This window comes from Centruroides vittatus, unplaced genomic scaffold, assembly GCF_030686945.1.
Source record: "Centruroides vittatus isolate TY-2023 unplaced genomic scaffold, ASM3068694v2 contig_866, whole genome shotgun sequence".
In the NCBI taxonomy this organism is placed as follows: domain Eukaryota; kingdom Metazoa; phylum Arthropoda; class Arachnida; order Scorpiones; family Buthidae; genus Centruroides; species Centruroides vittatus.
Window position 1 is genome coordinate 674,887 of NW_027122565.1, and position 144,179 is coordinate 819,065.

General features: G+C 31.4%; 1 protein-coding gene across 2 annotated transcripts; it reads left to right on the forward strand.

The window, feature by feature from the left end:
* Positions 1-1,709: 1,709 nt before the first annotated feature.
* LOC136982850 (histone-lysine N-methyltransferase SETDB1-like) lies at positions 1,710-101,705 on the forward strand. 2 transcript variants are annotated; one of them, XM_067279380.1, is made up of 30 exons: positions 1,710-2,259; positions 28,931-29,112; positions 29,184-29,361; positions 32,846-33,090; positions 37,091-37,531; positions 37,622-37,694; positions 38,249-38,349; positions 38,418-38,455; positions 38,910-39,046; positions 39,152-39,372; positions 39,932-40,013; positions 66,767-66,840; positions 71,905-71,978; positions 72,053-72,111; positions 73,506-73,623; positions 76,042-76,174; positions 76,262-76,465; positions 82,003-82,183; positions 82,259-82,442; positions 82,523-82,708; positions 82,777-82,895; positions 83,106-83,304; positions 85,568-85,722; positions 95,321-95,416; positions 95,493-95,740; positions 96,426-96,530; positions 96,613-96,696; positions 96,781-96,974; positions 99,759-99,847; positions 100,881-101,705. In XM_067279380.1, the coding sequence occupies exons 1-30, from the start codon at positions 2,105-2,107 to the stop codon at positions 100,996-100,998; spliced, it is 4,473 nt and encodes a 1,490-aa protein (XP_067135481.1). In that variant the 5' UTR covers positions 1,710-2,104; the 3' UTR covers positions 100,999-101,705. The 2 variants fall into 2 exon arrangements, with proteins under 2 accessions (XP_067135481.1, XP_067135482.1); XM_067279381.1 differs by having other exon boundaries at positions 96,787-96,974.
* The last annotated feature ends 42,474 nt before the right edge of the window (positions 101,706-144,179 follow it).

A 144,179-nucleotide genomic window follows, 5' to 3' on the forward strand; every position in this document is an offset into this window, starting at 1 on the left:
ATAAATTAAATTAATTCAAATATAAGTTTTATTATTTATTAAAAGAAATAATATTTCTCATTGTCATAACTATAGAAATGACTATTTAGGAAGACTAAACTAGAGTTTTTATAAATGTCAGTATTCTGATTAAATAATTATTACAGGACAAAAGTTGATATATTAAATATCTTTCATTCCTCAATAGTATATTTAAAATTATGATGCGTGGCGTATTGGTCATATTATAGAATAAACAGAAGTTTTATATAGTTTTCAATAGAATCATTAAGAGCTTAACGATTCCCTTTGATGTTTGAAAAAATTATTCGTATTTCCTATGTTATGCTCACTTTATTATAGCATTAAAATGAGGACAGGATGATTTAATTAATGAGTTGTTATGATTTCTAATTATAAACGTTTCGTTGATTAATATGAAGTCCAATTAAAAAACGAATAACAGGTTTTATTCCATATAACTTTTCAAATAATTTAATTTTAAAGAATCAAAATAAAGTAAAATTTATTAAAAAATTCAAAAAGCTCATCAAATTACTTAACAATAGTTTTTTTTAACGTAAACGAAATAATAATAATAAAAAAAATCCTCAAAAATCATGCAATTCAGTTAGCTTTTCCTAACGATGTTTTTTTCTAGTGAAAATTGATAACGAAATTTAATGCCTTCTTCTATTAGCCTTTGCGATATTTATTTACACGATAAAAGAACAAAATAAAGAAATTTCAAATCTACAGCCAAATCGAAGAATAACCGATCAAACCTACTCCCAAACAATGGGAAAGTAATACGTGGCAACCAACCATAAATCGGATCGAACAGCCAATCACCAACCGCATTCACTCACACGTGACCGAGCGCCAACGGGCAGACAAGGAGCGCCATCTTTGTCTCTTATCCCGTAGAGTTGTGACGTCATCATATGTCGAGATGGAAATTAAAGAAAACTCTAATCTTCGTATAAGCGTTTTCACCTGTTACGCTTATAATTAAATAAATATGTTTCCTTTTCTTTCTTCTATATAATTCCCAGCGATAGGAATAAGAGCAAAACTAGTTTTTTCGAAACTGTAACTGACCAAACAATTAAAATAAATAATAAACGCAGCTACTCAAAACGACATATTGAGTTGTGTTAGACATATTTTAGAAGAAAACACGTTTTATTTACGGAAAAATCTTCGTTAAAAGTATTAAAACTTATTCATCGACTGAATTCATTGAGAAAAGAAAGTTACCTTTCAAAAATTACCGTCAAAATAACCTTAAGAAACTAATTTAAACGGACTTTTGCAGTTTTATTTTGATTAATCGGGTATCACATGTTTTTAAAGCTCGTATAAAATTAAATTGATTGGAAGATTGAATATTAATAAGCAGCTCGAATAACGATTGGTTATGAGAAATAATTATAAAAAAATGTTGAAAGGTGAAACCTCGAATTAACGCTTTTATAACAGTTTTAAACCGTGTAGATCGTACGGTCGATTTCTATGATTTTTTTGAGGATAGCTTTATTACGCATGGCAAAATTCCATGAACGCGACTAGTTTAGCCTAGTCGTTGCTCCTCTCTTAAGTAGACTGGCCTATTTCCCGTTTAGGGGTAGGTACAGTAGTTTCACGCGAGGGGCACTTATGAAACTCGTTTTTTAAAAATTGGATAATAATCCGTAGCCGCGTCGTTAATTTAAAAACGAAATATATTTTTGTAAAACGACTTTTTTATTAGACGCGTTAAGCGTTGAGCAGAAGGTGTTATTTGATAGTCTTTTCCTTTCTACCCCCGTTACGACTCCCCTAAATGTTACTTCTTGGAAGGATTACTGATCGGATTTAACTCAGCCAATGATAATTTAGAAAGCAAAAATGGCCGATAGACGGACGAATAAGAAACGGGGACGTGTACGCATCGTACGGGGTGGCCCTCCCCCAAAGTGTATAACCCAGACCAGGCGCGAGTAGTCGATTGGTAGAGAATTTGAAAACGAGGTCGAAGTCGCCGTAAACACTCCCTAGACCCATTAACAATCTGCAAAAGTGGCGGCGATCTTGTGATTTCGAACCCGGTTGCTTCTTCATTTTTTATCGTTTTCGTTTCACCATGGAAAGTAAACGGTTCATCGGTAGGCCTAGGGGTACAACACCCGCCGAAGATGAACTGTTAGCTGCGGTTGCACGGCAATCGCCATCGTGTACTGCCATGGAACTGTTAGAAAGGCTTAACCTACCAGTTAGCAGGTCGACGATATATAGACGGTAAGTAACAGTTCCAAAACGCTACTTGCTATTGTTATTTATTGTGTGTTGTGTGACCTTTAAATTAACGAAAATAAGCTTTTTATCGTTAAGTTTTTTCCTTTTCCGTTCCTCTTTTTTAAACTAATGTAAATTTTCAAAATAAAACGATTGGTCGAGTCTTTTACACGTAACAATGCTAACAACACGTGGTGTTTTATACTTTGGTCACACTGTAGAAATAGATTACTAAATTATTTTTCATTATTAGATTGACGTGTACGTATTCCGGTATGGGACTATAATAATTTGCATCTGAGTTTATCATTATTATAAATATGCCAAAGTTGGCGTAAGAAGTATACTCGTGTATTTATGAATCTTACAGTATTGTGTTTTATAAAGGACAATTTCTTTTTTTGACGAAAGTTAAAAAGAGAAATGCTTCCGTAACGCTAAATATACTCGATTATAAGGCTAAATATGACATTTTTATTTAATATACCGTAAATGACAGTTGTTATTTGGTATAAATTTTTAAACGTGCTGTTAAGAAAATAATTACACGCATATTGAAGCATCTCAAAATTGAAGTGTTGGGCAGCCTGTAAGTGCGTTTTCCTGTTAGGTGTGGCTGTCAGTTTCTGTGTTGTTACTCTAATACATAAAAATGCATCACAGTTTATACTGTCTCGGTAATATAATTGAGTAAATTATAAGAATGGGATTTTTACAGTATAGCAATCATGTATCCAAAATAGTTTTATTTCTTCAATATTTTTTTTATAAAAAAGTTTATTAAGTTTTAAAGAATTTACTGTTTCTTTTACTATACGAGTTAATTTGATAAAGTAGTGCTATTTTGCATTAAATTACCATTGATATTAACGCGATGATATATTGGTTAGCGCAAAATATTTCTCTAGATAAGAATGATTATACGAATTATGTGTTATAGATGAAAAAGAAAATTGAATTTATGACGATTGTTTCAAAAAATCAGTTTCAAAAATCGTAAAATGAATAGTGAAGGGCAGCACGAAAGACTGAAGTAACTAATGGCGCAGGATACCTTCTTTGTTCGTCGATGTGGTGCCACCCAGAATAGAAAAGGCGATTGGTTGGTTATATCAAAGAAAAACATCTACCTCGTGACGTCACAGACGTGTATTGTTAATAAAATTGGAGTTTCCGTTCCGTAATGGAGTCGAACGACAGCCGAATCTTTCAAAAAGAATCACTGCTTCATACAAATACATTATAACACTGAAATTCGACTATTTACTTCTTATCCACTTATTACTACATGATAAACCGTTAACCTCTTTCAGCAAGTAAAAATTCAACACAACGAAACCGACGTTTTTGAAGGCATTTCGTTTCATAAATTAATTATTTATAGAACTGTATACAATTAAATTAGAAGTATAATTTTACTTCTACACATCACAATGCACAGGCGTCTGCTCTGTACCCAAATGGATTAGCGTGACCCTGTTAAGCAGATGAAGTTTATTATCGAAAACCAAAATTTTTTATGATCGTTTCGAATCTCAAAACTCTCGATCGTATCCGGCGGGATATTTTTGATCATTGAATATTGTTTATTTCTATATAATTGCGCCATAATTACCAAGCTTTAATTTTAGGAACACGAAAATCATTTTTGTAAGGTAGAATTATCGATTTCAGAATGCTGCTAATGCGAAACATTATAATTGGATCTCATTTCAATACGTATTTGTTTCGGAATTATGAGACTTTAAAATAGATTATTTTACGCTAGACTTCAGTATATACCTCATTCGATACACTTAATTTATGGATGAAATTGCAACATTTTGTAGTTTTCCTAGTTTAGTAAAGCAGGATAAAATATAAATAAAGAATAAAGGAAAATTTTAATGTTAATGCATTATAATTATTTTTCAAAAATATATATCAATTAAATATTACAAAAAGACTGGTGTTTTGCATATATCACTGAGTTTAGATTATTTTTTCATTTATATGTTCAGTACAGTACAGTAAACTAGATAATGTTGTTTTTCATATGGTAAACATGAATTTATCAAGGTATATTTAATATTGCTCTTGTTGATTTCAAAATATTCAGTTAAAAGGTCATACTAATTTTTTATTACTAAAGTATAAACTAGAAGTTAAACAATATTAAAAAGAATTCTGATATAACTGTTGCTTACAGTAAAATAGTAAAAGTATCCATCTTTAAGATAAGATGTTTTTCAGTGTATTGCTAATTGGATTGAACATCCTGTCTAATATGTCTTGTAATTTTATACTTTTTGTTTTGAAAGACCCCTAGACAACACAGATGTTATAGTGTCAGAATTATCTAAAAGATAGCATTATTTTAAGTCAAAATCTTTTGAAAACTTCATATGTAAATTATTGTTTACTATAATAAATTTTTAGCCTTAGTTTGTTGTAGTTTCTAAAAATTTAATATTTATTTACATGAATAATTTAGATATGAAAATAGGTAACTTTTTTTACAGTAATCTCATTAAATAAGATGATTCTTTGCTGTTAAACCTGTTTCTTAATACTGCATTTAAAAATAAATATTGATTTTATCTTTAATTGTTTATGATTTCTATAATTCTTGGTGTTCATTTATATCATTATCAGACTTTCCATTAAATATTTTAAAGAGAAACATCAGTTATTGACCCTAAATTTTGTCAAATTTTGTTTGAATAATCTGGTCTCTATTTTTGTTATACTAATAAATTCTATTATACAACTTTATTTAAAAATACAACTCTATTATAAAAACTTTATAATAATTATGAGTATTATTATATGGATTTTTGACTATAATTTTTGTTTCTCATAATCCCTAAATCTAGAATTAATTAGAAAAATTCAAATTCTTGTTTCTATTATGTGCTTTATGAGTTTAATAAAATAATTGCCTGGAACATAAATTACAGTATGATATCATTAAGGGTAGGCATTATTGGTGTTGCACCAATTTTGTATTTGAATTGAGCATGAAAAAAAGAAGACAGAAAATGACATTATTTAAGTATTGGGCCCTAAATAGTTCTGAAACTTGCACCGAGATGCACCAAATTCATATGCCAGAACTATTTTCAACCCCTCAAAGCATTTTAGCTGCTTTAATTTCAGTATTAATTTGTTTCTACAAATCTTCAGAATCAATTTTGATAATTTAAAGGTTGATAGGTGTCAAGACGGAAGTATTAATTTGTTTCAACTAATAAAACAATCACAACACCCATATTTTAAATCTTGGAGGAAGATTCAAAAGGAAATCACAAATCACCAACCACAATGTTGCCAAATTGGGCAGAAAGTAGCAGATTGGATTGGGCTAATAAATAAAGAACTACTTTTGCTACTAAATTTTTGTTTGTTGTTGATTATTTGCAAATTTTATAGCCATTAGAAATATTTTTAAAGAGCTACAAATATAAATTTGTTGTTTTTATAATGCCTGGAATGAAAAAATAGTTGTAAAATTTGCTATTTAAATGTATAATATATAATTCATTTTTGAATGTAAATTATGAAAGCTTGTCCTATGGAGGGTAAAGCCAAACATATCAGCATTTGTCAATTCATTCAACGATAATCATTATGGCTTGACCCTAGAGATAGACCAGACTCATGCTTCTGAGGCCCATTTCCTCGACATTAACATCAAGAGCGAACAAACAGCAATCCACACGGAAGTATACCATAAACCAGGGTCGGAACATCTATATATACTTGCAGGGTCACGTGAGGGCCTTAATTAAGAGGGCCTACACACACTCGTCTTCTCAGACAGCTCTCCGAGCCGAGCTGAGGCATATTGAATATATATATATAGCCAAAGAACATGGTTATTCTGCCATCACATGTAAATTGATCCACAGATGGCACCATTGCCAAGAACTAGACCCAACCCAGGCACCAAATGAAGTTTCACCTGGTTTCATCCCAGTTACATACAATTCGTACCTTAAATCGCTATACTCTGCAATACCTGTGAAAAAGAATATTTGCATCGCTTATAGAAGATGTGCTACAATATTTGACATTTTATGGAACAGAAAAAGACACTCCCAACAAAGAACGACTCCCGGGTGTCTACACCACCCCATTCATGGACCATAGATGGGACAGAAGCCTAGTCTACGTAGGATCCACCAAGCGCTCCCTAGAAGTGAGAATGAAAGATCACACAGCAAATATTCTACATGTGAGATCACCTCTGCTCTAGCCATCTGCACCTCAGACCTGGGTGTAGAACCAATGTTCAATCAAGTGAAGGTGATCCACACTATGCAACACGTACACCATCGTAGATGGCTAGAGGCTATTTACATCTGCATGGCTACACTCAAAGATCATAATTGCATTAACCATAAGGATGAAATCACTCTGTCAACAGCCTGGCAGGTGCTCGTAGAAAAGAACTTAAGATAATCTACAGTGGTTAAAGGGGTACATGCCCAAATGATGTTATCAATATCCACGCGATAGAGTTCTGACTGGTGTTCCAATTGAATTTAATTTGAATTGCATTTGTTCAGGAGTTATTAGTTACCTGAAGAAGAACCCGAGAGTTCGAAAACGTTTGTAATGGTCTGTTTATTAGAAGAGCACACCGGTAACAGGCTCAATGGTATGTTTGTTTACTTTACTTCGGTGTAGTATCACTGTTGTTCAAATAAGAATTGTTGTATACTTTTTAATGTAAAAAATTTGGAAAAAATTTAGTTGTGTATAAAACTATCATGATTATTCAGTCATTATTACTGAATTAATGAATGATTTTATGAAGCAAGCGTCCTTATATTTGCACCAATTTCTTCATTTTTAAATTTACTACACTGTTTTGCCTTTCCTCTTCCAAATGTCTATCAATGGATATCAGAGTGAATATGAATAAATGAAATTTTGATTTATTTTATATAAAATATTGTCTTTTGCTGACATTAAGCTGGTATTACTCAATCAGAATTTGGCATGTATTGCAGAAACTATTTCTTTATGCATTTGAATTTGTTAGCTGTCAATGAATGAAAAGTTTAGTTGAAATGATTTATTTTGATATATTTTAATTACATGTTATTACATATATTAAATAGTTCTTAAAACAAAAATATTCTATAAAAATTATAATTGCTCCAAAAGTTCATAGCTTTATCATATTTTTTGAATTTTTAATAATTTCAAAGATTGTTTAGCAAATATATATTTTGCATTATTTTCTTTAACATTGTGTTTTATTTTCAACAAACATAATTAATTCATTTTATATGAATTCACTCAATTTTTCAGATCCTTTGAGAAATCCATTCAAAAGTTTTGAATTGTCCAAATTTTGAGGTCATTGATTCTTCAAAAATTTTGTTTGCAATTGTTTGTAGTTTCTTTTCGTTTTATCTTATCTAAATTGATAGAAATTGATTGTAAGGGTCTAAATTTAATATATCAGCAGTAAAAAATTTATTTTATTTGTAAATTTTTACAATTTTGTAATTTATTATAATTACTTGAAATATTGGTATCATTGTTGATCAGTATTTATACTAAGATTTCTGAATAACGTTCCTGATTTCAGAATCAAGAACAAAAACATTTTGAAAAAGAAAAAGAAATATAACTGTTTTCTAATATTCTGTTTATAAATTATATTATTGTTAAAAAAAATTATTCATTTTGTTATAACAGAGTATTTTATTTTCATTTAAAACTAGTTTTGAAAAGATAGAATTTTCTATCTGTTCAATTGATAATTAAGAATTGATTTTATTAATTGAATTAATTGTCTAAATAATTTGTTTAATTAATGATTTTGGTTTTTAAAGTTTGTTTATTAATTATTAATTCAAATTGTTTTACTGAAATGCATTATTCAAGAAAATGTTTGATTTAAAAGTTATTTACTAGTGTATATTTTTTAAATTCACATCACTTATGGAAAATGTTAACTTTAATATTAGTATCTCATTTTATTTTTTTTTCTGTCTACTTATAGTTTTCAGTTGTTAGTCTTAGAAATAATGAATTTATAGCCTCAAATAAAATTAAATTCATACTATTAAAGATTATTATTTTTGTTACTGTGTATGTATGAAAGGGTACTAAATTATAAAAACAATGTCATATTAAGATGATTGTTAGGAATGGAACTTTATTAAGACATTTGCTCTTTTTTATTATATTCTCTTATTAGCTGGTTTGATTTCTTTCATTTTTATGAAGCAGAAGAAACTAAAAGCCAAAAAAACTTGAGGTCATTGCTCTTCTTATTCTGGATCTTTTTCAATAAACTAAATTACAAATGTATTTGAAATGTTATTTGTATAATATTTAACTGCATATGAATAACTTAATGTTTGTTACAATATTTTGAAACTTGAACAACTTGAAACTTTAAAACTGAATAATGTTAAAGCTGTTTTATATCAATGTATAATTATAAAGATGGCCCATGGATATATTTAATGTCCCATGTTTAATATATTTACATATTTGTCCATAAACAGATTATGCTGAAAATATATTTTTTCTTTTTTATTTAAATTCTAGTTAAATACTGTATTAATGTTATTTATTTTTCAGGTTAATTGTCTAAAGTTTAGTTATAGAATTAAAATTTGTTTTACCTTATGTATAAATTTAATCTGGTAATTTTTGATTAAAATTATATATATTAAAAAATATATATACACTCAAACCTGTTTTTGTGCAGTCTTTTTTTGTGCGATTTTTTATTTGTGCGATTTGTTTTATGATTTTTTGTGTGCGATATATGAATTTCAATTAAATTGGTATACTGCACAAAAATAATTGCACAAAACACATTGCATGTATAAAATATCGCACAAAAAAAAGACCGCACAAAAACAGGTTTGAGTGTATAATAGCTTTATAAATCTTCCACAGAATATTAGAAATTAATATAATTTTATGTTCTTATTCAGAATTTACTATTGAGAATCAGAGATAATTAATAAATAGAGTGAAAATTTTCAATTTCTTCAACTCTTGTCCCTTTTGGATGTTCTGACTCCTATTTGAACATGTGATATAATATTAGAGTAATGACATAATTATTTTAAAATTTAAAATTATTCAAAAATTTAAGAATAATTAAGGTTTCCATAAATTTTATTAGACTGACATAAATGTATGAAGTCTAATCCAGCAACTTCAACCTTTAAATTTCCGGTACAAACGACGAAAATTAACAGAAAAAAACTAACATTTTCGAATCTCCATCGAGATCTTCCTCAGGTTCGTTAATGGAATGTCATGAGAATAGAACTCTTTTGAAGTTCAAAAAATCGAACATCTCCAGCGTGCGATGACGATGCAAAACATAAGATTGATATAATAGACCTGAGTCTACTAACGTAACGTCGCAAAATATTAATGCAGGAAATAAAACCATGTCTACCATCGTGGATTGACCTCCGAGATGTATCGCCACGTGTACGATAAAACGTTGCTGTCTTTGTAATTAATGCATTTCCCCGATTTGGTAGCTCTGTAAATCTCCAGGGTCTCCAATGCCCTAATGTGGTCCGTTTTGAACGACTTCTTAATGAGGGTGGCGTTATCGAAGTCCGCTTTTACATCAGGGTCCGTGGCATACGTCGACAGGGCGGTGGTGTGCCTTTTTTTGGCAACGTCATTCTTATGTTCAGAAACCCTTTTTTGGAGGGATCTCTTGGTAGAACCAATATATACTAGGTCTCTTTGGAATCTGTGGTCTCTTAACGGGATACTATAAATGCCCGGTGCCCTTAAAATGCTCGGTTTGTCCTTGGCGTTTCTGAGAAGCGAGTAGATAGATGGCGTTCTCGTGTACGCTAACTTGGTGCCCTTCCTTAGCGCTATTTCCCTGTACAAGGAATGGAGGTCTTTGTTGTATAGTACAACCGTGTGCTGGTCGGGGCTCGAGTTAGGATCACTCCGCCCTGCGGAGGTGTGATGCGCTGTGTTTATATTACAACACTTACGAGATTTATAAACGTATGAAAATATTTATAAAGGAATTGAGATAGTGTAGAAATTAGAATGTATACTGTACTTAATAGTTACAATATTACTTATTATTGTTAGAGTATACATTCATATTTTGCAATAAAGCAAAGAAATTAATTGCTCAGTAAATAAATTCTAACAGATTAATATTGGATCTTCAGTTGTGTGTCTTAATGGTTTACTACAGGAGATAATTGATTAATTACAATTTTTAGTTAATGCATATTCTAAAATCTGTTTATCAATACTATTTAAAAATCAGTTTTTTATATTTAGATTACTTGTTTGTTTTTGTTGAAAATAGAGTAGATTGTATTTTATTCATATTACTTGCTTATTAATTTCTTCAATATACATTTCAATATTTAACAATTAATGTAATAATTTTCTCTTTATTATACACAGTTAATGAAAAAGGAGCAATTACTGTACATTAAAGCATAGTAAAGATCTATATAAATCTGCTCATATAGTTTCATTTTCCTAGTTTTATTTATCAATATTTGATCAAAATATTAATAGTATTTAGTAATAAAATTTAATATGTGAATTAAATAACTATTAATTTAAGTAATTATTTAAAAGTCATGTATATACTTGTATAAATATCTGAATACTTGAAACGTAAATGTACATTTCAAGTATTTAGAGATTTATGATGATGATGCTTTTTGTAGAAATTTTGAAATCATTTATTAATATTGCATTAAAGTTGAAAATATCAAATAATAATTGATTTTTATTCCTGATTTATTTAAAATATATATTTCTATTTATTTTCAAAACATTTATTACATTTAAATTTATTGATTGTCTGTATATTTAGAATAGCATTATTTAGCATTGAGTGATTTGAATTCAGTCAGCAAAATTTTTTTGTGATTCATGAAATATTCATAACAATATATATAAAAAGATTTTTCAATATTTTAAATTCTTATTTTTAACTTTATGTATCTATTATTAATTGAAAGTGTATACAGTGTTAGACAAAAGTATTGGAATGCATTCAATTCTTAATAATAATAATAATAATGTATAAATTTAATAGTTAAAATTTAATTTATTTTAATGAACTCATCAAATAATAATGCTAAATAAAAATATTATTTACATATTTTTAGTATTTGAAAACTTAGAAAGTACACAAAGTCACAGACAAAAACCCATTTACAGTGTTGTATATGACAGAGAACCAACTAACGTTTTCTGTCGTATACAACACTGTAAAAGGTTATTGTCTGTGACTTTGTGTTACTACAGTGTTAATAGTAGAAGATGTTTATTGTGTTACATAGAAAGTATTTGTATATACATGATTTGAATTCACACAGTGGTGATATTTATGCAAATTAATTTCATTTACATTTTATTTATGCCCAGTATGGTAGATATATGAATTAGAATCAACAACTGTAGTGCCTTTTGACCGGTGTGCTTCTTTCGTTACGCCTGAGGAAGAACCCAACGAGGTTCGAAAATGTTTGCGATTTACAGAGGAAGAGAGAAGAAGCACATCGGTCAAAGGCACTACAGTTGTTGATTCTAATTTATTATTACTCCGGTGTTTTTCCTTTATATATAGATATATGAAATCTGTTTCTTTTAACCTTACAAGTTGTGAAAATTATTGTTATTTCAATCTACTTTCTGTTATCACCAAAATAAATAGCAGAGGCACTTAAACAACAATGGAAGAAAAAAATCATTACACATTTACATAGTTTTAACAATTCGTATTCAGAAATTGAGAAAGTAGCTAAAAAGAGTAGATTTACTGCATTTTTCACCAGATGCTCGCCCTCTGGTGTTTAAAAGTAACACTATTCTATCTGGGTCATTTGATTCATTCTTATGTATTATCAGCAGTAAAGATGAATAGCAATAGAAAAAGCAAAGCTTTCTGTTGCATTCCAAATTGCAATTTCAAAGCCTTAGGGAGCCTAATATAAGTTTTTGTCTATTCCCACATGAAAAACATGATTATTTGGAAATCTGTCAGTTATATTTATGAGCTTCTCTGAATTCTGAAAGAGTGGATTAGACTGTTAAGAATTGGAAGTTTCCCAATTGTCTAGCTTTACATGAACAAGTTATGCTGTTAATTTTAAAATATATTTTCTTAAAGTTTAAAATGCCAGTAATTTTGTGTGGGACACAGGGTCGGATTTAAGCATTTCAAAGCCGTAAGCTGAACTCTGAAAGTCCCCTTACCAACCCTTCACAATTTTAGAAGTCAATCATGAAAAGAAAAGAATTAAATCAGACTGTCTCTGATTCAATATGGATATTGAAAGAAAAAGATGTGAGGTTTCACTAGTCTTCTGTTTTATAACTGAATTTAATTAAATTTTTATGTCCATTCCATTACAAGTCTTTTTTAAAATTGGTTTTATCAATTTTTTTTCTAAAAAAGAGCTTATGTTAATTCTTAGAAAAAAAATGAAATACTACACAAAATAAAAAGTAAAATATATTCTGTTGGTTTGTAAAAAATGTTTATTACAAAATTTGACCTCAATTTTCTTTTTTGTACAAAAGTTTAAGGCCCCTTGAAAGTTGAAGCCCTAAACAACAATTTACATAGCTTTTTACTTGTAAATCCAACCCTGATAGGACAATGTCAAAGCTGATTGTTTTTTAACACAAAGGGCACAAATATACAGGTAGGCCTCCTACAACGCGGTTTAGGGTATTTAGAAACGAATTATCTTTCACATAACAACAGAAAAATTGCAACGGATCACATAAGTGCAGTGGAACTTGATGGAACAAGCTCAGATCTTGAAATAAGGCCAGTCAAACATTCTCGAACAACTGTAATAAGTGATGATGAGAACTGAATTTGTGAGCATAACATTGTTTCTTTTTGATTTTGACTTGAAATCATAATCTTTTTAGTTTTTATATGATGATGAATTTTATTTAAGCTTTTTATGTACATAAATTTAAAAAATGATGAAAATGTTACACCATAAAAGGTAGTTTCTTTCTTTTTAGAACTGAACCCCAGTTTTTGTATTAAGTTGATGTCTTCTATAACGCAATTTTCCACAACGTGGTATTTTCAAGGAACGTATCTACCATGTTGTAGGAGGCCTACCTATATATAGAACAATCTTGCTCACTTGTTTAGATACCAAATAATGACGTGTCCTGCTAGCAATAATTGTTCTCCTTCTATAAAATTTCTCTATGAACAGCTACAAGCAGCATATATCATTATATAGGACAGTAATATATGATTAATTTTACATTACTAGTTACAAGCAACCTAGATACAGTAGCCATTTTGTAAAAATTCAGCACCCTCTCTAGTTCGTGAAAAACGCGAATAAGAATTGAGGAGCTGAACTTTTCAAAATATTAGTCATTATTGTATTTTGTACAATCAACTTCTGGCAAGACTTTTTACTATGACAAAACGTGTTATATCCCCTGTATTATTGCTGTGGAAAAATGCATGTATATTGAAAAAGTGTCAATTCAGTTTGCTTACAAAAGATGCAAAATCATTTTTATCCAATCACCATGCAACAACTGTTTGAGTGTTAATGTGGGTCTGTAATATGGCTACTGTCTACATAAATGTGATATGTAGACAGTAGCCATATACTGTTTCTTTTTATATACTTGTTGCTTTAGTTACTAAAACTAGTAATGGATGTAAAGATTGAAGACTAATGGTTTGCCTGTTGTAACAACTAAGAGAAGAAAATGTAAAGGAAACAAAGAAGAATGGTAAAAGCATATAAGCAAGAAAATTTGCTATAGTTTGATGGGAAAGATACCAAAATAAGTTAGTCATGAAGCAAGTTACTTTTGTGTGAAATCTCTAAAAATTGAAAATATTCAGTTTTCTTTTGATAAATTTCATGAAAATACAGACATTGTATCTAGGTGTAATTTTATTGTTTCACACTTGAAGCTGACTGAACCAAAGTGGTCATGTCCAGGTCAAAGTAAATTTAAGTCACAAAAAAGTTGAACATATTGGAATCTGAGTGTCAAAGTTATGAGTGGATGGCTGCTGTAAAAAATTTTATGCAGACTGACTGCAGGAGTAGTTGTACAATTATCATTTGGTATTTGACTATCCTGTTACTACAAGCTTCTGAGAAAAAGCAAGCAACTATCATCTGTTCCTCAAGACGAATTTATGAATAGTTACAATTTTCCGAACAATTTTTAAAAGTAACTGAAATTCCATACATTTCTGAAAATTTCAAACAATTGGCAACTACATGCATATACAGTGGGGCCTTGCTTAATGAGCATAATTTGTTCTAGAATCTTACTCATAATGCGAAACACTCTAAGTGAAACAATTTTTCCCATATAAATTAATATAAAATACGATAATGCGTGTGAATCATCATTTTTTCTTCTAGCACAAAATGTGAATTCAATTTGCAGAAAACAAAAAAAAATCGAAAAAATATGTCTCATAAACACGCCAAACAATATGCCAAATTCTTGGGCTATGTAAAGTCTATAATTAAATATTAGAAATAAATTAATTTGACTAGTTAGGCAGTTGTGCTTCCAACTAGTCAAATTAATTAATTTCTAATATTTAATTATAGACTTTACATAGCCCAAGAATTTGGCATATTGTTTGGCGTGTTTATTACTGTATATAACAAGCGATGGTTGTTGATGTTTATACGTAATATGTGTGAACACAAGTTTGGAAAAATGTGTGATAACAAGTGACACTAAGATGCTAGTGGAATGAGTTCTGAACACAGACTGATGGAGCATGCGCACAATTTGGAACTTCCTCTCTCCTCGTCATTTGTTATGCAAAACATTGCTCGTTAAGCAAGTAATTTTTTTACAATTTGTTTTGCTCATTATGCAAGATGCTCGTTAAGCGAGGTTCCACTGTATAATAGAGTAGTTAAACATTACACATATGACATTGACTACTCTACATCACCAATTTAACTTTACAGTAATGTTCTTAGTGAAGAGTTAGAAATAGATTATACATACTTGATTAGAGATGAGGCTTACTTGAAAGTTAGGAAAAAGCTAATTTTGGAATGCAAAGGCTGAGAAATAGAAAGACAATTTTTAGAAAGATGTTAATAAAAATTGTGGCACTTTTAAACATTTATTCAGTCTTCATTCTCTTAGTCACAATAATATTTTATAATAATGGCTTTTCCTACTAGAAAAATTATTGGTACTAAAAGTAAAATAGAGTAATAGTATGTTGTACTGTACATAATAAATATATAAAAAAATTCAGACATAACCAAATTTTAACAACCAGGGCACTAAAATACTAACTGAGAAAGTAGATTTAGTGGTAAAAGGACCAAATTAGCAACATTGGGTTTTTTTTTTTTTAATCTTTACACTCTTTGGGCACTAAGATGGCTTCTTTATTATGCTTATAATGGTTTCACCCAGACCCACACTGAGTTAGCTGGGTGATGAGGGATGGGACCTAACATATTCAGGATGGATTGCCCTAAAAAAATTCTGAAAGTTTTTCTGTCCAACCAGATTCATTCTCAGGTCTTTCAGAGTGGTAGGATAACGATGACATCTTAACAACTCAGCCATACACTGTCATCAATACGGAACATTGTTCATTTGTTGTGAAACTGTGTTGTACTAGATTCTCTTTAGACGTGTTGAACACAAGATCGTGTTATTAACCAATCACATGGCTTCTTTTCCACCTTTATTTAATTGATACGGTATCTTTTACATGTTTTGGGCTTTTTTGCCCCTCATCAGTCAACAGTTTCCCCTGTATACACAGTATACAAACTTATTATGTACAAGTGCCATATCGGGGGGAAACTGTTAATTGATGCGGGGCAAAAAAGCCCGAAATGTGTAAAAGATATCGTATCAACTAAATAAAAATGGAAAAGAAGCCATGTGATTGGTTAATGACACGATCTCGTGTTCAACACTTCTAAAAAAAAAATACTGAACATGTTATTGTCAATATTTCAATGGCCTTAAGAAAACTCTTATTGCCAGACTTTCAGATCTTTTCTTGTACTACCAAAGCTATCATCCAACTAAAGCTGAATGATTATCAGGCTAGAAATGTTTACAGGACGTGGGCCCTGGATGTGTCCCCAGCCGGCGTTGTAATAACTATCGATGGTTATAACGTAAGCTTTATATACTGGAAGGGGAGATTGGACCGGAGGTCTGGGTAGCGCAATTGGCAACGCATCTGCACAGCAAGCAGGAGTTGTGGGTCAAGTTTCACTCCAGGCCAATTCTTTTCTTCCAGTACTTCTAAATTATTTAAATTAAAATTATTAAATTTATTAAGAGATGGTACCTAATGCCTAACTCTGGTGCCAAATTGTCTTATAAATTATTAATATTATATCCATTTCTAGCCCAATAATTATTCGGCTTTAGTTAAATGATAGGTTTAGAATATATCAGGTTTGATGATGACGTTTATTTATGTACTACCAAAGAATGGACGTCTCATATATCTTCCACATTTTGAGACAGAACTTTTGTACCTGGCAATTTTTCAGAAAAATGAATTTTGTTATTTAATCAAAAACCTAAAGCTTCTTACACTGTGTTTGTTGTAATTCTAGTATGTCAGGCAATGTTAAACTAAAAAAAAAAAAAAATGTTAATGTTGGACAGGATAATTTCTAAAAATTGCCATATGTACAAATGATTGTTAGTATTGGTCATAAATCCACATTTGTGAAGATAGTGCACTAAAGATGTTATATTATCTGAAAAAGGCAGAGAACTTCTAGCTCAGTTTGATAATATTGCTTTCAATGGCAAATTCTCAGCTAAAAAGACTGGGAGTTGGCAACTATCAATATATATTACTTGTAGAACTGGATGTGATACTAACAAAATACACTGAAGTCAAAAATATTCAGCAAGAACAAAGTTTGATATCATCAATGATGTGCTCATCTCTGATGAATGGAATATTAATTCTTTCTAATTCAAACTCTTGTTCTATCTTCCTTTTTGCATTCTATTGTAACTTAACCTGATGATGATTTGTTTAAGGGCAGCATTTTTGACAGATTTAGAGTATTTGATTTTCGCCTGAAGATGACAGCTGTAAGCTGTTGAAAGTGCTTGCGAGTACATGTGAAGTTTTACAAATCACCTAATGCTGCAACACTGATGTGTTAATTATTCACTAATGTATGTGGCTTGAAGTGTAATATTATTTTATTAAAATCACTTTTATCTAAATGAATGAGTTAACATATGCATATCACAGTCAGACGAATTTTCACTTCAAATTTTGAACTAACCAAATTCCTTAACATGTAAATCTCTATTTCCCTGACTGGGATAAATGTACACTTACAAACTGACGGGATTTTGAACTATCTGAGTTTGAATTAACGAGGATTTCCTGTACTTTGCATTTAGCTTTCAACAAAACAATTTGTGAAAATTTCACTTATTAACTGGAATATTACTTTCTTGGCTCTGTTCTGTGTAACAGGGAAAGTATGACAATCAGTGAAAAAATGAGCCCCAAGATTTTTACATTTTTGGACTTTGGAACCTTTAAACATCAATAAATGTAAAATTAATGCTATTAAATTTTGGTGGTTAAAGCTCGACAGGGTGGAGAGATAAAGGGGATTGTGTATCAATATCACAAATAGGATCAGACTTAATGATAATTTTATTCATTATTAGCATTTACAATTTTGCATAAAATCCATTCCTACCCTCAAAATTAAGCTTTTTGCCATTTTATAATAATCAAAAATAGAAAATTTTTTGAATTTTGGTGCCTTTGCTAAATCTAAGTTTCCTCAATGTGCCCTATGTCAAATTCTAACAACTACACTTTACAAAGTAGCCAATAACTTTTTTTTAAATTAAAGGGTTAGGACATTAGGTAAAAATAAATAAAACATGTATTTAAGTAGGCTTACTAGATGCCCCGCTTTAACCGAGACTGTCCCAGTTTGATGATGTCCCAGTTTGGTCCCTGTGTTCTGGCCAGTTTGTCATTTTGCCTTGGTTATTTGGTAAAATTTTAAAAATGCCAAATGTTCAAGAAGTAAAAATAGTGCAGCCTTGGGTAAAATGGCAATTTGGAAACTAAAATATCCTCTGTTACAACCACTGTTACCAATCTAAATATTTTGTATCTAGATCTAAGTACTTTTAATGTTGTCTAGATGTTTTCCTCCAAAATTTATATCATATGGCCTAATGAATTTAGATATTTTATTTTTTCATCTAGATATTTTTTCACAAACTTTATAGTAGCATGTAGCCTATGAGATCCTGATATTTTTATTTCATTTTTTAGACATTTTCTTTTAATTAGAGTTAGCAATACTAAAACTTACACTGGTCATGTCATTGTTGAACATTTCCTATCTTAGCTGAGTTCAGATTGCTAGTCGGCATGTGCGATTATCTTGAACTGTACATTAAATTAATTTAATCTCCAAAATGCCAGAAAGAAATTGTGTGTTTACTGATGAATTAAAAAAGGATTATCCATTTTTGAAAAAGTTTGTGATTGTATTGACAAAGTGAAATGTAAACTGTGCTTTTCAGAATTTTCAGTAACTCATGATGGGCATTCAGACATTAAAAATCACTTGAAATGTGCAAAACATAAGGCAAGCCTAGTAGCAGCGGAAGGAACTTCCTCAAATATATTGTCATATTTTAAAGGTACCGATTTACTTTCTGTTGTGAGTATTTTCTCAAAATTATCCTGGTTTGAGAAAAAAAATATTATGGTAAGTCTATATTTAAGATAACAAAAAAATGTAATTGAACAAATTCAACTAATTATAATTAGTGGGATGGATGAGCCTGTTGATCAATGTGCATTTTTTCAAATCTTGTAATCAGACTGGACACAGCCACCTGATATCTTTCTCCACATTGATTTTTGTGTGATACAAGGTGTGGCTATTAAATAACGAGACTGATGCTGCTACAGAAGAAGTACGCATGCGCCAAATGACAGCGACCAACAGCTGTTTAGCATGAAGCCTTTCCTTTCAAATGCAGCACCTTTCACTTCTGTAAATAAATCCGCATAGCCTTTGTTCGTATTAGAGTTGTTTTTTGTTTTGTCAGAAAAATGTTAAGTGTAACAATAGAGCAACCAATTGTTGTGAAATTTCACATGAAACTTGGAAAAACCACTACTGAAACTTATAATTTATTGAAAGAAGTGTATGGCAATGAATGTTTAATGCGTGTATATGTTTTTGAGTGGTTTAAGCATTTTCAAGATGACCAAGATGTTGAAGATGATTCATGCCCAGGTTACACTTCCACAACGATGACAATATTGGAAAAGTTTGTACTCTGATCTGATCTGACTGTCAGTTAAGTATTCATGCGATTGCTGAAACTGTAGGAATTGACAAATAATGCGTACGGCAAATTTTACATAACAATTTTAACATGCAAAAAGTGTGTGCCAAAATGGTGCCTAAAAATCTCACGTTTGAACAACAAGAAGCTTGCAAAAATGTTTGTACTGACACTTTGAATGCCATTGAAAATGACACAAACTTATTGGAAAGGATAATACCATGTGATGAATCGTGGTTTTTTTTACTTATGATTCTGAAACGAAGCATCAATCCATGCACTGGATGAGCCCAACTTCATCAAGAGCCAAAAAAATTCGAATAAGCAAATCAAAATTCAAAGCAATGATGATTGTTTTTTTCGATATTCGTGGGATTGTGTACCTTCACTGGGTTCCTGAAGGTCAAACTATTAATCTACATTACTACCTTCATATTCTTGCTGAACTCCGTGAAAGAATAAGGAAAAAACGACCCAAATTGTGGAAGGACAAGTCATAGGTTTTCCACTAAAACAATGTGCCGGCTCATTCTGCATTGTCTGTCAAGAGGTTTCTAGCCAAGTACAGCATCCCAGTGTTAGACCATCCATCTTATTTGTTGGATCTCGTGCCGTACGACTTCTGTCTGTTTCCTAAGGTGAAATCTGCATTAAAAGGAACAAGATTTGAGTCCTTTGAAGCTGTGAAAGAGAAAGCAGCATGCGTCCTGAAGGAGCTGACAGCCACTGTTTCGAACAATGGAAGATTTGCATGGAGCGTTGTAAGGATACAGGAAGGGTGTATATTGAAGGTGATAATAAGTAAATATGTATGAAATCAAAATAAAATGTTTTACAGCGTCAGTCTCGTTATTTAATAGCCATACCTCGTACTTTAGTTTTTATTACAGCAAAAGCTGAAAACCCAGTGTTGCACAAATAAGAAGTTGCAAATGGAATTAAAATTTTATGAGTTTTACTGCTCAGATTCAGGTTTTACTGATATTCAAAATTCAGTTAATTCCATATAAACCAATAAACTAAACCTTGGTAAATCTAGCTACAAATTTATTGAAATAAAAATGTTTTCAATCAGATTTTACTGATACCAAGGTTTAGTATATTGATTTATTTGGGTCTGTCCAGTTTTTCCACCTGCTTAAATCATTTAATTCCATGCTGCTAAATTTTGTTTTCAATGTATTGTTGCAAGACAACTTAATACAATTCTCTTCTGCAGCAGTAAATTCAGATGGAACACTGGCATTAAATGGATCTTGAATCCATGCAAATTTATTGATATCATCATTTTGAAAATATTTCTCAAACCAGATGATTAGCTGTGATAAGTGTTTTTCAGAAATGATTTTATATCTCAAGAAATAAATGCCATTGGAGGTCAGAAACTGTTGCAACTGTGAAAGGTTATGAGGTAAACACGTAATAATAAACAAAGAAATAATGAACAAGTCACTTTATTAACTGAAATAATTAACAGTGAACAGCATGCCCATCATGGAGATGATGTTACACAGGTCTATTTATCATGTCTCCTCTCATTCAGACCTCCGAGGAATTTGACAATTATATACAATTCCGATTAAACAAAAATTACAATTAAACTTAAAACTAATAGTATTACTACTTAAAAACTAAAAAGGGAAAAGAAGGATAGAGAATGAAGATAGTCTACTGGTAGTTTAGATTTGTGGGTCCTGATACTAAGGTAATGTCGACAATGGTCGCCTTGCAGATGGTGAATCTCCAATCCGTCAGCATCCAGAAAAATAAAAAACAGTCACTCATAAAAAGGTGCTGGGGCAAATCATTGGACCTTTGCGGAAGAGCTGGTTCAATTATTTTCGAGTCCTTGTCCCCACATGGTCTGTACTGGCCCTCTCTCTCTTTCGTCTTAAGCCACGTACCTTGTCTCTGGGTGACTCTCGCCTGACTTCTCTCCTTGGTGACGAACCAAAAAGTGTCCATTATTCTTATCGTTGTGACTCATGGTTGATTCAGGCAGGACCCCCTCCTGTCTCTTTTGTTAAAACCACCAATCAGGATCAGGACCCACAAAAAATGCCATTCCTGTCAGGTGACAGGAAGGGTTAAAAGCGGAAGGGAGAAGAATTAACCCGGGTGAGGTCGCAAAGGTCAACAACGTATAGAGGTCGCTGCGGGTCACCTTGACCCGCATTTTAGATATTAATTTTTTTCTTAACAGTTCAACTTTTTTCACTTTTTTCTTTTAAATATTATTTTTCATTCTGTTTAGTAATTTAATAAATATGTATGTTTACTTTGTAAGCCTTAGTTAATTATTTATTAACATTCGAATTACACATTAAATTTTGGGGAAAATTTTTATAAGTATCTGAAAAATTTTAACTATTTAAAAAGACATCAAACAATTAGTGATGATAGAAGTTATTTTTATCATAGAAAAGATATGTCACTTTATGATTATAAAAAATTATATTTATTTTATTTACATTACATTAATAATACAAATTTACGCAGACGTCAAGGGTCGCTGCGGGTCACCATGACCCCAAAGAGCAATTATCTCTTAACGCGTTCTGAAAAACTGAGTAACAGCGATATGTTCCGATAATGACAATAAATTTAGGAAGCTACTGTGAGTCCTATCGGTAAAACTTCATTATTAACGATTCAGTCGATCATGAAATAGGGGGTGGGGGTCAGAATGGGTCATGCGACCCCTCCCGGGTTAAGGAAAGAAGAAAGAGTTCTAATTCTATATACAGTATTTACACACAACAAAATGGCAGACAGCCACACAACAAGGGGAAACATTCTTTGTCTCCATCTTCATTCATTTTTCTTTTCCATACTTTTTTTTTTTTTTTTTGAAAAATTTTAGCTTTTATAATCAACTTTAAAAGATGCATGTTGCTTCCCTGCATTCAGCTTTTCAAAAATATTGCATGAGTATACTAGTTTTAGCAAAAAATCTTCATTCACAAAATTATCGGCATACTTATGGTCTTCAAGTAAAATATAAATTTGCTGTGACAGTGTTCAAATGTACAAGACAAAACCTTATCACAAGAGACCCATTGTGACATGCTGTACTACAACAAAGACTTGTGCATGGATCCTATAGTCTCAAATAGTTTTTTAAAAAATCTTGCCTTTAACGACCAAGTTTTTATAAAGTTTACTATAGTCACTACATATTCTAAGGCCTAGTTCAATGTAGTACTCAGATATTTTGATGTGAATACTTACCTGTAAATAATGCAATCCATTGTGCATCAGGGGCTTTGCTTCATATTAAGTGCCTGCCATCCTCTATAACAGCTAGAATAAAATGAGCACTATCAGTACAGACACCAACATATTTGGTCTACTCCAAATTGTTTTGGGATATAAAAGTACCAAGGATCTTGAAGTCTTGACCAACAGTGATACTTTTAGAAAAGAGAAGGTCTTTTACAATGTTGTTACCATCTGTAAATTGTACAGTACTGTACCAGCAAAATCAAATGAATAAAATTATGATCATGTGTGGCCTCATCCAGCTTCAATCCAAAGTCCTTCCCTTTTACTTGTTCAATTAATTGATTATTGAGGTCCTTTGCCATCTACTATATTCTGCAACTGATGGTGTAGACAAAGGTACTTTTGAAAGCTGCTTCCCAGCAGATTCATCGATCATAATTTATGTTCACCATATCTACAGCAGATGATAGAATGAATTCTGTGATGGTATGAGGTTTCTTACACTTGCTATGTGCCATTTTGTAAGATGCTAGCAAAGCATTGCTTAATATTGATGCCTACTTATAAAAACTACCTTTTTCTTGATTTAACTGTTTTAACTTTCTGGTAAAATAGTCACAAGATTAAATAACCATGCTAGGATAATTGGTTTCTAAATGGCATTTCAACTTACTTGGTAGCATGCTAAAACTTTCATATACAGTACACACTGTGGCCTCTTTTCATCACTGACTTCTGTTACATATAACCAAAGTCCAAATAACTGTCATTATATTTTCAATATTTATGCTTGAAACTCTTGCCACTGGTTGATGGTGTGCTTTTGTTTTCACTCTCCCAATACTTCTTACTGTTTAGTAAAAACTGATCCATTTTTTTAAAATACATATGAGAAGAAATACTTCAAAAACTTCACTTGACTTAATCACAACAATATTAAGTTGATACAATCTCAAATTAATTCAGCACTAAAATCACATGAAACTGAGCTGTTTATAAACAAACACAAAGTACTGAGAAAGTTCAATAAACTAAAACAATTGAGAAATTTATTTATAGTAGAGCACTATGTAGTAAACATTTCGTAGAGGCCTCCAAAACCAGTTATTACTAAATGAGTTAATGATTTGCACTAGGTCTGCTAGATATATAATTTTATTTTCATTTTCAATTCAATGTAATAAAATGTGATATTTTGCAGTGCCCCTGTGAGAAAGCTGTGGCTCCCCAGGGCACTGTGGTGCACACTTTGGAAACTGCTGCATTAGATAATACATGTAATGCATTAATACGGGCATTATTTATAATGCCAGTATTATTCACTTTTTGAAAAACATATATATTTTGAAGCAGATTGTATTGATGAAACAGGCATGGAGGTATATACAAGGGTTACTCGAAAGTTTTGCAACACAAGAAAATCATCCATGATGAATTAAAGTGTTTATTTTTTTAATAATAAACTTTGATGAAATTTGTTTATGCATAATGTATCATATAATCTCCCTTAATTTAAATGAGACAGATCTCCTTTCTAATAGTTAAAATGGAATTTTCATCTAATGTGATGGAATTTTTACTGTCAACTTTTAAATATCAATTTTTAAATACTTTCAACTTTAATAATGGGATTTGACTGTATTACTGTCTTATTAAACTGAAATTAAATTTATATTTTCAAGAGTTCTGTTTGTATATTCTTCTTATCAAGTAACTTGAGCAGAATAAATAATAATAAATGTTAGCCGAGGTAACCAGAATAAATACTGAGTTATCTTTGGCATAATGTCATCATTGAAATTAAAAAGTAGCAAAGTGAATTTAAAATATTTTTATCATCATCAATTTTTGGATATTGAGATATTTTGAGATATTTGTAATTAAAAATTACACAATTAATCTATTTAAATTTTATTGTAAATAAAAATAATATCACTTTACAAACATCACATTAATTTTAATTCTTTTAGTTTGATGCCATTTATTTAATTTAAATTCATTTTTGTGGATGTGATAATTTTAGAATATTAAGAAATTATTTATCAATAAATTTTTCAATTTATTTATATTTGTTGTTATGCCTTAGGATTATCAACTACAAAATATAGTATGTTTATAATTAAAGTATACCACTTTAGATCACTCTGGAGACAAAACTGTTAGAGATACGTTGATAAATTTTGTAGGAACATTTATCTCAACGTTGGGAAAACTATGAGCAGTTTCAAAAATAAATACTATTTTTGCAAGTAGGGTGTATAATGGCATTACTGTTTGCAGCAGCATCAAAGGAACTGTTCAACATGCTTCCTGCCTCTCTCAGCTACATATTGCAATTGAGTTATCATATCAGCAACAGCCAAGTGCAACATGTCAGGACTAATCAGACTCACTCCCCTTTCAATTTGCTTCTTTAGTTTTGAGAAATCTGTTTCCACCTATATAAACTCTGTATAAACTCTTTTTTTGAAAATTATTCAGAAATTCAACAATATTTACATAATTACATAAATTGCATTGTCCCAAGGATTATTTAAAATTTCCACCGTGGGTCTTCAGAATGGTGCGTAAATGCAACAGTGACCTGTATGATATTGTGAAAACTTTTAGTGCTGTTTGTTGGTGGGATTGGATCTTACAAGAAAAGACTGTCATCAAATATATTAAATATGTGTTTTTAATGTCATATCATTGGTCATTTTTAACAAAGACTGTATTTTATCTTTAAGTTGTTAACCATCTTGCTCTGGCTGGAGTTTTAAAAAGGATAAAAATTTAAATAGACCCAAATTTCTTTGTATGGTCATTATTTTTTAAACTAACATGTAAATTAATTTTTTATTTAATCTCAATTAATCATTATAGACTTCTATTTGTCAGTTTGTACATTGTTTGTTACAGTTGGGTAGATGTATTTTCTGTTGATTTCCAAAAGTTGGTGTTATGTTATTTTCACCTGCAATGGCTCTTGCCATTAAGGTCTGAATCACACTAGAAAGCCATTCAGTCCTGCCAAATATTTATCATTTGTGTCTAATGTACTTGAGCAGACCGAGACCTGAGCATTATTCATAGTATAAATAAATACATACATTGGGCACAATTGATAAATATTTGATCAGACCATAAATGGTTTGATAGTGTGGATTAGCCCTAAAGTTACTCAAAGCATATTTCTAAACTAACATTGATATTTGATTGATATAGTTTGGGTTATGCATTATGTCAAATTTCACTCCATGACATCATCATGTTGATTGGCATGAGGTAGCTATTTACTGTTTTCATCAACTGTAAAAAGAATTTTGTATTTTTTTCCATGTTATGAATCTAATTTTGCAATAACTACAGAACAAACTTTAAATCTAACAGTATTAGTGGAAATTTTTGATGCTAACATGAAAAATTCATGAAAATTTACAATGACAAACTCTATGAACCCTGTTAGAAGTAAAATTTTTTTTAATGCTATTACTAGGCTTACCATAATATTTTTTTCTCAAACCGGGACAATTTTGAGAAAATAGTCGCAACAGAAAATTAAGCCTACTAGGATAAGTACCTATGATTGAAAGGGCTAAATAAAGTAGTTGTTAACAAAAACAACAAGTTAAAAGCAATTTTTAATAACTGAGCTAAACATATACAGTCAAACCTGTTTTTATGCGATCTTTTTTTATGCGATTTTTCTTTTGTGCGGTATAGTTGGCAACTAGTCTCATGCGATTTGTCATGTCTCACGTTGACTTATTATAGCTAAATAAACTTATAGCATAAATGAACTTATTATAGTAATATTATTGCATGAATATGCGAAAAATGAAATAATTTATTTTTTAAGTCAACAAAACACCACCTGGACAAAAATATGTAAAACAGACGATAGACGAGACGATGCAGTCAAGTGCTGACATCCATTGTCAATAAATTCTATTTCGTACGGTTTTGAGTTATTTTCTATGTGAGACTTTTTTTATGCGGTCCCTATTAACCGCATAAAAAAATATTTTTTTAATTGTGTTGTGAAAACTATTTTTTATAGCCACTCGTGAAGTTTCGTGCAATTTTTTAATGCATTTTTTTTATGCGGTCCCTATCCACCGCATAAAAACAGGTTTGACTGTATTATTATTAAGTTATTAATATTTATCACTAGTGCAAACTTTTTTAAAAATTCTTTGTCGCTTAAATCTGTACATTTAAAATATGACAATACCTTTGAGGAAGCTTATTGCTTGCCTTATGTTTTGCACATTTCAAGTGATTTTTAATGTTTGAATTCCCACCATAAGTTACTGAAAATTCTGAAAAGCACAGTTCATATTTCACTTGGTCAATATGATCACAGCCTTTTTTTCAATCATCAGTAAAAACGTGGTTTCTTTTTGACATTTTAGAGATTAAATGAATTTAATGTGCAGTACGAAATAGTTGCAAATGCCGACCAGCAATTTGAACTCGACTAAGATACGACATGCGCAGCAATGACGTGGCCAGTGTAAGTTTCAGTATTGCCAATTCTAATTGAAACAAAACATCTAAAAAAAATGAAATAAAAATATCTGGATCTCATAGGCTATGTGCTTTTATAAATTCTATGAAAAAATAAAACATCTAAATTCATTAGGCCATATGGTATACATTTTGGGGAAAACATCTAGACAACATTAAAAGTACAGTAATACTTTGACTTATGCTACCCCAACTTACATGAACCTGGAGTTATGCAATTTTCAAATCTCGACGATTCATCTTTTGTTTGAGTGCCATGCAACTCTTGATTATTCACTCCCCCCCACACTATTGTTCAGTTTACATGTTCGGATGTGTCGCATGGAATCGACGCATAGCTACAATTTATTTTATGTTATTTATTTCTGTGTTTGTTATATCTACAGAGAGTTGAGAGACTATACTATGTCATCTAAACGAAGTAGAACTGATTCTTCTGCATCAAACAAGAAAAAAACTTTACATTCCAAAGATAAAGTTTAACATTATTAAAGACTTCGATACAAAAATGCAAATTTGTGAATTGGCAAAACTTGATTCTTTAGACCCAGTTCAATCAGATGATCGAATGATAGTTGGAAACTTGACAGAAGACCTCAGTTTAATTGAAAAGGGTTACAAATTTTAGAAAATGTAGATGCCAAAGAAGAGTGCATTTATTCTACAAAACGAGAAATAAAAAAATTATTAGCATGCTACGAGGAAATTTTGCGGGATAAAAAAATCTTTGAGCCATCAGGCGAATTTGTTAGATTTTATGAAGCCTTCTACATCAAAATAACTTTGGTTTACGATTTTAATAATATAATTTGTTATACATATGTATTATCTAAGATTTTATTAAACATTTTTTTCTAAATTATTGTTTTCTTTAGTCTCCGGCCCCAATTAAAAATAATTTGTATGTGTTTATATGTGAAGTTATATCCCGACTTACACGAATTTGACTTATGTGGTTATCACTTGGTCTCACCTATCACGTAAGTTTAGGGTATTACTGTACTTAGATCTAGATACGAAATATTTAGATTGGCAACAGTGAGTGTAGCAAAGGGGTAATTGCCAAATCGCTATTTTACTCGAGGCTGCACTATTTTTACTTTTTGTATATTCTGCACTTTTAAAATTTTACCAAATAACCGGGACAAAATGGCAAACTGGCCAGAACGCTGGGACAATCCTGGTCAAAACGGGACATCTGGTAAGCCTAGCTATTACACTATTATTACTGTGTATTATTCTGTATTGTTGAAATACAGCATATTTAATGAATTAATCTTCAAAATTAAATAACACTGAAAAATTCAATACTTAATTAATACAAGTAATTCAAGAAAGACTAATTAATAATTCATTTAAATTTGTTTTTTACTTCAAACATAATTGTAAGTCTTCAGTTTCAGAACAATTTGTCTTTCTTTCATAGCATGTGCTTTCCAGATGAAAGCCTAACAGCTGTGATAGATTAACTACCATCTGCTATGTTGTATCAATAAATAGAATAATAAAACAAAATTAAAATTTAATTTTGATTATTTTTTAAAGGAGTAAAAAAATAACTTCATTCTGTTTTTATTTTCAGTTTAACTGAAGCTGGTATTAATATCAGAATGACAATGGGTAAACAATCTTCACCAGTGAAGAAGGTTTTCAAAGATATTAAAGATATAAATGGTTGTTCAAAGTCAGAATATCAATCAAGTACTAAAGATAATATTAGAAGATCAAATAGGCTTTCTTCTTATGTTCCAATATTACCAAAATGTAAGTTATCAAATACATATATATATAATTTTCATATGATGTACATTAATAATTTATTTTTTCCACTTTAGTAACCAAAACTAGAACTCTAGAAATGTTATGTAAAAATATTGGAATGGTTATTCCTGATATTTCTGAAGTAATTGTTGTTCCCTTTAATCATAAAAAATGTGCAGTGTGTCATTGTAGTCACAGTCAAGATAGAAATCCTGAATTATATTTCTTTCCATTCCCAAAAGATCCAAGAAGGTATGTTTTGAATAATTTAAATGGTACTTATCTGTTAAAGCCCCGCATGGAAAGTCATGTAACATGTATCTCCCAATAGTGTGCATCCCTCCAAGGCAGTTCATGCAAAGACAAAATATCACTTATTTCAAGGAATCAAAATTTATATTTATTTCAATTTTATCAAAATGAAAAATTAAAGAAAGGGGAAACTTTTTAGAATAAATGAAATACTGTTCTATTCAAAAATTCAATTTCTAGATTAGTATAAATAACGTGCAGAATATGAAAAAGTACAGTACGTGAGGTATGAAATAGTGCACTGTTAATTCAACATTAAATATAATTTGATTTTTCTAAATAGTACAAAGAATTAATTTTTGTTATTGTTATTATGTTACATCTATGGTTGTTATTAACATGTTACATCTATAAACATTCCTTGAATTAAAATTTAAAGGAATATAACTTATTGTTTATTGAGTCAGAAGGCCAAATGCACCTTGACCTAAAAGATCCATTTTAACACGTTGACTGCCACATGACTTTTTAGGATTCTGTTGTAAAACGCCAACTTAATTTAATTATATTATATTATTAAAAACTCTAATCAGAGTACATAGTAATAATCAAATAGCATATAGAATGTGTTTTTTCTTAAAATAAAGGTATTACGAATTATCTCGTAGTTGGCTTATGTAACAGAAAGCTCTTCGCTAAAGCCAAACTACGAGTTAATTCGTGCACAGACACGATTCGTCCTGTCACTTCGCTACAGCCAATCGGAGATGTGCGTCTAAATTCATTAGTAATAAATCGGATATAGAGGCGAGCACATCACATTTACGTCTTTTTTGAGAGTGTTATTTTTTATTTATTTTTATAATCAAATTATAAATATCCCAAAATGGATAAGAAAAGACCACTGACTAAAAAACAACTTGATTACTACACTAATCTAAGTGATTCAGAATCTGACAAAATTTTTGGTGAGGATGGGGGAGTTTATTTGGCAGCGAAATGGTCCTGTTACTGTATGTAAATGGAAAGACAAACGAGAAGTCCTTACCATTTCAAACATGCACGTTGTTGAAATGGTAGAGGTGTTCAATCGCAATGGAAAATGTTCGATGAAACCGAATATAATTCGAGATTATAATCATGGAATGTCTGGCATTGACGATCAGATCAAATGCTATCGTACTACACAGCTCTAAGAAAGACTATTAGATGGCCCAAAAAGGTTGCATTACATATTATAGAAATATATATACATAATGCGCACAAACTCTTTCAAAAAGCAACTTCTTCTAAAATAAAACTTATAAAGTTTAGAGAAGCATTCGTCAAAGCGTTGATTGGAGAAGAGATTCAACCAGTTTCAAAAAAAATTAAATTGCAGAAGCTTCACTATTTACAGAGTATCCCATCTACTCAGAAAAAACAACATCTGACAAAGCCATGTCGAATTTGTACCAAAGCTAAAAAACGCCGAGAAACGCGTTATTTCTGTCCAATCTGTCTTGAGAAGCCAGCCCTTTGCGTAGAAGATTGTTTTAAAAATTATCACAAACAATAAAAATATCGTTTTGCTTTCGATTTTAAATAAACTTTTTATGATTATATTTTCTGTTCATTTATTAATAAATGTTCTGTTCATGTAAGCCAAACTTGATTTTTTGTTCTTGCCCCTGAAGCTATCTATTCATATTTACACTGATATACTACGAATTACATCGTAGCTGCACAAATATGGCAAGGAAACAAACTACGATATAACTCGTAGGTGGCGTCCTAGGCAGAAACGGTAACTACGAGTCATCTCGTAGATGGCAGTCAACGTGTTAAGCCCCAATAAATTACAAAGGTATAGGTAATTTCTTGAAATAAAAAAACAGAAGATCTCTGAAGGAAAGCAGAGGAATGTCACCAGGACTCAAAAAAGGAAAATCCAGATAAACAAGTCTACCTGAGTAAATAATTTCATACTCTCAAATGAGATGCAGATTCAGTTTCAGTTAATACAGATGTTTATAAAAGTGACCAAAATCAATCACAGTTGATAAGCAAAGGGAAGGAATGGAACCTACTCAAACAGATGTTCTCAGATTACTTATTAATATGCTTATCAATAAGCTTATTGAATGTCTTTTAACCTAAAAGATATTAGACTAATATATCTAAAAGTCATGGTTTCAGAATAACATTTCTTGCCAAGCTTAGGATTAAAAATCACATTAACCAGCTACTAGGCAGATCACATATATATCTTAATACCATAAAGGCCTGATAAATGTGACAGAAAAATGGGAGGTAAAATATCAGCTCCATATTGCAGGTGAGCTGGTGATACCATCAGCTGCAGCTGATTTAAATGGATCAAATAATTCATTGATCCATTTGATCTTAACAGTGAAAACCACCAATCCAGCCAATATCCAGGATTTTGTATTGGGGACCTGGATGAGAGCCTACAAAACTTAGATTTGAATTATCAATTTCTGACCTTGTGAAATAAGTCTCAAGTAAACAGAGAACAGTTTCGTAAGAAGAGGTTGAAGCTTTACCACTAGGAAGTATCAAGGAACCCAGTTCAGAACAGTTCTAAAATATTCATGAAACTTTTAGAAACATTAGAAATGTTCAAGCAGAAGTTCCTCTATGAAAATCCTTTTGTCCTTCTAAATGCTTTCTTATACTGGATGAGTTTCCTGATAGACTTTCCACTCATCAGTACTCTTAACTCAATTAAATAACTTCAGAGTTAGACCTCAGAGAGTTCAGGGAATTAAAAGGTGGATAAACTTTTCTTGAGTGCGATAAGTAATGAAGTAGATCCAAGAATGCATTGTTGAACAAGGTGAACAGCCAATTTATTCTAAATTTAAATTCATTATAATACCTTTTTTGTTAAATCATTTAAAATAAAATACACCACATTTATATAGAATACAAAAAAATCAGCTTCAGGCATTGAAAAATTCCAAGCAAAATTGAATAATCCATTCTTTACAATCTGTCCCATAAACATAAATGCACCTGTCAACTACTTACTTGCATATTACCACATAATACTAAACATTTCATGATAAGTTTGATTTCTTAAAAAACAAATATTCTGATTGTATAAACAAAAAAAGTTACTTAAGTATTATTAAATCAAATTCATCTTAATTCAATGTTTGATTTGAGTGAAATGTAATTAATTCATTCGTTTAAAGCTTACCTAATTTGTTTCTCTAAGTGACATGGTGTGATATTAGAAAATGACACACTATGCAGAGCTTTAACAGATTAAGTACCATTTAAAGTTGTCAATGATCAATTTTAAGGCTGATTGATTAGCTATATAACTTTTCATTTTGGATTTTTTTCATTTTTATCTTTCATCTTATCATTGCATAATTAATATCATTAAATTATCTAAAAACTATTAAAGTGTTTAGTGTTTGTATAGAGATTAATTTTATCTGAAATTATAATAAATTATAATTTTTTTTATCAGATGTGCACTTTGGGCTATTAATTGTAATAGGCTGGATTTATTTAAAAATGACATTGATTTTATCAATAAGAATCTTACTCTGTGTGAAGATCATTTTGATGCCAGTCAGTATTATATTTACTATATGTTTTCTCATACACCACTGAGTAAAAAGCATTTGGTATGGAATGCAGTTCCAACTATATTTCATGTTCCTAGTCGTCCTCCAAGAGAAAATTACATAGAGCCTTCTTTTGAACAATATAGTAAGTGATTGTATATAAATTATATTTATGATAGCAATTTTATCTAAACAGTCTGCTTATTTAAATAAAATATTTTGTAAATAAAAATTTTAATTATAATAATATTTTTACGCTATGATTTTCATTTAAAATATTATTTTCCTGAAAATCTGAATAATTATTGCCAATAAGTACTATAAATATATACTCTGCTATAATAGATTAATGAAATCAGATCTATTGTAGCATAATATGGGGCCATCCATAAATTACATAAAGGTGATTTCGGCCATTCTAGACCCCACCCACCCCTGTGTAAGAAACCATAATATTTTCTTTGATACCCCCTTCCCTATCTTATGTAATATTTAAGCATGATTTTATAGAAAGATTTTAACAAAAAAACTTTTTTTATGAAACCCTAAAAACCTTAGGTATAAAATATATAATTATTAATTAGTTAATTAATATGTACTATTATTTATAAAAGACTTTATGTGAATAAATTTAAAAATGTAAAAATTTAATGACTTTGAATGAACAATTTATTTTAAGAACTTTATTTTTTAATTATTAACAATCTTTTTATTATTATTATTATTAATCAGTGTCATAATATTCATTTTTATATTAGTTTCAATTTTCACTTGCCCATGGATTTTTCAGCTAATTATCAAGTGATTCAATCACAGGCAAAGAGTCTGATTCAGAAACTTCATTGTTTTTTAATTCAGGAGATTCCGTACTCTCAATATCTTCAGACATCCATTCAGCATCTACTGGCTTTATTTGATCGTTAATTTTCATTATACTGTTAAATTCTTTCAGTTTCAATAGGCGCTCAAAATCTGTGGTATGGCTAGCAGCAGTCGATTTTATTGTGTTTTCCACTTCTTGTGGCAATATAAGTTGACCTTGAGTAACTCACTGCTTCAGGGTCTCCCAGTCCTTGCAGTCTATTAATCACTATACTTGCTTAAACTGATGGGATCAATTTGTGTCTTTCCGATACAATAAAATTGTGATTGGGAAGCTTTACTCTGTACTCTACATGCATTAGGATAGGTGATTGTTTCTGTGCTGCTTTTAGACTGATAGGCACCCATGCCTTATCATCTTGTGAAATAAATGCAACTTGTTTTGGTCCAAGAGCAGAAGATAGAATCGCTAGCATATGTGCTAGCGATTCTAAAGCATGTATCGAGGCTGTACAAAACCAACTAACAGGGTGAGCTCTATGAATATCATTTTGAACTTGGCATAATTTCATGGGAGCAGTTGTTACATGTCTTTTTCCTTCAATGGTATTAGAATTTTGCAGAAGAAGTCGCAAATATGTAGTGCTTCTAGATAAATTGAAACCTTCTTCCAAAAGCTTTCTATGCAACTTGTCGAGAGTTTTTACATGCTCTTGTTTCATGTGTGTGGCAACGATCATGCATTGCACCTCCAAAAGAAGCTATTTCTGTAATAGTTTGTAACAAAACTGGCTACTCCTCTTCAACCTGCAGTCTCCCATCATTTTTTTTTTTTTTTTTTTTTTTTTTTTTTTTTAATTTCAAAATTGAAGCTGCAGCCACATTAGATTCACATATGAATTTCAGCTTGTTTTTTTGAGCAGCTCTGAATTTTTGCTGGTAATTGGCATTTTCTTGTTTTTTTATATCAAATTCTGTTTGGCTAAACCTAGTTAATTTTTGGTTTTTTTAATATCATTTAGTGATGTGTCTCCTCCTAGATTGGCATCTCAAGCTAAAAGCTGAATGTTCAATTTATTTTTTAAACTTGTAATTTTTTCAGTGTCCTCATCTTGAGCTGGAGTTTTGTATGTTTTTTTTTTTAATAAGCTTTTGGCGAAGATATACTATTTTCAATAGTAGACTCAACATTGATGCTTTTTGCAGTAGGAAAAGGAGTATTATTATCTTGGTTAGGGGCCAAATTAGTTATTATTTTTGCAATGACTTCAGACTCTTTCTTTTAATTGACTAGGTTATAATAATTCTGTTTCATAAAAAAGAATAATTATATATATAAGTTCATAACACTTTATTGATAAGAAAGCAAAAAAGTATAAAAAGCAACTTATATACAACATACCTTACTAAAATACGACAATAAGCCAACTATTCAATTTTTATCTTGAGTGTCATAATGGTTTATATGTTATTGTATAAAAATAGTGTATCGGTATTGTCTCAAGCTTTTGCTTTGGTCCATACAAGATTTGCATCTTTTTGAACGTTATCACTTCTTGTCAGCATGTGCTTTTTTATACGACTTGAAGAATCTTTGGTAAACATCATCTAAGTTTATTTTTTGCATTTTTACAATTATTATTCTATCACATCACATGAGATGGCGTTAGTACAATGAGTGTTCTTAACATAAACCACCCAATTAAAATCAAATTCAAAATTCCACCATCCAACGAGATCAAAAAATAAGAATATTATGTAAGACGAGATCTATTACCCCTCTACTCCTGAGTAAGAAATTGTAAGAAATCCTTGACCCCCATCCACCCCAAAATACCTTACATAATTTATGGACAACTCATATACAGCGTGATTCTGTTTTTGTGTATTTGATATACAAGAATATGATCAAATGAGTTTTTTTTTTATCTCTGATTTATTACATAAAATATTTGATACAAGTGTTGATTTGATATCTATGAGATAAAAATATTTTATTTACAAGTTGTGAAAAGATTGAAATTCCCACACACTCCAATTAGATGGCTCTTAGTTTCTAATCTCCATTTTCTTTGTTTTATTACACCATGCTTTAATTTGTTAGGTGTGTGCTATTCATTTTAATGTAGTTCTGCAGTTTAGTAAATTTTATCTATGCATTATACTCTGTCAGTGATTACTTTTTCATTTTTATTTTATTGGGCTGCAATTTGAAAAAAATGTAGACCTTTAAATTTCCACTATTGTCCTTCTGTTTGTCTGTCTTTTCTTAATTTTGAGAATAGAGTTATATAGATGAAAGACAAGATTAGATATGGAAACCTTAGGGACAGGAGGGCAGGTTAACTATGTAGGAACTTCTGATGCAAACCGGAAGTCACTTTATTTCAATTCAAAAATTTCCCCCGAAAGGTGTTAGATAGATGACTGGCATGACTATTGTTAAAGGAAAAGTATGATGAACAGGGCAAGTTACTACTAATTTGAGGTGGAGAGAATTAAATTAAACAAATTAAAAATATGATTAAAAATTGCAATCCTGCACTGTAGCAATATCACAATAAATAATTACTTATTCTATTTTATTTCCTTTCTTAACTAACTATTGTTTTCTTACATTTAAATAAAGAAATGTCTAATTTACATATTTGCTTATGTCACATTTTTTTTCTTTCTTCAAATTAGCTTATTTTTTTTTTTGTTGATTAACCTAATCAGCACTATCATTTAGTTCTTTTGATTTAGAATAATTGGTTGATAGGTTTTTGTAGTGTTTTAATGTTATTTGGAGAATGTTCGGTAGCATAGTTTGGCTGTGTCTGTTCAAATTTTGAATATAAGGAATAATGGGAAAGCCTGTACTAATTTTCAAAGGTTTTCAGGAATGAGATACACTCCTAAATCATATTTATAACGTATTTTTCTATATTTATATATTTTCTCTTAACCTTATAGTTGTCATCATTATTATTGTTTGATACTTTCTACTGGATCTTTTAGATATGAAAATAAAATCATTGTTATAATTATATTTTAAAAAGTTATATATAACAAAAATTTCAAATATAGGTTTTGTGTATGTTACAAAATAAGTATGTACGAGTAATTAAACTTTAGTTATTCTGATTTTTATTGTCATACTTTGTTACATTAAATGTAAAATTAGCAATTACCTTTCTTTTTTTTAATAAAGATTTAATGAATGAAATATTATCAAGAAAACAGTTCAGAACAGCAATTTTGAAGCAATTTTAGTTTTGAAATGTAAATTAAAATTTTCAATATTAATCTGACTGTTTAAAAAAAATCTTTTCATTTTACAGAACAGTTAAATCAGGAAGCACACGATGATTTACAAGTAGTATTATTACCACAATCTCCACCTGATGAAGGTCTTGAAATATTACCAGAAAGTTCAAATGGCTATTTATCTGATGGATTATATAATTCAGATGATGACATGCCGCCATTGAATCCAGTTTGTGAACTGCATGAAATTAATGAACAAGTAAATATTCCAATGAATGATAACTTTAATAATTCTAGTAGGAATAGTAATCATTATAAAAATATGGAATATATATTAAATGAAGATGAATTCCAACCATTTTCAAAAAAATTGCGTTTAAGTGAAGGAGAAGTAAATTGCAAGAACAGATTTCGTTTAACAGAAATAATTCATTCTATATTTAAACAAAAGAATTTATTAGAAGTAGAAAGATGTGAAATTAAATCACTTTCTGAAAAATGGAATTCTCTAGAAGGTAATGCGCTTGAATTTTTCTCTATAATTAAAATAAATTTGATGTTATTGAACTTAAAATATTTATTTATTGTTTGTTTTTTATACATAGGGAAAAAAATTGAAGTAGAAAACATGTTTAAATTACTTGAAGACGATGTTGCTAAACTGAAAAATGAGTTTCGGTACATATTTTATATGATTAATTAATTTATACATAGGTAATTAATAAATAAAACAAAGCAGACAGCATTTATTATAATATAATAATATATTTTATGAAAGAGTTGTTTAAACCAAATAAACTGACTAAAAATGTATATAGTAAAACAAAAATATAGTAAACCCTCAGTTTAAGACTAATTGGGGGAAGTAATGTCCACTTTGCTGAAAGTCCATTAAATTGAATGTGTTGTAAAGTTCATAATATTTTAGGATAGCCATAATAAGATTTTAACATATCATGCACATTTTAAGTTCATTATTAATGTATGTTTTTAAAAATATATATTAATAACAAACTTAAAATGAGCAACTTATAATAAAATGCTATTATGATTTATGAGTATGAATAAAATAATATATTAATTATATTGAATAATTTATACTATTGACTTATTGAAGCAAACTTTTATCATGCTCTTCAATTAATTTTAAGCTTTAGTTAAAAAGATGAAATACAAAGCAAATTAATATTTTGGAACAAGAACTTATTAGCTATAAAAACTTTTATTTACAGAGATTTACAAAAGAAAGAGATAATAGATATAAGTGATGATGAAGCTCAGGAAAATCAATCATTACCAGAAGGTATCATTCTTTCACCGTTACCAGAAAGTTGTATGTTTATTTTATACTTTTCTTTATATATTAAAAGTGATTTCATTTTAATAACTTCTTTTTTCTAGATTTTATGCAAGATAAATCTTTAAATATTAATTATCGGGTAAGTGTAAGTTTAATTATTTGGTACCCAAAACTTTGACTACAAAATTTTTTTATTGAAGCTTATCAAAAGTAGTTATGACTGATAGATTAGAAGGACAATAAAATATAATGTGAATACAATGCAATAAACTTAACAAATGCAAAATTAGTCAAACTTTGAATTTTGCATTAGAACTTTTCTTTTTAACTTTATTCTAAAAGTGCTAACAATTGTTCTTACTGAACTATAAACTATTATGTATTAGTCTTAAAAATTGCATTAAGCATTTTTATATATTGTAATTTGATTTTTAAAATTTATCAAATTTTTAGTGACTAGTGATTAGTATTTAGGTTTGAATTATTCTGAGATATGAAATATTCCAATAATAAATTGAAAAAGCATTGATGTTTTTGTATATAATTTTCTTTTTTTCTGGAAGAATTTTAATGAAATGAATTTATTATTTTAGAATAATATTTGTCAAAATTCAAGATCTTTTAATGAAAATAACAGCCGTATCATTGAATCTTCATCTGAAGTAATACATTTGGGTCAAGTAGCAATTTCTAGGCCAAATCTTCCTTCAATTGGACGTGTAGAGAGAAGGTTTGTTTATTGCTATTATTTTTATTTAACATATAAAAATATATACAATACAAAACATAAAAATTAAAAAATATTAAACTAAATTCAGCTTATTATACTTTTCAGTGATCTAGTCATTGGAATGCAAGTTATTGCTTCAAAATTATCATTCCTTCACAGCTGGTGTCGAGCTGTCATTTTAGATGCTTTAAATGGAAGTCAAGGTGAAAAACTTTACAGAATTAGATTTGATGGAAAGAAAAATGGTGGTAGTTTGTGTACAGGAAAGCAGTTGGCATACATTGATAATCCATGGGTGATATTACCAGTAGGATCTCGAATTGTTGGTATGAGAGATTATAGTTTTTTTTTAATATGTTTATTAGATTGGAAAATTTCATCAATTTGAGTTTAAAAGTGAATCAATGAAAAGTATAAAAATGAAAAACTAGACACAGATACTGGTTTTATTTATGATATTCTATTCAAAAATGGTTTGTTCTTAAATGTCAATTTCAACAGATTAGTAAATTTCAATGAATGGTTACTTTATGCTCATGCTCTGATTACATTTTGTTTATGGTTGCTCTTAATCTGTTCTAACTACTTGAGTTTGTTTATATTCATTATTTTTTGTTAATGATTGTATGTGGAATGATAGGGTATTATTTGTAAATAACTCTGATCTGCTGTAAGAGAACAAAGGAATTAAAATTGCTATATCTTTTCATAAATCCTTTTTTATTTTAAAATATTTATATCTGAATTCCACATCAAAGAAATCAAAAACGTGACATAATCTTGATTGAAAAACAAATAATGATTAACTTAATTTATAAATGATTAATATATACACTGTATTAATCATAGCAAATAAAATTTTGTAAATGAAATTTTATTTTACAGCATCATACAAGAATGATTTTAACGAATTATTGTATCATGCTGGAATTGTTGCTGAACCTCCTAAAGTTATGAATAATTACAGGTAAGTCCAATACTCTTTTAAGAGCTTCTTTTTAAAATTTTTGTCCGGTTGTGATAAATTAAAAAATAAGTACAGTAAGACCCCGCTTAACACTGCCTCGCTTAACACTGATTCAATATAACACGGTTGCTTGACACCTAAAAAATGCTCAAAATTTATGCTGATTCAAATTAACGCAGTATTTCATTGATTCATATATAATATGATTATTCCCAAACACGAACCAATCAGCAAAAGGTGGCAATTTGTTGTAGTGCTGTACTTTCCTTAAATCTATGTTTGTTTTGTTCAATTTTGGAAAAAATATAACATCATGGATGTCATAGGAAATATCGACTTTGCTTGGCAAGAATTAACTGATAAATGCATAAACGGGGCATGGAAGAAGTTATGGCTGGAGGTATCCAAGAATTCTCATTGAGAAGAGCCTGTCGCTGTATCGTTAGGTTGACAACTTAATCGACACAGGAAATGTAGACAAGCAGGATATTGGGGAGTTACTGCAGATTTTTGGTGAGAGCCTTACCAACGACGACTTCAAGAACTGGTAGAACAAGGAATTCATGTAGAACTGGAAAATAGAGATTCTGAAGATGAAGAACCCAAAAAACTTTTCTACAGTTTTCCTTAGTAAAAGGTTGGTAACGACAACCGAAATCGTTGATCAAATTCTACCGAATGATCCAGAGTTTGATAGGAGTGCCAAAGCAAAACGAGGCATTTTGGATGCGATCTTCTGCTACTGATATTTGCTTAAGGAAAAAAAAAGAAAGTGACCAATGAAACTACATGACTTCAAGCAAAAATCAAGAATTTCTGAAGAGCCAGGACCTTCATCACAAAAAATTATCTTTACAATTCTGTGCACATATGTTTTTGTGTTATTTAATATATATTATTATGCAAAAATTTATATAAAAATAACTTAAAATTATAGTAAAATTGCTTATTTCTTGGTTGCATGTTCCCCTATCCCTATTTACTCTGTTACAGTGGTCTCGTTTAACGCTGTTTCACTTAGCGCTTTGTTGTCTAGGAATGCGTCCCCCATGTTAACCCCCGGGGTCTTACTGTATTTGCAATTTTTGTTTGTTAGAAAATTTTTTGAATAGTTCATAATTCCAATTTATGATTTCAATAAAATAATTTGTTGCTTTTTGTTTTAATGAAATCAGTATTTTATGATATTTAAGTTAGACATTTGTTATTGAATTTTATTAAATTGAAAGACTCATGAAATATTTTTATTATAATAAATTTTAATGTAACAATGTAAAAAGTATCAAAATAAAAAAACCAGCAAAATAAAATCGTGGCCGACGTTATTTAACATTTTAATAAATGTAAAATACAGAGCATTCACAAAAGCAACCATAGAAAGGAAGAGGCTACAACAAAGGTTTTTCCTTTGTGAATGCTCTATATTTTACATTTATTAAAATGTAAAGAGGTATGTTTAGGTATATTTTAATAAATTATTTAATGTTTAACTTTATGTAATTTCAATAAATAAATTTTAATAAAAAATTATTTATTGAAATTATTTATTTGTAAATTTTTAACATTAGATGTTTTTCCATGTTGTGCTTTTATCTGTACTATGAAGTATAATAAAGTTACATTAGTTTCTTTCATTTGCTCCATTATTCATTGACAAAATCAGGCACTCACTCACTGGAATTTTTTGAGAGGAGCAGACATCTTGCAGAGAAGTAAAGCGAAAGAGGACATCAAACGTTGCGAAAAGTTTACTGAGTTCAGCGTTATATTCACATTTGCTTGTCGCAAGTACTTTCGACGAACCTTACTGTCGTCGTCTTCAGGCGAGTGCATAAATTTGCCGAAAAACTTTAAAAAGGAACAAATCCGATGCAGAATAGAACGCATAAAGCTTTACCAAAGCCGTTACGGCTTTGGTAAAGCTTTATGCGTTCTATTCGAACGTAAATCAAACATTCAAAAAACGTAACTATGCGAACGTAAATCAAACATTCAAAAAACGTAACTATGCGAACGTAAATCAAACATTCTATGCGAACGTAAATCAAACATTCAAAAAACGTTCGAAAGCCGATCGAGCATCTAGCTCCGCGACTAGCGAGGCCGCGCATGCGCGGACCCGCGCTTACACTAATCGTATATTAGATAACGCTAAAGCGCGTTTAAACGCTTGAATAACGTGACCCCAAATATTGGGCAGCTCAAGAGTAGAGTGGGAGTGTTGCATGCTTCTAGCGTGGTGGTAAGGAGGGATTCCCAGATGAAAACTGTTTTTCTATCATTGCAGCACTTGAGCATATGCGCTTGCGACCATAGCGGATTGTAACCCTGTTCGAGAGCCTTTTTTGCTAGCTCTGTGGTGTGCCTACCCCTCACCACATCGTCTTGGTGCTCGGCAAGGCGGCTGGCAAGCATTCTGGTGGTGGCCCCGATATATCGTGTGCTTATTCCCGTTGCTAGATTTTCCAGTGGGACAGCATAGACCCCCGACTTCTCGAGCGTGGAGAGCTTGTCTCTGTCGTTACACAGAAGCTTGCGCAAGTTTGGAAGTGGAGCTAATGGCAGTACCAGGTTGCGCTTCCTAAATATTTTGCAGATACGTATAGAGAGGGGTCCGAGGTATGGCAACGATGCTTGAATCACCGAAACCTCCCTCTTGCTGCTTAGCGTGGTGCTTGGAAACAATGATTTCTTTACCCTACTGAGCACATGTGTAAATTTTGCACGCGAGAAGCCAGCCGTGCGTACTGCCAAACTGATGTTATCTAACTCGATATTGGCCAGCTCCTGCGTAGAAGAAAGCAAAAATGCCCTTCTTATGAGGGAGGCGATGGCTGCGTTGACATATCGAGAAGGCTGAAAGGCCTCTGCTGGGATGATATACGGAGCTATGCTGGCCTTGTGGTGTACCGAGAATTGTAGACCTTCCGGGACTTACGTATATGCAGGTCTAAGAACGTAATTGCAGCGTCGTTCTCTTTCTCCCAGGTAAAATTAATAGAAGGGTATACGCTTGAGAGATGTTGCTTAAAGGTAAGAAAGGCCTCCTCTGTGTCATCCCACGCTACTAAGTACGGATAGCAAGTGGGGAATCGAACGTTCTGCGCTCTATCTCTCTCTCGTGATGAGTTCCGCTAAGATGGCAGATAAAGGGGAACCCATGGGGACCCCTTGCTTTTGTAAATAAATTCTCTGGTTGAAACGGAAGTAGTTATGGTCAGTGACAAAAACAAGCGCATCTCGTAAATCAAGTACCTGCTGAATGCTGAAGCCGTTTTTTAGTAGGAGAGAGTTAGCCAGCATTACGGCCTCAAAGGTGGGTACAGAAGGGTATAAAGAAACTACACCTAGCTTGTAGAATGTGTAGGCGTCGTGTGGTAGAGCTCCGATGCTTGACGCGATGGTGGACTTGGCGATAACAGGAGGAGGGAGTGAGGGAGTGACGTGTGGGGAATCCGGAACTATGGCGCGCAGAAATTTAGCGAGCGTTTTCTCTAAATAGTAGGTGGGATGAGACCGTTTATTTACTAGCGGGCGTAGCGGCCAATTTGCTTTATGGGTTTTTGGTTGGAAGAACAACCTAGGACACGCAACGTTGGGGGAGGATCAAGAGGCCCAGTTAGGGTTGCGGAAACTCCTGGTAGTGCGATGATTCTTCTTGCTTTCCGTAGTGTCGCTGGAGTGGGGTCCTCACTCAATTCCGAAAAGTGCGACTGCGTTAGAAATTCGTTGGCCCAGTCGCACTTTTCGGAATTGAGTGAGGACCCCACTCCAGCGACACTACGGAAAGCAAGAAGAATCATCGCACTACCAGGAGTTTCCGCAACCCTAACTGGGCCTCTTGATCCTCCCCCAACGTTGCGTGTCCTAGGTTGTTCTTCCAACCAAAAACCCATAAAGCAAATTGGCCGCTACGCCCGCTAGTAAATAAACGGTCTCATCCCACCTACTATTTAGAGAAAACGCTCGCTAAATTTCTGCGCGCCATAGTTCCGGATTCCCCACACGTCACTCCCTCACTCCCTCCTCCTGTTATCGCCAAGTCCACCATCGCGTCAAGCATCGGAGCTCTACCACACGACGCCTACACATTCTACAAGCTAGGTGTAGTTTCTTTATACCCTTCTGTACCCACCTTTGAGGCCGTAATGCTGGCTAACTCTCTCCTACTAAAAAACGGCTTCAGCATTCAGCAGGTACTTGATTTACGAGATGCGCTTGTTTTTGTCACTGACCATAACTACTTCCGTTTCAACCAGAGAATTTATTTACAAAAGCAAGGGGTCCCCATGGGTTCCCCTTTATCTGCCATCTTAGCGGAACTCATCACGAGAGAGAGATAGAGCGCAGAACGTTCGATTCCCCACTTGCTATCCGTACTTAGTAGCGTGGGATGACACAGAGGAGGCCTTTCTTACCTTTAAGCAACATCTCTCAAGCGTATACCCTTCTATTAATTTTACCTGGGAGAAAGAGAACGACGCTGCAATTACGTTCTTAGACCTGCATATACGTAAGTCCCGGAAGGTCTACAATTCTCGGTACACCACAAGGCCAGCATAGCTCCGTATATCATCCCAGCAGAGGCCTTTCAGCCTTCTCGATATGTCAACGCAGCCATCGCCTCCCTCATAAGAAGGGCATTTTTGCCTTCTTCTACGCAAGAGCTGGCCAATATCGAGTTAGATAACATCAGTTTGGCAGTACGCACGGCTGGCTTCTCGCGTGCAAAATTTACACATGTACTCAGTAGGGTAAAGAAATCATTGTTTCCAAGCACCACGCTAAGCAGCAAGAGGGAGGTTTCGGTGATTCAAGCATCGTTGCCATACCTCGGACCCCTCTCTATACGTATCTGCAAAATATTTAGGAAGCGCAACCTGGTACTGCCATTAGCTCCACTTCCAAACTTGCGCAAGCTTCTGTGTAACGACAGAGACAAGCTCTCCACGCTCGAGAAGTCGGGGGTCTATGCTGTCCCACTGGAAAATCTAGCAACGGGAATAAGCACACGATATATCGGGGCCACCACCAGAATGCTTGCCAGCCGCCTTGCCGAGCACCAAGACGATGTGGTGAGGGGTAGGCACACCACAGAGCTAGCAAAAAAGGCTCTCGAACAGGGTTACAATCCGCTATGGTCGCAAGCGCATATGCTCAAGTGCTGCAATGATAGAAAAACAGTTTTCATCTGGGAATCCCTCCTTACCACCACGCTAGAAGCATGCAACACTCCCACTCTACTCTTGAGCTGCCCAATATTTGGGGTCACGTTATTCAAGCGTTTAAACGCGCTTTAGCGTTATCTAATATACGATTAGTGTAAGCGCGGGTCCGCGCATGCGCGGCCTCGCTAGTCGCGGAGCTAGATGCTCGATCGGCTTTCGAACGTTTTTTGAATGTTTGATTTACGTTCGCATAGAATGTTTGATTTACGTTCGCATAGTTACGTTTTTTGAATGTTTGATTTACGTTCGCATAGTTACGTTTTTTGAATGTTTGATTTACGTTCGAATAGAACGCATAAAGCTTTACCAAAGCCGTAACGGCTTTGGTAAAGCTTTATGCGTTCTATTCTGCATCGGATTTGTTCCTTTTTAAAGTTTTTCGGCAAATTTATGCACTCGCCTGAAGACGACGACAGTAAGGTTCGTCGAAAGTACTTGCGACAAGCAAATGTGGATATAAGAGCCGCCGCAAACTACAGGAAGCGAGAGCTAGCGTACGCTCGGTCGCGCTCCCAAGCCCCGCCTTTTTCCCATGATGCCATGGGCCATTTTTGCTAGGGAAGCTACTCGGGCACGAAGCAGCCGCAAACTGCACAACGTTTGCTCTTGTAACGTAGTCCACATGACGTGGATTGGCTATAGAACAAATATTTTATTATAACCTATACTCGTAATCAGTCAGTTTTCGTTCCGAACTTTGAAACAGCATGGGAAAAATATGCCTACTAGTTAAGCCTAACTAGGCTTAAGCTTATTTATAAATAACTATTTACTATTTTAATATACAACCTTTATATCATTTTCTTTTCAATACGTGAATGTATTAATCATGTAATTTACGTACATCGATAAAATTCTATTATTTTTTTTCGACATGTGGCATGTTTATGTAGTCATCCATTTTCCCCTGCTCTCTCTTGCTAGCGTGACTGCTCTCGTTGTTGTATTCTGTGAACAGCGAGAGTACTCTCGTATCGCCGCTCTAGCAAAGGAAAAACCACGTGAGCAAGAAGAGACGGCGGAGCCTTTGACGTCATCGGTTGTGCTAGGGCACATTTGCTAGCGTTTTGCTCTCGCAAATTGCTAGTTTGCGGCGGCTCTAACGCTGAACTCAGTGAACTTTTCGCAACGTTTATACGATGTTTGGCGTGAATATTGTCGTACCGACATTTAAGAGGACATCAGATGTATTACCAAAAAACTCTGAAATTTCAAAAACTTCCTAATAACGTAATTAACGTATTTTATTATTATCTGAAAATTCTACGTTCATGGAATGGAATTCCATGATATGTTGTGGTATGAAGTGATGGATTTGTTAATTTAAATGCATACTGTTATATTCAAGTCAGCTGCCTATGGCAAAATTCGGAATTTGCGAAAATTATATTAATCTGGTGATTGGAATGGCAAATAGCTAGAGAGCAGTCAGGAAAAAACGTCACTTGATGAAAAGGAATATCACAGAACATGAATCAATCTTGGTCTTATACAATTTTACTGTTAATAAAGTTGTTTGAGAAATTCAATCACAAAACACTGCATTTTTACTTTCCCTATGTTATTTCATGTATAACAGAGGGAAAGTATGGCAATTGGTCAAAAAATGGCCCCCTCAATATTTTTACATTTTTACACTCCGTACCTTGAAACATCCAGAAATGCAAAAAAAAAATAGGGTTGTTTTTGTATGTATGGATTTTAGTGTATGTATTTGTGTGTGATATGATTTTTTTTTCCACCCTCTGAAGCTTAATAACTGCTGTGCTTTTTGTCGAAAATTTCCGAAATTTTGAAGTGAGGTTTCTTTATTAGAGGATTGATGTTATTAAATTTAAGTGGTTAAAGGTCGACAGGGCATGGAGATAAACGGAGAGTCGTGTCATATCTCCAGCTTCAATAGGTTGGGGCTTAATGACAATTTTATTCGTTATTAACATTTACAATTTTTTATAAAACCCATCCATACCTTTAAAATTGATTTTATTGCCGTTTTATAATAAATAAAAATATAACAGATGGCGCCACACACCAATTTTAAATGTTGCCGGGAAAGTTAAATTACCAGGACCCCAGTAGAAAAAAAATTAAGCAACACTGGTTGCTTAATTTTTTTTCTACTAGGGTCCTGGTTTGTGATTTTTGTGTATCCGTGAGCTGAGGTATGTTTACTCATCCCTTTGACTGGCAATTTCACTTTTTGGGACTTATCTGTAATGGAAATAATTGAAGTTATACTTAAAGACGACATATCCCAGGAGTTTCTTCATTTAGAATAATAGAGACTTGCACAAAAAATATATAAATTTTTTATAGTGTCTATTATTCTAAAGGAAATAATTAAAGTTGATCTATAGTTTGTTGTCTTTTGGTGCTTTTCCATTAATCTGTCAATCATGCTTATTAAAATATTATCTTGCTAGTTTCTAAAACAGCTGATAAAGTAAATACAGTATATTTTAATCTATTAATATCATCTGGAAATATTAATTGTGGATTGATAAGTGGATTGATGTGAGAAACGAACTTTTTTGATACTGATAGAAAGATCACACTGATCCCATGGAGTTTTGCCATCAACTAGAGAGGATTAAAGCAAATTTAAATGAGTTTTTAGTGAAATTCCTTAATTTTTGTATACAAAGCAGTTACAAATGAATATTTTAAAAAATAATCAGTCTTAGTAATATTTGAAGTACAGAAGTGGAGAAAAGTTTTGAAACAAGTTTATAATTTATCAGGTTTATATAGTAAATGTTTGATCTCTGTATGCTTTTCAATATAAATTGTTGAATATACGTGACTGTCTCAAGCAAACTTAGCAACTGAACTGTGGAATCACGCTCGACATTCCAAACGCCATTGTCAAACTTCTAGGCTTACAGGAAAGCGGTGCTGAACGTCCGACGTACACGTTTTCGCGTTTAAAACTTCGGCCTTAACCTCGCTATTATCTCCAAAAACAAAAACATACCTGTACACCTTACAAGTACAGAAACTGCCGTTAAGCATGCGTAGATCAATTGTTTTCAAATTATTACAGCTTTAGATGTACACAAAACACGTTTTAGTATGAAACGTTCATCCAGTGACTACGTTTTACATTTCGTAATTATTTCATTCTTGAAAGTGGTGGTATCAGGGACGTGAAAAGCTGTAATAGTGGTGTCAAGAATTTTCATTATACAGTATACAGTTTTGGTATTGATGTCAATGTCCATTTTTAATAAAACGATTTTTTGGTTTTCAAATGAACTCTTGGCGGTGTGTTCATTACAGATCACAATTCCTTTTACCGTTGCTTTAAAGTGTATATAATGTGATAACAATTCCTTCAAACTGTTTATAATGAAATAAACTTTGGAATACATTTGTAATGAAATAAATCCGTAATGCACAGCCAAGTGCGTTTGAAAATCGTTTTATTACAAGTGACATTGACACTGATACCAAAACTGTATATAATGGAAATTCTTGACACCACCATTACAGTTTTTTGACGTCAGAACGATTATTTGACGTTCCTGATATCACGACTTTCCAAAGCGAAATACAGTAAGACCTGCTTAACGAGGGGGATGAGTTCCCAGACACAAAGCGCTAACCGAAACAGCGCTAAACAAGGCCATTTTAACATAGAGTAAATAGGGATAGGGGAACGTGCGAACCAAGATAATAAACAAATTTTACTTTAATTTTAAGTTATATTATTATACAAATTAATATAAAAATGTTAAATAACAGCCAAACATATGCAAACAGAAATGTAAAGTTCATTTTTTGTGATGAAGGTTCCTGACTTTTCTGAAATTCTTGTTCTTTTGCAATAAAGTCGTAAAGTTTCATTTGTCGCTTTTTTCTTTCCTTAAGCAAATGTCGGTAGCAGGAGATCGCATCCAAAATGCCTCGTTTTGCTTTGGCACTCCTATCAATATCTGGATCATTCGCTACAATTTGATCAACGATTTCGATTATCGTTACCAAACTTTTACTAAGGAAATCTGTAGAGAAATTTTTGGGGTTCTTCGTTTTCAGAATCTCTATTTTCCAGTTCTACACGAATTCCTTGTTCTGCCAGTTCTTGAAGGTCGTCGTTGGTAAGTACTCTCATTCAGAAACCAACCTGCAGTAACTCCCAATATCCTGCTCATCTACATCTCCTAGTCCTGCTGTATCGATTAGGTTGACTTTGGTCAACCTAACGATACAGCGATAGGCTCTTCTCGTTGAGAATTCTTGAATACCTACAGCCATAACTTCTTCCACACTTCGTTCGTGCATTTATCAGTTTGTAATTATGATAATTTTGTGCTGTATATATTAATATTTTAAACAATGTTCAATAGAAATATTATGTTATGAAATATAGTGGTACAGTACCTCTGACTTCAAAACGACTCTAACTTCGAATGCTTCAGAGTTTGAACTGAATGCGTAATAAAAAATCCAGCAACGAGTTTCTTAACTTATCCGACATTTGGTGGTGCCATCTGTTACTATATTTTATTATTAAAAACTTTTATAGTTTTTAACTATTATAAAATGACAAAAATGTTAATTTTGAGGGTAGGGATGAGTTTTATAAAAAAAATTGTAAACGCTAATAATGAAAAAAATCGTCAGTAAGTCCGATCCTAATGGAAATGACACGACTTCCTTTACCTGCCCACCCCTTCGACTTTTTAATCACCAGAAATTAACAGCACCAAAATTTCAGAAATTTTCAACGAAAATACACAGGAGTTATTAAGCTTTAAATAGGGTGAACAAAGTCGTGCTCCCACATACACACTAACATCCATACATACATACATATTACCCCCGATTTTTTTTCTTTTTTATTTCTCGATGTTTCAAGGTCTCCTGAGTCCAAAAATGTAAAAACCTTGGAGAGTCATTTTTTTAACGGATTACTGTACTTGCACTCCGTTAAATTTAACAGCCGGGAAAGTGAAAATGCGCAGCCGTAAACATACACTTGTGTGCCGTAGTCGTCTCAACCTGTGGCTCTTGTGTTACACTTGTATGTTTTCAGTGTTTTTTTTTCTCTTTATTCTTGTGTTTTATTATATATATTGCGTGTTATTTATCGATTTTTAACAATTTCTTCTTGCAATTTTTCTTTTTCGACATCTATTAAGCGCTACGTACGTTTCGTATCCTATATTTCAAAATTTCCAGAGTGAAACTTTTTAAACCACATTTGACACTTTCGAAGTTTAGGAGCATCTTTCCCATACACATAACGCCATACAAACAGTAAAAATATTCGTAATGTTTTTTCCGAAACTCTTAAAGCATAATTTTCCTGATATGCTTTTTATTCGAAGACATTTCAATTTGATTTTATTCAAACAAAATGTGAAGTAAAAAGTTTTAAACAAAGAATACAATCATACTGTACATTAAAAATCATGTGTTAAATTTCAAACTGTTATAATTAAATCACACATCTGTGTTAAGCAAGGATGGCTGTTAAAAGTATGCAAAAACTTTATTCAACTCAATATAACCTTTACTTATTAGCCATGGCATTCGAGAAGTGTATGAAGCGACAAAGTTGAAGAGGAAGGTTGTAAATCGACGATTCAGATGAAGAAGGAACTTTTCATGATGTATGAAAGCAACACACGTGTGTTATATGTTTAATGGACGATGTGCGATCAGTCAATGCAATTTTCATTTTATTCTGTAGTATTTACGTGTTATATTTATTGTTGTCATATTCTAACTTATTATTAGGACATTTAATTATGTTATTTTTACTTTAAGTTATGTGTGTTTGCTATTTTAAATTTATCGAAATGGGTATTGTTTAGTCTGGAAATGGATTAATTCAATTACCATTATTTTTAATGGGAAAAATCGATTGAGTTCGAACGGCCTATTGGAATGAATTAAATTAAATTCGAAGTACGAGTCAATTGTTACGAAATGATAGGTTGGGTTTAAACAATGTGGGTCTAGGTTATAACATTTTTGAAATTATAATTTTTTTTTTATTTTTATTTTTACTATTTATTTCATTTACATTTTTACCTTTTATATGGTTTACATAAATATTGATAACTGTTAATTTTTAAATTAACAGTTATCATATCAATGTTTACACATGCCTTAGTGTTAGTTTTGTATAGTGTAAAGTAGTTTGCCAGCAACATCAAATAATGCACTTTGTTTATAAAATTCATCGATTATTAGAATTATATTGTGTCAGCCATCTTAAACTGTCTTAATGATAGATATTAATATGTGATCTAACGCAACAACGACGTTTTCAGTTACTACATGTTTTGAGAATACAAAAGTTATTATCTTTGTAATTTATGATCAGTATTGATTTTGCAAGTTCATGTGTTGACGTATTTTGAATCTAGATGATTACCTAGACGATAAAAGTGGTTTGTCTATCCTGTGAAGAAAGACCAGGGTTTGAGTCTAGGGTTTGGTGTGAACAAGAAGTAAATACTTCATTCAACGAAAGACGGATTTCTCAAATCATTTTTAGTGAGTGGCTAATTGGTCAGTTCCATTTACTGTTCAGATACCAGGGCCTGTAGTCTACAGTGTGAATCTACTTGCGAGATTCGATTCGTGATGCCTGATGGGATATATACTGTGTGCCTTCATTTTGATAGAACTCGCTGCAACTTAGTTTGCAGCGTGAGAAGTGACTCTGCTCAAGCTTGGTGTATCTTTATGCGATGTATCCTTCTATTTCCGGACGCATTCACAGGTTTACACAGAGATAATCTTTAGAGATCTTAAGAGATCTTTCTAGAAAAATGTCATATCACGACATACGAGGTATCAGTGATGTCAGCCATCTTAAATATCGTTTCAGGTTAGGTAACGGTTTCTACATTAGCATAATAAATTTTCCATAAAATATGTTCATAAATTTTTCTTAATTCGGGACAATAAAAAATGAAAGTTCTTCACAATAAAATTAATTTTTTTTTGCTTACTTTGTAACATGAAATTATTTTTATAAAAACTTGCTATTCAATTTTTTCTTACTTTTTTTTTTTTTTTTTTAAATAATGTGAAAACTTGAAAGACAATACTTTCAAGTTTGTAAAATTCATATCGATAATCGTTATTATTGATATGCGATATATCTGAACATAAAATAACTAATATTTATTTATCGATATTTCATTGGCGATATTTATCAATGTATCAGGCGAGGTCTAATAACCAGCATACATACGCTTGGTATGCATCCAATATGGGGCACCTTTAACTACACGCCGGCCATCTGGGCGAGAAAATACAAAAATGTTTATTTTTTTCTTTATTAAAATCGCCATTCTAGTAAAGAAAAATTTTTATACCCGGTAAATTTAAATATTTTTTAAGAAACGAGATGAACGAGTTAAAAACGATTTTGTAATTAACAAGCATATTTATATATGTTACGTACTTTTCTATTTGCTTTTAAAAATAAATAAAGTCCCAAAAGACAGTTGATATCTTCTCCTAAAATTAAAAATATACATAAAAATAAGAACAGCAATTACATAAAAGTAAAATACATTGCATTTATACTTTTTTGTCTTAATGCATAAAGTTCTTCGAAAGAATTTTGTTTTTTAACAACTGCTTTTCTTTGTGCTCTGTTAACTGCTTTTCATAAAATAATTAATGATGCTACTATATGTTGTTCCAAAACATTTTCTTTTTCTAAGTAGTAAATAACTCGTAGTTCATAACTTATAACTCATACCTCTGACATTTTAACCATATTCATATTTATATACATCTTACACATATGTACAAAAAAAAAAAAATCCTTCAAATAATATGCTTGCCTAAGTGTGCAAAATTTTTTAAGTTTCTGTCGCCCAAGTAACTCGTCCAGTTGTCGTGTAACCATCGAATACACTAGATGACCCTTCATTGCTGCTGGAGGCTTCGATATTACCGAAAATAATTAAGACTAGATTTTCTAGTCGGATCCTCAGGAATTTCCATAGATGATCTAGTTCTGATATGTCCGTTAATTTCTAATCACCGATATCATTACAGTTTAGGTCTAATCCGTAATGATTGCGTTAATTTGTGTTCACAAGGCAGAAAAATAAAAAGAAACATCTGTAGAAGCTTTGTGAAAGAAACGAAATCAATTGAAAAATTGAAGAATATATTATTTCGTTTTTCTGAGAATTTAAAGTACAAAAATAATACATGCATTGATTTACGATGGTTATATCGATTCCGATATCTGCAGGTTTGAAAATTAGTAGTAATTATTGTTTTCACCAAAAATTATGGAAATTTCTATATTGCACTTCTGCTCCCAAAATCCTTTTACGGTTTTGCATTCATAACAATGACATTCTTGGAATATAAATTGTACAAGGTGTCAGGATTGACTGAAACTTTTGAAATCGCTGCCAAAATTTTGTGCATAACAGTGGCGTGCCGTGCATGGAAGCTGTGAAAGCGCCGCATCTCTTGTATTTTCTAAGATATGAAAATAATCGCACAATATGTATTTGTATTTTAACGTACTTTGAATTAATTAAAATTAATATTTTATTATAACCGCATTATGTATCTTATTACAAATTTCTATACATGTAAAAATCAATAATGAGATAGCTATTGTATATTAGAATATAAATTCTTATATACATTCCCAATGGAAGCGCTGTATTGTCGAATACGGCATAGCTTCCACGGCGAAAATATTTGAATCGTGTAAAGCAGCCATATTACAGGCATTCGCACATGCGCTTTACAGAGCACCAACCTCACGCGGTTTAGCTCATGGATGCTACACACCGAAATATCGTATAACGCTTCTAATGATTCCATCCAGGGCCGGCACAGCTTCCCTATCATCAAATGTCACCGCATGCCACTGGTGCATAAGGATAAACGCATTTAACGTGAATGTGCCTTATCGTGAATTATCCGTGAACGTGAATTATCCTAATGCACTGAATTTTGGCAGCGATTTTAAAAGAGCAGCTCTAAGTTTTCTCTAGAATTAATTGAGAATGGCAGAGTACTTAGACAATCGTCACTGCCGCGTGATTGTCAAAATGACAATGGCTCAGGAGAAAGCAAAAACTGTGTACTGGGTGCTGAGACACATTCAGTTGTGTACGTGCTGAAAAACTTTCGTCGTGTTTGAGGATGTTCCTTCGTCAAGAAAAACCACCAACGCATGGAAGGAATGGTTCTTGTCCACAAGAAGTGTGTTGAAAAAGCACGAAGGCAGGAAATGTCGGATTGATTGTCGGACGAGTATGTGAAGACAAATCATTCCAATGAAACCCACGGAAGTCCATTTGTTAGACAGCTAGGCAACTCGAAATTCTTCGCTCAACTTTTGCAGAACACATGGAAAGTAATTGAATATCGTTTAGATATTTTCGATGCGACAAGAGGAGCACATGAAGATTTTATGTTAAAAGGAGTAAAGGTCTTTCTCTTCCGATTTTTGCAATAAAATATGGAAATGTCTTCAAATAGCATATACGTAACTTTTATTATGGTTCTTACCTAATTTTTACTTAAAGCCTTTCAAAATGTATCAGTTTCATCCTATATATAATCATACATGATTATCTATGCAGTTCCTTGTTGTGAGTAATGATGACTTTTTAATTAAAATGATACTGTAATTAAAAATAATATGTGAAGATGAATTACTAGATTTTTATAAATATGTGTCTGTTGTTGTTGTAGAATTTAATTTTGTATAGTAATTAATTGAAGGTTTTTTCCTTACTTGATACAAATCACGTAAAAATGCTAATGCTAAAATGAATTGTAAAAAATAACGAAAAATGCCGATAAAAATTAAAAGGAATGCTGAATTGCAACTGTCATTTTTCATTTCCCTATCATTAACAAATTGGAAGATTAGGTTACAAAATTTCAAAATATTTTAAATTTTGTCAGCCTTTTTTATGATTGCTGTTAGAATGGTTGCAAAATTGATTCAGGAACAATAGCAACAAGGGCATTTCATTTTATCAATATAATCTATAGACACACACAACCTTTAGAAATTAGATGTTATTGATCATCACTAAGAACGGAGTTGTTTTATCAAAGAGTAATTATAATAATGCTGCATACTTATTACTATTTTCTGTGGGTGCAATCATCAAGCAAACAAAGAATTCTTTCATGTTTTAAGAAATTAGTTTTCCAACTTATCAACAGTAGCTAAATGATATCTAGTCGATCTTGACAATTTTTAACAAGCCTGCCTTTCTCTCGTCAGTGGCAAATGCTTATATATTATATGTAATATAAATACTTATACAGTAAATAACGTTTAATATATATATATACACCCGGTATATCTATATTAAACGTTATTTACTATTATACTCATTAAATAGTACTATTATCTGTACTATTTAATGAGTATCTCAGTTTTTGTATACTTGAAATACATTTTATTGAAAAATTCGTCTTTCACCTATCATATACATCAGAAACGTAACAATGATTAAATTCTTAAATACAGTTGACCAGTCTTACTTTCAACAAAAGAAGTGTTTTAATTATTTGTATTACACTGATAAGTAGTTAATAATTAGCCAAAAACAACTGTTTATGAATAGTAACATAAATTTTGAAATTACGCAACTTCAAAAACTATTTGAAAAATTCTAATGATATAATTTTAATTGTTAATTCGTTATAATTTTTCGTTTTACATAGAATGCAACGCAAAACCCGTATTAAAAAGTACACAAAGATGTTTCTTTTCGATATGTTCTGGCATCTCATCATTGTGACGTTGTCAGTGTAGATAGGCCCAGCTCATATTCTTCATTTTGTGAGACTATCTGAGTTAAAATACTTTAGTTTCAATATATTGTTTTAGATATACTAACCTTGTAAAACAAACTTTTGAGAATGTTGTTATAAAAATTTTATTCCATTTTCACAATATTTTTTAAAAAATTTTGTGGCCTTAATGTTCAAAAATTTATCCCAGATTTTTAATAGTAATATTTGGATGTTCAAATTATTCTAGTATGTCTATAAAGCATTAGCGCATTTCCTGTTGGAAGATCAGGTCTCATAAAAATGATATTGGCCTTCTCTTTAAAGCTGCAAATAAGTACTTCTGAGTGAGAGATCTGCAATTCTCTGATCCATTTCTCGAAAATAATATTTTCGAAAAAGTGATCAGATTTTAAACAGTCATACTAGAAGTTATAAAGATATGGAAATCATGTCACGTGGTCGCAGATTGCTATTTAAAATAGTTATCGTTTACGATGTCGATGAAATCATCCCTATGAATCGATGTGATCAAAAAGAAAAAAAAAAACGCCAAAGTCAACTTCATTATTTATAAAATGTTTTCATCAGACTATTATTCAGACGGATTATCTATATTTATAAGGCATTGTCGTGTCACGTCTGTAACGGTATTCACTAACGTCCCTAACCCGATACACACACCCTAATTTACACACCTCTCCACCGAGTTGGACCCACCACGTAAAGGGGGGGGGGCAGAAAAAGACGTAAGGAAACTAGATTTTTGAAGTATATTATTTTTATTTATTTCAATTACTTTGAATAAAGAATATCTTCACTTTCTAATATAGAAATCCTGTTTGCTGTTTGTGTATTGATTTATTAAGATTAGTTTTTAAGATAAAGAATTGTATATATATTATATGCATCAAACTTTTAAAAATTAAGCGCATTAAACTTTCATACATTAAGTGGATGAAACGTGCCTCATGGGAATTTGTAAAGAACCCCCACTAGGGGGCGTCCCGGGCTACTAGTATATTATGTTTTACGTATACGACTTGTTTCAGACGTTTTTTCAACCGCTTCGAAGCGTTCGTGTGGGAGTAGAGGTCATTTGTGACCGCCAGTCAACTGGTTACAAGGGTCATCGCTCGATTACAGGAAGGACAATGGAGCCATAACCTAGAATATGTAGTAATAAAAGTTATTGTGTTTCTTTGGTACGAAAATCGGAACCATCCGTTTTTTTTATTGCACTAAGTTTAAAAAAAACTGATCAAAATTCTACCAATTACGTTATAATACATTGGTTTTTCGATTGATTTCACTGACTAGATTTTCAGACATTTGTTTTCAAATGTAAACATTTTATATATTACACTTTGAGGATGTCGAAATGCCGCTAAACTATATCGCTACGCCACTGATTATAGTATAGTTCTTATTAATTATGATTGTTTTTGATGGACCAGGTATTTTGCCTTTATAATTTGTTTATCGAATTAAATTATTATTTATTATTTGAACCTTAGTTACGAAATCATATTATTGTGAATTGTTTCAGATTTAATATACAGTTTGTCGGTCAGATGATACAGTAATACGGTATGATGTCAGACTATCACCGAAGGGATCGGGTTTTTTGTAATTTATCATATGTTGCACCTTTCTCCAAGGCTGGCCGAATCGCGGTCAAAGCCAACTCGTAATGATGTAATTATGTCAGGCTATAATTATTTTAATGTTGTATTGCCTCGTTAATTTATTAATGTATCTGTATAATGCCTGCTGTTAAAGAATTCTATTCTTGTAAAATGCTAGTGTAGAATTTACTTTTTAATTGAAATTACAGAAAAAAATCGAAATAGATTTTTATTATAAAATATGACAACTTAAAGCAAGTATGCATACTTTGTCTGTAGAACATATGCTGTTTGTTGCCTAACTTTGTTAAAAAATATTGTTGCTAACAGGGCTTTCTACATATAAAAATACATTTGCATTATTTTAGCTTAAACTCAAATATTAGATGTAACGTAATTTTATATCGTTGAATTTGCGCACAAATATGTTCAATATTCACATAGGTAAATTTTAACTACAAACTGCGAACCACTCAAAAACAGTTTAATGCAGTCTGCACCCCTAGTTTAAAAGAATTATTTGTCATTAATTTCTCACAGCAGAAATGTACAATGTTCTTTACCTCGCTAGAACATGTTACATTTCTGCTGTGTAATATACAAAACATGCCTTAACATAAAATATAGTAGAAACTGAAAATATGTACTTGGAGATTCAGAAGATGAGGTTTTTAAACTAGATGATATCTCTGTTTTAGTAGTATATAATTTTCTAATTACTATATACTAAAGATATTTAAAAGCAGGCACGCAAATAGGAGGCAGGATGGACATGTCCTCGGGCAGCTGGTAAGGGGGCGCCTAGAGGAGAGGGTGTGTAATTATTTGGAGTATTTAGGAAATTATTTTTTAAATAAATTCTAAGGAACAATTTATTGGCGCTAGATAAAGAGTACCCAGAGGAAAGAGCGTATAAGGAGGAGGCATAGTAGTAGTGGCGTGGAGTGACTGACTCAACACGTGTCGTTAGCCTCACAAACTTCCGGAGCGAAAGGGAGCGCAGCGATCTTTTGTTGTTCAAGGTGACAGTCTATCTGTGGCGCAGTTAAAGGAAAACATATTTTAAAATTATACGATTTAATTTCAAAACTGCGCTTTAATCATTGCATAGCATCAATAATGTAGTTAAGATAAAATTATATAACAAAAATGTAACTCAGATTTTCTAATAGCGTGCAACCAAACTATACATGTATAGTACCTACATATATACTTTTGAATTTCCATATTTCTAAACTTTGGCAAAATCAACAGCTTCGAATTTAAATTAAAAATTTGAAATGACACTCCATTGTTTTCTTAATTTTAGATGCTATAAAGTTTCTTGCATACTGTCTTGTTTCTGTTTCTTTGCAAAACATTAAAAACACTTTCGAATTATGTAGATTTTTTATGTGATACTTTAAAGATACTTATATTGTTGTGACGTGCAGCAGTTTAGTCTTTAAATATTGAATTTTTTTAATAGGTTCTTTTATACACAAGGTGATTACAATCAAAGAATTGGTGTTCAGAGCTCTGTAGAAAGAACTACTCGTATTGGGCAAACTCAATCAACTTTAGTAAACATTGTCATAAGTATTCAGTTTCCAGTTTTTTTTTCAGGAAAATATTTTACTTTACATTCAGCCACTAGGGCGAAATTTGGCGCTGTTATTCTCTTAATGTGTGTTACGTACAGTACAGTACGTTTTTAAATAAATTTTGAAAGTTAAGGTACAAAGTGCAATAATTTTATTTCAGTTACGAATGTGGAATTGAAGATTATATAGAGGCGGATTTTTTGTACCTTCTACGTGTAAATCACGTAGAAGGTACCGGATGTCATGTGTAAATCACGGACTTGCAGGTACGGACTGACTGTGACCACAGGGTCTGCACCACGTCAAGATGCCACATCAGGACTGACACCGCTGTGTCTTAAAGGACACAGAAATCGAAATGGCCGTTAGATTCGGCGCGTGAGCGGTCGCATCTGTAGGCAGTCGGATTCGGAATGGAGGAGGTCCGAAAGAAGTTGCACTCAACTACAGGGTTAACGTGAACAAATACACGTTTATTTGCATAGGATTATACATATATTTACAGTTATAGCTTTCAATATAGCGTTAAAACGATTATCGTAGCAGATCTCTAGCCGCGAGAGAGAGAGTTATATTCGATCATGTGCCGATAAATACCTTGATTAGTTGAGTTGTTGTTCAATGAGCGGACACTTGACCGAAAGGGATAGGATATTGGATAGTTCGATGAGGAACCGTCGGTTGATAGAGATGTTGGCACTAGATGGTGGAGGATAAGTAAATACTAGGTAGGTTAGATACTAGCTCAGATAATCGGTACTCCGTAGGAGTTATTGGCGGCGCAGAACTAGATAAAGTCGGAGCACAGCTGAATCCTTGGCGAACTTCTCAATGGCGGATCAACTCCCGATGACGGACGAACTCTTGAGACGGCGAAATGAACTGTCGTCATCGATCCCGTTCTTTTATTTTGGAGGGTCCTCTCCCTCACTGTTTATGCCCAATTTTTTTTTTATTTTTTATTTTCGGGACCCGGACTTGACGAAAAATTTTTCGTCAAGTCCGGGCTCTCACAACTCTAAAGACTACGGAAAGCTCTCGAATAAATGTACTAATGGAACAACAACTATAAGTGTCAGGGTTTTGTCCGCATAGAATCGTTAGTATACCGAATCCCAAACCAATCGACGCATTCATACCAATAACGTCAAATGTACTGTACATACAGACAGCCGCTTGCAAACTAAAGCACTCACAAACTAAGTGGGCTATCTAAAAATTATTGTGGACGACGGAGTTGCACGACTGTGCTAAAACCCGTCAAAAGATAATTCACGCTCGTGTAAAAAAAATTAGCGTAATCTTCTGACGTCACAATCGGGCACACGGAAAAAGCGCTAGTGGGGAAAAATCGTGTAGTATGTGCGTGATACAGACAAAATCGTGAATTCCGAGTTATTTTATTCCATTTTTTTTATTTTTAAATTTTATTCTATCGAATGAAAATATAAATTTGTTTAAATAATTTACTAATAAATATTAAAAATTTTAAGAACTTTACGATAAAGTTGATTTTTTCTATTTAAATATTTAATTACTCAATGTGATTAAATTTATAGAATTTTTAATCTACTCTATACTGTATATAAAATATTTAGTTTAACATCGTCTGACTTTTTCACAAAATAAAAGATGAAATAGAAACGGCGGCATCGGAAATCGATTAATCATCGTGAAAGTTTTTAATAAGTGGGCGAACCAGCCAAGCAAGTGGGGGCGAAGCACCTTGGTAACATTGTAATTTTATAACTTGTTTCAGTTGATAATTTGAAAACATTAGAACTTATTTAAGATAGTTTATGAATGCTTAAAATTGGTAACGTTATATCAAGCGGAGGGGTGAATGTAGACCAGTCTCCTATCCAACCATGACATAATTCGCTACTGATGGCCCTCGGTATCTCTGCGGCCGGCTGGTGAGGGTTGGGGGCGGATATATTTGAATGGACCACCCCCGAAAAAATTCCTGAGTTTTTTTTTGTCCCGTCCGGATTTGATTCCAGCGGGTCACTAGAGCGTTAGGCTACAACCCTAGGGTCCATTTACACACAACAGTGACGTGCCGGCGCAGTGACCGTTTGGTGACAGTGACATCGAGCACGGAACAGTGATGAGTATTTACACACAACACTGACGTGACCGAGTGGTCATGGGCTTTTCTGAGGATGAATTGGCTATGATAGCTATATCTTTGGATAAAGAAAAAAAGAAATGCAATTAAAAAAGCGTACCTCAAGCATGGACAAAAAATATCAACAGAATGGGAGTTCCATACGCTTTATAAAAAATTGAGAGGACGAATCTATATTTTTTTGAATATTTTCGAATGTCCCAACATGCATTTCATATTTTATTAAACAAAACAGAGAAATATTCATTTCGTACCCAATGTCCATATATTTCGAATGACATAAATCAAATAGAACAAGTTGTTGATGCACGATTTCAATTAAATGTTCGTCATCCATTGGAAAACAAAATTTACCGTTAGTGAAAATATCGTTCCCGTCAAATGTATAGTGCTTTCACGGTACGGTCACGTCACTGCCACTGCACAGTACTGTGACGGACGAGTCTGGACAGGGTGGTTTAAAACTAGGTCAACGATTTCCCACAGGCAAAAATTCACTGCACTTTGCCGGCACATCACTGTTGTGTGTAAATGGACCTTAATCGTTAGCCATTCGATCGTCGGTATCTCTACATGGAAGATTTGCTCTCCATCTCCATCTCCATCTCCATGCTCTAAAAAACAATTCGCTGTGTTTTGAGTTTTTCTTTATCCCAAAAAATTCGTTATAAAACGTAATATGTACTCTAAAGGGTTAACACCTAAATATGGGTCAGTTTCCCACAAAAGACCTCCCGGGAGGTATCCCCCCATCGTCAGATCGCCGATCTGTCGCGTAGCCGTATACGAATAAAACCAAAAAACTTGCACAAGATATTAAAAATTCTCACAGACGATTGAAGTGTCTTTTAAATAGTAAATAAAAATTAGGCCATTTTTTAAAAACAATCTGTCAGCTTTAAAGGAATAAGAAATTTTTTTTACACTTGTTCAGAAATATGTTTAAGAAAAATAACTATTTTAAGTTGAAAATACATTTAACATTTGGATTAATTTCAGTAGAATTTTAATTGAGATCAAGATACGAAATTAAAAAGAAAATTCTGTTTGCACTTTATTTTACAGTTATAATGAGTAAAATGAAGCAGCACTTTGTAAATGTTAGATAATACTCGCTTTCAATTTGGCTGTGACTCAGTTCAGTTGAATTGGACTGTGGAGGGAAAAAAATCAAATTCTAAGCGGATGCAGAATCCCAAATACTTCTAATTTTAGTTGAAACGGAGTTTGATTTAAATTGAATTTCATATTCCGTCTATTTTTAGAACAAAGTTGGCAGTTGTTTTTTTTTCCAATCTTTTACTAACAGTAGCGCCTGGAACTTGATAATGTTTTTCTTGTGGCAACCCTACTTCTTTATCAATGTAGTTATTTAGCTTTTAGTATAAAATACCCAAGAAGTGTTATGTCGCTGTTCAGAACTATTTCGCCACATCTTAGTGTGCTGCGTACTCGGTTGAAAACTGCTTTAAGGTTTAAAATAATGTAAATCTTAAAAGAATAAAAATAGATTTAATTTCAAATGGAAATAAAAAACGTGAAAATAATTTTGGAATTTTCACTGAAACTGACTGACTAGAAAATGGAACTGCATACATTTATAATTTTTATGTATAGAACTTAATCACTGAATAATGATAGCACTAAGTACGTTATTAAAGAAGATCTAAACCAATTTTCAGAAGATAATGCTGGATCTAAATTGAAAAATAACGAAAGTCTACCGTTTCATGCCTAACGGAAAAATTCGGCAAATATGTAGTGTTTTGAGTTTTTCAAGCTTTTATGATAAGTTTATTGTGATTTTTTTTTAAATACAACAAACTACATGGAAAAAGTTTTTCAAAATTGATTAAAGAAAACGACTTTTAACAACAATAATTTAAATACTGTACGAGTCATATCTGAAGAAGTAAAGTTAAAGTTAATTAATTTCCAGATATATAGTATATTTTAACAAAGGATGACACGAAATGGAAATAACTTTTTTCCATAAATATTGCGCATCTTCCTACTATAATCCTTATAGGTGTTACTGTAATACACAATACAAATAAGTATATTTATTCTCTAATTAAAAATATTTTTCTAATTATTCACTGAAACTTATAATATACGATTATGTTTTATATTGGTATAATCTTTTATTAATAATCATTATATAACTAATACTTTGTTTTTCGATTTCTACAGACAAACTTTCGTGTATAGTTTCAGTATAATGTTATCATACAGTTATCATTCTTCAATATCAGTAGCGAAAAGAGTTTTGTTCGAAGTGCTTTAAACGTTGTTTTCACGTTACAAAAAAGAAAGATACGTAGAACAACACGACAAAAGAAGACACGTAGTCAAAAATTATTCTGAATGTTACAATCACCACAGCAGTTTGTGGAGGAAGTGATAATATAGAAAAATTATCGGTACGATCGACAGAATGTATCCAGATTACTTTTTTTTAATGCAGCTCGCTCGCTCTTGCGTAGAGTTAATATATGTGTATATTAAAATAGTTTCGCTTTATGAATAGCATCTATTCTTCACATGATATACCATTTTGAATTTCCTTATAATCACTTTATCACTTTAAAGAAATAATTAATAATAATATATTTTTTTTTAAATTTGTTTTTGTGTAATTTTTAATTATTTTAAAACTTAATGTTTAGCTAAATATTTGAATAATATATATTATGAAAATGAACAGCACAATATCGTGATATTGGTATTAGTGGTGCTGGTTCTGTCGCAGTGAAACCCAACCTTTACAGTCGATATTCAGGCAGACTTGGAAAATTGGAAATCGAATAATTGATGGTAGATTCCTCTCTAGCTTCATTTATTCTGTTTAATGAAATGATAGTTTACATTCCATTAATATACTACTTATATATATATATATATATTAAAAGCAAAACTCGAATCGGTATATTATATATAGATATTCGCATTTCACGTCTGGTTGCCGTTTAGAAACCTGACTAGGAAAATAGATGCGTAAAATATAACTGAAGAAACATAAACGGAAAATGGATTTTCTGTTCTGTTTCCGATTTAGTTTATTTCCATTAATCAAATTTTTTTCTGTAGAAAACGAAATAGTTTTTTGAAAACGAAAATTGTTTTGATCCCATTTCACACTTGGACGATTCTATTCAGTTATTCGTTTAATTAAATAATTGGATAGATAAATTATTTTTCCATGTATTGTACAATATTTTCTCCGTTTGTTGTTATGTCATTTTATAAGATGTTTAAAACCTCAGAAAGTGAATGCTAGATCGAATTTAAGCTGAAGACTCGAGGGTAAATTATCGATTTGAGCAGAATGTTATTGAGAAGATTGCGTCTAACGAAAAAGTACCTCATACCTTATTATTTATAACATTCAACTTGAACAATATATTCCGTTGTTGATGTTTGATTAAATTATTATTTTCACAGCAAAATTTATTTATAAAGATATTACTGATTACAGATTGGTTTTGATTGTAAAATTTTATCTGCTGCAATTTAGACGTACTGTACAATTAAACTTCTGAACAACAGCCACTGCTGGGACATGAAAAATAGCTGTTGTTCGGAGGTGGTCGTCTTTTGGAGGTTATTTTGTAAGAGGTTTTGTTTTAAAAAAGATCATGAAAAAATGACCACTCTTGAAGATTGAGGTTAGAAGTATTAATGTTTTTCTTTTTTTCTAAGTCTCTAAGGAAGGTTATTTTTGTACAGTATCCTCTTGTTTACTTTCATTAATAAATTTAAATTATATTTACTGGTATTGAAAAGTTTATTGACAGCTCTATAAATGTATGAATTTAACTGCAGAACATTGAAAGAACAATTAATCTTTGCATTATATACTGTGTATAAATTTGAATTAAAAATTTGGACATTAAAAATATGCAAATTTATTCAAATTTGTATATTTTTAATGTCCAAATAATTTTGTGCACTATTTCATTTAATAAATAATAATTCAGTATTTTGATTTCGTCTCAGGTTTCTAAGTAAGTTTATCTTAGACAAACTGTAAATCTTTTGTATTTAAATCTCTGTTCAAGGACTGAATTTTCTCCTAAAATATACAATATATTTATTTATACAAAATGTTTATTATTCATGCAATTTATGCTAATCATGAAAGAAAATGGAAGGATAGTATTTTAAACATTTTCTAACAGTTATAAGCCAAATAAATAAACTTCATTGTTAATAAAAATTAGATAAAATTAGGATTTTATTAATAAAATGGTTAGAGTACTATAGGAGCCATTGATTGGATTGGATTGATGGTGTAAGGTAATGTTTAGACACTAAGAAAATCTAGAGAACTCCATGTGGCCAGCCCATTGGTGAGATGCAAACTTGCAACTAATATTCAATAGTTTTATCAATTTGTCCAGTGGTGGGCCAGGACATCCATCAATTACATGTACAGTTTTTCAGCTACTTTTGATCTCCCTCCCTTCCTATTGTGTACAATAATGTACTTTTGGCAAACTCCTCCCCCTTAATTATATACACATGTTATTTACTATAATTGTGGACTGCTGACATTCAAGAAATGACTTAGAAAATATTTGCAGAATGTCTTTAACTAATACTTTATTCACACAATTGGTAATCAGGTTTATAAGAACAATTTCATATGCCACTAATATCACTAAAACAATCCACATGGACATTGCTCAACCTCCTCTCTCTCTGTCGTGTGCAATGATCTACTCTCCCATTTCCCTCCTTAAGCTGTACAGTACATGTAAGAAAACAATTCCATTGCTTACATGTACAGCTTTCAATTGTTTTTTTATCATGTCAGTTCTGATATTATGAAATGTTGGATTTTTGTAATATCAGAAATTTATTTTTTTTTTATTTTAAAACAAATGTATCTGATAAATTAGTTTTTATTTTTCTATTTAATAAGTATAAAATTATGACTTAGATTAAGGAATATCGATCATTAGTAAGAAAAATTTTGTTAAATAAAACAAAATATTTCTTACTGCTTGCTTTTCCCTTAAAATTTATGCACTTATAACTTAATAAAGTTATTAGTTAACCAATAACTATTGACTTGTAATAAAAAATTTTTTTGTTTATAATTCATTATTATTTTAGAGATCTTTTTGTCAAAACAAATATTTGTCCCTAGTTTTGAAATGACAGGATGATTAATTATGTGCTCAAGTAATAAAAATCATTTTCAACTTATCTTTAAAACTTCATTATTATTATTATTATATAAAATTGGATAATCATAAATTAAATTTAAAATATAAAGCATTTATAAAATGACTTTTATAGATTCATTTTATTAAACTAAATTATATATATAATTTAATTTTAAATGTTGAATTTGCACTTTTATTAATTACAGAAATACTTATTAATAAATTTTGAAATTGCTTAATTTTTCTAGATACCTAGTATTTTTTGATAATGGACATGCTCAGTATGTGAAGCATGCAGAAATTCATCTTGTTTGTGATGCAAGTAAGTCTATCACTAAAGTATTGAAAATTTATATATATAAAGTTAATTCATTTTAGTAGAAATAGTGATTTTTTCTATGAAATCAAGAGTGTATTAATTTTGAAGTACAGTTTAAATTGTTGACTCTCATGAATGGTACAAATATTAATATGAAATGTGAAAATTTTAGTACTTAATAATCTATATATTAATTGAAAGAGGGTTTCAGTTGTATGACTTAGTTTGAGTAAACAACTAGGGCTAAAACTGTAGTACATGTATCAAATTAAAGCTCTTACCCTATAGATGCAACTACTATAGAGAGATTTGGGAAAGATGCAATGGTTCAGGTGTGGCAGAGTAGCAAAGGTTCAATGTTAGTTCTACAGGCCAGATGGCTGTGGTTAAGGTGGCAGCCTACTGGTCTGGGAACCCGGGATTGAATCCAGACAGGTTGAAAAATCCTCAGAAATTTTTCGGGGGTGGTCCGTCCAGATATGTTGGGCCTCATCCCTCACCACATGGCTACCCCATTGTGGGCCTGGCCAAACCCATAATGGGCTTGCTAAAACGAGGCTCTTTTAGTGCCCACAGGGCAGAAAGAGTTTTTAACCAAAAAAAAAAAAAAAATGTTAGTTCTACAAGACAAATATGTTGGACACTTGCACATCATGTAGTGATTTAATTTTTGACTTTTTGCATTACTTTTAAACATTAACATATTTAAATAAAAATAAAACTAGCTGAATGTGTGTGGCAATGCTCAGGCTTTTGAGGGGCTGGGAGATTGACGAGGTTGGATTGGGAAAGGGTGATAAAAATTTGCACCATATTTAGCATGAATGTTTGTTGAAATCCTTTTTAAGTTATTTTTATTGGATGGCCAAGGTTATCTAGACAACACCCTGCTGCTCTGGGAAACCCAGGATTGAGTCTGGGCAGGCAACTTTTCAGGAATTTTTCTTGGGCAGTCTGTTCCAGATATATCAAGCCCATTCCTCATCACCCAGCTGCCTCTATTGTAGTCCTGGGTAAACCCACAATAGGTATGGATAAAGGCACTCTTAGTACCCACAGGGCAGAAAAAGTTATAAAAACAGGTGTTTTTTAAATACTTTTTCAGAAATCTGAAGCTATCTAACCACCAATTAAAAATAAAATCAAAATTAAATAATAAATTAAAATCAAATCAATTGAAACATATACTGAAGAAATTAAAATGAATAACCGTAATGATAAATACTTTAATTTAAAAGTAGAACTTCAGGGAAAAATATGCTAAATGTACTAAAATGCTTAATTTGTAAATCATTTCTTAAACTATTGTGGCAATATATTGTTTAATCCAGATTTGAAGAATAGCTACTGGGCTTGTATATGATTTTAAACAAACATCTGGAAACCTGATATATTAGTAATAAGCCAAAATGACATTTTTAATTTCTAAATAATGGAGGTTGGGTAGTGTAACTGGCAATGCATTTGCATGGTAAGTGGGAGTTGCTGGTTCAAGTCCTACTCTGGGCCAATTCTTTTTTTCCAGAATATTCTAAATAATTTAACTTAATTATAATTATTAAATTTAATAAAAGATGGTGCCTAACACCTGCCTCTAGTGATAAATTATTTAGAAATTAATTAAAAATAATCACAGAAACATAGCCTGATTTAATCTGGTAGTCATTTGGCTTATTAATATATGTAGAACTATACATACCAGATTTTGAGAACAGAGGGTTTAGAACAAATTGTATTTGATAATTTATATTTTAATAAACTATTAATAAACTGTGAATTTTATTACTAGTTTGATTATATAATTTTAGTGTTATGTTAACCAATAACTCTTTTTATTGAATAGATTAATATAATAATATGATATTTTAACAGACTATTTTGATATGAATCACTTGAACTGAATAACCCAAATTCTGAATTTTATTTTATTTTAGTTTTATTCAGTATTTGTAAATAAGCATGAAATGTACTTAAAAATAAAAGCACCTAAAAAAGACAATGGGAATAATTTTGAAGATTATTTATCAATATTATGCTTTGTTTCGTATATTAATCATAGTATATTGTAATACAGTGAAAATCCATTAACACGGCATCCAGTATGCTGGCAAATCTGATAAGCTGACATGGGGGAAGTATTGGTATACTGGGTTTGTGCAATCTATATTTAAATGTAACTAGGTAGCGAGTTTATTAAAACTAAAAATAATAATTAAATTTTAAAATATTTAATTTAAAGTTAAAATTAAATTAAAATAAAAAGAAATTTAAAACTGTGGTGTTTATATATTGAAACAAAAACTGAAACTAAAATTAAAAATAAAATCAAAATTAATTAATAAATTAAAATCAAATCAATTGAAATATAATATTTTCAAAAGAGTAGATAAATCATTTGTTTTTGGTCTTGATTTATTTGGTTATATTTTGTTGGTTGATTCTCTATTTTAGCACTTCTTTGTAAAGTGTTAGTTTAGGTTTTGGTGGTGACAGAACATTTTGCTTTTAATTAATATGTAAAATATGTAGAATATAGAGTAGATACAGGTAAAAGTGTACAAAGCACAAAGTGAGATTCTAGTTAAGTGTTCTCGTTTCAACTAACCAAGGATAGGAATAATGTGGAAATATTGAAATGGTGTTAAACTATCATCAAAAATGGATTTGTGCAGTTTTACATGTGAAGATGTGTAAAATTGTGTTCAGGGAATCGAAAAAAATGAGAAACTTCCATCATCCAATAAGTCTGCACTGCATTGGTCCCGATGATACTGGGTTAACGGAATGTCATTGTACTAAATTATTAAACTTGGAACAATGTTTCCTATTAGATGTTATGTTCAAAACCACTCACTTTTGGGAAGCCGGTGAAGCCAGACATTTATTTTATCTAAACAAACTTGACACAAATGTTGTTGACAAATTTGGAATGTTTAACCAATGATGAACGTAGATGGCTGAATGGGTAAGGCAGTTAATGTGTCAACTATCACTTTGAGGACCCAGGATTGAATCTGGAACTACAACTTCAGATATTTTTTGTGAATGATCTTTCCTGGATATGCTGGGCCCTGTCTCCCATTTCATTATGGGCTTGATTTAACTTAGAAATTAATTAAAAATAATCACAGAAATGTAGCCCGATTTAATCTGGTAGCTTATTAATATGTGTAGACATATACATACCAAATTTTGAAAACAGAGGGTTTAAACAAATTGTATTTGATAATTTTTATTTTAATAAACTATTAATAAATTGGGAATTTTATTAATAGTTTGATTATATAATTTTAGTGATATGTTAACCAATAACTCTTTTTATTGATGAAATGAAATTATTTACTTACATTAAATAGTATGGGAGTATAATTAAAACAAGGCTCTTTTAGTGCCCAAGGGATGAAAGTAGACAACAATGAAAAAACTTTATAAATATGCTGAAAATGTATCTCAGAAAATATTCAATTGGAGTATTAATACAAATTCATAATGTTGATGTAGATATTAATTAAATTTAAATTGAAACATTAAATTTCATTGAAATATTTTTAAATCTAGAATTAAGTTGTAGATTTGAGGGTAACTTTAGAAATTTCACTTAACTGGTTATAATTTATCACTAAAACAAGGTGATAAATTTAACTTTTAATTTAATTGCACAAAGATTTATTATTATGATTATTTTAATAAGAATCATAACAAAAAGTTATGCTGATGTTCTTGTAAATTTAGTAAACTGTCTTACTTTTTCTATTTGTTTTCATTATTGTCAAAAAATTATAACCAATTTAATTATTTTTGTAATGAAAATAAATAATTTTACTTTATTAAAGCTATTTAGCTAACTTTCTAGATATTCCAAAATTTAAATACTTTTTACTTTTCTGGCTATTATATATAACAGAGAGAAAGTATGGCAATTGGTCAAAAAATGACCACCCAAGATTTTTATATTTCTAGACTTAGGACACCTTAAAACATTAAGAAATGCAAAAAAATTTGGGGTTCTTTTCCTAATGTATAGATGTTAGTGTGATGGGGGAATGATTTTGTTCATTCTCTTTGAAGCTTAATAACTCCTGTGCTTTTTATCAAAAATTTCTGAAATTTTGCAGGGAGGTTTGTTTATTAGAGGAATTGAAGCTATTAAATTTTCATGATTAAAAGCTGAGGGAATGAGAAGATAAAAGGAGGTCATGTGTATCTCCAGTAAGGTCAGACTTAATGACAATTTTACTTGTCATTTGCTTTTACAGTTTTTTATAAAACCCATTTATATCCTCAAAATTAAGCTTTTTGCCATTTTATAATAGTTAAAAATATAAAAAGTTTTTAAAATAAAATATAACAGATAGCACCACCACAAATTTTAAATGTTGCCTATTTATTTAATATTGTTTTCAAAATTTTAATCATAACATGATTAAAATTAATGAAATATGCACATAATATATGTCCATATATCATTATGAATAAAATTACCTGTAATGACCAGTTAAATTTTTTAATATATATGAATGTTTTCAGCTTTTAAGTCTAGTAATTTTCAAATTACTTAGTTGTGCGATGAATCCAGGTATGTTTTTTGTTCAGTTTTTGGCTCTCTATCTTGTGAGCAATAAAAATATATCTTGTGGGCATTTTTTCTTGCCAATTGTGGGTTCAGCTAGGCCAACAACACAGGTGACTGGATGGTGAGGAACATGGTTTGACATATCTGGGATAGACCTCCCATGAAAAATCCTTGAGGCGTTTTTCAACTGCTTGATTTTGATCCTGGGTTTTCCAGAGCAATAAGATGCTTTAACTGTCTTGGAATTCAGCTGGTTCAGGTTTAAATATTTGTTAGTCAAATTAGTAAAACATGCAAATATTAAGAAATTTAGCTGATTATTAATGATAACATCATTTAATAGTATAATTTATACTAGTGATTGTGTTGTTCATTGAATTTTAGAAATTTCTTGTGTTAAATGAATATTTTTTCTTTTAAATTTATCAGATAATAATTGGTTTGTTTCTAACAAAAATATTAAGTATAATTTATGAAAATTCTGTCCTTATTAGGTAAAGAAGTTTGGGAAGATATACATCCAGATTCCAAAGATTTTATCAAAGGTTATCTTTTACAATATCCAGAAGTTAGTATATTAACATTAATTCATTGATAGCAAATAAAATTTGTTTTTAAAAAATTGTTTAATATTCTTTCTAGCGACCAATGGTGAAGCTACAGAAAGGCCAAATTGTTAGTACTGAATATAATGGTGCTTGGTAAGTTTTTTGATTATGATGTAACTAACCGTTATCTATAGAAATGTATATCTATAATGACAAAGAACTGTGTTGAAAATTTTGTTTTGAACTATGATAGAAATCAGTTGTGAAACTAGAAAAGTTTTGATATTCTTTTATCATTGGCATTTAAAATTGAAAGTAAAAACTTGAGAAATAAGTTACTATGAACTTTGAACATTTAATGTTAGATTTAATTTTTGTAGAATGTTCTATTCATGATAACAATGAAATTGTAATTTTTGATAAGAGAATTTAAAATTACAGTGAGATCTCAATTTAATGACTAATTCTGGTGAGGAGGTGTCTGTTAAACCTGAAAGTTCTTGATTTAACAAAATAATTTTCCAAATACATATGTTGAAAACTTGACAAATTAGTTAGCTTTTCTGTTTTTAGATATGTTTGAGTAATTAAAATTAAATATGTATGAGAAGTTTAATTTCACAGAAAACTTTTTGTGAAATTAAACTTCTCATTATATGTATTTTTACTTATATAATCACTGTAGTTTTGAGACTGTAATAAACAAATATATGATCTAAATTGAAACAAATGAACAAACTTTTTTTTAAAAATACACATTAATTGTATTTAACTAAATGAATAAATAATCTTAAGAAAGAAGAAAGCAAAATTTAAATTTAACCAAAAACTCAAAAAAATATCCTTGTGTGTTAAGAGATATTACTATTAAATATTTAACTTAATTAAATAAAATGGAATTCATTGAAAATGGATTAAATAGAAATCTATTTAATAACAAACCAAATACATACCTTAAATAAAGCATTATCTTTCTGCTTATAGGAATCATTAAAATATTTTATTTCTGATAATAAACTAAATACTTTTAGATTTTCCATGTTTGTCTTTAGAGTCCAAAAAATCAAATTTAAATTGGAAAATCTGAAAGTACTTAGTTTTTTATAGGAACGAAAATTTATCAGTGACTCTGTCTGCAGAAATGTAACATTATAGGGCTATTTAATCATTAAATCACTCAACAGATGAAAAAAAAATTGTTTTATAAATTGCTATAAAAAATTACAGTAAATATTTATAAATTAAGGTTTAAAAATAATTTTATTGCTAACATTATGTATTATTTGTTTGAAATATAATGCTCATTAAGACTTAAATACATAAAAAAAATACCACATTACATTATTTTATAATTAATATTAAAGATGAAATTATAACAAACTACTAGGATATTATAAAAAAAAATTATTTGTTAATATTGGAAGTAAGTCATGAAACTGTTTTTGCAGATCACATTCTGTATTGAAATTTGATAATAATTAAATTTAATGAAATTTAACATTAATGAGAATCATTTTTCAGAAATTATTTTTAAAAAATTATTTTAGGTTATCTGCCCATGTAAAAGAAGTTGATGCAAGTTTGGTTAAGCTAGAATTTGAAAATAATCATGTGGAATGGATATATAGAGGATCAACAAGATTGGCTCCCCTATACATTGAATTGGTATTAAAAATTAAATTTTTAGATTATATTGTTAGTTATATGTGAAAAATCTGAAATCTGACTATGAAGGATTTAACAATGGATAGTGAAAATATATTGTAGATTCTATGAATATAGTTGATATTAAATGAGTCATGTTTAATATTTACAACAAGTTTTGATTTTAAACAGAACATTTAGTTGCTTAGTTATATCAGTTTAATCAGCTTTCTGATATGTTTTAATCTGTTCTAAGTTACATATTAATCAGATTTTAGGTTATTTATGTTATTTTTTTCCTTGATATTTTATAAATTTTAAAAGTAATTTGTTTGTAAAGTTATGTTTTTAATATAAGTGAAATGTATTGCAATTTTTTTCAAAGAAGTGAATAAATAAATATTTGACTATATTAAAATACAGCTTACTTATATACTGACATTTAGCTGTTTGCTCTGTTATTTTTATTTTTATTTATAGGACTTGTATATTACATTTATTGTTTGTTTTTCTACTCATGTTGATTTATTCAAGTTTAGTATAAGCCTTACAAATTTAAAAATTACAAGGTTATAATTACTAATTTGATGATAAAGATACTAAAATATTACATCAAATATCTAAGATACTAAAATATCTTTTAGTATCTTTATCATCAAATCACTGGATCTTATCATCATCCAGTAATGCTTTTACAAAAATATTTAATAGTACATAAACATTTATGACTATTCATATAACCATATCTTTAGGTTAAAGAATCAGATAAATTTAAAATATGTATATTTCAACTATTTTAAAATTAATTTTTTTAATATATTTTATTTACTTTTGTTTTAAATTTATGCCCACAGGCATGAGATTATCACTCTTAAATTAACATAAAACAAGTTCCTCAATCATAAAATCACTATAAGAATTAACAAACAAGAAATAAAACCACTGTAGATGACCAAAAGAAATTTTTTTTACATTTTAGATTTTTTATATCAATACAAAGTCCTCTACCTTCAACATCAACCAAACAACTCTTTTAGAAAAGTGTCTCCTAGATAACTCCAGACAAAATGAATGATAGGATAGTTTCTAGGATACAAGATGGAGCCATAATAAAAACATTATTGGGGTCAGGAGACCATTAAAATACAAGGGGATTATAATTAAACAGGAGGTGTTTAGAGCTTTGTGAAGAAAGAACCAGTGGACCAGATGCAACCAAATTTGGTGTGCATACTTTTCAAGGGATTTTGATTTTACAAATAAAAAGTTTAGTTCCAAAATTTCCTGATAGAGAAAAATTTTGCACTAATATAGTTACAATTTATATGGTAGGATAGGTTGTTAAAACAATTCTGCCAATACAGAAAAATTGAAACACAAAAGTGCGAGATGTTATTGCAGTTTAGTGTAGCAATTACAGATTGTATGAGTTTTAACTTTCCTTATGTTAAACTATCACATAATTTACAGTAATTTTACATGTTTCAAATTGTACGCATGGGATGTTGAAGTAACTAATAAATCAGACTAATGGTACTACTGTATATGCCCACCATCTCTTCCCTGTTCTAAAGCGTGCATTCAATGAACAGTGCACTTGATGGCAAAGCATATCTGGCTTAGGTACAGTTGTCTCACATGAAGCAAAATTCTCTCTTAAGACAGCTAAGTTAGGAACATCACCCTAATAAACAAGATTCTTAAAGTTTTCTCATAACCAAAAATCACAAGGGATCTTATGATTGTGGTGGCCATGCTATTGGAATAATTGGCTAATCATTCTCTCATTCATGAAGTGCTGACTCAATAATCATTGTATTGGTGCTGATATCATGGATTTCTAAACACCTCCTGTTTAATTATAACCACTCTGTATTTATAAAAATTGATACAGCCATAATATTTTACTTAGAGCTCAAATATTTACATAATTTCTTCATTACCTGAATTATATGATAAATTAGGTAACTTATTCAACAATGCTATATGATTAATCACAATCATTTATTTGTATTAAATATTTTATACTAGAGGAATGATATTCTGCTTTGAGAAAAATTATAAAGCAATATTTTTATATATTATAGTTAAATAGTAGAACAAGAAAGGAATTTTTTAAAATATTGTACAAAATTAATAGGCATAGCTGTATTATTAATGCAAGTATATAGTTTAGCACTGTATTACTTCATAGCATCTGTTGCATGAATATATTATAAGTGATTAGATGTAAATATATTTAAAATCTGTGTTTTTTTAATATTTGACTATATTTTTTGTGAATTATTTAATTAAATAGTGTATAAAACATCATGAAATTTGAAATTTTATTACAAGTGTGTTACTTAATTTGATAAAATATTGTATTTTGATTTATAAATAAAAATTATTTAATGTAAGTATATTATTAACAGATACATAAAATTAAAATAATTGCAGGCTACTGCTCAAGCGAACAGATTGACAGGAAAGTTTCGTCGACATAATCTTGTTGCTAAACGACCTCATCAGCCTTATGTTGAATATACAAGAGGAATTGATGAGCCTATAGCACGTCCTACTGGAAATCTGGGTAAGAAAGTATTGAAAATATTTTTATGATTTTTTTCTGAAATACACAAATATAAAATTTGGTAAATTTTCAAAATCATTTAATCAGTTAACTTCAGAAAACAACAGAAAGAGCAGATTTCAAATTTCCAATTATCTGATATTCCTTCTCGACCTCAAGTTGCTAAAAAACAGACAGGAGGATGTATCCCAAATCAGAATATTGAATCTAGTGCTAGAATAGCAAAGAAATCTACAACCCAAGAACGTCTTCTTTATAATTTAATGAATGAAGAAAATAGAGATGATTATGGTAAGCTTATATGTTACTTAATACTAATTTGTGATATTTGCAGTATTTCAGTAAAAAAAAAAAAAGAAGCTGTAAATTGTGAGTTGGGATGGGAGCTTAGATAGTATAGTATCCGATTGCTATATGGTATGGAGTATGTTTATAACTTGATGCATATTATACTTTATATTTTGTTGCCTGCTCCCATCCTCTTTTCAAATGAATATCTAGGGACCAGATAGATGACTCTTGAAAAGTATTTAACACTTTCACTGGTAACAGGCAGAATCACGGAATTATTCATTTCAGTGAAGAGTTCATTCAATGAGGATCAAAGATGGTAATGTTTGACTATGTATATATATATACAGGTAGGCCTCCTACAACGTGGTAGATACGTTCCTTGAAAATACCGCGTTGTGGGAAATTGCATTATAGGAGACACCAACTTAATACAAAAACTGGGATTTAGTTCTAAAAAGAGAAAAATTGCCTTTTATGGTGTAACATTTTCATCATTTTTTAAACTTATGTACATAAAAAGCTTAAATAAAATTCAACATCATATAAAAACTAAAAAGATTATGATTTCAAGTCACAATCAAAAAGAAGCATAATGTTATGCTCACAAATTTAGTCCTCCTCGTCACTTATTATAGTTGTTCGAGAATGTTTGATTGGACTTTCAAGATCTGAGCTTGTTTCATCAAGTTCCACTGCACTTCTGTGATCCGTTGCAATTTTTCTGTTATATGAAAGATAATCAGTTCGACATTGTACTGATGTCGAACCCTTGTCTTTTCGCAATTTTTCTATATAAAGGTGGTAAGATCGGGTTGTACGAAAGGGGTATGATATTCTTTGCTGCTTTCTCATTATTCCCATTATCCAGTGGATCAGGATTGCTGCCATTTACATAATTCCTTTCTAGTTGCTGTACCAATCTGCTGTACTCGTGCTCTTTTGCCACTTCCTGCAAGTATTCCATTTCATGCCGTAACGCTTCCTGTGTGGTGCTGTGGGTGTGCGCCCTTTTAACCAGGGACCTGAATGCTGCCATCTTATACCCATACGGGTCACAAGAATCCTCTGGTATGTAATTTGAGCTGCCTGCGACCTTCCTGTATACCGCTGTGTGTATCCCGTCTTTTGCTATTTGAATGCCTATGTCCAGAAAGTGCACTGCCTTACTGCTGTGTTGTTCCATCTCTATAGTAAGGCCGTAACTGTTGTCATTGATCTGTTGTAGGAATGAAACAACGTCCGGGTCTTTCTTCCATAGTATTAAGACGTTATCTACATATCTTCTATACATAATGATGTTCTGGCTGAACTTTGGAATTTGCCTCTCTTCTAATTTTCTTATGACCAGTTCACAAATGTCTCCTGATATGGCACTACCCATGAGTACTGCCTTACCTTGTGCATACGTGTTTCCTCCAAATTGAAACAACGATTCATAACAAATTAAATGCGCTAACTTTAGCACTTGATTATGTAATTTACCATCATTAACTTGTTGGAGCAAAAAGTCCCTAATTGCACAAAAACATGGTGGCAATTTGATGGATGGGTAAAACGCACGGAAATCCAATACTGAGATGTGTTCTGGACGGTCTGTATTCCTGATTTCTTCTACTAATTCTGCTGCACTTGTTACTGAATTCTGTTATCCTTGTAAATGGGGTGCAAGAAGGTTATGCATTGCCATCTGTAGCTTACGAGTGGGAGCCGCTGCTTTATCTACCACTGGTCTGAGTTGATGCCCTTGCTTATGTACCTTTGCAAAGGCAAATAGTTTGGGCGTATTCGGGGCATCCACTATAATATCTTTCATACCTAGCCTTACCGCTAGTTTAGACTTAGAGAACCGTTTCACTCTCCTCTGCAGTTTCTCTATCTCCTCGACAAGGGTTCGACATAGCGTACAGGAGATGCCCGTCTATGCTTCAACTACTTCTACGGAATGATAAGGATAGACCAAATAGGGACAAACTTCCTGGGGTATTCGCTATCCCACTAACGGATAACAGATGCAATAGGGAATTGGTGTACATTGGATCCACCAAAAGAGCGGTGGAAGTAAGATGGAAAGAGCACCAGAAGGACATTGTACATGAGAGAGCTACCACCCCATTGACGGTTTATGCATCGGATCCGGAAATCATCCCAGACTTCAAAGGCCGCGAAACCACTGGCTACCACTAAGCATGCTGATCAGCATGCTTAGTGGTAGCAAATTTACAGCTGATCAAATTCGATGGTTAGTGCAAATGGAAATGTATAAGGCCTTCCAATCATCCCAGCCGATAAATGCAAAGGACGAGGTGAAGTTATCGCTAGCATGGCAGGTCCTTTTGCAGAAAGCGTAGACGGAGTAAAGGAAAGGAAAGATGCTGCTGGTCTTTTGAAGGGTTTAAGCTGTTTAAGTTTTTTAAGATTTATAAAGTGAACTTGGGAAGCGTTTTTTCAGGTAAAGGTTCTACAGAAGCTAATGGAACAATTTTGAATTTTCGAATGGCACACAATTGGAGTATTCGATTTGTCGAACATCGATTGGAAGAGAATTTAGGCTTGAGAATGGACCCGGAGTGGAGTTCGAAAACGTTCGCCGTAGAAAATTAATTAGACTGGCACCGGTTATTAGGTTTGTGTTGAAGATTTGTTTACAACCTGGTGTTTTTAGGAGTTTATTAGTTACTTCAATTGCCAAGATGCATAGTTTAAATGAAAAAATTACTGAGGCCTTAGCAAGGAAATGCCTAGCCCAACTTAATGAGACTATCACCAGTAACAAAACATGGATGAAATGGAATAAATGTATGTTGACTGAATAGTGGTTAGGTATGCCCACCTCTTAGATGTGATTTATAGACAAGCTAGCTGTACCCGCAGCTTTGCCCACGTGGATTTTGCAATTTGATAAAAATAACCCTACTTTGGTACTTTGCTAAGATTTTCAATCATTAGTTGTTACTAATTTGATAAAACTACTGATTTTTGTTTGTTTCAAACTATAGCATGCTTTAGAAATACTACGGTGTTATCTATTGATTACTTGATGAAACTGTCTTTACATGTTGCATATAATATAATTTGTATATTTTTTATGTATATAAATATGTATATTTTTTATATTTTAGTATACCTAAGTACTCAAAAAATACAAAACTTATAAAAAAATAAATGAAGACTAAACTGGAAAATTCTGAACTTCAATATAACATCAATTAAGTACTATAATTTTAAACAAATGAAAAAATATTTATTAAGATAATGAAATTATAGTCAAAAACTTTTAAAAGATAACAAATTTATTCCATCTGTGCAACAAAGCAACAAAATTTGACCAAAAATGTTTTCCAGTATATACTTTTGTACCCCCTTTTCACCACCTTAGGGGTGGAATGTTGAAAATTAATTTCTTAATGGCTATCTATGTCATTATAGGAATACACTGTCAAGATTTCAAGAAGGAACACATGTATTGACAAAAGGCGGAAAAAGAAAATTTACATACTGTACTTAAGTACTAATAGTTCATGAAAATTATGCAGGAAAATCTGATAGTACGTATGCACTCGAATGAAAAATGTCAAATGAGGTATCTTTTGCACTTAAAAGCTTTATCATGTTTATTGAACTGTTGTACAGGGATTTCCCTAATTTCAAATTAGATAAAGTTTGCTTTTAATAGTTTTTATTATATTTTATGTTGTACAAGAGTTTTACCCAATTCTTGAACTGTATTAGAGTGAATCCATGCTATAAAAGCACCATGTTATACAGGGGTTACCTGTATATAGATAGTGGTATACAAGGGCATAAGCATTATATACAATGAAATCCGACTGTATACACTTACTTAGAAATAGGAATGACCCTAAACACACAGAGAACCCCAAGGATATACATGATACCTCTAAATGATTACAGGATTGGCAGTGATCTAATATACATCGAATCTACCACTAGATCTTTAAAGTAGAGGTTAAAGGAACATCAATATTGGAAAACTCCTCTCTGCCCTGTCTGCATATGCCTCCAATAAGGACATAGAAGCTTTGTTTCAGCATGTAGTGCTGATAGCATCAGTATCATGTATGCCATGAAGATAAGGCATACATGATACTGATGTCCTTGAAATTTTTAAAACTGAAAGGATGGAAAGAAGAAAAACAAATTTCATATGCTTAGCAAGCAATGTTCGATCCAGCATTATATATAGAAATCCATCCAATAAATGTAGATCATCGAATTATGTCATAATGTGGCTTCATATGTCCATTGAAAAATGTACAGCTTTAAATTTAAATTTGAACAGTAGCTTCATTTCATGTTTCATTTTAAAAGAAGGAAACCTGAAGAAGAGTTCACAAGGAGCCCAAAAACATTTGTTTACATTTAAAGAAATAAAAAACTGGACACCCAGAGGTTTTTTGAGGTTTGTAAACTAAGTTCAGATCAGTTTTGAAATGCACTTCCAATCTAAAAAGAATTAAAAAAACAATTTTATTCAAATTGCATAAAAAACATTCTTTTTTTGAATTGATCAAACATCGTGTTTTTTTTTTGAACATCCCACTGAAAAATATTCCAATTCCTTGATTACATGGTTTACATCACTTGCTTCTTCCTTGGGCTTGGCCATCTTGTTTCCTAGATACACTATAACAGCATTTCTCAACCTGAGGGTCGTGACCTCCAGCACTTACACATCAAGTTGGAACTTGTAAATTGCTCATGTATGTACACGTCATACATGCATGTTCATACCTGTCGCTATAAATAATAGGACGACATAAAATAATAGGAATAGTTGTATTACATTTTTTATACAGTTGGTATTTTCTTAATGTATAAAATTAGTGCAATGTGATTATATATTTTAAAAAATTTACATTTATAATTACAGTCAAAATTCAATTAGTAATAGTAAGGCTTACTGTTAATATTCCTTTGGGTGGGGGTCGCAAAATTTATAATTAGAAATATGTTTTGTTTTGTTTAATTCCAAAACATAAAAAAGAATAAATATAATGCTTAATAACTTTATGATAAATAAAACTGCTTTTGTTTAATAAAAAAAAAATTCAAAGCACATTGAAATGCTTGATTAGAATAACAAGATTTCTTTTTATCTTATATTTTAATACTTTAATTCTATGAATGGAATCATCATCCCATTTAAGTGGGAGATGATGATCACACATCATTATATGAAGTCCTGCAGATAGCACACAAAAGAATAGTATACTGTTATTTTACAGTAACTGATTGATAAATTAGCTCTATCATCATCATTTTTCAAAAATAAATAATAATAATAAAATTACATATTTTTGAAAATTTTCTAATTTTATTTACTCTCCATAAATGTAAAAATTAGGTTAAAAGCAGTGAAGTAAATTTTCATATAAAACAATAACATTTAAAAATATTAATATAAAAATGACGATATAAATAAATTTATATCTTCATTTTTATTAAAAAATAAATCATTTCTATTAAAAGTAAAAACTAATTTTCATTTTAAATTTTTTCTCTTGTATTTTTAGATTCTAACATTCTACAATCCCAACTTGGCCATCGTGAAATACATATGATTAGCATAGGAAAACGTGCCAAATTCCAACCTCATAAATGTAGTGTTGTATGTAATGGTGATAAAGTAAATGAACCCTCAAAGTATAGAGGAAAGAATCCCTTGCAGATACCAATTCTCTGTGGATGGGAAAGGTATTTTAGTTATAAAATTTTTAAAATCCATTAGTTAATAACATTTTTAAATCATTTTCATTATAATTAATTTAGGCAAGTAACAAAGCATCGAGCTGGTTGTAGGAGAGTTGTATTTTATGTAACTCCTTGTCGTAGAAGATTAAGAAGCATTAAAGAAGTTAATCATTACTTATGGAAAACAAAATCAAAGTTAACTATTGATTTGTTTTGTTTTGATAGTTGTGTCCACACTTTTTCTGAATTTAGTCCTTCAAAGGTAAATTCATTTTAAAATGTAATGAAAAATATTAATATTAGAATCTTTTTCAACTATTAAAATGCTGAATTTTTCTACAGATTTTGGCCTACATTCCTGACATTACATATGGAAAAGAAGATGTTTCAGTTAGTTGTGTTAACAGTTTATATAAAGAATTCCCTCCTTATGTTTTATATTCAAATGTAAGATTTCCTGCTAAGGGAGTTCAGCTTAATCTTGATCAGGAATTTTTGTGTGGTTGTGATTGTGAAGATAATTGTCAGGTAAGTAGATTTATTCTTTATATTTTTTAATAACAAAATATATTAATTTAAGTTATCATTTGAATTAGGATCGTGATAGATGTCAATGTCAGCAACTTACCATAAATGCTACTGAAGCTCTTCCATCTGGGAGAATACCTGATGCTGGATATAAATTTAGAAGATTAAAAGAACCACTGATAACAGGGTTAGAATTTATTTTGTAACAAGTCTAAGGAAGATGATAACCTGAAAAGTGTATAAAACATCTTTATTGAAGCAATTGCTTCAATAGAGATAGTTTATACATTTTTCAGCTATAACTTTATCATATTCTTTATAATGTGTATTATTTTTCAATGTTTGCATTATTGTTCATATATAAAAATAATTTAAATTTATTTTATAATTTCTCTAGAATATATGAATGTAATTCAAAATGTAAATGTGGTCCATCATGTATGAATCGAGTAGCACAAAATGGTCTTCAAGTTCGTCTCCAGTTGTTTAGAACAGAAAGAAAAGGTTGGGGAATTAGATGTCTAGATGATATTCCTCAAGGCATGTTTATTTGCATCTATGCAGGGCAGTTACTTACTGAACAAGGAGCAAATGAGGTATAAAATTATTGTAATTCCATTAAAATAATTATAATCTCTCTACACACTGGGATTTGAAATAATTAAATAAATTCTTCTAACCTTTTAACGGTGTTGATCTATTTTTAGAATTGCAAACGTTTTCACAGCCCCTCTTGAGCTCTTCTTCAGGCTTAACGTACCTGGGGCTCTTCTTCAGGCTTAATGGCCTATACGATGAAGCCTGAAGAAGAGCCCCAGGTACGTTAAGCCTGAAGAAGAGCCCAGGAGGGGCTGTGAAAACGTTTGCGATTCTAAAAATAGATTGACACCAGTTAAAAGGTTAGAAGAATTTATTTAATTAAAATAATTAGTAATAAAGGTTATGAAACATTGCTAAAGTTTTTCATTAAAATATAACAGGATGAGTGGTAATAAAAAGTACTCTTTAAACATGAATTTGACCAGAATTGGCTTAATCCATTCAATACAAAATTGACAGGAAAGTTTTGTTTGACTGGTTCTGCTTTACATGTTCTCCTTGCAGCCTGAGGGGTAAAAACAGTTTCATCTCCAGGTACATAAGAAAAAGAAATTTGAGTTTAAAGACTTAAGTTGGATGAGCCAGTGACTTGGACTCTGAACAGGGCTGTCAAGATGGGATGTGTGCTGTGAATTTTCCCAGGCCCAGAGAAAACTTAACAGCTCATAGTAGTTCCTATACATATAAATCAATTCTGTTTTTATTAACAAAATAAAATCTTAAAAACTACTTTTTATTAATAAAGAAACATTCTACGTATTTTATTTATTTAAAAAATTGGCAAAGAGGCTTGTTACATTCTCAGAGTCCATACAAGCTCTTGAGGGCCCTAAATCTAAACACCCAGGGCTTCTGTATCAGCACTATGTTTTACATCATTACACAGCATCTCAATACTACAGAACACAGCCTGTTCTGTTGGAGATTGATAAATCTTAACATAATGATTTAACCTTAGTTGCAGCACATCTTATGATGGAATTCTCAATGAGTTGGTTGCAATGGGCCTGCTATTAGGTCCTGAAGCAACCAACAATGAGCCAGCAGCATCATACTTGCTACTAAGTCCTAGATTGTCAACCTTGAACTAGCCACAGCAGGCTAGTACTAGGCTCAGAAGCAGCCAGTCAACTGTTCTCCAATAGATACTACCTTATGCACATTTAGGGAAATACATATTCAATATCTGCAGAGGCCCAAATGCAGATACAAGGTTGAATACAATGGAGTGTCATCTGGTGCCCCAAAGGATTATTTGTGGCACCTCTTATACCACTTAGGTACCGAACAGTTCTCAGCATAATATCTCATCTTGGTAGATAGCTCTTACTTGGACCTGACTATGGCACTCAGATGAAAAATCCCCACTAAACCACTGCAGCACAGATCATCAAGCCCCCACCACAAGGTGGAGATTTGATGGAGAAAATATATATACAGTCGACTCTGCATAAGTCGACACCCCAAGGGGAAGTGGAAATGTGTCAAGTTATCTAATGTGACGATTAAAGCGAAGTTGGAAAAAAAAACCACAAAACTGCAATTAATAAAATACAGTAGTATAGGCTTACAATACATTGTGTCCTCCATTTACAATTACTTTGTAGATGAAAAACTGAAAAATTCGTTTAGTGTTGTTTGTTTTGAACACTTAACTGTCTTGACTTTCTTTTTCAATGATCACGAACGCCTTTAAAATGTCATCTTCGCAATTGTCAATTGTTGGCAAGTGACGTCTAAGGATTGTTAATGCCTCTGGCATGAGAAAATGTAAAATTGGATTCTGGTGTGACGTTGATGTAGATTGTATATTTTCCTTTTGTTTATCTGTTATTATTTTATACATAAAAATGTATTTTTATTAATATGTATATATATTAATAAATAAATCGACTCCCCCTCCTGAAAAAAATGAGTTTGCACCACACATGTGGAGTGAATTCATTTTTTCAGGAGGGGATGACAACTTATCAGAGTGTGAGACAGCAAAAGTATGTCGACTTACCCAGCAGTGACAAGTTAAACGGTGTCAAGTAAACCAGAATTTTTTAACATTAATGCCTATGTAAGTCGGCCAGGACTACAGAAAGCTGACTACTTAACCGATGGTGTCGAGTTATCCGAGTGTCGACTTATGCAGACTCGACTGTATTTGCTAAGATTGATTGATTATTTTCATAAATATCTTTTTTATAATAACAATTTTAATTAAATGAATATTTTAAGTGAAATACTGTTTTAATTATATTTGAAATAAAGGATGGACATCAATATGGAGATGAATACTTAGCAGAGCTAGATCATATAGAAGTTGTAGAAAGGTTAAAAGAAGGTTATGAAAGTGATGTTGTTGATCCTGAAGAAAATGACAAGGAAGACTCTGATGATTCTACAGAGGATTCTGATGAAAGCAGGTTTGCTTGTTTTATATTCAAATTTTTAATATTTTAGCTTTATTTTCAAAAGTTAAATGAAAATTATACTTTTTTTTTTTTTTATTGAGTGAAATTATTCACATAAATCGGTCTTCATGTCTGGAAAAATTGATTGGGGGGGAGTTGTTGGTTTTACTATTTTTAAGCTTGTGCTGATGATGAAAAGTTTGTTAGATCCATATTCCAAGAGTTACAAACATAAACTTTACTTTTACTTTTTTTGTATTAGTCTACGGATTTTAGTTTTTACAGTGATTTATTTGAATTTGTTTTAATACCAATGATTTTAATGTTTTATTTTTTTTTACATTATTAAAAATATCATGTTGTCACTTACATTGCTTACTCATTTAAATACCATAAATGTTGAAACTAAATTTTCAAAATTTTCAATTACAGTGAGTTCTCTTTTTATATAGTTTTGAAGTTGCTATTTGTTTGATATTTGAAACAGTTATTGAAGTTTCATAATCTTATATTTTGACCATTATACAAAAAACTTGATAGTTATGCAGTTTCATGACTTAAGAGCATCAAGACTACATAGAATGAAATACATGTGCAGAATGTGGAAGAAATTTAGCCCTCAGTTTTGCATTAAATATGGAGACTCTATAATTGATAACACAATTACTACAGCTATTAAGCATAATAGTTGGTTCCACACATGGTCTTGATGAAGTTGATTAAAAGGAGAGTTTTTGAACCTTGAGTTGATATGTATAATAAAATATTATTACAGTAGGAAGCTGAAGAAGCAGCCATCACCTTCCAACAGTAATCAATTTCTGCCAAGATTCAATTGATGAATAAATAAGAACTTTCAAATAAGAATAAATAAGAATACCCAATTTTCCATCATTAGGATAAGATGACTTAATAATAGAATAAATAAATAAAAATATGTTCTCCTACCTCTGAACATATCTATAATTTACGTGCGCTTGAATTGGAAAATCCAGTTTTTTACATGAAAGTTTTTACTTGAGGTACTCTGCAATGAACAAACACACATACATGTACCATACATATGTATGTATTTTCTTCAAAATGAACAAAACTTGGTACCAGTTTTAAACTCTTAATTTACTTGAAACTTTCATAGCAACTCACTTGGAACAATTTGTAGTGAGTATGGTACCGGTAAAGATTGGTCTCACAATTGGTGAGGGAATACAAGGGTCGTACAAAGAAATAACACACGAATACTAAGAAGGAAATATTAAACTTTGTTATACGATATTTTTTTATATATATAATCAAATCACTAGTATACTAATTACAAAAATAAAAACCCGCTTATCCTAATAGTATATATGTAACAATGATGCGTACATGTTGGACGGACCAAATTTCGTTGAATATTGTTCGATCAGAACAAGAACCTCACAACAGGCACGGCGTACTACACACTCTTATGGGTTATCCCCCTTATCTTAATTTACTCAGCAACCGTTATTACGCTATGGGTAGACTCTTGTTGTGGATGCACACGAATTTTCCCAAGATTCGAGTCCAGCTACTCTCGGTCCTTCCTTGCTTACATCCCTTGTCCAAGCTTACTCACTCCTGTATCAGTCTGCTAGCATGCTTCCACTCTGACCCTGGTGAAGTCCCCAGAAACAAAAAAGGTGTTCCTGCATGTTCGACACTCCTTTTTATATCCTCCTGCCATCCGGGGCTTTTGGCCAGTCACGTGAGGTCGCCGCAACCAACCCCAGACCAACGAGTGGTTGCCGAATATGGAGGTACGCGGCAACGGAAAGTTTTACACAAAAATAACGCGACAAATGTAGGGATCCAGCGCAAAGCTGATCGCGATACATGCAAGAAAAATGAAAAAAAAAATATACATATACAAATTAGTGACAGAGCACTACAAATTTTTATAGCCAGGTGATACATGTGCTTATGGGTTTACTGGTTTCTGGGGATTTACTAGAAATAATAGTAAAATTAGTTGAGGAATCAGTGGTGGATAAATATAATATTAAGTTACTTTGTTAATATGTAGATGACCTACTTATAATATGGTCTAATCATGACTGTATGAATGACTTTATAGTGGAAATCATTTCAAATAATACAGGCATCCAAATAAAGCTAAAGCAAATTAGCTCAACAATAAATTATTTAGATATAATTTTGAAATCTGAAAATAAATATGATGGTTTAGCATTTTGTAAGCCAACATCTGTTTATTCATACATATAATATATTGGAGATGTTATGACATCATGCCATATAAGCTGGAACCTTTTCATACATTAATTAAAAGAGTTATTTGCCACTCATTATCTATAAAGCTTAGGCAGGAAGAGTTAAATAACTAGAGTTTGAAACATTACTAACTTGTAAGTGCCATTGTTTTCCAAGCAAAGTTATGGATCCTTTAATGAATTCTCATTTGTTTAAGAAGATTCAACATATAGAACATATAGATAATAAATAGCAATATTTTTTTTTTCAATAATAGGAAAACATACAGCATTGATAGTTAAGATTTATGACATATTCTAACTTAAGAATATACTTTAAATGTTTTTCTATTATGATGCAGTTACTTAGGTTAGAGAACAGTACAACATGTAAAGCTAGGTTTATATCATAAAGTTAGACAGAAATAAAGAAATTTTCTATATAGAATTTATTATTAGTTCATTAAACATTTGCCTTAAAGAACTTTATGCTTTAATTAAATAATAATTTAACTGCACCACTATGACACAGTGGGTATATGACATTAAAGTTAATGTTTTCTGTTTTAATATACAACTAAAAGAACAATGTTCAATCCATCTGCTAGAACAGATGTATGTATATTTGTATTGTATCTAATACATTTAGACATAATGCCCAAGATGCCATTCAGAGAATGTAAGGAAAAGAATAATTGATTTATGCAGTGGCGTGCCGTGACATTTGATGATAGGGAAGCTGTGTTTCTGTAAGAAGCCGACTTTCAGGGGCAATCAGTTAATTGCGCGTCAGTGATGGTCTAGGGTCCATTCGTACGTGCGAATGACAAAAATAAACAATTTATGTACTTTAATTCTAAAATACAAATAATACATACATAATACAATTATAGAAAAACTTGTTTCTTTTTTTTATTTTCTATAAATTAACTCTATTCGGCGATGTTTTCCCGCAAAGTCGTTAATTACTTTATCATAAAAGTCACTCGTCGTTGATTCCATCAACGTATTTAAAAGTTCTTTTTCTATAGAAAGCAACGCTAGTGACGACAATCTTTCCTCCGACTGAGTGTTCCTGGCGAATGTATGAATTCGCTTCATTGTTGAAAAACTACGCTCAACAGACGCACTGGTAGATGGTATTGTAAAAATTAATGATATTAAACCATATAATTCTATTAGTACGTCTTTGTTTAGGTCATCATTAATTATAATATTTTTTATGTCTAAGAGTGACTTGCCAATATAGTCCGGACACGAATATAAATATTGCAATTCACTACGTAATTTACATAAATTAAAAAATTCTCCATAAAATTTACGTAAAGCATTAAAACTCTCTTCGGGAAATTGTTTTTCATAATATTTAAAATTATTAAAATCTAAAAGTGATAAAAATTCTAGAGATTTTATGTCGGCAAATCTGTCAATACAATTTTGTATCAATGTATCCATTATTTCATAAAACAGACGTCTATATAAATCCTTTTTAGACTCAATATCAGTATGTCTCATTCCTCTTTTTGGTTGAATTTCTAAAAAAGTTTCATCTTTTTTCAAAGCGTCCCAAATCAAATCAAAATCATTTCTTTTCTGTCGTAAAAAATCAATAAAGTGATTTATTCTAGTAATACAATATGCTATATTAAAATTTTTTTTTTGTAATATATCAAAAAGGATATCTGAATGTGCAAATATTTGATGAAAAACTAGTAATAAAAAGTGAAAATCAAAATCTATTAAATAATGGTATAATCCTCTTGCGGCAATTGTAGTATCAGAATCCCATTGTTCTGGACTTTCAACCATATTCAACAACAAAAGTTTTAATTCTTCTTTATACTCCATAACGCAGTTTACAATCCTGCTATTGTAATTCCATCTAATAGGTGTGGCTGAAGGAAAACGCTTATTGACTTCTAGGTCTAAGGCGTGAGATCTTTTAGAAGATTTAGAAAAAAATGAAGAAAATCCTGTCATAGTTTGAAAAAATATTTTACATTCTTTTATATATCCAACAGATTGAGAGAAAACTAGGTTCAATCTGTGAGCATAACAGTGTATGAAAATAGCATGTTTGGATATTTCTTTAATTTTAGCTCGGACACCATTATGTTGTCCGGTCATTACGGCAGCACCGTCGTATGTTTGTGCCACTAATTTTTTAGTGCATTGAAATTCGTCTAAGTAACTCTTAATGTGAGTGAATAACGAATTTGCGTCTCTGTTCTCACTCACATTTTACTGATGTGAGTGAGAACAGAGACGCAAATTCGTTATTCACTCACATTCGTTATTCAAAATTTGTGGGCTTTACTGGCCCACAAATCTTTCTTCGACGTTACCGTTTTCTTTCACGTAACGAAATACAGTCGACATCTGGGCTCTGTGGCTAATGTCCGTTGTTTCATCTACAATTATAGCAACAAATTTTCGCGTTTTCAATTTCTTTTTTAATTTCTTGCAATAAAACGTTTCCTAACGAATTAACGAGCTCATTTTGAATTTTGTTCGATAAGCCAGTAAAAACTGTAGACTTCTCTAAATGCATTTTTAATTGATTATCTGACGTACTTAATAAAGAAACGAGTTCAATATAATTACCTCTGTTATTAGATTCAATACATTCCCTATGCCCTCTAAATGCCAATTCTTGCTTTGCTAAAAAGCATGTAATATCTATTAATTTAGATACAATATATCTATTAGCCGTAACTATCTTGTTATAATTTTCAATATTAATTTTATATTGTTTACTAATGTTAAATTCTATTCTATTTTTATTTCCAAATTGCTTCAATTTTACGAAAGAATCGATGTGACATTTACGATTTTCGTGTCTTTTTCTAGCTTTACTCAAATTATTTAAATCGTCAAAGCCATTCTTATTCCACACACTAATTTCATTTGAAAATAATAGGAAAGGCCAACAAAACAATTTTTGCATTTTTATGCATCCACAAAGCCATTTTACGTCTTGATAAATTTTATCGTGAAAATGTCGAACAAATTTTTTTGTCGAAGTACTTATATTTAATTTAGGCGTTGGTCTTTCTCTTTTAATAATGGCTTCTTTTTCATTATATTGTCTTGAGCCAAAACTTTTTTTAAGTAAATTTTCAATATCACAATTACAGTTTAAATCGCTAGCCATGATATAAGGGCTAAAATTAAAAATAAAATTATTAAAACTTACTTAGTAAAATAAAATTTGTGATGGATATACAATTATACATACCTGGTACAAAATATTCAATTGTATGAATATACTTTTGTGAAGAAACGTATATAAAAATAACATAAAATATTGTTTATTTTTAAATATTTAAACAATCCACTGAGTTAAAATTGCTCCCTGCGAGTGGCTCACGAATGGAAACAGAGACGATTTTGGTAGGTGTACAGTGAATGCATGCATGACAAATCCCGAGGGTGCCGATACCGGTCAATGTCAAATGCCTCTTTTGTCGCATCACTAGTATATCTCAAAGGACGCGACAGGGCCGTTGTAAATTTTAAACGTTTCTCACCATAGATGTAAATATATTAAACTTAATAGTCATTTGTTTTCTAACTACTGCAATTTATTTTAGTACCAGGTGTACACGGAAATCAGTTCCCCACTGTACTGAGCTAGTAATTGCTTCGGTTAAGCTTTTCTTTAAGTCAGCTGGGTTTTACTTATGTCACCATTCCCTAATCTCTTAATTATTTAACTACTTCTTAGTAGAAATAACTCTAAACCAGTTACTTTGTACTCGAATATCTGTAGTCTTGGGAAAAAAGTGGAAAGAAATTTTTATGACAACCGATACTTAGATCGTACATTTAAGGAAAATAAATTCTAGAGCTTTTTTTGTACCATTGTACGTCTCATTCATTAAATTTGGTTGTAAATAATGATGCCAAAGTAACAGTTAATTTTTTAACATTATACAAGAATTGTACACGTTTTTTCTGCATTCCCTTACAGATGGGACATACTATAATCGTAATATCACCAGTTTAACATTGAAACCCGTAAGTAATATAAGATGGGAGAGCTGAATAAATATATCAAATATTTTAATGGATTTTTTTAAACTCCCGTCAACTATACAGAACTATCATAAAAACATGCCAGTAAACTCCTATCGGTTGGGTTAAGTTATAAATCTAGTCTAGGGTGGGCAACCTTTTTTATAACACGGGCCAGAATAAATTTTACATTTTTTCCGCGGGCCGTAGTAGTTAATTGACGCCTTTTTGTGACTCGTAATTTTTTTAGTCTGCAAATATGAAATAAATAAATAAAAAGTTTATACTACATTTATTTCTCTTATCGTTTTCGAAAATTACAAAGAATTGGAAAATTAACTATTAATTAGTTATTTTTCCAATTTAATAATCTACTAAAGATCTCGCGGGCTGGATAGAAACTTTTCGCGAGCCGTAGCTGGCCCACGGGCTGGGGTTGCCCGCCGTTGATCTAGTCTACTCGTGATTCACATAATCGGGTGAGAGCGGCCGAATATCTAGCAGGCAGGCGGCTAAACAGCCCACAACCGGTCCGGGATATAAAGTTAGAAGCTTTGTGTGAAGCCTCCACCAGCTAAACCGGGTGACGTTGGTGCTCTGTAAAGCGCATGCGCCAATACCTATAATCTGGCTGCTTGGAAGTTGACAGGCAGGTGGCTAACAGCCCACAACCGCTCCGGGATATAAAGCTGTACTCTTTACGAGTGTGTCGCTTACCGGTTTAGCCGGGTGAGCTAAACCGGGTGAGGTTGGTGCACTGTAAACCGCATGTGCTAATGCCTATATAATCTGGCTGATTGGAGACTGACCCGGTTTCGACATTCCTTCCGCCACCGAATTATTCGAATATACAATAGCAATTTTATCGTTTTTTTTCACATGTAGTATAGAAATTTGTAAAAGATACATAATGCAGTTATAATAAAATATTAATTTTAATTAATTCAAAGTACGTTAAAATATGAAAATTTATATTTTATAAAATTCAAGGGAAAGTCATTGGAAGGTGGAATTGGCGCTTCCATCACTTCCAATGACGGCACGCCACTGGATTTATGGGATTTTTATAATATTACTATTTTTATACTAATTACTATTTTTGTGCCCTATGGACACTAAGAAAGCTCTTTCCTGGATTATTATGGATTTAGCCAGGCCAATTTTACCAGAATTTGATTTTGGATTTCCAGATTGGGCATACTGAAATCTTAACCTATTAACTAAACCAGTACTGGAAAGATAAACTATTAAAAAAAAAAAAAAAAAAAAAACAAAAACCGTAATGTTTCCAGCAATAAAAACTATTTAATAATAACGTTTTCGACTGTTTTAAACAGCCATCATCAGTTACAACGAACTTAAACAAAAGAGAATGCAGAAAAAATAGAACACAAGCAATACAAATATTTAAAATTCAAAAATAATTCCAAAGTAAAAAATGCCGTCGTATATTAGAAACTAACAAAACTGCGCATGCGCTAAATATCGTAGTAAGAATAAAAATAAAAACAAATAACAAAAATACTTCCGCAAAAATATTTCTATTACAAGAAAAGAAACGTTATGCATTTCGGCAAAACGACTTCCATGCCGTGGATAAAGCATCTGCATCCCTATGGTTAATGCAACCCGTGTTAACGTGGGCTTTGTATATTTCCAGCTTTTCTAGATGTTTCAGCATTTGTTTGTTGGTCGTGGCCCTAATAATAGATGCTTTGTCCCAATGAACGTCGACATCTTGATGCTTAGCGAAAGCTGCTAGCACAGTAGAATCTAAGCTCTTATTGATGGAGTATCTATGCTCCTTAAGCCTCTGCTTTAAATGTCTCATAGTTGCACCAACGTATACCAGATCTGTGTTAAATCGGCGATCTTTTAAAGGTATAGAATATACCCCCGTCTTAAAACTCTGGTTTTCTTTCTTCTTGTCGTTTCTTAATAATCGATATATTGTAGGATTACGTCGATACAACACCTTTATGTTGTTATTTCTGGCTACTTTCTTAATCATCGTGTGCAAGAATGGAAAATAATTGAGAATCACTTTTCTTCCTTGATTCATAGGAGGAAGCTGCCGATTTTTTGCCTTCCGAAATTTGTCGATAAGCCCATCAATCTCCTTACCCCGATATCCGTGTTGTAATGCTGTAGTGCGGATGTAACCTAACTCCTTGTAGGTGTCAATAACACTGGTGCAATGTGTGTGAGCACGTTTGATCCAGGCATGAAAAGCTGCATATTTAAAATTCTGATCGAGAATTTTAAATATGCAGCTTTTCATGCCTGGATCAAACGTGCTCACACACATTGCACCAGTGTTATTGACACCTACAAGGAGTTAGGTTACATCCGCACTACAGCATTACAACACGGATATCGGGGTAAGGAGATTGATGGGCTTATCGACAAATTTCGGAAGGCAAAAAATCGGCAGCTTCCTCCTATGAATCAAGGAAGAAAAGTGATTCTCAATTATTTTCCATTCTTGCACACGATGATTAAGAAAGTAGCCAGAAATAACAACATAAAGGTGTTGTATCGACGTAATCCTACAATATATCGATTATTAAGAAACGACAAGAAGAAAGAAAACCAGAGTTTTAAGACGAGGGTATATTCTATACCTTTAAAAGATTGCCGATTTAACACAGATCTGGTATACGTTGGTGCAACTATGAGACATTTAAAGCAGAGGCTTAAGGAGCATAGATACTCCATCAATAAGAGCTTAGATTCTACTGTGCTAGCAGCTTTCGCTAAGCATCAAGATGTCGACGTTCATTGGGACAAAGCATCTATTATTAGGGCCACGACCAACAAACAAATGCTGAAACATCTAGAAAAGCTGGAAATATACAAAGCCCACGTTAACACGGGTTGCATTAACCATAGGGATGCAGATGCTTTATCCACGGCATGGAAGTCGTTTTACCGAAATGCATAACGTTTCTTTTCTTGTAATAGAAATATTTTTGCGGAAGTATTTTTGTTATTTGTTTTTATTTTTATTCTTACTACGATATTTAGCGCATGCGCAGTTTTGTTAGTTTCTAATATACGACGGCATTTTTACTTTGGAATTATTTTTGAATTTTAAATATTTGTATTGCTTGTGTTCTATTTTTTTCTGCATTCTTTTTTGTTTAAGTTCGTTGTAACTGATGATGGCTGTTTAAAACAGTCGAAAACGTTATTATTAAATAGTTTTTATTGCTGGAAACATTACGGTTTTTTTTTTTTTTTTTTTTTTTTTTTTTTAATAGTCTTAACCTATTATTTAGAAATTAATTTCTAGTACTACTTTGCTTCATTTAATCACTGTCTTCATATTCTATATTTTAATTTAATTTTTTAAATTTTAGTTATTTTGATCCCAGCCAAAAAGACAAGGCTGACTCAGATTCTGACTTTGATGTAGATTTCAAAGAAGTTGTTGAATATGGCTGTCATTCTACTAGGTATTAGCTCTTAAATTCAAATTTTTGTCATGATAAATGTGTATAAAATTTCTGATTTTAGTAATTTTAATTTTAGAAGTAGGAAGAAACTCCTTGATGAAAACAATTTATCTGAAGAATCTTCAATAAATGGATCAAAAGCAAACTCTTTAGAGAAGATTGCAGAATCATGTACTGAATCACAGATATCAACTTCAGAAAAATTTTCCAATACATTTTCAATAAATGATGAAAATGCTAGTCTTTTAACATCTGATGAAATTAAGGTGGAAGTTGAAACAGATACAAATAATGCTGATCTTAAAATTGTGGAAAGCTGTTCAGGTTTGTCTTGAATTAAATATGAAACTTATTTATATTTATCAGATGAAATTATTCAAGATTTGTCATGCAAATTTGAAACAAATAATTGTTTCATATTTCTATGGATATTGAATAATTTTAAACTGAAGGGATTTTATAAATCATTTTAGTGAAATAGAAAAACTAGTTTTGTTTTTTAATTAAATATTTATAATTAATGTAATAAAATTGGAATATTTGTATTTTTAATCTTCCAGCAGTTGTTCTATATTTCAAAATAGTATTTTCAATTCCATTAAAGGATTGAAAGCATTATTTTGTTTTTTTTTTATCTGGTGAGCAACTAAGAGGGTCTTTTTAATCATAACCATCATGAGTTTGACCTGGCTTACAGTGGGAATGGTGGGTGATGAGGGAAGGAGTCAGACAATCCAGGACAGACTATTTCTTAAAAAATTCCTGAGTTTTTTTTCAATCACCTGGATTCTATTCCAGGCTTCTCAGAGCAGAAAACTGACACCTTAACTGCTTCAGCTATTCACTGTTAATTGAAAATAATAGTTTGAAATTTAGAATGATTTCTGGAAGATTAAAGATGTACTTATTGTTTTTTTTTTTTTTTTTGAATATTTACATTATGTTATTTTAGATATATCTAATTTATATTATTTACATACATTTAATTATTTTATTTATTTATATTTAGATTTGTCGAAAACAGAAATTTCACCAATTCTTGGTTCCAATTTACCTGAAGTGAAAAAGGTCACAGTTCCTTGGGTTCCACAGCTTGCTGAAGAACATGACAAAGGTTTGTTTTCATATTTGAGCCAAAAATGTGTTTAGATTTTTATTATATTCTGTAAAATTATTAATTATTTCATTTATTTCAGTTTCAGATATTGTTAATAATAATAATAATAATAACAACAACAACAATAATAATAATAATACTTCTTCTGAAGGCAAAATTGAAGGTAAGTCTATTTTTTATTATTACTCATTACATAACTTCTGAAACAATACATAACAATAATAACAAACTGTTGAATTTTTATAAGGTACAGATGAAAACATGGCCAGTACTTCACTATTTAGTAATCTTCCTGATCCAAAGAAAGGTCCACTTCTAAACACAAAAACTGAGCTTAGAAATGAAAACTCTCAATTTGTCTCAGTTCGAAAGTTCTTCAATGAAGAATATTGTTATATTATGGATGCCAAAAATTGTGGAAATATTGGAAGATATTTAAATGTATGTAAATAATATAAATTGGATAGATTTAAAATAATTTTTTAATCTGTTTTTATTTTAAGTGAAAAATAAGCTTTAGATTAAAAACTTTTTTTTATAAAGAAACCTTTTAAACCCTAAATAACTAAGAGGGCCTTTTTTCAAGCCCATCTTAGATTCAACTGGGCCCACAATGAGGCAGGCAGGTGATGAAGGATAAGCCTTACATATTTGGGACTTGTCTTTAAGGAAAATTCCTGAATCACTCCCTGGATTTGATTCTGAGTCTCCCAGAACAATAGGCTGATGCCTAAACTGCCTTGTCCATTAGGCCATCCCATGACAAGTATGAAAAAAAAAAGGCCTGTAAGTTCCCACAGGGAGAGGAAAGTACCAAAAATGAGACCTTCAAGCTAGAGTTTCTCATTTCCTGGTACTTTGGTTGTCTCAGGATTTTAAGGAAAAAGTGATCTGTTTTCCAAGAAATCCCAGGATATAATTAATTATTTTTAAGATATAAAATAAATCTTGAAATCATATGATATAATTATTTTCATCTTTTGAGTAATTTAATGCCCTGCAACCTCCAAAAATATAATATTAATAGTGCTGTGTGAAATATGTATTAAAAATTGCCTTTGAATTATGTAGAAATTTTCACAAATAGAAAAAATTTATTAAAGTTTGAGCTTACAACAATAACAAAAAAATGCCTTTGAATTGAGGAAAATTTAAAGAAAAAAATGAACTTAGAAGGTAATTTTCATTTTTTAAATAAAACATATTATAAAAATTTACAATAATAGTTTGTATTAAGATTTTAAAAAGAAAAGATGGTCAATATTCCGGTCACTCAATCTGGTTTTTATTTTCATAATGAAAAGTCTTGCTACCAAGAATGCCCTTTCTGATTAAATTGATGTGGGTGGAATCATCTTTAATGCATTTAAGAGAAGACAGACATGTGTTTTTTCACCTGTAGCTTTGAAGATTTATAGTTTGTTTTCAAGATGCATTGCAGTACTTCTTTTGCTCTTTAGTATTCTTGATTGGCTGCTATTAAAGCAGCCGAGGTAGACAAATCAAGCTTAAAGCCCAATAATTCAGCAGTTTGTTTGGCTTTAATAATCAGGTTTATGAAGAAAAACTTCATACTTCATACTCATTTGTATCTTTGTACGATCTGGCATAATACAGTTATTGAAGCTACCGAGCATTGTTAAAAATTAATTTTAAAAATTAAAATTATTTAAAAAACCAATGGAGGCAGATTTTGTTATTAATTTTACTTGATTGTACTATAGACTAGTACACAAAAATTTAAATTATTTTCCCTTTCTGACTTGTGGAGGATTAGTGACTTCTTAACACTAAAACATTTATAAAAAATGAAGTAGAATCAAAAATTAAAAGGTAAAAAAAACAAACCAGTTTCCAACAAAGAGAAATTCCTCTTTTTTTTTAATTATTTTAAATTTTTTTTTAGGAATTTCTTTTTGTTGGAAACTGGTTTGCTTTTTTGACCTTTTAATTTTTGATTCTACTTCATTTTTTATAAATGTTTTAGAGTTAAGAAGTCACTAATCCTTCACAAGTCAGAAAGGGAAGAGAATTTAAATTTTTGTGTACTAGTCTATAGTACAATAAAATAAGATTAATAGTTAAAAATTAAGTCTTTGTTGGCACAATTATTTAAGATATTCCAGGTTCTGACAAGTAAAGAATTTCAGTCCTGCCACAAATAGGATACATATTGATTATTAACAATCTGTGACATGCCATAACAGACAAAAATTTAAAAAACTAATAAGTGGGCTTAAAATTAATAAATACCAATGTATTCTGATAGTTTATGAGTTAATTATACTTTCTATTTGCAAAATTTCCTCAACTTTAACATAAAATAAGAAAAAGTAAATTTTAAGAAATTTGTGGGATTTCTTGGGATGAGAAGAATTTCCCAGGTTAAAAAACAGCCAGGATCCTGTTAGAGAAATTGTACTTCAAACTCATTGTGGTTTGGCTAGCCACACAATGGGATGGCTGGGTAGTGAGGGATGAGGTTTAACATATCTGAGTAGGTTACCCCTTGGTTTTTCAACTACCTTGATTCAATCCTGGATCCTCAATGGTAGGCTAACACCTTAACCACTTCAGCCATCTGGTTGATTAAAAATAAAAAAGATTAGCAATCTGATTTTTTAAAAAAATACTCTAGAAAACAAAACACAAATAGATTGTGAAAAAGACACTGATTATAAATTAATAAAACTTATTTATATTAAATAAGATTTTGTTCTGCTGATGCTAATTCAGATTAATTTAAAAAATACTTATATTATTTTTGATGTTAGATTGATGATGATTAAATATCAGAATTTCCTGGTATTTCTGAAATCATCATCAATACTTTAAGCAGAATTATGAAATTCACATGGAAATGATTATTAGGATTTAAAACACATTATACTATATTATAAATGACATATATTAAATCTTTTGTTAAAATTATAGATTAAAAATTAGAAGTAAATAATGATTGGAAAAAAAACTATTATAAAAAGGAATGCCAAATTTATAATAGTTCAGTGTAATCCCATTTTAACATTCTCAATTTGACATTTATCTGTTTATACACTTTTAATTCGCCTGACTTATGTTACTCCATAAAATCCAAAACCCTTATTCTAAGTTTATTTCAATTTTAGGCAGAAATCTGCTGGTCCCTGAGAAAATGTTAAATAGTGGTTACATTGTATATACATATGAGATATAAAAATTAAGTGAATTTTTTTCATATTTCAGCATAGCTGTAATCCAAATGTATTTGTTCAAAATGTTTTTGTCGATACCCAAGACTTGCGGTTTCCCTGGGTGGCATTTTTTGCTATGGTGTAAGTGGAATATTTTCTATTTATTTCTTTAATGCTATGCTTTTATTATTTCTTTTAATAATTAATGATAATAGTGTCTAATATATTAATGATGATGATAAACAAATTTAATATACTTAAGATTTCAAAAATAATAGTAATAATATAGACTTCACTTATTGTAATTTATTCTGAGGTTCCATTATACTAAAAACAACAACCAAGTGATAAAATTAAGTGGGTTAAGTAAATAAAACTACAATTAGAAGATGATTTTTAAAATAACAATAACCTTATCTGTTTTCCAACTCTTTGGATAAACCCCAAAATTTAAGCAGGCATTAAAAAATAGTAACAGTTGATCTTTGATTACAGGATAACATTGTTTAATTATATTGTAAGTTATTCGATCTAAACCAGGAACCTTACATCTGCCCAAATCAAAAATTACTTTATGTAATTTCTTAATCAAAAAGATATCTGTGTGACTATTAGTATTATAACATTCATTATCTAAACAAATTAACCTTTGTTGGTGTGTATCATAATCATAATCATCAGGAAATAGAATATTAAAATACCAGTTAATGATTGAGACTAATCTATACAGTACTCATTATCAATTTTGACAGAATTCAACATCTCTTTCATATGTATTTTTTCTCTTATCAATTTATAAGGGGACCCCCCCCCCAAGGATCTCTAGAATTAAAGCTCTGAAGACTGAAAAGAATAACTGATAACTTTTCCATGTTATCACCCATATGTTGAGGCTTATAGCATGAAAAAAAGAGTGTAGAAAAACCTATTTACTTGAAGATAATAATAACAGTAATTGGATTTTGATTAGAAAAAAGCAAATTTTTTTATAATGTGTTTTGGGTCTGTTAATTTTGATAACAATAATTGATAAAGAACGTTCTACATGATTACAATAAGCAGAGTCTAATGTTTAATATGTAATTAGTTTATGTATTTCAGTTAAAATTGAATAATGAAATGTAAATTAATATATTGTGAAAAAAAATAATCTCAGCAAACTTGGAATTTGTAGGTACATTCGAGCAGGTTCAGAATTAACTTGGGACTATAACTACGACGTCGGAAGTGTTCCTGGGAAAGTTATGTATTGTTATTGTGCATCTAATGAATGCCGAGGCCGTCTCCTCTAGTAACAAAGTTTCTGAAGGAAAATAAATCAAAATATATTGATTTATATCTTCTGTTATGACTAAGAAATACCAGTATGGAAATTCTGACTAAAAGCATTAAAAAAGAAATACATGTGTACATTCATAAATGTATCTGTGTTCACATAAATATATAATGAAGTTTAAATATCTCATGATCATTCATCTGACGGATGGCATTTATCAGAAATATCATGTATTTATTATGCTTTCATCTGTGTATATTGCAATCATAGAAATATAATTATGGGAAATGCATTTTATTTTCATCCAAAGATACATGTAATTTAATTTACAATCTTTCAAAATTTCTAATGAATTCAGGTTCAAGAAATGTATAAAACTGATGCAAGTGATGCTGATTGATTAAAAAATTTAGAAAAAGTATTTTATTTTTATGTCAAATTTTTTGAATGTCTTTGTTTTTGTAAGTGAAATTATATAATATGTAAGCTGTAAAGTCAAAAAAATATAGTTACATATACAAAAACAAAAATTCAAAAAGTTGTAAATGAAATTTATATTTTGTAACCATATTTACAGAAACAAGAATTAGATTCTTTATTTTATTTTATGAATATGATTTAGTAATTAGATTAACTTCAGTTCAAAACTGTCAACTGTACTGTACAATTTATAATTGAATGTTTTTGTTTTTTTCAATTAGGCATTTAACTGAGCAAAAACAAAGTTTAATTATTTTTAAGCAAAAACAAAGTTCAGATACATGTTGATCATAAAATAAAATAAATTATTAAATTGTTTACTTAACAATTTAGAACACAATAAGGTTCTGTGAACCTAAAAACAAATACTAGAAATGCTTTTTATTCTAAGTTTAGATAATTGATTTGTGATTTGGTACATAAAAATCACTGCCAAGATGATCTTGTACATACATGCTGTATAAATACATTTCAAACAATATTAAAAATAAATTTTTTTATAAATGATGGATTGTATTTTTGTATTTGAAAGTGATGAAAATGGATTTGAAAGTAATAAAGAAGTAATAAATCTAATTTTTCGGTTTTTATTTTTTTTAAACTTTCTGTCCTGTGGGCACCAAGAAGGCCTCTTTTAGCAAGCCCATTATGGGTACGGCCAGACCCATAATGGGTGATGAGGGATGAGGCTCGACATAAAAAAATGCCTGGAATTTTCGACTCGTCCGGAGTAGGTTACCATCTTAATCGTTTTTGTCATCTGACCGTTAGACCGATTTGTTTATCTATCTAGTCAGGTGAATTAACTAAATGCCCATCAGTGGCCGAGGTGTATAAAACTACAACGTTGATAGTTGGAAGCAGGTCGCGGGTGACCAACGTACTGACACCTAAATAGGGGCCGGTTTCCCACAAAAGACCTCCCGGGAGGCATTTCCCCTAGGCAATGCCTCCCGAGGCATTTAAACGCACATGTGTCGCGTTTAGGTAATCGAATAAAATCAAGCTAAATCCATAAAATGTTTCGGGAGTCATTTCTTGGAAACGCCTTATTCCATCATACCATTTGAAGTGAAATATACTATTTATATGTCGTGTATATATATATATATATATATTTTTTTTTCAGATATTCAATATATGCTTGATTAAGATTGGATTATTTTTCAGGAAAACTGATAGATATTAAGCTACATATTTGCTGTTTAATTACAAATGTATATTTATCAATTCAGATAATTTAATTAATTGAAAAAAAATGTTTTCCTCGGTTATTAAGCTATTATGATGTGTATAAAGAAATATGTTGCACTGTACTTCTATTATTGTAGGAGAAATACCGTATAAGAGTACAGCATAATCGTGTCTTAATATAATAATGTTATAGGAGGACATAAATTCAGTTATCACGAACCAAGCATGTTTCTATTTCGAGTTCTAGTTTCTTTCCTGGTTCTAATGGATGGGCAATGGCGTAGCTAGGGGGTGCGGTCCGCACCGGGCCCCTGGAAAGCGATAGGCCCTTCGGGGCCCCAAAATCATAGGAAAAAAAAGACCCGAAAAATTTTTCACGGCAATCAGAACAAAGCGAAATTCGGCATTTGGCCGCTCAAGATGCTGGGGCCCGTATAACAGGAGAACCAGCAACTCAACTGTAATCTAGTTATACACTATATAAACCACTACACAAAAATATTTTAGTCCATTTACGTAAACAAAACAAAAAAATACCTAACCCATCATTCATCAAACGAAAGAAATACGCCTTTTTAACGCCCGCAATTTTGCTGAATCCTGTTTTGGAAGTGGACCTTGAAAACGCTCCGGAAGAAATCGACAAAAAAGAATTGGCTCTTGAACGAAAACTGCTTTAAGACTTCGTTGCGGTATCTTCGGAACTTAACCTGATTTGTCAAGACGGACCAATGGAGCTTCTGAATTTTATTCATCGATACAAATTCTCCGAATATAGAAATCGGTCTCCGAATCTTCTTGATGATCGGAGTTAGTGTTGCAACTTGTGAGAGAAGCTTTTCCAAGCTGAAGCTAATTAAAAACTACCTGAGATTGACCACATTTTATCCATTGAACGTGAAGTTACTGATTCCATCGATTTCGATTCTGTTATTTCTGATTTTGCTAGTCAGAAAGCTCGTAGAGTAAGTTTTTACAATTTAAATGTATCCTAATATTATTTGTTTTACCTCGCACAAAACGGAATAAATAAATTCAAAAGCCGAAATTTACAGAAAAAATTACTTGTTTTTGTTTGGTCGTTCCCGATTACCGTTACGGAAAAAGGACACCCCTGCCGGAAAATTTTTTCCGGCATGGTATTTCCTTTAAAGGGGATGAAAAGGATTGAGAAGGTGTTAGACAGAAGGAAAAGTTATTTGTGGCAGAGGCCAAGGGGATGAAAATGTGAATGAGAAGTGAGAAGGGGAAGGGGAAGTCACCAGCCGCACCGGGATTTTATTTGAAACAATATGTTACATAGTAAGAAAATAAGTTTGACTACACAAGAAAATGGTTACACGGGTGCAAATGGAAGCGGCTATACAGTGGATATACAGTGCTACAGTGGTATAACAATAAGTGATAATCAATACATACAAGAACAAGCAGGTACGCGCGTTAACGGTGAACCGTAGTGTGATGAACGAAGCCCATGCCTGAGCATGTGTGAAGCTAAGATAAGGAATGATTAAACTGTAACACAAGATGACAAACGCTGAAAATGAACAGAGAGAACAAAATTACAAAGATAATTGCTGTAAAGTACAAACAGTGGATCCTGAACGTTGACAAACATTAAACAGAACATACAATAATGCGTGGGTATTGTGCTAACAGAAACGGAATATGAGAATCACACGATAATAATACAAGCAGCGTATCCCGAACAACAATACTGTTGACACTACTGTACAATACTGTACAGTAGCACCGTTGTCCCACTCTTTCTGCCAGAGGGATAAGGCCTGGTTGAAAGCCCAGAGCCTGATTTTCGAAATGGGTATCTTACTGTAGTCGTAACCTAACGTGGAGCTGGCGGCCTGCTTTGCCAGCTGATCGGCGGCCTTGTTGCCGGGAACACCGGAATGGCCACGGACCCATTTGAAGTGTACAGTGTGGTGGTGGGTGTTGGCGGAAAGCAGACGATGGATCTTGGCGACGTTCTCGCCCCTTTTGAATGGAGTATAGATTGAATGGAGGGCAGGCAGTCAAACTGTCCGTGTAAACACAAATGTTCAGCTGCTGAGGGAACCATTCCTCGTGTATGTGCTCCATGGCTTTAGTGATTGCCACGATCTCAGCATGCGGAACCGAGCAGTGGGGCCCAAGCTTATAAGCAGACCTATGATTTGAATTATTTCTGTGATCGTAAAGGATGAAGGCTGCCCCAACACCGCCGCTATGCAGTGAGCCGTCGGTGTAGGAAATGCCAATTTTCTCAATTTGAGAGGAACGGTCTTGGAGCCATGGGTACTCCTGACTATTGCTAAGATCGTAGGAATTACTTTCTATGGTGTAGTGTTTCAGGTCCTCTTTAGTTTGTTGGTCAAGAATGGAAAGGGAGTCTTTGCAGCTGTTGCAGGAGCTTGTTGAGTGGTTGCAGGCATGCCACAGCCACATAGTCATCCTCGCTTTAATGTGTGCCGGCATGAGATTAGCAATCACCAGCAAGGCCGATGTTGGAGCCGTGCGGTAGGCCCTACAGATACGCAGGGCGGCGATCCGTTGAGCTTTTAGTTTTCGCTGAATATACACTTTTTTCGCTGCTGAGGCCCAGATTGGGGAAGCGTATAGAAGGATCGGCTCGATAGTGCCAAGATAGATATGGCGAGCTGCCTTGTAACCAAACAATAAACATATATGATGTTTTGGGTTCTAGACGGAATAAACACAGAATTTAACAGGTAAAACAAATTTATTTGGAGCTCTAGTACAGTGTGTGTCAGCAGTACCATGCATTGGGTCAGAATGGCTGATCGGGAGACATAAGGAAAAATTTAGGGGCACGGTAAGTGGTTGCCAGGTTGGCCACAATGTCATTACATATTGTTGCGCCCGCAACGTTCATGGAAAATTTTAATTGCACCCTTGCTTCCAAAAAGGTTGGCCACCGCTGGATTAAAAGAACAAAGATATGCAACAGACACCTGTCTATTCAGTAACGAATGTGGTCCCCACAGGCCTCTATACGGCGAGGTATACTCTCAATGAGGCAATTGATGGTTGCCCGATATATCCCGTGCCGAGCTTCATCCTCTGCGATGCTCGTGTCGTCTTTGGTATGTGGCGGTGGTCCCCGATGCACCTCACGTCGGATGAGGGAAAGATGTGAATTCCGTTCAGGCTGGTGCCACAATTTGTGTGACGTACTAGTCCGCTGTCAGAGTACCGGAAATGCGCAGCAGGTGTCTCTGCTGATCGAACATGATGCCTCCCTAAACCATGATGCTCGGTGTGAAGCTGACGTGACTCTCGGCGAAAAGGGCTTGCATGTTCCGTTTCCCGAGACACACTACATCAGTTCATGGTCCTCATTCCTCCACAGTTAGAAGCGGGATTCATTCATAAACAATACCCGATACCATTTATTGGTCCAGTTGCGATGACGACGAAAGAGTGCACCAGACTTCATGTAATCTGTTGCGAATGGTTTGGGTGGACACAGATGCACGTTGACGGTGACAGGCGGCTTCGGATGTCACGTGCCGTGGTGAACGGATCCCGTCGGCTCGTTTGGTGAATCTGCCAGTCTGTGAGCTCTGTCGTGAGTAGGTGCAATCCACTCCCTCTTTAGCCTGTTTGCAGATGTTCCTGCGTCCATCGTGTCATATATCGCTGGATGGTACTCAGTCATGCCCAGCACGCGTGGCAACTGTGCGCATCGATAAACCGAGGTCGCGCAGCTCCAGGATACAGTTTCGTTTCCCGGCCGTTAATTGGTGGTATTCAGCTCGTTGTCGTCTCCGAAGTATTTTCTACGTTTCTTCGAATGTTTTGCTGCTGCGAACCGCCGCTGATATCATCTGCGACGGTTCGCAGCAGATGCTATCAGCGGCCGGCCCAAGCCGGCTGCTGATCTTTAGAGCCCGAAACTGGATACCACATGACCCAATGAGTACGCAACCTTAATCATTTGTATGTCTCTGTCACCTCTACCGATCTTGCAATTTTCAGGTGTTCTTTCAGCGTATTTCTTCGTGGTGTTGCGACTTCACTTTTTAGGAGTGTATGTATATAAAGGGCGTTGATGCTATTAAATTTTGAAGAATGGAACTCGAGGGTGGGGAGATAGAGGAGGTCATGTGTCATATCTCCAGTGAGATCTAACTTAATGAAAATTTTACTCGTTATTGGCATTTACAATATTTTTAAAAATTCATCTATAGCTTGAAATTAAGTTTTTTCCTTTTTTATAATAATTAATAAATATAAAAGATATACTTTTAATAATATCTCATAATACATGGCGCCACACACAGTTTTAATTTTGAGCTAGTTTGTAGTGTTTCTTTTAAACTTAAATATTTTTTTAAATGGAGATTTTTTATCATAATTCAATAAAATTGTTTCTAGTATAGAATGAAAATTATCGATCTTCCTAATGGTCTCTTCTCCTGTTACAGAGTGCCGGGAAAGTTAAGCAAGAGTCCTTACCAGTATTTTTTAAATACAAACTGAAACTAAATATTTGTAAATAAAGTCAACATTTTGTATATATTGAATACAATTAGAGCTAAGCTACTTTAGCAGATTGAACATTTCATATGTCATTTGTAATATTTTCAGAGGTAAAGTAGTATCAAAAAGTTATTAAATTAGAAATAAATTTGCTAGTAATTTTATTAAAATTGAAAGAAGCACAAACGTTTTAATTTACTGCTAGTTTAGCATAGATTGTTTTTAGAGTTATGGTTGTTCATCTTAGAATAGCCTTGAAACTCGCTTTCATTGACTCCTCTTTTAGGAAATTATTGAATTTGGTGGAATAAATTCTTCACTTTATACAGCAATTTTCTTATCGGAAATTTTTTATTACATTTATGTAAAAGTTCACTATTAACTGATCAGATAATTCAGAATAGTTCTTCAGAAAATTCAATGGATTTGACGGATATACCCGACCTCTAAACTCACTATTTGCGTGTTCCATTGCACTAACGTTCAATAACGTTGGCAAGAGTCGTAATGGATAATGCAAGTCGAAGCTGATCGCAATATTCTTCAGCGTAAAAATTGGATACAACTATATTGTATGTTCGATTTCTACCGCAAAGTTGCGTTATCAACAACACCTCTGTTCTAGGTGTGAGGGGAATATGATGTCACACGCACGTTCCAACATTTGCTAGCTACCGCAGCAAGCTGTAATGGTTTATTGGGACAAGATCTATCAAGCTGCATTATTGTAAATCAGATTGAAACGTTCTCATAGTAGCTTGAAGAATTTCCCTTATATTGCCTCGTAGAAAAAGATAAATGTAGAGGGTGTAGGCATTTAAAGTTTCACACGTAAATCCGTGAAGTTCGCTGAAAAAGGAAAAATGTTTAAAAAATCACCAACACTATTAATATTCGGTAAAATCATTCTTTTTCTTCAAATAATGAACTTATATAAAGCTAATTCCACAACGTGTTAGCTTGACACTAGCTTTAAAACCATGAATTTTATGGTAAAAAACAATATGTTGATTTTGATTTCACTAAATAATAATAGTTTCCTACTAATTTGTTTTAATATCTTTTTATGAACTTTACATAAATTCACAGATTTAGGCATGCATCAAAAGGCGCCCGTGTGAAAGTTCAAATGCTCATAACTTCTGATAATTGCATCTTTCGAAACATATTTTTGACGTAAAATCTTAAGATGCAATAAAAAATAAGGAAAAAATGTAAGAAAATGAAGCTGACTCCTCCGTTTTCATTGATTGTAGCTCTATCAATGACGAAAACGATAGTGTCATCTCGTTCCCTCTTGATGCAGAACATATTCTTTATAGTGCAGTTTTTTCGTAGGATGAATCATTTCGAGTTATTTTGGTGACAAATTAAGATGATACATACTGTATATGCAACTATAATAACTATTGAAACATTCGTTATGTAAAAGAAAAATTGTATTGTATCATAATTTCTCTTCCTGTCAAATAATTGTATTTGAATTATTTTTACTTTTTAATGTATATATCTAATTTTTAAAATATATTAAATAATTTAAACACAATATTACCATTTTAAGAATCAATTATCAAGGAAAATTGATTTAGAAAACCCAGCTGCTATTATTACGGAAAATTACGATGTATTAAATTAATTTAATTTAAATAACATTTTTATTAAATTTAATTTCAGTTAATTTAAAATAAAAATAATAATTTAGTAACTTTATTATAAAATTATTTCGACAGAAATATAATCGGTTTTATTAGAAAATTATACAAAATGAAAATTATTCGAACAAAATACAATATAAACAGATGATACCACCGGATTACAATTGGCCTTTAATATGTCTATTTAATTTTAAAGAAATCGCTTAATTTGTCTAAAGGTAAGCGGTTAAGCTGCCATCTTGCGTTAAATTTAATAATTAGATTAACCAGATTTAGGTATAAATTTCTCTTTAATTAATGCTTCAGTTACCGTAATTATAAAAGTAATTTAAAATATGGAAATCGTTATAATTATTCATATTAACAGAATATAACATTACAGACTATAAAATACTCTGTACTTTTTCTAAGAAAAATAAAAAAAAATTATACAAGTGTATTAATATCGTGTTATTTGAAGACAGAGTTGTTTTACACTTTCTTTGAAGATCCCATTTAAAATACATTTCAGAAAAAATATCCACTTATAGTATAAATCTCATTTTTCATTAATATTTTATGCGGTTTTATATTCCGTTCTTTCGATTTAAAACGAAAATAAATTTTAGATCAAGTTTCTTGTAAATAAATTAGGTAAAAATATTCCAAGTTTCAATGTTTTTAAATACAAATATTTTAAAAAATTGTCATTTGTGTTCACAAATATTTAATTTCATAAAAGAAATGTGTTTAAAGAGTATTTAATACTTGATATGAACTTTGTTTACTTCTGAAATTGGCACTACACTGAAGTACGTCATATGAGAATTATATCGAATAATTGTAATTAAAGTACACCTATTTAAACCTGTCTAGAGAGATATTCAGTAGGGGAGACTGGTCTAGTAAGACGAAAAATAAATGCTTCATGACAAGAAAATAATAATTTTTGTAATGTTTATTCAAAATTATTATACATATATGCATGTAGGAATATTAAATAAACAGAACTGAATAATAACAACAATCATTTTTATTGTAGAATAAAAAGAATGAAAGTTGGTAACCTGTCTGTCTCACTGTGTACTACCCAGTTATAGAGTGAGATAGAACATGGTCCACATTGAGAAATGCAGGCTGTCTTCAGGATAAGCGTAGCCTATCTAACGAATGATTGATCCTATGGAACCGACTGTAAACTTTATGTATCCTGTTAATCTCTTGTTATTAATCTCGCCTGGGAGGTAACACAACCTGCAATAATATCACCTGCAACGCTGGAGAGATCAAAGCGAGGCAGGTGATACTGTTTATTATGGTTTCCATTCTGAAAGTGTAAACCGTGAACACGAAGAACAGTTTGTTTGTTCTGCAGAAGACTGTAAGTGAGCCTCTGTGATGTTCCCAAGTTTGCAACGTACAGTGTGATAGTGTCTTTCAATGCTGCCAAGTTTGCAGCATGTTCTCGATAAACCATTCTTAACTGTTCCCACAAATAAAACTGCTTTTACGTTGTTTGCAGCGCCAGTAATACCATAGTGACAAGTTTTAATGCTAAACTTTTGTGGAAATCTCTTCTACATGTTCTAAAAAGTCATCAACCAAATCTGGTTGCATTTCAACTGCTAAATGTTTCTATAGACTGCGTTGAATAGAGATTCTTTAAACTCTTCTAGTGCTGAAACATTGCGTTTGGAGAGCGATGATTATAGGACATTTTGGATACAAAGTAAAGACGAAATTAATTGTTTTTGTCATGTTGAGAGGATAAAACCACTGGTAATTGGTCGCGCATGACCACAGGCTGGACACATGGAGTTTTCCGGGTTTTCTTCAGATGTACTGTATAATACCCCACTTCGTATAGAAAGTCCTCCCGAGACACCCCCTTCTTGGTAGATAGTTTATATGTTGCCTTCCTTTATTCCATTAATCCAATCCAATTAAAGTACCCGAAAACTAGACCAAGACAAAGAAGAAGCGTACGGACGAACACAGAAAAAGAGAAAGAAAGAAAATTTAAAACCAGCGATAACTTTTCAGCTGATAACTTTTTAACTAATAAAACCTGAGATAAATCACATTTTCACTTACAGCGTGATACTTGTATCTCAGTGGCCTTATATTAGACCTCCGAAATTATAGGTTCATCAGGATAGAAGACCTCTAAATACCTCCAAATAAGTATAATAACTATAAATTCTAGTATACCTAAATTCAGTTAAGCCATACCCTAACGATCTCTTTATTCATTAGAAATTAGAGCTAATCGAAGCTCAATATAAGAAATTTGACAAATTATAACAATATGAAAAATACTGCATCTAAAAATTTAATTTAATTCGAGCGAACTCTTCATCATTCTTCATGCATAATCTGTGTTATTTTGTATTGGCATATTACTTATCAATAAATATGTCGTTATGTTAATTATAACTGAGTTAAGAACTTTTAACTCATTACGAAAGAAAATTAAAAAGTAAATAAATAATTGATATACTGTTTAAATTAAATCGCACTGGAAAGATTTCAATTTATTATATTCCTTATCGCTTAAGTTTAAATTTATGTTCATGATAAATAATTTATGTAAGTAGGAAATAGGGGAAATTTATGATTGTCATAATTAAAAAATGCTTTATAAACACGAATTTAATTTATCTTTTTGTTCAACACTTCAGGAAATTGAAGATTATGGAAAGTTTAAATTCACTAATGAGGTTTTGTGGATAATTATCTTTCCTCTCAGTCTAGTTATATTAGAAGTTAATTAAGCGTGGTCAATTTATCGATTATTTTCGCTTGGGAAGATTCTCGTTTTTCTTTCTGATTGATATTACTTGGTTTAAAATTAGTATAATTTTTCGGAAACTATTTAACGTGTGATTTTTATATTTTGAAACTAAGCAATTTGCTACCTATCAATCGTTTGATATATATATATATTTTATAACGTTAATTGCTTAATTCAAGGAGAAATGGGATTTTTTTCTTTTCTGTACGACATCCAGGAAATTTCAGAAGGGCGACAAATCAGCCATTTGCTTTCTCTTCACAATTATCTTACAAATGATAGCAATTACAGTAAAGCTGGGTTGACAAGAAATTTCTTCCTGGCAATCTAACTTTACTGATACTCGTTACTACCCGTTTTCACTCTTTCATTTCGTTCACTTCATCTTCAATCAACCTTTTTCATTTCAAATTAACCTCCCTACCGGTGGTCGAGTGTATAAAACTTCTAAACAGTGGTTACGGCTTCGTGCCTGGCAAACGGGCTGGCCACGTGGATTTTATTATGTTAAACACCTAAATAAGGGTCAGATTTCCATAGAAAGTCCTCCCGGAAGATACCACCTGTGTGTTGCGTTGCCTTGTTCAACCGAATCAAATTTGATCAACTTCTTTCTCCTATAAATTTTTAAATTCTGCTTTATAACATTTGTCTTCTGTCTTTTCCCTTAGTGTTCAGTAGTTGGAGTTCTATTCTATTCCTTTCTGTCCAGCGTAAACACTGCAATCAGTGCACACTTCATAATGTGTAACGGTATTGTATCCTTGGTCTTTTTGATCTATCCTTGGTACTTTTTCTACCAATTATTGGACTGCAACTTGAAAAAAAATTGTAGACCTATAAATTCCCACCGTCGTCTATTCTGTCTGTCCTTCCTCAATCTCTAGAGAGTTAGATAGATTAAAATGAGATCAGATATGGAAAACTTAAGCACAAGAGGGCCCGATTAACAACATGCGAACTTTCGATGCAAACCGAAAATCATGTTATTTCAATTCAAAAATTTCTCCTGAAAGCAGTTAGATAGATGACCGGCACGACTCAATTGCTAACAGGAAAAGTATGATGTACAGGGATAAGCCACTACTAATTTGAGATGGAGAGCGTATATTTTAAATTAAATAAACTAAGACTACGATTCAAAATTTCAGCCCAGCATTGTGATGATGCCACTAAAATAATTGCTTGTTATACTTATTATTTCCTTATTAATCGCCAAGTCTATTTTCTAATATAGTATATGATATAAGTCTGTATTATACCGTGGATTCCGTCTTTGAAATTGGTATAAGTTCTCTATTACGATTAAAGAATGCCATATTTAAGTGCCAGACTTTGTTAGTTATTTCTGTGCGTAAAAGTGACTTCTAGGAACACTTAGCAATGCCTTGGAATACTAAGGCATTGCTTATTCTAAGTGCTATCGTATTGAAGACTCCAGTAATTAGTCTGTAGAGAGGAAATTACTGTATTTATATATAGATCATGTATCGTCCTACATATGTAATTTACATTTGATATAAAGATAGCCTATAAAGCCAGATGTAGCTTATATAACGTTACTTATGTTTATGGCCGTGTGATACAAGTTTTATACATGCAATATTCTATATTTACAAGCGATGCACGCTTCTTTATACATATATAACTTCATACAAAGATATACTGTATTACAAGTTTCTTCATTTAATGTTTAATTGATTTTATAGAATCACTCGTTAACCGAAAATTTTGTTTAACGGAATCTATAATATTATTGATATTTCAATGGGATATGGAATAATTAGTTCCAACCTACATAAATTATTTTAAATTAGTTAATGAAAGTATTTTAATGCTTAATAAGAGGCGAATTATGTTCCATAACTGTATTAAGAACCTCTGGACTGATATGGACTAAAACCATCACGAAGGGTCGGTACTAAAAGAAGTATCAAATGAAATCGCGCGACATCGTCCTATCGCGAGAGAATTGAAGCGAAGCCAAAAATAACGAGGCGATCCTTGCAATTGACGATATCAGACAGGCGAATCCTCCATTTGCCGACGTGGAGAGGCCATTCAAGAACGAAACAATCGGCGTCGATTGCTTTGTTCGATTTTCGCGCCCATATTCCTTTACACACCCGTAACGCTTTTTTAAAAATTTTCTCCTAAATTCCGTTAAGCGCTTAATGTAATCGCATCCGGAGCATGAACATTAGCAGCTTGACTCCACTAACTCGAAAACGAAGTCATAGACCACCATTTTTATTACACTTTTTGATTTCTCATCGCAATTAATTGAAAATGGAAAAGATTTTACAAAATCGTCCGATCAAATTTTGAGAACGAACTCAATTACGTAATCCACATAAAAGAGGCTTCTGTAACGCTTCGCCTCAACAAGAACATGCAAATCAATAGCTGATTGAGGTCTTTCTAGATGAGGCTGCATGAACGTAAAACCGATTTTAAACCATCTTTATTAAAATTTTTGCATGTTAATTCCATATTTTATGACATATTAGATGCACTACTATTTCAGCATAAAATGTAGAATTAGAATACACACTTTTATTTATCAGGCGAAAGGAGGAATTTAAATCATTTCCCATTAAAATATTTTACAGGAATAGATGCAAAAAGCGTAACTTTAGCAAAAAACATTTTACAAGTATTTAAAAGTATCCAGTGACCATGAATACCGGTACATAGAAATCATACATACCGGTAACGTAAAATTACTTCATTGTTAGGCCAGGAACACACATGCGTAAAATTCGGCGTAAAATCTAGCGTAAAACAGAAAGCGTAAAAATTTTTCTGAAATTTTGGCCGAAACAGAACTGAAAATAGAGTAGAGCATGTCTCTACTTTTTACGCCGTAAAATTTTTACGCCAAAATTCCTCCAATAAAGAGAAGTCTTTTCTGTGACGTCAAAGTAGACACGTGCTTTTTATTCTAACAATGGCGGCAATGAGGGTTAACTCTACAATTGTGACGGTCTCGAAAAAACAAAAAAATAAATGAAATAGAGGAGTTTATTGAATCCATTCGACCACATGAGTGTCATGTATAAAGCCACTATATTTAAACAACGTTTATGGATGGCTGTAGGTGCAAAATTTCAAACAACAGGTAGGTCTAGTAGAATTGATTTATAGGCTTAGTATTTAGATTACACGCACGTTCTTTATTTGAATTCGGAATACAAGTGTATTAATTTAAATTTTCTATATTATAGCAGAGGAAGCGGAAAAAAATGGAAGGTACAAAGGAATAGATATATGACAAGAAAAAATTAATAAAATTAGCACTGTTGGTGGCAGTGGTGTTTCCTATTCGGTCAGAATTTTTACGTATGTGTGTTCTGGCATAAAAGCGTAAAACAGAAACTGAACTGAAAGCTGATTTCTGATTCAGTTTTCTGCCACACAATTTTACGCATGTGTGTTCGTGGCCTCAGTGTATTCAAGAGTTTGGCTAGATTAATATTATATCTGTAACCTATTGGTGGTTCTTTTGGGAAATTTATCTAAATAATTCTGTTTTCGTTGATGGAATAAGGCAACAATAACCGTGATACTACCAGGAAGGACTTTAAAATATGGGAATTTGCTTCCTATTTAGGTAATAGACCCGAGAAAAAAACCCGAACAACTGCACGTGCCCACTGGTTTTATCCCCTGTATAGTATCGGAAAAAATATGCTTTACGCCACTAAATTACGATGCATTTATTCATCATATATTCTGAAGTAATATGTAAATATTTGCTTGGTGATTGTATCAGATATTTTTTTCTATATTTAAACAGAAAATTTTATTTTTTATTTATTTTAAGAACAGCATTTTAAAACAAATGTTACATTTGAAGAAAAATAAATGCTTTTTAGACTGGAAAGTAATAATAATTTATAAAAATATAAAATTTGAATACAATTTTTCAATTATTCTGCAATTGTTGAGCTATAAAAACTGTAAAAAGTGAATTATTTTTTATCATTTGCGTATAATTTTAATTCTTAAAAATAAAAATGAATGTGTCATTACAAACATTTATCATCAGTTTTTCCAAATTTAAAATATTGCTTTTCTAAAAACATACTTTTTAAAAAGTATTTTATTTCGAAATTGTTAAAAATAATTAAAAAAAAATTAATAAGTAGAAGTCTATTATTTAAAAGACGACAAATGTAATTTTAGTTATTAATTTAAAAAAATAGTTAAAATGTTTTGAAATTTTAATAAAGATCATTAATTTTCGGGACCAGAGCTCTGTATTTCATACACATTTTGAAAAACTAAGATATTAACAGATAAATCTGGTAGATAGGAGAAAAAAATCGTTTATTAGTGACTCGAAATTTTATATCGCTCCAACTTTGATAATTAAGCTAATTAAACTTATATAACAGCTCTTTATTTATTATTTTTTTTTTTTACTTTTTCTACTTTTATTTTGCTTAATTCCTCTTTTACCGCCCAATTAATTCTCGAAAAACTGTCTTAAAGCGAGCCATCATATTTTCCACAAGCTACCGTCATATATTGAAGTTAAGTTTCTGTAAGTACAATTTTAATTGACTGGACATCAGATAAAATCACTGGTCGCGGGTTCACGAAAAGACCGGCGACGCGAAATTTTTCGTTTTTTTTTTCTTTTTTTGCGTGTCTAACACAGCAATAACAGCCATGGAAAATCCATCCCCTTGGCAGATCGCCCACGTTTGCAAACTTACATTACTCCTGATGTATGAGTGATGTGAGAAATGGAATGCTTTCAATCATCTCTTATTTAGACAAGTAAAGTGGATAAATTACTTTTGAAAATGTTTCGATATAATCACTAGTTTCCGTAACGCACCATATTACTGGATGAAAATAAAATATGTAAATATTATACTTAAAGACGTATCCACGTCTACTTATTTCAAAATGGTATTCAGCAATATATTATCGGTTTCAAACGATTCTTCAATAAATTTCTTTATGTTGTTTTTCCTACTGTTTTCTAATGTATTTGAATAATGCTTCGGTCTCTGTTAAAATTATTTTAACATTTTAATAAATTACTTAATGTTTGGCATATTTTATTGCGGCATAGTCTGTTGAAAACAAACTTTTTTGCTTCAAATATGATTTATCGAATATTTTCGAACAGAAAAATAAAGGTAAAACAGATATTCATTGAGTTGCCTCTTTTGTATGGATAATTCTTGTTAAGCTACGTTATTCTTTGTTATTGTTTAAACCATTGGCAATATACATGGCGTGTTCAAAGAGATCTTGGAAAGAATCAACAATAAAAGTGCCAAATATAAAAAATATTTTTAATATTTTTAAAAATAATCACCCTCAACTTTAATATACTTTCTCCTACCAGTAGCCGAATGGATAGCTTCACTGAACACTGGTATTTGTTCGCCGGTTTCCGCCTGACCAACGAGCAAGTCACGTGGAGTTTATCAGGTTCAAGTGTTGAACACCTAAATACGAGCCAGTTTCCCATAGAAAGTCCTCCCGGGTGACATACCTTTTGGCAGATCGCCCTTGTGTTACTTTGCCTTATTCCATGAATTCAGTCAGTCCTTTTTCTCCAATTCAGGAACCAGCTTTCAGGATCTGAACATTTTTTTCAACTCATGAATGGGCCTTATGGGTCTCCAAAACGAAAACGGTTTGGCATTGGTAGAGGTGCTAAATCGAGTGGAAGGAGGAGGAGTGCTAAAGGAGCTAAATCGAGACAAGAAAGTGGTCATAGAAGAATAGACATTGCAAGTTTAAAAGGAAAGCTCATGTAAGACAATAGAAAGAAAACTGCATTCTCGAAAGCTGATTTTTCTAAATATTTCCTGAATCGAAGAAATCGTCAGAGAAAATGTATTGATGTTCATGATGTTTATTTTGAAAAATATTAAATAAATTTTTTACATCCTAACACGTTTTTAATTTTTGAACACATTTTTTAGTTTACAATATCATTAAACCAAGGATATTCATTAAATTTTCGAAATCTGCTTCGAGTTTTAAAATTTGGTTAATTTCACTAGGTTTTATAGAATTCCCAAAACAATAGTTAACAGTAGATTTTCCGACAAGATTACATTAATCAGTTAATTTATCAGATGATCGTACTTAAAGTACTCTTATTCAACACCGTCCAGAGAAATATTTATCGATGAAAATGCGACCACAACTGGTTGTGACATTTTAGGACATGAAGAAGAGATCTCCGTAAAAAAAAAAACTTTTGACGCTAAAAGCAACGAAAAAGCTGTTTCATTTGGGTACACTTAAAATGTATGATTATCGAGAACGTATTACAAATTTGGTACCGGTACCGTTAAAGACAATAAAACTCTGCATGTGAGAAGCATCGCAGAGGATCAATTATCCGTTGAGCACGCTGTTCATCGTCTTCAGGAGTGAAGTGATTAGATAAAAACGCAACGAAGGATGATCTGCCAAGGAGAATGCCTCTCGAGAGAATTTTTTATGGATTATTGGTTCATATTTAGTTATTAGATACGTTAAGATAACCCCGAAAACTTCAGGCGACCAGCTCATTGGTGAGACTCTCACCCACGACCAATTACCAGGATTCAGTAGTTTTATCCACTCCGCCACTTGCGAGCTCTCGTCTTTAGGTTTTACACCTAAAAACTGGGAACCATATTGATTAGTATCCTCTGCATTGTGTTTGCATAGTCTCTGTACAGCATGAGTGTCTTGTAAAAACAAGTTGCTTGCAGCTCCAAAAGTGCCATAGTGGTGAGTTTTATTACTAATTTTTTAAAGGAAACGTCATCCGCATAGTCTGGAATGTCACCACGCCAAATTTGCTCGCATTTGGACTGCTAAATATCTTCCAGATAACATTGAATAGGGAGATATACGTTAATTACTATCATCCGGTACATTAGTCATGTGATGTGACCAGAATATTTATACCGAAGTTATAAACAGGGAATTTTTAATTTAACAAAATTTTATAAAGCCATATTTATCATTGAACAGCTGTAAATTACAGCATTTAATTATAAAAACAAACCAAATGGATGCTACAATTTCTTATTACGTTTATATTTGACGAACAAATTGCTTTATTTCAAATTAGAAAATTGTTTGTAATCATTTGTTTAATGCAATAACAAAACTAATTTCATTAACGAAAGCTTAGAAATAAAGGATATGGACTAAAAAACGTAACGAATTATTATTGTTTGGACATGTGTTAAGTTATTATTGCATTTAAAGTTAACTCCTACATTAACAAGCATTTTTATCGTTAGTAGACTTGCTTTTATGACTCATATAAATTTTCTATTATGACTGTAAATGCTAAGAATATAAGTTTAAAAAATCATATTCTTTGCTGCTCATCTCTGTAAGTTATTTTATATTTAAAATTGTGTTTCCAAGAACATAGTCTCGGTTTACGATGCGTGCCGAGCGGATAAAATTGCCGACAACTGGTCGTGGGTTCGCACCTGATAACAAGATGGCCTGCGTGGAGTCTTCCGGGATTCTTACGTGTCGAACACTTTAAACGTGATGCAGTTCATTATATTTATAATAATTTTATATGTATTTTGTGCATGAACATTCGATACAAGAAAGTAGAATATTTAATGCAACGTAGAGTATATAGAAAGTGATTTTTTAAAAAAATATTTAAAGAATATGTGCTATTTGTTTAAGATATTTTACATATTTTTATTTTTTCAAAAATATGTTTTGAGTATGTATCGAATTGTTCGGATGATAAGAAAGTGATGGTTCTTTCCATTCGAACGAGTGTTTAACGGAAGGATAATGGACCGAGATATTCAAAAGGGAATCAATCGAATATTTTTTTTTTCTGCTACAAAATAATAAAAATTTACTATATAAAATGGATTAATGAACTATCATCTTTTACATCATCATGAATGTAATATTTTCATATAACTGTTTCGGAAATCGTGCTTCCATAAAATTAATTATTTTAAATTATAATGAAATTTGAAACAATCTGCAAGAAATTTGAAATAATTAGTCAAAAATATTAACGCGTGAGACGAGTATATTAATTCATATTATTAAATTACTAAAAAACTACAGAAAAATATATAGCTAACTATTTTCAGTGCGAAAAGATAAGATTGATGAAATAAGTCAACGCAAGACTTGGGGATCCATGTCTCTCGGAAGAACTTATAATCTGGTCCCTGTTTAGGTGTTAGACACGTGAAGACAACCCAGAAAACTCCACCTAGCCAGCCTATTATGCAAGCGCGAACCCGCGACCTACTACCAATGTTCAGTGGTTTTATACATTCGGGCACTGTTGGGCTAAACGAAAGTATTTATTCAATTTTCAGAAAGATTTTCTAAACAAAAAACATCTTGTAACAACTACACACGTTTATGCTTAAACTCTTTCATTTCGAGATTATTCAGTTAAGTTTTGACTATGTAAATGAGCACACTGAGCAGCAAGCGTTCTTTATTTTCTGCGATCTTTCGCGACAGAATTTGCATTTGGGGAAAATGCAAATTAGGTCAAGTAAGACCGTAGGAGATGAAGAAATCTTGCTGTTTTTGCTCCTCTCACTTAATATTAATGTGGGTTTTGTCTTTCAATATATAGCACTAAGTTTTATTTGGCCTTTCCAACACGAAGTAGAGCAGTCTTTGTAATGCAGTCTTAGTATGCCTATGACTTGGTAAATGTAGACATATGCATCCTTTGCGTTGTAATCTTTTTAATCCACATTTCTGTAAAACTTCATCGTTTGTAATGTGGTCGCAGTAACTGACTTTAAGGATTTTACGTCTACACCACTACACGTCAATATGATTCATAAATTGATGAAGACTGGAAATATTCTAATTATAATAAAACTAATTAATGATGGATAGCAAATATTTCTAATAACAAATAAAATTTATTATATTAATTTGAATTTTAAACTAATGACCGCATGGCCGGGGCAGATATGGCGTCAGTCTTCTGCTCTGGACGAATAGAATCGAATTTGACAAGAAATGCCTCAAAATTTTTTCATGGGTGATCAGTTTCGAAAATGTCAGGTTCTGTCTTCACCATCCGGTCGCTCCCAATTTGGACCTGGCCGAACCCGCTATGGTTATGGAAAAAAGACCCTCTTACTGTCCATAGGCTGGGAAGAGCCAAAATAAAAAAACGAATTTAAATTTTAAAATGATTGTAAAGTATAGCCTGAAGAGGAAAGTAGGATATATGGGATAAGGCAAAACAACACATGGCACATCTGCAAAAAGCATCTCTTTGACACATCACTTTCATAGAAAGTCCTCCCAAGTAAACTGCCCCTATTTAGGTGTTAGACACGTGAAGAAAATCCTGAAAACATCACGTGGCCACCCGTTGGTGAGGCATGAACCCGCGACCAACTCTACCAGCGTTCTGTGGTTTATCCACTCGGAGGAATTTGAGGAAAGTAAACAACTTGTTTACTTTCAATCATACCAGCTATATATAAATTCATGATGTTTTCTACCCAACCACGAGGTATTGTAAACAGTACACAATATTTTGAATTTCGAAAAATGAAGTCTTTAATAATAAATTTTACAAAAAATAAAAAATTAAATTGATAAGTACAATAGCACAAATACAATTTAACTAAATATTTATATTATAGAATTTAATAAAATATTAAAATTCAGTTAAAAACAGTTTTTTTTTTCAATTTTTAAATTGTATTTGAACAACATTTAAGCTACATTTCCATATCGATTTCGTTTATTTTCTCTATCCTCTTCTCTAAGATGGACAATTTCCTGAGGAAGATCTAAGATTACTTTTTGAACAGAGCAGTCAGAAATTTCCTTTTTCTTTATATATTTCTTTTCCCCTATTTCTAGTGTCTGTAACAAAACAAGTTGGTCCAAATGACTCGTTTTTGTTCAAACTGTCACCAGAGGTTCATCGTTCATCTGCACTGACCTCCCGCTGATATTATCAACCAATCAGAACGAACGTTATTGATCTTGCTCGCGGCCTTGTGCCAACTTATCGGCCTACTTACTAACTACATTTAGGTTGATTTTTCTTATTTTTTCTTATGAATTTTCGTTCTCCAGAAGTTATTTCTATACTTGAAAAGTTTTGTAAACTTCATTAAATTATTATTTCTTTTAAAGTCATTAAAATGACTTTCTTCAGCTTTAAAGCTTATAATTTCACCATTAAGTTTTTAATTATAATCAAGTGATAGTTTGTTTAATGATGTATAAACTTTAAAAACGATAATAAAGTATTTTTATATAACTAAAACAACCAAATGTTCTTAGAATTAACTAATTTTTTCTTAATATATTCTAGTTTTTTCATATATTAACATTTAAGTTTCGTAAATAAGAATTTCTGTCTAACCGTACTGTTCACACTTTAAACCCTTCTGCACCAAATTTTCCATCGTTACTTTCTAGGACTCTGCGGAAAATATAAGCCACAGTACCATAAACCGCACCCCTTCCACCTGAAATCAAGGAAGAGGTATAATATAATAAATTATACAGACAAATTATTGTTAAGACTTACATAATGTATTTAAAAAATAAAAATAATAATTAAAATTCTTCCAAATTTATTAATAAAGATTTCATTCCTTTAATAACTTATTAACTCGATAAAAATCTAACTTGTTATCCATATATTAATTTAAACCTTCATTATAAATGTCCTGTCTGTAGGTCCTTTCATTTCTATAGCAATTTCTACTTTTCTTCTTGTCTTTATCTCACTCTGTCATTGCTGTCTTTTTCTATAACTGTTCATATTTGACATCTAACATCATTCTTCTTCATCCACGCCTCCTCCTCTTCTTCTTCTGTAATTCTGACAATTGACTCCCCTGTAGTATGTAATTTATCTTATTTTGTTTGTCTCATAATTTGATTGTTAATAGTCTGTTCGATCTCTTACCCAAAATGTTACGTAAATGTGCTTCAGAAAACCAAGAAAAGTGTGTCTATAATGTGACATTATTGTTAATGACTAGATTATATTAGACACGTGAAGAAAACCGGAAAACTCGACTCGACCAGCACGTTGACGAGTCGCAAACCCGCGACTTCACCAACGTGTTTACTAGTTTTACATAACCAGACGGCTATTGGTGGGCTAAATGTTCTAGAAGTGAACCAAATATTTTCGAAATAAAGTTTCAGTTTGCCTATTGGAGGAGTTTTGCGCTAATAATCACGAAAGAGGTGTGAATAATTTGACGAATATACTGATATTTTTCGTGAGGAAACTGAAGTCCTAGATATAAAGAGATCAGTCAATCAGAATCAATTAGGTAAGAAGAATATGGCAAGATATTGTTAAAAAGTTGGCAAATTGCCTCTTGTTCTCGATTCGGATTGTCACGATCGTCGAGATTATCTTTTTTTTTTTTTTTCCTGTTAAACTCTGTTTCCACACTATTGACTGCTAAGTATCATTGCAGAGTCTGACAAGTTTAGAATCACGATTTAAAAATCTTCCTGTCTATAAACTGGTTTTAATTTTTTATCATAATGGAATGTAAATCGAAACAAATTTTATTCTAAACTGATTTATTAAAGTATGAAACAAAACGTGATTTGAATAAATGGCGAGCAGAGAAATAAAATTATGAATTTAGAAAGTTCATAATTTTTAATTCTAAATTATTTTTCTGATATAAAATTGCCTCGGTTTTCTTACATGCAAGTTAGAAAGAAAATTTTAGATAGAAGCAATAAGCAATTTATGTTAAAATATGCAAATATATGCAGAGATTCAGTAATAGATGGCTACTATTTTACATATATAATCAATTGTGATCTGGATAGATTAAGTCAGAATAAAACTTCCGGGATAACTTAAAAACAAAAATCTAATGGCAACCGCTTTCTCTACGGGATCTATCATTATTACCAATAAAAACAAGAAACAATGTAAATTTCATGACATAAGCCGAAAAATTATTGTTTTTTCTCTTGCCTTTACGTTCGCTATCGTCATCCAAATGGAAGAAAAAATAGAAAAAAAAACAAGATAATATTGAACTCGGAATACTGAAAAGCAAAGAATAGGATTTTAGCGTGCAGAAACAAAGATGAAAGCGTTAATTCCTTTGCTGCTGCCGAGAAAGCCTATCAAAATGATTACTTTTAATGATATCAAGAGCGCATTTAGGTGGCAAGCAACTAAGTAAGCAAGACAATTACATAGTTTGTTTTATATGAAACGGACCCTGTCATTGGATGGCTTACTTAGCTGCTTGCCATCTAGATGCGCCTCAAGTTGACTTAAACTAATGAGATTACTATGTCTTATATCGAACTGGAAGTTGACCTATTTATTAATAACTCGTCAAAAATTCTTAATATAAAAACTACAATATTATACAATAAATTCGAATTACTAACTGTAAAAATGCGAATATTCTATAATTTAATTTATAAAATTCGAAAAATATATATTCGAATAATTGTCTTAAAGATTTTCAGGATAAACCATATTATTATGAATTATTAGAGCTATTTACTACATCTGAAATGCCATATATATATATATATATATATATATATTTTTTTTTCTAGTGACTAAACCTCTTCTGTTCTTAAAGTCCGAGCAGTATATTAACATTTCTTACAACTTAGAACAACAGAAAATGAATAGGTCTTTAACTTGATCCAGTAGCGTAATTAGAATCCTTCGGACTTCCTCTCTCCCTATTAGAAGGGGGCCGAGTTAGAACGTGTAACCTGCTTTCATTCCTGTACCGCTGTATAGATAGTCTCTAGCGCTGTGGTTGAAACTCTTAAATATTCTATACACATGTGTTCACGTGCGTTTGTCACATTCAAACTTTTTCCTTTACTTATTTAATTTTTTTTATATGTTTACTTACAAAGGTAATGGGATTCCACCCACCAGTGGCGGAGTGGTTAAGACCACCGAGTACTGGTTGCGGGTTTGCGCCCGATCATCGAGCTGGCCAAGCGCAATTTTTCGAGTTTTCTTCACCTTAATAACGCATCAATAGGGGCCAGTTATCCATAGAAAGTCCTTCCGAGAGGACTTTCTACGGATAACTGGCCCCTATTGTCCCTTGGTAAATCGTCTTTGTTTTCCCCATCAATTTAATCTAATTGGAAGAACATCCATCATTTCAGTTCATCTACCCTTTATGAATAACACTAGCTTTGATAAATATATTTCTTGTCATTTCTTAAATATAGGCTTACATATTATCTGATATTTTTGCTAAATATTTGTAATACATTACTGTATAAATTTCAATTATTTTTTCAATCGTTAAATCGAATTTCATAAATTGAGAGTATTAACACTATATTTACAAACATTTTAAACTAACAGATTTTATCGTTTATTATATGCAAACATAAATTTTAAGGAAAGATTTTAAAAATAAACTAAATTCATTATATAATTAAATTAAACGTCGGCAATAACTTTATTAAAATAATATATTTTGCAACCCAATATTGAATTAGTTTAGATTTTATGTAAATTTTTTTTTAAATTCAATTAAAAGTTTTAATAATTAGGAAATGTTTTTAACAAAGTATCAGTGTAATTTTTTTGGCAAAAATTGATTTTTTCTCTTTTCTTCTTCACTTTTTACACAACAGCTTACAGCTCAATGCCCATGTCGAAAGAAATTTGTTTAAGAATTCATTACTAAAGTTTCAAAATACTAATTCTAGCCTCATAAATTATATATATATATATATATATATATTTATATATAAAACGAAAATTTTATAAACTATTGATAAAATTAAAAATTCATTATTCAACAGAAAACTTCGCTTGCAAATATTCCAGGAAAAAAAATTAAAATTTATAAAATAATTCAACGCATACTAAATGATCGCAACACGTGAGCGATCTATCAAGGGGGTGCTTTCCGGGAGAACTTTCTACAGGAAACTATCCCATATTTAGCTGTTAGACACGTGAAGAAAACTTGGTAAACTCTACGTAGCCACTTTGTTGGTTAGGCACGAACCCACAACTAACTACCAGTGTTTAGTACCACTGAACTACTGGCGGACACCAAAAACTGCTATATACTTTGTTTAGTACAAAATTTTTCGAGATATATAAAACAACGACTTTTTAAATAAATATTTTAAAAATAATTAACATCAATAAATAATATAACTGCTAATCAGAAGCTTTCTAATTACTTATAAAGTTTATTAATTGCACGCTTCAAATAAGTTAAATTTACAATGAAAATAGATTATATAGACATTTTTTATATTTTAGTTTATTTCTTGAAATAAGAATTCTTCAATAAATTAAATTTTCGGGGGGTGGTCCGTCCGGATATGTCGGTCCCCTTCCCTCACCACCCGGCCGCCCCATTGTGGGCCTGGCCGAATCCATAATGGGCTTGCTATAAGAGGCCCTCTTAGTGCCCACAGGGCGGAAAGAGTTACAAAAAAAAAAAAAAAAAAAAAAAAAAACATATCATTAGAAGCGAGAGGTTAAACACTGTATAAAATGACGAAATTATGAGTTACAGAATTGGTTTTTATATTTATTTATAGCAAAACACATCAAGTTGGTTTCACGTGGTGCAGAAATGTCGCATTGATTGAGGAAGACGAGATATTCCTGGACAACGTTATCTTCGGTAATGAATCTACATTTCATTTCAGTGGATTTGCGACAATTTCAGGATTATTGGACGAACCGAGGCCGATAGCGTAGGCCAGATTTGACACTTTCCGATTTTTTCTTGATCAAATATCTAATGTTTATTTCATTCTTACTTGTAAATCCCGCTGAGCTCAAAACTCCTATCACCATAGCAATTACCGAAGTGACAACATATATTCTGCTTCGAACTTGGCAAGAAATTGAAATCCGGTGTGATGTTTGATGTATGAGAAATGGCGTACACATCGAATCAAAATGACTGTTCGAGGTAAAACTTGATGTGTTTTGTCAGAAATTATGCCTTAACCAATTAAGTATGTCTTCTGACTAAAATTCTATATTATAGAGTTCTTTTTGAACCATCCTGTAGAATGATGGTTGTTTTTTTTTTTATACTTTTTTATGCTACCGAAATAGCCGATCAAATGCATCTTATGCAAAACTATTGTGATTAGCAGACAAAAATTTCTATTTTTATTGATAATTTAAATAAATCAACTTATTCTTACTTATGATTTTACTTGAACAGCTGGCTGAAGTGGTTTAGGTATTAGTCTACCTTTCTGGGAATCCGGAATCAAATTTGGTTAATCGAAAAATCCCAGGAATTTTTCTTGGGTTAGTCAATCCCGTATCTGTCGAGTCCAGTCCTGAACAATACCTCGTTGTTACCTCACTGTCTTTCACCCGGCTGCCCCATTGTGGGCTTGACCGACCCTCCTCTGTGTCTAAGAAAGGTCGTCTAAGAAAGTAGAGACAGGGCAGAAACAGTAAAAAGAAAAACACATTCTTCAATTGGTCCGTCCGGATATATCGGTCCCCGTATCTCGCCACCCGGCCGCCCCATTGTGAGCCTGGCCGAACCATAATAAACTTGCTAAAAGAGGCCCTGTTAGAGCCCACAAGACGGAAAGAGTTTTAAAAATATATATATTCTTCAATTCTTTACTTACGAACCATGCGATCTGGACCCCAAAACTTGTCGTAGTTAGTGCGGGTCTTGTATCATTCTGTGTTCCTCGCTCATATTAGCCGATCTTATTGAGTGATAATTCCCTTGTGATGACGAAAGTTTTATATGATGGTGTCGCGAATAAACAAATTAATTACCGTTTCACAACGAAATTGGCGCGGATAACGCGCTCTGAGAAACATGGGTTCGAACAAGAGTCGAATCTTTAGTAATTGTCATTAGTTTAGTTCCGTCCTTCAACATTTGGTTGTCCCAATTGTGAACCTGGCTGAATCCTGTTATTATGAGTTGATTGCTTGTTTTTATGGGATACGACAACGCAACACATGGGCGATAGGCTAAGAGTAATCGCGACAAATTTAATTGCATTAAAAAGTCGAAATTTTTGGAATAAAACAACATTTTAATTGTTTTATGTTAAAAATTTCGAAAGTTGAAGATTTAGCATCATTATGCTAATTCCGTGCTTTGGAGAGAACATAATTCAAGCATTAATTGATCTTTTTCTAACAGCCGAAGATATATAATTATTCTAATATTGTACAATCGAAAGTACTTCAAAAATCTTATTGACTCGAGCGGATGCCATAAAATGATTTAAATATAAAAACTGTATTGAATAATTCATAAAAGAAGTTAATTCTACATAAAATTTGAAGCATATAATAACTTGAAAAGCAAATCGATGAGAGCATTTTCAATTTCCAAAGTAACAACCTTCTTCGTATTTCAATTTCCTTTTTATTTTCAACGTTATTTTATACAATAAAAACCATTTTTACTATTCGAATATTAATACTTTTTCAAAGTATGGCTGATATATCGATTTAATCAAAATGATAATTTGAAGGGACTAAATGGATAAAACAACTGAACACTAGTAGTCAATCGCGTATTTGAACTTATCAACTGGCTGGCTGCGTAGAATTTTTCGGGTTTTTTCCATGCATCAATCACCTAATTAGGGCCAATTTACCATAGAAAATCCCCGGGAGGCACCCCGTTTACAGGTTGCCCTCGAGTTGCAGGCATTGCCTTATCCCATCAATTTAGTTATCCATATTTCGGATAACTATCCATATTTCATGATAAGTATCTATCTAGACTATCATATTTATAAATTTTCTCAAATAGCTACATTTCAGCTAGTTTTTCAACAAAATACTCAATACAATATCCTAGAGTCTTAAAGATACAGCTACAAGAATTCTATCTTAAAAGTAGATTTATTGTTATTTTTATTGTTTTACGTCCCTTTTCAATTATAAACTTTATAAAAAAAAATCGAGTAGAATTCTATCATTTAAGGATCTTAAGGCCAAAGTCGGATTCCTCTAAAGCATCTTTTGGGGAATAGGATCTTGGGGAAGTTGGAGCAATTCCGAATGGCTATCCCTTGTCGTTCCCAAGACATTATCTTCATAACTTGGAGTTATGGACTAATCTTTCTAAAATCTCATATAGTTCTGTGCTTTGTTGTCGAAATGTAACACGAATCGATCAATTTTTTGCATCCAGGGAATCTGATATATCATAAATATACCACTATTTTTAGTATACTGAAATTTTATATTGCAAACTTCCGTTTACATTTTAGACTTGTGTAAAGTAATAAAAATCTACTCTTAAATTATTATATGTTTAAAAAATTATTTTAATTTTTATTTACTCGATAAAACTCATTAGAATTTTGTTGTGGTTAATTGAAATCGCATTAACGCTTTAAGAATATTCTCAAGAAACAAACTTGTAAAACTGCAATTATCTTGTAGGAAATTATTTATTTTCGTGAAAAATTAATCAGGAAAAAAGTTATTAAAATGGAAGGTAATGAGTTTATTTATTAACTACAAGCAGAATGAAATAAATAAAAACGAAAATAAAAGTTTCAAAAACAACACTCACCGAAATTAATTGCATGTTGCCATAATCCATTTCATTATTTAATTAAAATTAGTTTTTAATTGCTTAGTTTTAATTAATTTCATCTAATAAGTGTGCATTACTAATTACTTCTATACAAGATACAATATTAATTCCAATGTATTGTTAACTGTTCGATTTCGATCTAAATTAATGTCTGTCCTGTGAGCATTAACAGGGCTGTTCTTACTATATCCAACGCTGGGGTGGTGAAGAATGGAGGTGGAGCGTCGACATATTCGAAAGTTGCAGGAATGAAGCTGCTCGCTCGGATTCGAACCCGAGCTCTCCACAATTAAAGGCTGACGCTTTAAACGCCACGGCAGTTTGCTTTAATAGTAGATTGAATTTATACATTTATAAATGTCTTAAGTTAGTATAGGCCTAGATGCTCTTATTTCTTACATAGAAATCTATGTAAGTTATAATAATTATACAGTCGAACCTTTAATAATGGCCACGGAATCGCTCATAAATTACATAACGTTATTTTTATACTTTTCAACTTATTTTTATGTAAGTTTCATAACTCTGTCTTAAATATCCACCCCCAAAATTATGTAATGTACTGTACATCTTCGGTCGATCCCTTTAATTTTACTAAGGAATAATACACAGCACTGGGTATCCTTATAATACTCCTTGTAATGCATTGTAACGATTACCAGCATACCCATTTACTCATATCTGCGTAACATAATTTACAGAAGTCTCCACAGTCACCTCTAAACAGCGGCCATTTTTCAGAAACATTTTTTAAAAAATGCATACAAAATAATCTATAAACAACGCCACTTTTTTTCCTTCAGTGGCCGTTGTTCACGGTTTGTCTATGTTTAATTACCAAAAGTTTTTCTTCTTTCTGTGCTATTAACACGTAATTTTTGCTTCGTAATTCAAGTTTTTAACCCACGCAGTTCTGATTTTGACAATTTTTTAAAATTTAATGAATAAATTAAATTAAAATGATTTAAAATTATAATATTTATTAACTCGTTACATAATAAAAGAAACTCTTCGATCTTTTTAAAAGTTTAGTGTCATTTTAATTGATATAAAATAAGTAACTATTTTTTTCAATTTACAATAAATTTTATTTATGTCTACACCGTTTCATGGAAGTAAAAAATATACTCTTCTGTGTTTACAATAGTTGTTACTTATTCCTTTTCTGTACACCATTCTTTTCTTTATTCCCAGGATAAGTCAAAGAACACTTCATTCATATTTATCAAAAGTTTATATGCTTTACTGAAGTCTACGAGTTTCAATGTCTTCCGTGAGGATTAAGTAAATGCTTTCAAAGATTGAATTCTTTATTTAACAAATATTTATGCTTTTATTTTCAAAAATTTTAAGACTTTTCTCAATGGATCTAAATTATAAATCTCTTAAATTTGAAATTAAGGATACTTTTATCGATAGAAATCGTTGATAAAGCATATAATATTGATTTATTTCATGGGATGCTTATTAAAAATTACTATTATGCAAATAGTTTATAAATTTAATAGTTAATTTTTAAGGGTTGAGTTGGGTTAAAGTAATAAGAAAACGCAATACTTGGACGATCTGCCAAGATAAATGACTGGGTGACTTCTGGAGGACTTCTATGTGTATGTAGGTGTTAGACACGCGAAGAAAATTCCGCGCGGACAACCCGTTGTAAAGCGCAAACCCGCGACTAACTCCTCGTATTCAGTTCTTTTATCCACTGGCAGGCGTTTAGAAATAGAAAAAAATTATTTATACTGTGTAACTTAATGCAATTTGTTACATTCTTTTGGGAAATTCAGTTCTGTGCATTTAATATGTGATAGGAAACAAACTACGACACAGGAAAATGATAAAAATGTGGTAAATTTATTTCAATCTCATGAATATTTAAAAATAATTCTGTGTAAATTGTTGTTGAATATTCATTAGAACATAATGGTATGTTTTGTTATGAAAATTATGAGCTAATTCAATTTAGATTCTTGAAGTTTGTATGTAGAATAATTATCTCTAACGTCAATTTCCAAATTGTTATAAAATATTTATAATACTAAATAGTGAATTTTAGAAAGTTCTTACAAAAATAAATTAATAAATTAAACATTAAATTAATGTGAATTTATAAAAATATTTTGTATAAAGTTAATTTTTATAGCTATTATTAATATACTACTATGTTCAAGGTAGATAGGGGTGACCAAAGCTCGTGCCCCTGTCGTTTTCCAGAGAAAGTTACTCAATGCCTTAGAATTACTTTAGTCACCTAATCTCACCTAATTAAAGTCATGCGGTATGTTTTTTATTATATTTATTTTTATTTTATTAAAGCAACAAAACTGATTTTTTTAGCATCTGGAGGTGCTGCAGCACCATAAACACCCCCGAATACGCCATTGATTCTTGTCATAATTAAAAATTTATACTCTCAATTTTCAGACACTTTTATAAAAATATTTGAAGTTTCCAGTCACTGCTATTATTGAACACCGCTTAATTTCTTTGTATTATTAACAACGAATCCTAGTATAGGCAAAATGCATATAATGCATTGAATAAGCTTACCAGAAATCATTATCAGATAGACCTATTATTACATTTCAAACGAATGCATAAGATTTCCTTCCGTGTGCCTACTAGTGACCAAGTGGATAAAAGCACTACACACTAATAGCTGGTCACAGGTTTACTTCACGTGTCTAACGCCTAAATAGAGGCCAGTTTCTCACAGATATATAAACATGGGCCTTAAATTTTCTTTATAAATGTTGTATTCATAATTTAAGATTTTTATGCCATCAGGTCTGCTTTATATTTTTTAACCCCATGTTTTAATTTTTTATCAGTTTCAGCCATGTAAACTTTTTATCTTCGCAATTACACGAGATTAAGTATACGACACCTGCTCCTTCAATTTATTTATGTCAAATTTTTTCTGTTTACTCTTAGTTACTCTCTATTTTAAACTTTGTTGTGTAAAGGAGTCAATGTCCGATCATTAATTCTTGTTTTGGGGCGTTATTTTTATTTTGTTCTTTTCTTTTTCTTGGTTTCTTTTTTTTGTTGTTACGGACAAACTCCCAAGCACCAATGACCAAAAGAACAAAAAAACGAAAATTTTTAACTTAGTTTGCATCGTTGCCCGATCCTGGAACATCATCCTATGTAAATTAGACAGTGCGGAGCTACACTGGATGAACAATTAAAAGCGGAACAGCCAGGACCAAAAGGAGAGAGAGCTTCAGGTGACCAAGGTGGTAAACGTCAGTGATAAGTTCGAGGAAACTGTGTTTGGCTGTACACTATTTATAGCTTGAGGAGGAGATAAAACGTTTTCTTTATTATGAGAAAGCTGTACAAGATTTTGATATTGTCTGTGGTTTATGGAAATTATTAGTTTTAAATAAAGTCCTGGTCTGGTACTTGCCTCATTATTATGTAACCTATTGTTGTTTCCGAAAACGGTTTCTTCCAGTTATGTAACTCACCGTTTTCGGAAACAACTAAGTTAAAAATTTTCGTTTTTTTTTTTGTTCTTTTGGTCATTGGTGCTTGGGAGTTTGTCCGTAACAACAAAAAAAAGGAACCAAGAAAAAGAAAAGAACAAAATAAAAATAACGCCCCAAAACAAGAATTAATGATCGGACATTGACTCCTTTACACCCCTCCCCTCTTAAAAAAAAAAGAAATACTGGATATTTCTTTTATAGGGTTTGAAAAATATTATATACCAGTAAGGGTGCCCGTCCTGGTGCCGTAATATTGGTAATAAAGCTGTTGTTGTAGATATTTGTCGATGAGGAGATTTACAGTACAGTTTGAGTAATCTGCATGTTATCTCATCAATCCCAACTTTTTGGATTCAATTTCATAAATTAATAACCTCCTGAACATACCTGAAGGAATATTATATTAAATTTATTAAAAGCATTTTTTAATTTTCCATTTTCTTTTTATTTTGTTGTTATTGTCGTTCTATTGCATATCTCTTTATATTCCTTATTAAACACATTTTTTCTTATATTATTTGGTGCATAAAAATGTTAATTACTTTGAACACTTTGCATTATTTTATATTTTTGAAAAAGTCATTAACACCATTTACATTACTATTAACATTTAAATGTAAAAAAGTATACATTCTGATTCAAATTTTTAATCAGAACATCAACATACAACTTGTAAGCCTATTATTTCTTTATTAGTTGCTAATTAATTGTCAAAGCCTTTCAAATATTACTATCCACGTTTAGGCTTGTTATTCTATCCTTACTAATCCTATCCTTTTGAAATTGGATTAAATTAATGAGGACATGGGCAATATGCAAGCGGAATTCTTCTCAGCAGGACTTTCCATGAAAAACTTGCCCTATTTAAGTATCACACACGTAAAATAATCTCCAGAAAACTCCATGTACTTACAATTAGTCTGTTGGACAGGGGCATACCTACGACTAAGTATAAATGTTCAGTGATTTTATCCACTCGGCTAGTAGCAAGGCTCGTCAATTTTCGGGAATTAAAACTGTTCTTGTAGTCTAAAATTATTGCTATTGTAAACAAATTCTATTATTTTAAATATTTCTGCGTACTAATTCTGTTACATGTTTCTTGAACTATATATGTAATAGAGAATATGCTTACTGCATCCAAACTTGTAAATTGATAAGAATTTTTTAGTTTAATTTCTTTTAATTGGTTTATTACTTTGTCACAGATTTTACTGAAAAAATCGACTAACACTTTAATTGAATTTTTATAAGAATTTCGAAATTATGTAATAGTGTAAATTCAAAACCGATCAACGGTACTATTTCTTATATTTAATTTTGGTGTTCTATTATTTTGATTCGTCTAAATAGATTGCTTTGTATCCCTATGCATTACTTTATTTCTTTCCAATTTAATTCTTTGCAAATCTTTATAAATAAATGCATAAGGATCTGCCGCTAACATTTTAAATTTAGTATTATATTTTTATCCTATTTTCTTTTCTTTTAACCAATCTTCTGTTACTGAAACGACTCGCTTGCACTTACCTTCTTGAACAATAATTAAATTATTTTGTTGTAAAAATGACTTAACTTTTAAAACTTTCAAATTAAATAAGTGTAAGGCTGTATTTACAATGATTTTTTGGTGTTTTTGATCGATATTAAAGTATTTTTCTAATTTATTTTTTATTTCTAGTTCTAAATTATTTATTTCTTTACAAGTTTTATATAGTTTTGAACAAATCTTATCAAGTGTTGCTATTATATTTAATGCTTTATGGCAATTTACGGCATTAAACTCTAAATCTCTAGACAAAACTCCTAAAATATCTCGAGCAATATGTCCATTTGATTTATTTACAATAATATTATTTAACCATTCTTCCATTCGAATAGTAGTTAGAAAATTAAACTCCAGATTTAATTTACTACATATATGGTTACTATCCATGGTTTATTACAGCTCACCAGCGGAAGAGTGGATGAAATCTCTGGTAGCTGGGTGCTGGTTCGTTTTCTTCACGTGTCTTACACCTCAGTTTCCCATAGAAAGTCTTTCAGGAAGGTAACTTCCTTAACGGATCTCCCCTACGTACTACGTTGTTCATCAAACCAGTTCAGCTCATGTTTTATTACAATTAATCTGTTTTTTTTCTTTATACCAGTATATGTATATTTTACTACACCATTTAATATATTCTTATTTATTTAACTTGCTTTCTAGGTATCATTTTTTCCAAACGTTTCATATACAGAAGTGCTTAACCATTTACTTTTTCTTATGTGCACTTTCATCATAATTCCATAATGGCTATGTGAATAAAATCACCGAAAAATGGATGCAGGTTCGCTCCTGGCCAACGGGTAGTCCACGGGGAATTTTCTGGATTTTCTACACGTATATAACACCTAAATAGAAGTCCGTTTCCCAGAGAAAGTCCTCCCGGAAGGCACACTTTTGGCACATCGCCCAAATGTTGCGTTGTTTTATTCTATCAATCCAATCCATCACGATCCAATGTCAATCTTTCAATATTCTTTAAAAATTTAGTTTAAATGATGGTGGCCTTTCACACCGTAGATAATAAGATGGGAAGATGGGCCTAAAAAATGCCCTCTTATTATTCACAGAGATGAGAAACAAAAATAAAAGAAATGTAGTTTATACACTTCAAATAAATTGAGTTTAATTAAAAATATACGCTTTCAGTTAGAATTACTTGATTTCAACTAATGTGTGCGTAATATCAGATAAGTAAAGAACAAAAATTAATTTGTTATTAAAAATGGCATATTTAATTTAAGATTGAAATATTAATTAATTAATTGTCATAATACATAAGAGAATTATAAATGTGAATTATGTTAAATTATTTAAAATGAATGAAAAAATGTTATTATTTGGAGTACTTTTCGTTAATAATGTTTATAGAAATTCTGTACGTTTCTGATGCTTTATAAAAGTGATCGCGAGGAGGCAATTTGCTTTTTGATGAATACAGAAGAGAACAAAATTAATTTTAAATGTTTCAATCAAATAAAATATAGCTCTTTATCTAGCAGAAGCATTAGAGCAATAAAAGTCTTTATAAGTATTCAATATTCAAGCCCAGAAAATGATGTACAAGATTCTGTTTGTTTGGAATTTGTTGAAACTTCATTCTAAACGTTGCTAATTTAAATATCACGTTATAATTGTATTAATATTTCTGAATATTTAAATACAATTGTAACGTGATATTTAAATTAGCAATTAAATGGAATTTGTTGAAACTTCATTCGAAACGAATGAAGTTTCAACAAATTCCAAACAAACAGAATCTTGTACATCATTTTCTGGGCTTGAATATTGAATACTTATTTTGTGGTGAATGATGAAGGTTTTTTCTTTTTCCTGAAGACAATAAGAGAGCATTTTAATAATACCCATCAAAGGTTTGGCCAGATCTAAAATAGAGCAGTGGGGACACGGAGGAAGAGCTTAACATATCAAGGATAGATCGTTCGTGCAAAATCATTGAGATTCCTAACACGGACTCGAACTTATGTCATCAGAGCGACAAACTGACGCATTTATCGCCTCGATTATCTGGCTATCTAAAAAATATTGTTAGAAAGCACACGCACTTTATTGTAGAACTTTCTTGCATATTTTTCTGGCGATCTGGCGATATTTTTCCAGGAGGACTTTCTGTGGAAAAACTATTCCTATTTACATGTTAGACACATGGAGAAAACCGGAAAACTCCATGCAATCAACCCGTTGGACAGGTACGAACTGACAACCATCTAATATTGTTCAGTGGTTTTAATCCACTCAAGGATAGATATAGATGTGTTTATTTTCTGTCTTTTAAACATATAATAAATTATCGTTATTGTGAGGGGAGAAACCAACGTCAATACTGTTTATATGGTCCTGATTTACATGTTCTGGAAAAGTTTCGAAGCTATTATGTGATTTAATTTGACTTATTCATTATAATTTGGAAAGGGAAAACAACTGAACACAGATAAACGATTTTGGTATTAAAAATCCATTATTTTCTAACGATGGAACTTATCGATTTTCGAGAACGATCTATTACTGAAAATGAAAGTAATTAACATTTTGCATCTCTGTTCATTTCAGTATATCACGAACTGTATTACTTTCTCTTACATTTGGACTAGTTACAAAGAATATTCTGTTAATTAATGTTTTTTTAAATCCCTATTATTATATCAAAATTGTTTTAATCAATCATAAAACTAAGAATCGTTTTAGCACTTCCCATTTTAAAAGTGTCTTCCTCCGGTCTTCTCAGAGGTCGAGAGAGACTCGTGTCACTTTCCCTTTTGATGATCCTAATACAGATATCATTTAAACTATTTTTACAACTTTATATTATATTTTTTAAATAATAAAATTTGAGAAAAACTTAAAGAAATGCATGAGAAATGCAATGCAATGCAATGATAATTCTTAATAGATATTTTTAAGGCCTCTGTTAAATTGAGGTCTGGCCAAATGAACCTACTTGCCTTCCTGTGATAAGTTCGGTCTTTCTGATGTTTATTAAATTAGGAAAATTTAGAAAAATATTAATTTTTAATTTAATTTATAACTTAATTTATATTTAAAATTTGGATTTATAATTAAAAATATAAAAATTCGAATATTTCTATAATTTAACGTTATTTGTTATAATTATTATTATTTTTTAAATTTCTGTCTTGTGGTTTTGACTTTAATTTAGGCTAAGAGGGCTTGTTAAATCATACCCGTCATGAGTTTGGCTGGGCTACAATGGAGCGACTGGTGGTAAGGGATCGGGCCTGACACCTGGGACAGTCCACCCCCGAAAATTTCTTGGTGTTCTTAGCAATGAGGCCCTTCTACATAATTTTACGATATCATAAACTAATAACGTTAAATTTTAGCTGTAACATTTATAAATTACTAGCTGACCCGGCCACACGTTGCTGTGGCTCAAAATGTATCTATTATAAATGTATAACACTTCCCCCGTGAGGGGAATTTCAAAAAATCCTTTCTCAGTGTACATTCTCTTGACGTACCCTATTAAAACGCAATCAAAAACGCATCTAAAATAGTATAATAAAAGCCGAGTTCTTCACAGTAAGCCTTAATCCCGTCACTTTTCCCGCTGGGGAATATCGAAAAATCCCTTTTTAGTGTATATTCTGTTGACGTAACCTATTAAAACGCAATTAAAAACGCAAAAAACCGCATGTAAAATAGTATAACAGAAGCCGAGTTTTTTACGGTAAGCCTTAATCCCGTCCATCTCCCCCCACTGGGGGGAATTTCGACTTATATAACGTGCGTATTCGAATGCAACGTTGTGTCAAAATTTCAAAGGAATTGGTAGGAACAAACGAACGTTATATTTTATTTATATAGATAGATAGAAAATGATCTGCTTCAGTCCATTCTCACAGAAAAGCAAACTTAGGTCGTCGGAAGTTAGCGCTATCTGTTGGACATAAAAGCCTTAATCCATATATAAATATATTTTTGAAAGGGGGGAAATGGTGTAGGGGTATGAAAAATAGATAGTAGCCGATTCTCAGACCTACTGAATATGCATATAAAATTTGGTAGAAATCGGTAAAGCCGTTTCGGAGGAGTAAGGTAACTAACATTGTGACAGGAGAATTTTATATATAAGATGATATACGATTGCAATATAATTTTCCAATTTAAGGGCCCTCCGGCTAGACACATGAGGACGTTTTTGGGAACTAGATTCGATCCTGGGTGGTTCAGTTAGGCTGACATCTTAACCGCCTAAATAATATAATTTTAAAAATGGCCCTTATCTAATTATAAAAGTGCAATATTTGTTATTTTACGACTAATTGCAGCTTATATTTTATTATTTTATAATAAACCTGTAAAAATTCGGTAAAATAAAATTCGACATTATTAAGTCAGTGTGTAGATAATTAGAATATAACTTAATTATGATCTTCATAAAAAATTAACATTAAAAACATTATATAACACATCGCTCGTTATCGAGATAATAGCTGATACACTCCAACAATTTTGTATTGGATTATATCAAATTAATGTCCTTTTTATCGAATAATTATAAGATAAAACATGATCAATTAGCACCGCTTTAAATGAAAAAAAAGAAAAAAAAAGAATATTTCCTGATAGAAAACGAATCTTTAATCTACCAATTAAAAAGTAAAAGTAATGTTTATTTAGTGACTTTAAAATTTTATCGATCATTTACTAAAAATACTTTCACAATACTCCATAAATTTACCTTTCAGTTTAATTGCATATAATAGATTTATTAGCGCTATTAATTACCTAATAAAGAAGCTACAAATAACTCAAATGAGTGTTAAGTATCTTTTATAAAAATCAGTAAAGCATGAAGTATCCAATAAAAGATAAACGTCGAGTCTCATACACCAAATTTATTTCTAGAACATCATCTTAACTGAACCACAAAGAAGGCCACAAGTTCAGTTTCATGCAACTTGTATGATAACGGGCGGTTGAAAACGTTAAAAATCTCGACAATTTTCTTATAATTTATTTTTAAAAAATTATTTTTTTTTCACTCTTTAAAAAATACAAAACTCATTTAACTGAACTACAAAGGCCAAAAGTTTACAAAGGCCAAATTTTACGCAACTTGCATGTTAATGTATGTACAGTACAATCAGTTCTGTTTAAAAAAGTTAATAATCTTTACGGTTTTATTATATTTTCTTTTAAAATTTCGTTTTTTATTTGTTTTAATAACATCAAAAACATTTTTTACTAGTCAAAAGAGAGCCAGAAATTCAAGTCCTTTAAAAATTTTGTGTCCATCAGTGGTCGAATAGATAAAACTACTAAACACTGGTTGCGGATTTCCACATCACCAACGGGCTAATCTCATAGTGGTTTCCAAATTTTATTCACGTGTCTAGCACCGAAATATGGCCCATTTTTCCATAGAAGATTCCTCTGGAGAGCACTCTTCCTTGGCAGATCGCCCATTGTTGCGTTGCTTTATTCCATCAATTCAGTCCAATCTACAAACAATGCCACAAGTTCAATTTCATTCAACTTGCATGATAAAAATCTGTTATAAAGGTTAAAAATCTTTCCAACCTTTTTTATTTTTTTAATTCATTTTTTTGTTTTCAAACTTGATTTTCTTTTGGTTTTTTTGTTTCCATAAATTCAAAATCTTATTCTTATTTTACTCAATTACACAGATCAAAAGTATCAGTAAAATTTAATGCAACTTGTATGAAAGTCCTTTATAAAGAGGTTGCAAATATTTGTAATTGAACTGCAATTTGAAAAAATTGTAGACCTATAAATTCCTACTGTCGTCCGTCTGTTCGCGTGTCCTCCCTTAATCTCGAGAATAATGTTAGACAATTAAAATTTAAGAGCAGATATAAAACCGTACAGACAGGATCAGGATTAATTATACTTGAACGTCCAAAAAAATTGAAAGTCACGTTATTTTAATTCAAAATATATTCCCTGAAAGCAGTTAATAGAAGACCGGCACAACTCTATTGTTAAAGGAAAAGTATGATGTACAGTACAGGTGCAAGCCACTACTAATTTGAGGTGGAGAGCATATATTTTAAATTAAATAAATTAAAAATATGATTAAAAATAGCAGCCCGGTATTGTGAGGATATCACAAAAAATAATTGCTCGTTTTATTGTATTTTTCTAGTAAAATTGATTAATTTACTGTAAAAACGTTCAAAATGTTCACTATTCTTACAGAACCACAATGAAGGTCACAAGTTCAATTTATTGAAAATTGTGATAAAAAAAATTTCTTAATTTTATTATATTTTATTTACTTTAATAAATTTAAATTTTCGTCCTTATATTACTGTTTACACTTTACAAATTTCTGAGATATAATTAAACATGTCGAGTCTGTCAAATTATATTAAAAGCAAAATTTCATATTAGCGTGTTACATTCATTACTCAAGACTGTATTTTAAAATATTTCGAGTTTCTCCTTGTAAAATTAATTTATTAAATGTAATTAATGTTTTCAAATTCACGTTTGAAAAATAATATAATACATTCGAACCTCTGAACAATATTCATAAAGTTCGTTATAAAAAGGTTATAAATCTTTATAATTTTATTATATTTTCTTAGATGTGTCCTTTGTTGGGAGGTAGACGTTATTGGAGGTTAGACTGTAATGTGATACTATAATGTTATTATTCAAACAGAATTAATTTATAACAGGATATTTTGTTGATAAATCTTTATCATGGAAGATTTACTGCAATTTACTTTTTATCAAGAGTTTGAATCAAAGAAAAATCTGGTTAGATTGGATTTTTTAAATTAAAATTTAATGTCGCTATATCTATAATAAAGATAAAATTTTATTTGTTTGTTGTATACAACGTTTAACTTAATCTCTGACAGTGATAATATAAGAAAATGACGCTATACATCATTTAAATTTAAACAAAAAAAATTAGAAAAGAAGTTTATTGAATTTTTCTCCCTTTACTGTTAAAAAGAAGTATTTTAAATGATAAAAATTACATGTAATCCTTTTAACCTTTATTTTAGAAAATTGCATTATTAATTTTAACATTAATTAATATTCTTATCTTTCATTAAAGTTTTAATATGTTGATGGAATTAATGGGAATAAATTTCATCAATAATCAAGTATATTCCCAGATGTCATGTATATTCTAAGTAAATTTTAAACTATAAATATACAAAACGATTAATAATTATTTTATAAATAGACCTAGGTAGAAGAAAAATGGAGCCCACAAACACTATTTACGTTTGGCCGGGGCCCAAATACTGATGGTGCCCCAAGCATTTATAGTACCAAAATAATTGCGGCCGGATGGCCGAGCGGTCAAGGTTAGCAGCCTACCGCCCTGGGGGACCCGGGATCGAATCCGGACGGGTCAAGAAATCCCCAGGAATTTTTCGGGGGGTGGTCCGTCCGGATATGTCGGTTCCCGTCCCTCACCACCCGGCCGCCCCATTGTGGGCCTGGCCGAACCCATAATGGGCTTACTAAAAGAGGCCCTCTTAGTGCCCACTGGGCGGAAAGAGTTAAAAAAAAAGTACCAAAATAATGAAAAATCTCCTTTAGAATGTAGCACCCATTTCTTCAGAAGAGGCTTTCTTAAGGAGGGGGCCCTACATTCAGTGGTAATTTTAGCATTTTTGAGGTTTCTAGTATTTAAATTTATGTAATGTAAAATCTCTATCATACGATTCCGGATTTTCTTTATGTAGGTAACACCTAAATAGGCACCAGTCCCCGGAAGGCACCACCTTGGCTTGTGTTGCGTTGCCTTATTCCATTAATCCAATACAATCCTAGATAAATAGACATGTTCCTGACCCTATAAGTAGAAAATTCTGCATCATTCCTGAATTTTCTTACCATTCAGTGTAAACTTTTTCTTACAATTATTATAAAATCATAAATTGCGAGGTGAGGCCTGGACTAGTCACTAGCTCATATAATCGCTTTTGTTCCAGTTAGTGACCACTGTTCAGAGAACCTGTGAACAATGGTCACTGACTGGAAGGAAAAAAAAAAATAGTCGTTGTTTGGAGGTTATTATGTATGCATTTCAAGAAGAAACGTGATTTTGTTCATCGTTTTTGAAGCTTACTAACTCCTGTGCTTTTTGTCGAAAATCCCTGAAATATTTCAGGGCGGTTTGTTTATTAGGAGATTGATACTATTAAATTTTGGTGGTTAAAGATCGATAGGGCGGGGAGATAAAGGGGATCATGTGTTATATCTCCAGTAGGGTCGGACATAATGATGATTTTACTTATTAGCATTTAAATCCCACCCCAGCCCTCAAAATTAATCTTTTATAATAATTAAAAATATAAAAAGTTTTTAATAATAAAATATCATAACAGATAGCGCCACACACGCAGTTTTAAATTTCGGGAAAGTTAAGCAACTCGTTGCTGGATTTTTACCTTTTGTAATGCTTTATTACCAATTCAATCTTTTTTTTTAATGATGTTTCTCTTATTTATTTGTTCGTTTGTTTATTGTTTTTAATTATATATAGTGTAGTTGTTTTTATCTATGAGATCGTTTTATTGTTATGATTTGGGGATAGTAATCACTAGCCTACAGGGACTTTACTGATTGTATTCGAAAGTAAATAAATAAATATGAAATTTACGCTTTAGCTTCCAATGAAGGACGTTGTAAATGTTTTTAGTTTGTTGTTTTACTTTCGCTTTTAAAGTTATTTATTTATTTATTAACAGCTACGCAAGGGTTACAGAGTAATTTGGTACAGATTAATGGAACAGACTGGAAGTAGCTATATAGTATTTAATTGCGGACTTCTGTCTCTACTTCATTACAACCAGAGTAATTTTTCTGCTTCCTATATTATTTTAGATATAAAAGCTGCAATTAATTTCACATTGATTTTTATATTTCTTTGTTACGTAACAACTAAATTCAGTTTTAAATTTTAAGACATTTCACAATTGAAAGAAAACCTTATTATAATCTTTTATATCTTATTTCATAATAATTTATTCTAAAATAGTTACTTTTTATTTTTATTTAAAAAATTGATAAATCAATTTTCTTCATTTTATAAAATAATAAAAATAATATACTGATACAATCGAATCTCCAATAGCGACCACTTCCCAACAATGGTCATCTCTAAACGACCGTCGTTCACAGGTTTGGCTGTATTTTCTATTTATTTTAATATTTCCTTACAATTGAGACAGATTTAATCAATTTTAATTTTGATTTGAAATAAACTGGAATTATTTACAAGCGTTGAAGTAATTTTAATAAGCGTAAACATTTTAAAAGTTTGCTCAGAAAAATAAAAGAATCAAAGCACACCTAGAGAAAATATTAAATTTCGGCTGAGAATCAAATCTGTCCTTCAATAAAGATTTACGCTTCTATTAGAAGAGATTATAGACTACATATACGATCTGTAGCTAAGATTAGAACACGGATTAGTGTTTGGTGCCTACTGAGATCCGAACCCACACGTTAGCCTGTCTTTTAATTGGCTTTTAAAACTCTTTTCTTTCAAACTACTCTTATTACTCTTTGTTAAATTTACTTTCTTCAGATAGAAGTATTATACCTAAAGAACTCACAAAACTTCACACTAAAAGTTTAAATTTTAAAGCCCCATTTAGTGAATTAAAAAACACTTGGTCATGGTTCACACCTCTCTAACTGGCTGGCCGGAGTTTTTTTGAGGTTCTTTACGTGTCTAACACCAAAACAGGGTCCAGTTTTTTGTGTAACATAATTATTCAGAGTTATCATCTTCAAATGTTAAACATTTTTATCATTATCTAAATTTCAATGTTATTTGAGTAAATCGATATCGATTTAATATTACGTCAGATAATTGTTTGCCTGTATAAAAAAGTTATCGATTTAAGAATAAAGATTCCTTAACATCCCTTCTAATGATAAAATAATATTCAAAATATATGCTAATTAATAGTTTTTTATTATTATT

What these genes read in the sequence shown, in the direction of transcription:
- LOC136982850 (XM_067279380.1), top strand. Translation starts at nt 2,105, where the DNA reads ATGGAAAGTAAACGGTTCATCGGTAGGCCTAGGGGTACAACACCCGCC. An exon ending in TGTTCCAATATTACCAAAAT is followed by an intron (nt 29,113 to 29,183) that starts GTAAGTTATCAA and finishes TTTCCACTTTAG; the next exon opens with TAACCAAAACTAGAACTCTA. An exon ending in ATCTTTTACAATATCCAGAA is followed by an intron (nt 71,979 to 72,052) that starts GTTAGTATATTA and finishes TATTCTTTCTAG; the next exon opens with CGACCAATGGTGAAGCTACA.